The following is a 103,635-nucleotide window of genomic DNA, read 5'->3' as shown; positions in this document are numbered from 1 at the left end:
CTCTGAGCTATCAGCACAGAGCCCGACGCCAGGCTTGAGCTCACCAACTGTGAGATCATGACCTGAGCCAAAGTTGGATGCTTAACCAACTGAGCCATCCCGGTGCCCCTCCAAGGGCTCAGGATTAAAAACCTCTGGCCTAGACTGATTCACAGGGACTTGTCAGGAAAAAAATCAAAATGCTGTGTTAAGAGCTTGAGGACGTTTGTGTCTTCTTGTGTGAAAGACATTTAGAGAGGTTTGCAGGTTTTAGACTCAAATTCCAAAGTCCACTTACTCCATAAATGCTTTACGTATCTTCTTCCAGTTTTTGTTTTGAAAATTTTCAAATCCACAGAAAAGTTGCAAGCTCATGTGGTCTTCAACCATATTCTACAACTGTCAACATTTCTGCTTAATTGCTCCCCTCTCCCCACGAATGCTTGTGCTCTTGGGAACCCAGGTTTTTCTGGAGAACCATCTGAGAATAAGTTGCAGATGGTATGACACTTCATCCTTAAACACTTGGCATGCAACTCCTGAGATCAAGAGACTCTCTTGTATAACCACAATATAATCCTCACACTCATAAAATTTAACACTGATGCAGTACCATTATGTAATGTACATCCTATATTCAAATAGCCTCAGAAGTCCCATTCCTTAGGGTCCTTTTTGCTGTATTCTTTCTCCTTCCCTCCTCCCCTTCCCCTGCCTTCCCTCCTTTCCTTCCTACCTTTTTCATTTGGGATCAAACCCAGAATTACATACTTCATTTAGTTATATCTCTCAGGCTCCTGTAATCAAGAACTACTCCAGAGTTTTGTTTTGTATTGTCTTCTCTTGTGACACTCATATTTTTGAAGAGATCCAGGCTTAGCTGTTTCGCAAAATGTTCCCAGTTGGGATTTGTCTGATTGTGTCCTCATAATTAGATTCAAGTCAAGCATTTGGGGCAGATGCCATGTCCCTGCTTGGTGCCTCACATCACAGGGTCAGTTGGTCCCTTATTGATGATGTTAAATTTGACTGGTAGTTAAAGCAGTGACCTCCACTTTGTAATTAGTAAGTGATCTGTGGGGTACCGCTGTATCTGCTGAAAGCCTCTAAATGTGGCAAATGCTGGGTGAGCCAGTGGTGACCATAGAGACTTAGCCTTTGCTCTCATGCTGTTTTTACAGTGGAGGAGACAGAATTACAATTACAAAATATGCAGTTTTCTGAAGGATAGGGTGCTAAGATAGAGAAGTATCAACTCTACCATTTAAAGTGAAAGTGAACTCAAAGGGGCACCTGGCTGGCAGGCTCAATCCATAGAGCATGTGACTCTTGATCTAGGGGTTGTGAGTTCAAGCCCCCATTGGGCATAGAACTTACTTAAAAAAAAAAAGAGTACAGATTTAAATTTAAAAATCCATTAAAAAATAAAGATTTAAAAAAAACCCTGAACTTAAAGAGAGGTTGGGAAAAATGACAGAGTAGAATTTTGAGCTCACCCTGTCCCACATTTACAACTTGATATAATCCACATCCAAGTAAATAAAGTGAACTTAAAGGTGAGACCGGAGGAGGAGAAAGAAGGCAGACATGGGAAGGTGGGGGTGGAGGAGGTAGAGGCAGCCCCGGCCAAAGAGAGAAAGGAACCAAAACCCGGGTATGTGGTGGTTATCAGGGAGGGAAAAGTGATAGGAGAAAGGCTCTGGGTCTGCTAATAATGATACTGAGCACTTAGTAACTGCTACACACTGTTCTAAGGGTTTTATATGGTTTGCCTTGTCTAAGTCTGTCCATAGCCCTGTGAAGGCCATTATTGGTTTTATGCTGTAAAATCTGTATACAGCACAGAGAGATTAAGTTATTGGCCCAAGGTCACCCAGTGTGTAAGAAGCACAGCTGGGATTCAACCTGGATGGATCCGACTCCACAGTCAAGAAGGAGAAGCAGGGTCTTACCTAGAAAGCAATATAGAAAAGGATTGGAGTCCCAGCAACCTGGGGCCCCGTGGGAAGTGCTGTTGATACAGAGTGTGGAAATGGGAAAGCAAGACAAAAGAAAGGCCCAGAAGATCAAAGAGAGAAGTGTGTTAAGGACTAAAAGGCAACATAATGAAATAGGACAAAGTTTGGTTGGCCACCTCACCCTCAATCCATGCCCAGCCCCTGGCCTGTCCCTTCAGGCAGGACTCACTATTCTGCTCTCTGTCCTCCCCAAAACAGGACATTTACATTGTCTCAAAGTATTTCCCCACAAACTGCTTATTAATTATAAAGGGAAAAACAGGAACTTTGCAGCAAGGAACCTGGCCCACTCCAGCCTAACCAAGTGACAGAAGTGAGCATTCAGAGGGTTTTTAGGGAAGACTCTGGAAGGGAATCTGGGAGAAAGTGTAAAAGAAGGGTTTTGTCAGGAAGGCCCTGGTTGAACAGAGAAGGGGAAATCTTGAGGCTGAGGAATACATGGGTGATAGAGCAGGGTCCACTGGAGAAACAGGGGATGTCTCTGGGAGGGAGGGAGAAACGTTGAGGTGGGGGGATGTTCTTGTTAAGAGTGATTTGATGGGGACGGTTTGGTTAACAGGAGGGTCAGAACGGGGCGGATAAACTCTGGATGACTAGAAGGGGGAGAGCTAGGGGTAGGGGGTCTCCAGGACAGTCCTGAAAGGGCACACGAGGGGCAAGGCCCGAAGGCAGCGGTCGGTGGGTGGGGGAGACCTGGCGGCCAGCGCACCACGCCACACCTAGGACTGGCAGCTTTGAGGGCGGGTTCGGGGCGGCGGGCAGGCGGGCAGGGGCGGGGGCGGCGGGCGGGCAGGGGCGGGGCTGGGGGAGGGATCGGCACCGCCCGGCCGGTCCCCCCGCGCTGCAGGGGGCGCTGTGAGGCTGGGCGGCCCCGGGCCGGGCGGCGGCCGCTCCTAGTGAGCGCGGCCCCTTTTCCGGGTTTCCTCCTCCTCCTCCTCCTCCTTCTCCTCCTCCTCCTCCTCCTTCTTCGCCGCCGCCGCCGCCGCTACCCCTTTCCCGGCCGGCGGCCGCCGCTGCTGGTGCCGCCGCTGCCGCCGCCGCTTCGGGGCCGCGAGCCGAGCGGAGGCCGCCGCGGAGCGCGAGCGCCGCCCGCCCCGCCGCCTCGCCGGCCGCTCCAGGGCCCGGCCGGCTCGGCCGGAGCCCCCCGCGCCCCCAGCCCGCCCGCCCCCGCGGGCCTGGCGTGGCCTCCGGCAGCCGCTCTCTTCCTCCTCCTCCGGCGCCCCGCGGCCCGCCGCCTCCTCCGCCCGCCGCCCCGCGCCCCCCGCCGCGCCGCCGCCGCCCTCTGCGCCCCGCGGCGCCCCCCGGTCCCGCCCGCCATGCCCGGCCCGGCCGCGGGCAGCAGGGCCCGGGTCTACGCCGAGGTGAACAGCCTGAGGAGCCGCGAGTACTGGGACTATGAGGCTCACGTCCCGAGCTGGGGGTAAAGCCGCTGCCGCCGCCCCCCATCCTCGCCCGGCCGCCCCCCCCCCCGCCCCCGGCGCAAACAGCACTCGCCCCCCACCCCGCGGTCTGCCTCCCCCGCCGCCCAGCCGCTGGCCGGCGCTTTCTCGGGGCCTGGGGTGGTAGACAGACCCCCCCCACCCCCCCGCCGCACACATCCCCGGGTCGCTCTCCCCCCTTCTCCCCCCCTTGCGCACCCCACTCTCCCCCTTACCCCAAGAAATGCTTTCTTACTGAGAAGTGTAGGGTCCAGGGACCGGAGCCTGGTGGTAATGAGGGAACAGCCCTTCCTCCTTACACTTTTGGGTTTCTATTTGGGGTGGGCAGTCAGCAGCTGTCCTCTGGAGCTATCAAAATTCTCTGCCTTTTTAGTTTTTTGAAATGAGGCTGGGTGGGAGGAAACCTTTTAAAGACATCCACATTCTCAAAGCAGGCGCTGGCTACCTTTGGGATGTGAAGTATAATGCAGTTGCTGTGGAGCCCCAGGCAGAGGGGCACCCTCTGAGCCTCCAGGATAGATCCTTTGCTCACCCTTCTAGATTGGCCCAGAGCCGTGCCTTCCTACCTTGGCTCCCCAAGTTGTGACGGACCAATTAGGTTAGGAGCTGTGCGCAGTGAGAGGAGCCAAGTTTATGTTGTGGCTTTCATTTAGGGAATGAGTTGTGTCCTGATGTATGGATGCTTCCAATGCTTGATTAATGGAAACGGCTGGATGGGGGTGTAGAGTGGGCATAGGCTTGGTTAATCCCAAGTCTTGGCATTTATGTGTCACTCTTGCCTTTCACAGTAATCAAGATGATTACCAACTGGTTCGAAAACTTGGTCGGGGAAAGTATAGTGAAGTATTTGAGGCCATTAACATCACCAACAATGAGAGAGTGGTTGTAAAAATTCTCAAGGTGAGTGTCTTTTGAGTGACATTAAAATTTTTCCTCACTGGTTAGGATATAAACTCCCCCACATTCTAGAATGAGCAGTGCAAACTCTGGTTTTACATCTGTTCTGTCTGATGTCCCTTCCCTACCCACTCTCCCACCCATTTTCCTGTGAACTTTGAAGAAAGTATGTGGACCTGTTTCAAACCTAAGGATGATAGTTCAGGAACATCTTTGTTCCAGAATGTCATTTTGGGCTCCCAAAGTGAGAATTCCAAAGGGGCTCCACTTGAAATAGGTATTCAGAAGAAAGAAAAGCTTTTTCATAAAGAATCTATTGATCCAAGGGTTCCTTGAGCAGCGAGTTTGTTACCCTTGATGCTCGGATTACTCCAGAAAAAAAGTTGGGAAAAATGAGAGCAGCTCCAAAGATGAGTTTGAAGCTGATGTCTTTTGGCAATGCACATTTGTCAGGTGGGGTGGATACAGTGAGTCAGTAGTGCCTGGAAGGTTCATTGTTGCTTATCAAATAGTAAAGGTGAAATTGGGAGCAGTAAAAGAGTACATGCTAAAATTATAATTGGAACAAAACAATCTTAGTGTCTGGTTTAGTAGCCTAAGTTGGATAAAGACCTTTTGTCGTCTCTTGGGTGAAGACATGATTTTAATGAGCATGAGGAGTGGCTAAATTCTTTTTCAGATAACTGGTTAGATAGTTTTAATAATGTTTTATAGAGTGTACTAAAAAAGCCTTAGATTCTGTAGAGGGTCCTCATCATTGCCAGATCGTTTAATGTGTTGCACGTCATTTAGCAAAATACTGAAAAGAATGATTAATACAAGCACTTTTGCATATACAAGATTTCCAATGTGGCCATTTTGCAGCTGTGAATAAGGATATGGGATTGAAAAGCTGTTTTTGTGTCTTAAGGCCAGAGTTAGGGCAGCTGTGTCCCTGTTTAGCATGAGGGGTCAGGCTTACATGGTCTGAAAATCCCTTTTCAGGAAAGTGATCAGCTCTGTTTCTCAGTACCATCTGAGCCTAATGATGAAGAGGCAGAGTTGTAGTAGAGAGAAATAGGGAAAGTTGTCTGTGCCATCAGAAACGCTATGGGTGAGAAGTGAGGAATTGATACTGAGGATGTGGAGTTTGACCCCCCTCTTCCCCAAATGTGAATTGGACCTGAAAAGCCACGTGGTCTTTCTTATTATTTTTTTTTCCTTCCTTTACAAGCATAAATATATTTAAAGAAATGTTCCCTTCAAAGAAGTTGCCTGGGGAGGCCATACACTTTTTTCCTTTATGCATAAGCATAAATGTTTTTAACATAAGCTGCTTAAAGTCTTTCCGGGAAGTAAGCAAGGAATTAGGAATATTCCTCTGCTGTGCCTTTGGAAAAATGAATGGACTCCAGAACAATTTCAGAAAAATAATAACTTTTGTGCGATAGTATTTTTAGAATAAGTGTGTAACTTCCTGTGGTGTCTTTTTCGAAGGAATGGCCTTTAGGTAAATACAAAAGTGGCAGTGCGTTCATGCGAGAGAGAATCACATGACTCTTGAGTCGTCCTTCTACAGAACTTCATAGCATCAGTTGCTGGAGAGTTTTTCCTCTAAAGATTCACAGGATATGTTTAGGGAACCCAATATGTAAGGTGAAGGTTATTTTTACAGACAAGAAAACTTGCCTGCTACCACGATGTTGAAAAGACCCTTAGCCAGAACTCTTGCCTATTTTTCTGCTCATTTTAGTGTTGGTTGGTAAGATCTTAATGTTGAGCACAGAATAAGTTCCAGTGTTTGGGAATAAGATTTGGGAGGCTCCTTTGATGCTCTAGCTAATGAAGTATTTCTTGTATCTTTTCCATACAAGTTCTTTTCAGGGTGCAGCCTGAACTACCTCTTTCCCACTGGTGCCTACGACACCCAGTTCTTTCTTTTTTTTCAAAGCCCTGTGGCATTTCTATCCAGATGTTGTTCTATCTGAAGGATGGGGTAAGGAACTACTAATTGTACTGTGCTTTTCTTGTTTTCACAGGCTGAATTAAAGTAGATTAAAAGTATTGTGTTTTAAAAAGAACAAGGTCTTTATCCAAAGTGGTGCACCCCTATTCAGATAAGTTATGACTGATAATCTGCTGTTACGGTGTTTGGTCATCGGAAATTAGGTTCCGGACAGAGTGCCAGCTGCTCATAATTTGGAGGAATCTAGAAAAAAAGTTGTGCTTCATGAAAGGCCTACTCTATTTCAGCTGCAGGAAGGAACTTAGAAGTGTACACGCAGTGACTGAGATACAGGGTACTTTCCCTGAGGACGGGGCTGTCTTCCTTTTTGGTTGATAACATTTTCCTTCAGTTCTGTCCAACATATGAGAATGGTCAGATGAACGACCACAGAGGAATTCTACCGTTTAATTTGCATTGGTAGATTCTTTCGTAGTTTTTGACCAGAACATATTGGAGCTCTTTAGAGGTTTTAGGAATTTAGAAGTTGGTGAGCAAAATTTCACTGTCTATCTTGAAGTGAAATTCTGAGGTTGAAATCTTAAAACGCTCCAATCAACAGGCAGGCTAAATCTTTTTTGACAGAAATTGTTTTGAGGGGAAGGGAGGAGGGTGGATGGGAAGAGTTGACCTAGAAGGGTAAGAAAGCCGCTTCAGTGCTGACAGTTTCATCTTCTGATTCTGAAAAATCTATTTCTCAGTTCATTTGTAGGACCTCTTAGAAAGGTATACACAGAAATAAAAGCATTTGGCCCTTTTGGACAGCTTGTAGCATTTTGTGAGCACCACCTGTGTCTGGATTTCAGCCCTTCTTGGGATCCTTCAAAATAAAACTTTCGTAAATAGAAGTTAAGAGCAATACCAGTTGTAAACAAATGCGGCGTTTTGAACTCATGCTGTACTCAGTTGGAAATTCTCGTATAAGAGAGTAAGTTGGCAGTTTCTTGATGGTCTTATTTACGAAGAGGGGCAAATCCATGTTTTCCCCAGAGGTTAATCCTCAAGATTAAAACGACGACGGTAACGCAAATTTATCTTTGAAGTGTTCCTAGCGTTTTTGTAGACGTTGTGAAACTCGTGTGCTATGAGGAGGTAGTGTTAAAGCAAGGATGGGAGGGCTGTCCCTGACACATCTTGTTGGTTACTTCATAGCGAGCGGGTGACCGTGTGGGTTACATGGCAGTGCCGTCTGCTCCATGCTGGTGCCCGGCTTTCTCTTTTGTTTCTGCTTTCTCTGCTGGTAGGTTTCACCCTCCGTGTCCTTTGTTAGGCAAATGTACCAAGACATCATCTTCCTGAAGCAGGACATTGGTATTAGTTTATCTAAGGTTGTTGTGATTTTGAGTCCCACCAATGTCATGGTGTAAAAGTAGTTAAAACAATATTATTAACATGGTACTAAACCCCAGAAATAATATAAATTTTAAAAATGATGTGAACTAATCTGTACTGTTCCTAACGAGGTTGTAGGGTCAGGGATTGAATTTGCAGTGAAACAGAATCATGAAATGTGGGAGCAGAGAAACCTTAGAACCCAAACCCTTTTGAGAGAGAAACTGAGACCCGGAGAGAGCATGAAGTTTGCTCAGGGTCACAGCGTGGAGCGCTAGGGTCCTCTGTTCCTGTCATGGAGTCTTGTAGATGTGAGGAGCAGTTAGGACAGTGGCTAATTATTTCTTGATGTGTTGAACTGTCCTGGAAGGATGGATGGACACTCACTAAAAGTCAGGTGTGGTTTCTAATGATTTGGGGGAGTTATTCCTCCGGAAGGAAATGCTAGACTTTGACGGGTTGCTGGATGGAGTGTGGAATAGCCCAGAGAGCTTTGGGACCCGGACAGGGGTTCTCTGGTTTGTAACTGCAGCTGGGTGTTAGATGCGTAACTGAAATGTTACTTTGCTCTCTTGGTTGGAAGCCACAATAATCAGTGTTTTCACACATTTTTAACCCCTACAGTTCCAGGTCTCATCATGACGACTTGCCAGGTTAGGGGGCCACCAGCTTTATCCCTCTAATACATTGGGGTTTATTGGAGGGTGAGCCGTGTGTAAAAAGAATATCTTGTTATAGAGTACCCATTTGCATGTGTAGAGCGTGGCTCTGGATAGTTTCTAGAGCCTGATTTTAGGATCTGCCACCTTATGATCAGGGTGGTATAGTGTTAAGTGCTGTGTAAATGAAGGTCAGAAGACTTGGATTCCAGAACCAGCTTCTTCATTTATACCCACTTGACTCTGTTTTCTTATCTATAAGATGGATATACCTTTCTTGTATAAATCACAGTGTTCTTGGGAGAATTAAATGAGATACGGATAGGTGGGTAGGTAGACAGCAGTGGTTTAGTAATCTGCAAAGTGCTTCTTTCCTGAAAGTGGCCCTGGGAGTAGACTACCTGCATTCAGATACTCGTTCCCGACACTCAGATGCTCTGTGACCTTGAGCAGTTATTCAGACTCTGCCTCAGTGTCTTCATGTAAAATTGCACCAGTAGTTCTCATCTCAGGATACTACTAAAAGTGGATTAAATGTGCTTAAAACAGTGCCTGGCACTTAGCAATAAAGTATAGGTCCAATAATAATATTTCACTTGGGCTGCATGAATGATTTTGAAGGGCAAAATCAAAAGTAGGAAGGACTATACCAGTCTCTTGGTGAGATTCAAAAGGCCTGCTGTATGCCTTGCTTTTTTAAATCGACAAAAACAAAAAGCCTGAGAATAAACATTCTTGGGGAATCGATAATGTAATTGGAAAGGTGGGACTTGAAAGATGAAAGGAAGAATTGCTGTGAAGAAACAACGTTGCTCAGATGCTGTTTATATTTGGGTCAATTGCAGTGGATTTGAGAGATGCTCCCAAGGTAGTAAAATAAATGCTGTCATCTGGGCTGCACTTTCTTCCTTACCCTGTCCTGCATCCCTGGCAACCGTTGTTCATTGTGATTGTTTATTGAGGGTGGTGAAATTAATAGCTAAGTTGTGGCTGTGGCACTGGAATAAAAGTAATTCCAGATTTGGAAGTGCTGAGCTATCTTTTCACCTGTCTTGAATTTATTAATTCAGTTGTGCCTAGAAAGAAATTAAAATGGGACTTTGCCTGTTGACATTTGCTGGGATTTTTCGAGGTCCTAATTCTTAGGCCCTTTGTATGTGTTATTTTGCAAATTGAATCACTGTCAGGTGCTAGTAGTTGAAATCATGCTCAGATCTGACTTTTTAAAAATCAGCTTTGCTAAATAGGACAGATTACTGACTTTATTAACTTTTGACTTTCCAAGCGGCTCACCACTAAATTTGTCTTTTAAGTTTCTCAAGTTGGTCAATAGAGAGAGAGAGAAGTATCTTACTCTTGGATCACATTGAACAAGGTTTTCCTGAATAGCCGGCACTCTCCACCATATGGTCAGAAATCTTGGGGAAAGTTTCTTTCTTCCATCCTCTCTTTCTTTCTCTGTTTTTTCCCTCTCTCCTTCCCTTTCCTTCCTTTCCTTCCTTTCCTTTCCTGAGCTCATGCACAGAAAAATTTCAAATTGAGTTTTTTTCCTTTTACACATTCTTTCTAGGCGTGTGCCAACATTCATTTATTATTGAAACTTGATTTAATACTTTAATTGCTTTTTCTTTTCTTTTCTTTTTTTTTTTTTTTTACCTTTTTGCCATTTTTATCTACTAGACTTTGAGTGAAAAAAATTGGTGTGGGGATCAGGAAACAGCTATAATCTGATTCATTTTGAATCTTTGAAACAGATATTCTCTGACTTGGAATAAATGAACCTTAGGTGGGAGACACTTTGTCTAGCAGGATGAAATGATGAGACTGTTATGGAAGTGTATGTATTTTCTCCGCATCATGTAACTGTGGGTGGATGAGTACAAACACTGGACTGCATGGTCAGAGCATTCTAATTTCTGTAAAATCCATGATCTATTTTCCATAGGATGCCAACGGTCTTCCTTTATAAATTCTAACTTTGTCTCCCGAATTCTGTTTGTAGAATTAAAATGATCACTTTCATTCCCTGGGAGCTTGTTGGTTTTTTTAGCTTCTGGAGCATCTCCCAGGTTCAGAAGAGTAAGCTTGAGGCTAAAGAGAGTTACCTATAGCCTGGTTCCTGTAGAGAATAGATGTCTGCACTTTGGAGGGGAGTGTCCTGAGCTGTCGGTCACTTTCCTTTCTTATAATCTCTTCGTCTTTTGTCAGGATCTGAGGACTTTAGGTGCTGTGTGAGTCCATTGTGCCACTTCAGAATTGCCCTGCTGTCCTGTCTCTAGGTGAGGAAGTTGTTGGACAGGTGACAGTTGGGCAGCAAAATATGCTTCAGGGCACCTAGGTGGCTCAGTCAGTTGGGTGTCCAACTCTTGATTTCAGCTCAGGTCATGATCCCAGGGTTGTGGGCCCCTCGTCCGGCTCTGTGCTGAGAGCATGGACCCTGCTTAGGAGTCTCTCTTTCCCTCCCTCTGACCCTCCCCCCACCCCCCAAATAAAATTAAAATAATTTTTAAAAAATGCTTCACTTGCTCTGTAAGTTACCTTAGGACATAATGAAAAGATCCCTTGGTCTCAGCTGCATTGTCCAGGAAGTGTGCCTGCTTGACCTGTTGCTGAATAATAGAGCAAAGCAAGGCTTTACATGGGGCATTGTCATGAGGCAACTTATTTAATGGGTTCCTCCTGTACGAATTGACTGTTAGGCAGAGAGGAAGGTTTTTGGTGTATCCAGATTTCTGGCTGTGGGGTATTTTTTCCTCTGTTACCATCCACAGATCTGTAACTGCTTTCCAGGAGTGGGTGACAACTCTAGAATTTTCTTACATTGAATGTAATGGTAGCATTGGCTGAATTTATAAATATAATTGCTAGCTTCTATTTTTCTTTTAACTTTTTGACAATTTTAGACTTAAAAGTTGCAAGAATTCCCATGTATCTTTCACTCAGATTTCTTAAATGTTAATATTTGCTTTTGCTTTTTTTTATATATGTAAACATATGTGTATACGTATGTATATACACACGATTATGTGCTTGAGAGTAAATTGCAGTGATGCTTATTTTATTATGCATTTCCTAAAGACAGAGACAATTCTTAAATAACCCACAGTGCTATGATCAAAAAATCAGAAATTCACATTGATACAGTGCTGTTAGCTAACTTACAGCCTCTGTTCTTATTTGCCAGTTGTCCATATCATGTTCTTTATAGTAAAAGAAAATCCCAGGTCATGTGTTACATTCGGTTGTCATATCTTTTAAATCTGGAACAGTTGTTCAGTCTTTTTCATGACGTTGACAGTTTTGAAACTTACTTATTTTGTAGTATGTCCTTCTCTGGCTATTCTCTGATCAAGTTGTACTTCATGTTTGAGTGCTTTATTTTCCCAAAGTATTGAGCTCCCTAATGAAAAAGGGAATGAATAAGATCCCTTAGTGGAAGTAGGAGAGACACAGTGGCCAGTTCTACTCCACTGGGAACCCTAACAAAGTGGAGCGGACGTGATTGTGGCAGCTGCCTTGGAAGAATACTGCTAGATTCCAGTCTCTCCGTCAAGCACCCTGTTAGAGGTGATGCAGGTGCTCTGTGTTTCATAATCTCCCGCTGTTTTGTTATGTGTTCAAAGCTGTAGCTTAGTGACCAACAAAAGATGACAGTTTCTCTGGGATATGTATTATCTCTCCCCGCCCCCACCACCCCATACATGCAGGCATTTAAAATCTTATTTCATTGCAAACCCATTTGACTCTGCCTTTGCTTTCATAGTAGTGTCTCCGTGATAGAATACTCCTCTTCCTTAGTTCCCTTTCACTCATAGCCACATTTGAGAAATGAGAGCGCAGTGGCCAGGAGTGAGGCCTGCAGAGTCACTGTCTATCTAGATCTGAGTCCCGCCCTTACTCTTCCCTGTTAGCTGTGGGACCTTGGACAAATGGCTCAGCCAGGCTGAGTCCACAACATAGGCATTTTGTGACTTATTACTAACTAAAAGCGTGAAAAGAGTAAATCTCCCATTTATTGAGTACTTACTACGTGCCAGTGTTCAAAGTACTTTATAAAACATAATTGGTTGTGATGTGTCACTTTTTCCAGAACTACTTTCATTCTTCAAATTCTTTAAGACAAGAAATAACACATGTAATGCTAGTGTTTCTAATTGAGATCTTTAATTTTTCTGTCCAGCAGATGGAAAGGTTAGCAGGTAGAAGTTTCCAATCAGTACTATATCAGAGATCAGTGTTCTCCTTTGCTGATCCGTCATCTTTTTTTTAGGAATGGGATCTGTTGGGTAGTTTTACTGGCTTTGTGCTGATTTCAGATTTTAGATGTTGAGGAAATGGGAGTGGCAACAGGAAATGGGAGCCAGCAGCTGGGAAACAAGTTTGTAACTTGATGTCAGTGACCTGGTCTTCACTCGTGGAAGACAAAATTACACGGAACTCATTGGTAGAGCAGGTGTCTCACCATTTTGTTTCAGTTTTTCCATTTGTGAGCGCATGATATACAGCTGTTCAGAACTATAATGTGTTCCATTTGGCAGTTATCTAGAAACCATTTTATTTTTAAAGTATGACATGGGTGTTCAAAATTTGTAAGTGCCCTAAATGTAGCTGCTTAAAGATCTGACACATATGCCATATGAGTCTGTATTTAACTTAGTCTTAAATGTTCTTAAGGGCAGGCCCCGTTTTATCTTGATATTTATTTCTTTTCTAATTTAGACACACTCGTTTACATAACACCATGGTGTGCAAGATAGTGCAGCATCCACTTGATTAGCTGACATTGCTTTAAAATTTTATTTATTAACTTCAAAAGGAATCTCACTTCCGATTACTCTTGTGTATTTAAGCCAGTGAAGAAAAAGAAGATAAAACGAGAGGTTAAGATTCTGGAGAACCTTCGTGGTGGAACAAATATCATTAAGCTGATTGACACTGTGAAGGACCCTGTGGTAGGTGCCTGATGGTGGGGGGAGAAGGAGAAAGTGTGTGTGTTTGTGTGTGTGTGTGTGTGTGTGTGTGTGTGTCACACAGAACATCAAAATAATGAGAAACGTCATTACATAGTGGGAATGATCATGTTTTTCTTTACTACTGAATAATTTTGAAAACGAGAAAAAATCATGATGGCCCAGTGATAAAGTAGCCACCACCACTTTTAGGGAACCTAAAAGTGTGTATAGAAAAATCCCTGGCCCAGGTTTATTACCTCCTCCTGATTCAGCCCACAGATGTTCGCTGAATGTCTTCTTTAAGTGCCTACTTTTCTTCCGATTTTGAAAGCTTATTACCACCAATTAGCATTGTTGTACTTCACAATGTCAGCGTGACATTTGAAAATCTGGGTTTGGAGAAGGAAATACCGAATGTCTCCATGCGGACACCTGGCCCGGAGAGCTGGACAGATCACAGCCCCGCAGCCCCTTTGAGGAAGGCACCTTGCTGCTTCTCATACTAAGCTTTAATTCAGCATCCGCCACTGGGGCTCACATTGTACGTGCTGATACAACTAAACTATTTCTGTTAAATATACTTACTTTGTAGCCATTTTAGATGTACTGGTGTTTAATTTTGTTTTCACTTCTTGAGAAGTAACTTAACCCTAAGTGTTTATGATTAGCTAGAGTTTTTATGTCCCACTTCCCGCCCCATTTCTGTTCTTCACCTGTTCTGCCTCACCTGTTTTCCTGTCCTCCCAGGATAGCTTTCTGTTTGAGAGGTAGGTCTTTGCTTCTGTCTGATGAAGACACAAAGAAACAATGTGCTGGGGTGCCTGGGTGGCTCAGTTGGTTAAGCAGCTGCCTTCGGCTCAGGTCACGTCATGGTCTCACAGTTTGTGAGTTCAAGCCCCATGTCAGGCGCTCTTCTGTCTGCGCAGAGCCTGCCTCAGATCCTGTGCCCCTCCCCTGCTCTCTCGCTCTCTGTCTCAAAAATAAATAAGTAAACTTAAAAAAAAGAAAGAAAGAAATGATGTGCCAACGTGCATTGAGTGCTTGCTGTGTGCAGACACCATTCTGTACGAAGCCATTCAATCCTCACAAGTTGAAGCACATGCCATCACGGGCCACAGTGTTACTTGCACAGATAAGAAAACCAAAGGCTACAGGGGTTCAGTGATTTGCTCAAGATTCCCCAGTGCTATTAAACTGAAGAGTAAGGAAAATTTTTCTTCTTGGACCCTCAAAAGACTCAGAAGAATGGTTGTCTGCTAGAATCTAATTGGCATTAAAAGTATATCCCAGGGGTGCCTGGGTGGCTCAGTCGGTTGAGTGTCTGCCTTTGGCTCAGGTCATGATCTCACGGCTCGTGGGTTTGAGCCCTGTGTCGGGCTCTGTGCTGACAGCTCGGAGCCTGGAGCCTGCTTCGGATTCTGTGTCTCCCTCTCTCTCTGACCCTCCCCCACTTGTGCTCTGTCTCTCTCTGTCTATCAAAAATAAATTTAAAAAAAGTATATCCCAGCCTGATCAGCTCAGATTGATTTTATAATGACTCACTCTGAAATCCATAGTCTTTGAAAACGGCCTGCAGTGTGAGCCAGTATGTATTACTGTTACACCAGGAGCATCTTCATTTTGCTGCTGCTTCTTTTTTTTTTTTTTTTTTTTTTTTTTTTTTTAAGTTAGTGATATTTATCTTATTGTTTTTGTAATTTGTTGTCTGAGGCATGTGTGTGTTTTATGTAATATGTAACACAAATCAAGGTGGATGAAAATCAACAGGGAGCCCTCCTCCCCAGACCTGTAGGGAAATGGGCTTGCTCCCAGGCAGTAAAGAGATCTGGTGGTCTTGATGAAACCCTGTCATCCTTGGGCTATTGAGGAAACCTTTGCCTATGGCTGCCGGGGTTGCTTGTTCTGACAAAGGCTTGTGTGCACGTACTGTGGCCTGTCTCCTAGGTAACTTCCACCTGCTTCCTTGAGCAAAACTTCCTGGCCATAGAGATTTCCAAGGTGACTTTCTTCCTGTAACCCTTTAAGCCTCTGCTTTTCTCCCAGTTTGAAAGCTTATTACTGCTAGTTAGCATTATTTTACCGTAAGTAAACCTGACGTTTGAGAAATCTATTTACACAAGGAAATATTGGATATTATGTACTCATTGCATTAACGATTATAGTGCTTTAGAAATACTTGGTTATGCATGAATTTTGGGGGGAACATATCTACTTTGTACAGTCAGACATTCTCCAGTGGTCTCTAGCCAAGGCAGTAATTTCACATTATAGCTTGCTGATAATCATAGATAGTTTCCTTTTGGATCCTGAAAAGGCCTATGATAGATTCCCAAGACGTATGATAATTCTGTAAAATGCATCTGGGTTGCTAAACCAAGATGAAAACATGTCACTCCTTTTGTGGTTGGCAGACTGGAACACTGCAGAGTGTAAATCTTCACATGATGTGCCAGGCCCACTGACAGGTTGGTCAGAGGATTAAAAAAAAAAAGCAACTTACGAAAAATGTCAACCATTTACAAAAGTAGAGTGAATAATATAATGGACCGCCCTGCGCACATCACTCAACTTTAGCAGTGCCTCAGCTTGTGGCCAACTTTGCTTCATCTGCCTGCCACCCACTTTCCCACCACCCACCGTCCCCACTTATTTTGAAGCAAATTCCAGACACACAGTCTCAAGAGGATACTTTCTTAAAAGGCTCTCCCTGATGAGTAAATCCCTCTTTCATTTAAGTGGGATTTGGGGATGGATGGGTATGACAGAAGCAAAGTACACTTATTGTTTGAATACTTATAAGGCATTACTATTCTCTCTTGCAGTCAAAGACGCCGGCTTTGGTATTTGAATATATCAATAATACAGATTTTAAGGTGCGTATATGCTTTTTCTTTCTGGCATGGGGGTGGGGGGGGTGGGGAGGTGGCAATAAATACTGTTGATACTTCAGAACACGAGGGGTTCAGGAAAAGTCATGGTGAGATTGGGAATTAACAAATTGGATTCCTTATAGCAGGAGTACAGGATGCAGAAAGTGGGTGGGGTTCTTGCATTTGGTGAAATTACTCATCACCCTTTGCCTTGCTTACTCTGAGAGTAGCTGCTAGTCTAAGCTAATGCCTCATCTATAATACTCCTGTTTTAGACAACATAGTTTTGGGTAGATACTTGATTTGCATAGGAATCTTCCGTTGCTGATAAGTCATAAACAGATATAGGGCTTACATAAAAAGAAGCAACACATGGGATTCAAGCTGTCAGAGTGTGTGTGTTCATGTACACTGTATACAAAGCAAATGACACAAAAAAGCTAGTTAAGAGACACTGTGCTTTAGAAAAACCTTATCTTGGGTTATTTACATTTCTTGTATTTATAATGCAAATTAATTTAGACTTGAAGTGTAATTCCAAAAGCATGGTTTTAAGCTGGTTTCTCATGAGTTTGTTTTTGTTATTATTCAAACACTGAAGCCTTAACTTCTGCCAAGGTTTTTGGGGCCAAACATTCTGGTCACGGTAGAACATAATATGAAAACCAATATAAAAACAAAATAGTGGCATTGATTTTGAGAGGTGTTTGGAGAACTTTTAGGTGATTTATCATTCACTGTCAGTGAATGAAAGGGTTGTGGTTTTATTGTGATGGAAGTTAGGGGCAAAACCAAATCAGCAGTTGAAAGATGCTATTAGGAGTGAAGCTTGTGGGTGAAAATAAAAGAGCTTTATCTCACATTTAATTTTTCTTAGGTAATCACTCTAAAACAACTTTCAGGGTTAATTTGTGGAAAATAAGTAAAAGTGGCTATTACAACTGATAAAACAATAAGCAGGTTTTATATACAGTGTAGCTTTTCCATATGTAACAAGTTCCCTTGTTAATGTGACTCTTCGATTTTTTTTTGTTAATTCTTTAATTTAGAAAGAGCCTCTAATGTGACTCCCTAAGGGTGAAATCAATAGTGAACTCATAAAAGTAGGATGTATGGGGCACCTGGGTGGCTCAGTCAGTTAAGCATCCAACTCTTGATCTCAGCTCAGGTCTGGATCTCAGGGTCATGAGTTCAAGCCCCACATTGGGCTCCTACTGGGTGGGAAGACTACTTTTTTAAAAAAAAAAAAAAAAAAAAAAGGGCTACATTTTCCATTAGCGTAGCAGTGCTTAGCTGCTAAAGTAGTACTCTGCTGATCCACAAAGCCAATCATACTTTTGCCATTGAATGACCCAAGTTTATCAAGGTGTACGTATATGAGTGGGAATGTGTATGCATTTCTTAATGAAACCAAACAGTTTCCTAAATACAAAAGTTTGAAAGCTGGTCTTAATGAAACTTCATAGCAAAATGCCTAAGTTAAATGCTTCTGCTTCCTTAATAAGTTTTTACCAATTGGCTAGCCATACATATAAAAATTTCACTTCATCATTTTGTGTTCCTTGAATTGATGCCTGCTCTGTTGATTTAACAGCAGAAATTTTTAACTCCCTGGAGAAATCTTATTTCGTTTACATCTCAACTCTCAAAGAGATGTTTTAATGGCACACATTCTCTAGGAGCTTCCTTTAAAGAGATCGTAGAAGATTAATGTTATTTGAGGCTTGCATATCTGAAAACATTTCTGTTTTATGTTTCCAATTAATGTACTTGCCATGGCATAGAATTCTGGGTTGTAATTAATAATTTTCTCAGTTTTGAAGAGCTTTTTCCCTTATCAGCCCTGAAGCCATTCTGGTTTCACCTTATGTGATCTGGTTTTGGTTTTGGTTTTTCCTTTGGAAAGCTTTTAGGATTTTCTCTTCAGCCGCAGTCTGTGAAATTTCACAAAGATGTTCCTTCGAATGGGTCACTTTTATCTTTTGTTCTGTGCACTTGCTGGGCTTTTTCAATCTAGAAACTCATGTCCTTTCATTTTAGAACAATATTTTTAACATTCTTTGATTTTCTTCTTTGTTCTCACTTTCTAGAACTCATTCGAACGTTAGACTTTATTTCTTAGCTCTGTTCTGTTCTCTGAACTTTTAAAAGTAGTATCCTGTTCTTTTATGTAATATCTTCTATTTTCTCACTGAGAATATGTGGGCTTTCTCCCCCCTCCCCCCCCCCCCCCCGCCCGCATGATGTTTTCTTCTTCATACTCTTTCTCAGTTTTTCTTTCAGATTCCTTTTTTTGTGCATTCTTGTTTTTTGTCTGTTAATAGTTGTCTGAAATGGCACGGACTTTGTCTACTCCTGTTTTAGAGGACTGAAATTACTGATGACGGCTTGTCAACTCCTGTCTTGAGGTGGCGAACCTGGCCACGGGCATCTCAGCCTCCAATGGAGGAGAGCTCTGGGAAAGTTCTGTAGACTTTCACGTAATTCCCTCATTTTTGGTGTGGTGTTTTAAACTTGTTTTCCTGTTTGCAGCTGAATCTGTTTACTCTCTTTCCTTGGTACCTGGGGTCACTGATTCCTGAGCCTTTCTGTAAGTTCTTTCATGTGAGGTGGTTTGTTTCCGGATCCCCTCCACTTTGGGCAGAAGTTCAGCTTCTTTGGTCTGCTGAGTCAGTTGGACATTTTTTTTTTCTAGCTTCGAAATGTTGTCATCTCTTCCATTCTCTTAGTTGTGAGTGAGTCCCCCCTCCCCCACCAAAAGCCCCATTCCTTTTACTGTTAATTTAGAGGAGCTTCAGGAAGAAGTATAGGGAGGATGTATTTGGTCTGCCGTGTTAAACTGGAGGTCCAGTGAATGTTCAAGCCCTGCCGTTTTAGTCTACTTAGAAGATCACCAAGCAGCAGGTAGCAGAGGTGTATTTCGGAAGAACAGATCATGATGAGACAGTCATTGTCTTTTCCGGGTGGTAGGACAGACCACAGATAGAGAAATCAGTTAGTTTAATGTCCTTTTTATTTTGTCATGTATCTGTCTTAATTCTAAAAGCTTGTTTTTTTTTTTTTTTTCATTTTACTGTTAAGTGTATTAATAACTGGACTTAAGGTATCACCCAGGGGAGTTGGTCCCTGGTTTAGCATCCCAGGTGAATCAACAGGGATACAACCTGCAGCCTGTTGTTTTCAGTATTTTTTGTTAACACATTGATAATAAACTTTTATCTATAATTTCCTTTTATTGCAAACTCTGATTTTGGCTTCAGGATTATACTGACTTCATAAAATAAGTTGGGTAGTGTTTCCTTTCTAGTCTCTGAAAGTTTATATGAAATAAGGGTTATCTAAGTAGATGTCTTTTTGGGAGGGAAGGGAAGACTTTGAACTACACTTTTCCTTTTTACTTATTTATTTTTAAAGCTTATTTATTTTAAGAGCACAAGTTGGGGAGGGGCAGAGAGAGAGAAGAGTTGGACTCTCAAATGACTGAGCTACCCAGGCACCCCAATAATATTTATTATAAAAGTTGACCACTTTCAGTTTTATTTACATAAAGTTAATAGAATTTTCCTAGGGCTTAAAGACTGTAATGTGTTTGTAATTATGTTTTCCTTTACATTTTTGACATTATTTTTGCTTTTTCTCTTTTTTTAAAAAAGTATCAGTGTTGCTACAGAGGTCTTACTAATATTTTCATGGAACTGGCTTTTGGTTTTGCTCAAATGTTTTTGTTTTTTCTACTTCATTGTTTCTGCTCCTATCTCAATTCTTTCTTTCTTTTTCCCTTCTTTGCTGCTTTTCTTTCTTGGGTTTTTACGGTTTTCCCCCTAACTTCTTTTTTTTTTTTTTTTAACGTTTGTTTATTTTTGAGACCGAGAGAGACAGAGCATGAACAGGGGAGGGGCAGAGAGAGGGAGACAGAATCGGAAACAGGCTTCAGGCTCTGAGCTGTCAGCACAGAGCCCGACGCGGGGCTCAAACTCACGGACCGTGAGATCATGACCTGAGCCGAAGTCGGCCGCTTAACCGACCGAGCCACCCAGGCGCCCCTCCCCCTAACTTCTTGAGTTGAAGTCCGCTCATTTCATTTGTTTCTTTCTTGATTTGTGGTGAGTGGGCTTTACGTGTGTGCCGCCCCAGGCACCACCTTAGCTGCTGCATGCTGTGATCATGGAGCTCATTTCCATGTAGTTTTCAGATTAGAAGTACAAAGTACTTGTGGATTTGAGTTTTTCTCCCCAAACTTTGTACTTGGAAAAATTTTAAACCTACTAAAAATCGGAAGGAGTGGTCAGTTAATGCCCTCATGTTATTCCCCTAGATTCACCGGTTGTTAATATTTGCCACATTTGTGGGCGTCTGAGCGCCTGTCAGTTGAGCTTCGGACTCTGATTATGGCTTAGGTCTTGATCCCAGGTTCGTGGGATCGAGCCCAGTGTTCAGCCCTGTGCTGAACATGGAGCCTGCTTAAGATTCTCTCTCTTTCTCCCTCTGCCTCTTTCCACTGCTGGAGTGCTCCTTTCTCTAAACAAACAAAAACCACCTGGGGGGGAAAAAACACTTAAAAAAACTAAAAATATTTGCCACATTTGATGTTTTCTCCCCCCCCCCCCCCCCACCCTTTATCTCTTTTTACTGAAATCCTCTTAAAGTAAATTGCAAGCATCATGATACTTCACTTCTAGATATGCTAGCACTGGAACTAGGCAGGACCTTTTTCCTACATGACAGTACTGTTAGTACAGTTAAGAAATTTAATATCTATGCAATAATGCCATCTAACACACAGTACAGAGTCCCTATTCAGAAGTTTCCCAGTAATTAATTATCCTAAGAATGCCCTTCATAGCTGTATGTTTGTGAATATGATGGAGGAACCACTTGTTTTTTTCAAAAAAATTATTCTTTTATTGTTGATTTATAATTTGGCTATCTTTAGGTCCAGAGGAACATGACCTACATAATGTTGGTTTTTGGAATTTCTTGATGATTGCTTTGTGACTTTAGTACATGGCCATTTTTTTATATCAAGTTTGTTAATTTAGTTCAGATCTTCTATAGTCTTATTCATTTTCCCCTTGATACTTCGTTTTATGAAAGAGCTGGTTTGGTTGATTTCTCCTTGAAATCCTCAGTTATGCTTCATATGTGTCAAAGTGATAATAAAAGATACATAGTGACACTTAAGAAAAAAGAATTTCCAAACAAAGGAATAGGAAAGGCCAGTTTCTAAAAGTGGAATGAACAGTTACAGAACACTCCCAAACTCACCATTTTCTCCAGAAAGTTAAAGTACCATTTGTATAAGAAAAAGTTTCTGTTGAGACCTGCTTCTCAGCTTTCTATGCCTTTGGAAGAGTATAAATAAAAACGAATAAAAGGGCACCTGGGTGGCTCAGTTGGTTAAGCGTCTGATTCTTGATTTCAGCCCAGGTCATGATCTCATGGTTCATGATTTCGAGCCCCACATCAGGCTCTGCACTCAGCACAGAGCCTCCTTGGGAATCTGTCTCTTTCTCTCTCTCTGCCCTTCCCCTATTGGCGCTCTCTCAAAATAGAATAAAAATAAACTTTAAAAAAACGAGTATGCATTTTAAGCAAAATCTATCATTTGGACATTTTAAAGATTGATAAGGCCCCCTGAATAGGCTGCCTTTTTTTTTTTTTTTTTTAATTTTTTTTTTTTTTTAACGTTTATTTATTTTTGAGACAGAGAGAGACAGAGCATGAACAGGGGAGGGGCAGAGAGAGAGGGAGACACAGGAAACAGGCTCCAGGCTCTGAGCTGTCAGCACAGAGCCCGACGCGGGGCTCGAACTCACGGACCGTGAGATCATGACCTGAGCCGAAGTCGGACGCTTAACCGACCGAGCCACCCAGGCGCCCCCTTTTTTTTTAATTTATATCCAAGTTAATTAGCATTGCAACAATGATTTCAGGGGTAGATTCCTTAATGCCCCTTACCCATTTAGCCCATCCCCCCTCCCACAATCCCTCCAGTAACCCTCTGTTTGTTCTCCATATTTAAGAGTCTCTTATGTTTTGGCCCCCTCCCTCTTAAAGTCCTCATATGAGTGAAGTCATATTTGTCTTTCTCTGACTAATTTCGTTTACCATAATACCCTCTAGTTCCATCTACGTAGTTGCAAATGGCAAGATTTCATTCTTTTTGGTTAATAGACTGCATTTGAAAAGGAAGCAGACCTATTTTGCTCTGTAGAGAATTTCTAAGTCACTCCCATAGAGATGGGCCTTCACTAGCTGATATCTTGAGGCCTTGTTAATGCTGTTAGAGTTTGATACAGAGATCTTCTTTATAAGACATTTTCAGGTCATTAGTCATAACTTTGATTTGCTTGATCAATGATTTGTCCTGCTTTCTTAAATTTCTGAAAATATTAACCTTGGTTTTTATTCTGGATCTTGGGGTTGCACATTGATGCCAAAACAGGTGACAACTGCATTAAGCACCTTTTACTTTATATCCCACTCCCCCTGCTTTTTCTTCTCCCTACATGGGGACCCCTGGGATTTCTGGATACAGACCAAGTGAGGTGTGTATGTGTGGGAATCTGCCAGCTGTGTGTGCAGCGTGAGTTTGCTGTGTTGCTGATTCCCACCTGTGACTAGGAACCTTCCTAAAGTGTGTAGTCATTCTAAATGACAGTCACTGGGGATGGGGAACCTCGTCATGATACACCTGAGCTATACCCGCAGTCCAAGGACCTATGGGTATATAGCAAAAGTGAGGCCCACATGGCCATTCCTTTCTGGGCGGTTGTTCTAAACCCAAGGAGATTTGGAGTCTGTTAATCAAATTGCCTTTTATTTTTTTTTTCCATTGTCCTCCTCAGACCTTCGCAGGTTAATGAAAAGTCCTAGGAAATTTCCACCTTTAGCCCTTTGGGTAGTCCTCAGATAGCCCTGATTTCTAAGAAAATGCCTGTGTTTGAAGCTTTGGAACCAATGTAGGATTGGTGAATAGTCTTCCTCAGCATCTTTGTAATCTTCTGAGAAGCATAGGCCTGCTTTGTTTTTGATAAGTCACTTATTTTATAAAAGTATAAGCAAAGCTAACTTCCTGCTGACAATTTGCCATTGCACACAGCTGGGTAAGAAGAATGGAGGAAAAGTGTGGCTCATGTGAACTTTCCCTTTATAATTTGTCATAGACTCTTTGGACTTGTATTTCCTGGGAAACCATTTTAATTTTGTTCCACCGGTGAACATCATCGAAGACAAATGTTCATCAACTGCCTTCTGGGTACAAGCTGAGAACCACCATTCATGGGGTGGGGTGTATACAGGGTATGCTATTCCACTGTTTGGTTATCTTAGCACTTAGACTGTGGACCAGGTTGTACAGTGGCTTCTTGCATATTTGCGGGAGGGAGAGCAAAGAAGTTGAGTCACCAAGTTGGTGACTTACCACCGGCCCCAGAACCCGTTTTTCCCTACCAATGTATGCACCTGATATGTGAGGGCGCTGGCATGAGACTTGAGGTGTGGGCAGAGGGGAGCAGCCTCTTGGTGCTCACAGCCAGGTTAGAGAACCTTAGGTCACTGCTAGTATCTGAGTAGGGAGCATCAACTCCGGGGACGCTGCTGCTGTCACTGTCCTCTGAACACCCTAGCGGACATTAAGTAGCACGGGTTCAGAGAAGGAAGGGACCACTGTTAGCTTTGTAGAGACTAGATGGGATGGGCTTACTTATAGGCCAGGGGAGAGGAGCGGGATGTTAGAGATTTGGGAGGAGGTGGGGACACTGGAGAAGGAAGAATGGAGGAGGCAACCAGGTTTATTTGGTCTGAAATGGAGACAGAGCTGTGAAAGTTGGTCAGAGCCAGACTGTGGACCCTACTGAGTCCTAAATTTTAGGCCCATGTGGTAAAATGTAACATGTAGTTGGGTCTCCTCCTATCCTGAGCTCCTGAGAAATGAGAGTAAATGTCGGCCTGTCATTCAGGACTCTGTAATGTATTAGGCCTAATACATTCATTCATCTAGTGGTTTTTGTATTACATAAAATTGATATTGGTTGGAGTAGCTAGAAGTACTATGTTGGCGGTCCAAGGACATTTATTATTATTATGCCTTATACCATTTGCACAGATGCTTGGTATAGATACCACGTGATACAAGAGGAATGCCTTCCACAGACAAAAATCCAAATGATAAAATAGCCCGTATTTGTTTTCCGGAAATAAAATATTCCAGCCCCCTCTGAGGGTTAGAAAATGCTCGCTTCACTTTCACAGTCTATTTATTGACATGAGGTTCAACTTGGTGTGTCTCTGGGAGGGATCTCCTTAATTCTCGAAGGAGGAGCTGATTTGACACCCAAAGAGATAGTATCTTTAGCCTGTGTCCATCCATACTGGTGCTGGGACACTGCCTGCAAAGTCTTCCCTGCCGTGTGGAGCTGGGGGACAACAGAACGCTTGGGTGTTTAGCTCCTGAGCAGAAGTGGTGGCGTGTTGGTGCCACGTGCCCGGATGCTTTCCTTCCCACCCCAGGTTAGTTTCCAGTAGCGGAGCAGCTCCCAGTGCCGCGGGTGTCCCGGTCCGTGTGTCCTCATTCCCTGTGCTGCGCTGAGCCAGCTGCTCCCGGAGACTGATGAAGTCAAATATTCTTGCCAAGCTGGGGGGGAGAATTACTCTCACTTATTAACAGGGAAAAACAAGTCCTGGTGTTCTTAGATGTTAAATTTGATTCTTGGCAGATTGTTTTTCTTAATCTTTTTGAACAGGGGTTATATTTACGTGGATCTAAAACTATAAAATGGTATGTGATTAAAAGTCTTATAAAAAAAAAAAAAAAAAGTCTTATTTCCCTGAGCCCCAGCAGTCCATCCCCCACATGCATACATGTGAAACCATGTTTTATTAAGGTCTTCATATCATTCTTATGAATGCAAACAAATAAGGATGTGTAGTTTGGCTTTCCCCTCTTCCACAGACATGTTATATAGGCTTGTCACTGCTCGTTAGAGAGTTTCCCTCCATTGCCTGAGTCTTCCAATAAAGAAACAATAAGTTTAATAAAGGTGCACTGATTAGTTTTATAGACAGTGCTGCTTTGGACTGATGGGGAAAGAGCTCTGCTTGGAATTGATTACCAGAAATAATAGTATAGTTTCTGATGAGGTTCTGTGATGACTCTAACGAACCTGGATGTATAAATGCTACTGTCTCCTAGAAATTGAAATTTTGAAAAAACTCAGAGTGGGTGTTCCTTTGGATTATTGGTAATGAGAACTCTTTCCTGTGTCCTTTTTGCCTGGAGTCATTTTCACTTCCTGTCACTCTTCTTTTTTTTCCTCCAGCATGTCACTCCCCTGCTCCTCTCCTAAGCCTCTTACCATCTCCAAGGGCTATCGCAGTCACTTTCCTCCTGTTTCTGTGAGCAGATACACTCATGAGATGTACTTACTGTGTTGCCACTTGCCACATGGGCTGATGAAATTCTTCAAGTCCTGCTCTCCACTTAGTTCTCTACAGCACACTGTACTGCTATGCTATGCTTGAAGTGTAGTAAGAATATGAGGACAGTTGGACAACTTGGACTTCGTTTCCGTAATAATGTAATTGTGGGTGTTGAAATCCTGGAGCATTAAACAAGTTTTTAAAAGATCCATGTTGGCTTGAATGTTTCCCTTGGAATTCCTTTTTTTTTCTTCCCCTTAACAAGAGACTGAAGTATTAGACCCTCATCTTTGGTCTTTGTCCCCATTTGTTCCAGATCAGATGGTAAAAATTCCTGGGATTCTTTAGGGACTTAAGTACTAAGTTTATAGAGAATGGTGACCAATGTTTGGGATGACAAGATATGATGAGACTAAATTAACTTTCTGTTTTCTGAAATCTGTTTCAGCAACTATACCAGATCCTGACAGACTTTGATATCCGGTTTTATATGTATGAGCTGCTTAAGGTAAGTGACATTCATAATAAGCAGTGGATTTTTTCAGGTGTATCCATTAAAAGAGAAGTTTTTGGGGGGACAAAGAGATCTCAGACTCTTTCTTGATACTTAGAGAATTTAGTGAAGTGGGAGTTTTCTTGTTGTTTTTTAACTTACACTGAGATCTCTGTTGCAGGATCTTTACATAGAAACTTTCTCAGTGGAACTGAGAAAGATGGCCAAGTCAAGAGATACTAGGGACATTATACCAGAAATCAGAACCTCCTTCATAGCTTTTATTGGCCCTTGGGTTTTCTTTTTGCTGCTTAATTAATACTATTGGTTTTCACTGTATAACAAATCACCCCAAACTTAATGATTTTTTAAAAAATTGTTTATTATTTCTCACAATTCTGTGGGTTAGCTGGATGAGTCTTTTGGTCTGGGTCACCTTGACTAGAGCACATTGGTCCAGGATGGCCTCGTTCACATATCTGGGATGGCAGCTGGAATACCTCAAGGCTTGTCCTCCAGGGGTTTAGTCTAGGCTGCTTCTTCCCATGGTGGTCTCTGGCTTCTTAATAGCATGAGAGGGCAAAGTTTGATGTGTAAGCACTTCTCAGGCTTCTGCTTGTATAAATGTCTACTAAATGCCCTGTTGGCCAAAGCAAGTCATGGGCCAGGCCTGGGTTCAAAGGGTGAAGAGGTAGACTATTTGATGGGAAGAGCATTGAAGTCACAGTGTGGAGGGAATGCGTACTGGGATGGTAGGCATTTTCGGCCTTCTTTATCTTGCCATCTCTCATAATCCCCTTCCCAACCTACTCTCTGGCCCTGACTAACCTTGACGTGCAAGAAGAGGTGATGGATGGTCCGTCTTTCTAGGAGACTTAGTAATCCCAAGATGGAAATTCTGAAACACTAATGGTTGGTGGAGGAATGTTTTTTTGGTTTGTTTGTTTGTTTTAGTTTTTTTAGTCTAGGTAAACACTTAGGTAAAGAATTCTAAAAAGCTTTGTAAAATGGGATAGACGAACGGTTCCTAAGTTGTTTGGGGTCATGGATCACTAGGAAAACGTATAAAACCTCTCCAAAATGCCTGTATACATATACAGTATTACCTAAAGTCTTATGGGGGTTGTGTGTCTCAATTCAAGACCTCTGAAAGAGTAGAGATGACTGAGTTACTGGCATTATTGAAGAAAGTTGCCAAGATTGAGTTTTGATGGGATTGCGAACAGTTGCTTGAACAAAATCCCAAATTAAGGCGAGGCTTTAGGGAGTGGGACTTTGAAGAACTGGCTGTGGGAAGTGAATGTGTTTTCTTATAAGCACTTGCGCGAACCACTTCTCATTGGTACCAAGGTGGTGGACTTAGGTGGATCACTCTTACAACTGATGGGTCTTTCTTTTATCAGTAAGGTCAGAAACATGTGAGGGTAGAGCTGGGTTTATCACACCTCTCTCCATGTCCTCTCCAGACCAGAACGAAGGCCTTGGTGGGAAGAGGTTTGCAGTGTTGTGGTCTTATGAGCTCTCAGGCTTAGCTCCTTTCCTGGAGGCCCTTTCCAGAGAACCCCATGCATTCACCCTATGAGAGCTATAATCCAAATCTGTCACTTGGTTATTTTGTTTAAGTAAGGGGTTAAGATTTTTGTGGTTTTCACTTAGTGCACACCAAAGGTGAAGATTTATAACCCAGCACAATTGTCCTTAGATCGGGTGAAGACATCCCAGTGGCACAGGTCTTCGCAGGCTGGTCATTCAGGTGGTTCTCTGTGTCTGATGTCCCTAGCAACTAGGCAGTAAGGGCTTGCTTTCTGTTAATGTGGCACACAAGCCCAGATGAAGCTTGAAAAATGTCTTTCATGCTTCATGGTCAGATAATATCAGATTCTAAACTGAAATAACTTCCCCAAGGAATCTAAAAGCATGTCAGTAACTCCACAGGGAGTCTGACCAGTGAAGTTGGCAAAAGAATTAATTCTCTTACTGTACTTGTTCAACTTTTGCTTTCCTCAGATATTTCTCACATCCCAGGTATTATGATCCTAATTAGTTCATTCCTTTGGGTGAAGACCAGGCAAAATAACAGAATCAACACTTGCTAAATTTTCTCTTCGGGTAAAAAAAAAAAAATGGGGATAGGGAAGGGGAAATATGTAGCTTCTCCCAAAAATGTAGAAGAAACTGAGGCTGAGGGCTATTGAGTCGTTGCTGGGTACACTGTCTGGTCTCCTGATTCGGATCCAGGGAGGTCTGTCCTCAGGAGCCCTGGTTTCATAAAACATTGCCACAAAGCCACTGTGGAATCTTGCTACAACTGTTGTTGTGAAACAAAACAAAGAAAAAAATTAAATTGAAGTAGAAGCTCCATAAATGAACAATTCTTAAGTGTGCAGGTTTTTGGATTTCACATAAGTAAAACCTTCACCCAGATATATGTGGTACTATGCTGTCCATTATAGTAGCTGTTGCCCACAGGTAGCTACTTAAATTTTCATTTCAATTTAAAGTTCCTTTGCTTAATCACAGTAGCCACATTTCGTTTATTCAGTAGCCTCATGTGGCTAGTAGCTGCCATATTGGACAGTGCAGATATTTAGAATATTTCTGTCGTTGCAGAAAGTTCTGTTGGACAGGGCTGGTCAAGAATATTATGAGTACACCAAAAGGTCTCATGTGTCCCTTCTCTTCAGGATCCCCTCCTCTACCACCAAGTTTAGTTTTGCCTGTTTTAAACCTACGTATAAGAAACATCATACCCTGTGTCTGGGGGAAAGCAAGATTTTCTTGTTCCCAGAATACCAATCCTAGGGATCATTTTCTGACTTAACGCATTCTCTCCTATGTAAAAATGCCTAGTCCAGTGGTTCTCAACCAAGTCAATTTGGCGATATGTGGAACCACTTTTGGTTGTCACGGTTTGGAGGAGTGCTGCTGGCATCTGGTCGGAAGAGGCCAGGGAGCCTCGTAAACATCCTGCCGTGCACAGGACTGCTCCCCACAACCGGGAATTCCCCGGTCCAACACGTCAGTGGTGCTGAGGTTGAGAAACCCTTATTTTGTCCCGAGGAAAACTACCAAGAGCACTCAGTGCCAAGCACATAGTAGGTACCACAAGATGATGGCTGCAAGTATTGTTACCCAGGGAATAACATTTGAGTGGGCTGCAGTGCTTTTTGAGACCAGCCGAAGTGCCCAATTTGAAATTTATGGAAATAGATACTATGTTAGAAAAGGAGATTTAGAGCAAATTTTTGCATTCTTGAACACCAAAAACAAACTGCCTGAAGAAAAAACGGGCAAAAGATTTGAATCAACATTTGTCCAAAGAAAATAGAGGATGACCAGTAACACCTGAAATGTTCAACTTTGATGACTCATTAAGAAAATACAATTCGAATCCACAATGAGATCCCACTTCAAACCTGTCAGAATGGTCGTAATTACAAAGATGAACCAATGACCAGCATTGGCGAGGATGTGGAGAAAGAAGCCTTCATACGTTATTGATGGGAATGTAGAATGGAGCAGGCATTTTGGAAGACATTTAGGACATTCTTGAAAAGTCTGATGTAAACTAACATACAGCACAGCACATCCACCCCTAGGAATCTGCATAAAAGAAATGAAAGCCTATGCCCTCTCAAAGACCTGTGCATGAATGTTCATAATAGCTAACAACTGGAAACAGCTCTGATGTCCATCGACTAGTGCGTCCGCACAGTGGAATACTACTCAGCAAGAAGAAAGTAACGGATGAATCTCAGCAACATGCTGAGCGAAAGAAGATAGACAAAGTGCTGTATATTGTATTTTTCACTTAATGAACGTCCAGAAAAGACAAATCCATAGTAACAGCAGGTTTGTGGTTAAGGCTGAGGTAGGGGCAAATGGGAAATGGGATTGATCACAGGCAAGCTAAAGGGAAATTCTTGGGAAGATGGTAAAGACTGGATTATGGTGATAGTTGTACAACTCTATAAACGTGCTAAAAAAAAAAAAAAAGTGTTGTACACTTAAAAATCTTACCTGCATATCATTCATCTTTTAGGAAGCAGTATCCTCCCTTAGAGTAGAAATATAACGTAGTAATATCCTTCCTTAGAGTAAAAATGTAATGTTTTTTTTTTTTAATTTTTAAAATGCTGATTATTTATTTTTGAGAGAGAGAATGAGACAGAGCATGAGTGGGGGAGAGCAGACAGAACCCAAAGCAGGCTCCAGGCTCCGAGCAGTCAGCACAGAGCCCAATGCAGGGCTTGAACTCATGAACCATGAGATCATCATCTGAGTCGAAGTCGGACACTTAGCCGACTGAGCCACCCAGGCACCCCCAGAATATAATTCTTAAAGGCCAACTGGCTCAGGGATTGTTTTTAAATTATTTTTTTAATGTTTATTTTTGAGAGAGAGAGAGAGAGAGAGTGCTAGCGAACAAGTGGGGAAGGGGCAGAGAGAGAAGGAGACACAATTTGAAGCAGGCTCCAGGCTCTGAGCTGTTAGCACAGAGCCCGACATGGGGCTTAAACCCACAAACCTTAAGATCATGACCTGAGCAGAAGTCGACGCTTAACCAACTGAGCCACCCAGGCACCCCTCGGGGATTATTTTTGAAGGAAAATACTAATACTAGAATACTTGTTAATCTCAAAAATCCACATGGGGCACTTGTCTAAAACATAAGCCATGTTGAACAATACGTTTAGATACCATTCTTCGTGTCCACAGGGACTCTTGGCATGGCATTTGAACCCCCTATGAGAAGTGACTCTAGTGGGTTTCCCAGATCTGTTTTTAAACCCATTGAACTAGACTAACAGGCTGATGTATGATTTCTGAGTCTAGGTGGCTGGTAAAGTGTTACCAACTACAAGTAGGAGGAGTGTCCAAAGTGTGTCTGTCTCCTTTTTAACATAGCCCCCTTTCCACCAGCTGCCAGCATAGTGGGCAGAGGGCAAGGGATATCTTCTGAGCGTGTTTATTCTCATCTGTTACAGACAGTAAGCTGCACTTTAGGAGATACTCAAGTCAAGCTATCACAAATAAGAATATGCTTGCATTGGGAATTGGTAGACGGTTTGCTTATTTTTCTCTGTGCTTTCTTATCTAATAGGCTCTGGATTACTGCCACAGCAAGGGAATCATGCACAGGGATGTGAAACCTCACAATGTCATGATAGATCATCAACAGAAAAAGGTACCGTTGCAGCCAGGCAGCAACAAGTCTTTCCTCGGAAGGCTTACGGCCGAACAAAATGCTGGCCAGTACTGAGGTGGTACTGGAGACCCATGCTGTTTTCTTTGGCGGGCTTCTGTTACTTCTTAGTCTCCAGGGCTGCTTTCCACTTTGCATAAGTATAGTACACAAGGAAAGTAGACAGCTGAACCTAACTATAGTCCCTTGTTTATTTTGGTCATGGTTTTCTGGAGGACCCTGCAAAGAAACTACAGCTGATGGTTTCTACTTCATTTAATGACCCTCAGACCAATCTGCCTGGCCTCAAAAGTACACTTGGGTCCCTCCTTATTTTGATATTCAATTCTGGTTGTCCCTGATAGATGAGTAAATGAATCAGTTACTTAGATTAATGAGAAGCTGGAGCAGTGCTTTGATCCTGGACTGGGGTTGTATGTCCCCTACCCTTTCACTTGTGGCTGGAACTTATAATGGAAGCTATTAATGATGGGGGAATGTGTTATACATGGAAGTGCTATGGAGACAGAAAGAAAAGCTTAAGTTTTATTGATCTAAAGAGAATGAGAAGCCCAGGATAATTTAAATTTTCAAAAAGAAAAAGCAAATAGGATTTTGAGTGCTCTGCTCTAGAAATGACCTCTTCCACAGTTGCTGAAAGTGTAATTTTTGCCAGTGCACTTGACGTTTTTTATGTGGCCCACGAAATTGTTAGCCAGTGTGATGGGGCCTTGTTCCAAGGCACAGGAGTCTAGAACTACATGCTTTACATGTTTGATTTCTGTCATGTTTGTAGCTGCGACTGATAGACTGGGGCCTGGCAGAGTTCTACCACCCTGCTCAGGAGTACAATGTCCGTGTAGCCTCGAGGTACTTCAAGGGCCCGGAGCTCCTCGTGGACTATCAGGTAAAACTGTTAGCCAAGCACCCGTGCATTCGGGGTGTATTGCCTTAGTGCTTCTCCCCGTTTGCTGTTTATTTAGCAGTTTGGATATATTGAAAACCCCACCCAAAGTGATAATTTCAAATTTTTCTCAATGACTTTTTTTTTTTTTTTTGCTTTGAATTGTAAAATATGTGCAAAGGTCACCCTGAAGACTAGAAATTCAGATCTGAAAAATGCGTTTGTAACACCCTTCCCTGACAGGCCAACCTTATTTTCCTCAGATGTATGATTACAGCTTGGACATGTGGAGTTTGGGCTGTATGTTAGCAAGCATGATCTTTCGAAAGGAGCCCTTCTTCCATGGACAGGACAACTACGACCAGGTGAGCAAACACTAACTAGCCCCTCCCTGTTAGGGCAGAAGCCGAGAAAATGGAGTACTTTGACAGGGGTGATACCCTTGAGCCACTAAATATCGTTGAGTGTCTGCACATAAGTTTTCCTTCAGGGTAAAGAATTTCATGAAATTTTGTCTGTGGTTACCAGGTCCCCAAACATAACAGATAAAGTGACATTATGCCCAACTTCCAGAGTGAGTCTGTGAAGTCACGCACTCCTTGTCTAAATAAAACTAGATTCTAGTCCTTAGGTGATGCCTCTTGTAAACGTCAGCCTCTAGATTATTGTCATAAGTTGTTACCATTTTAAAGGCAGTTTGGAAATTTGCTTTCTGTGAACATCGTGTCCTTGTGTCTGCCTCCTGTCAGCCCCTGGCTCCAGTCTGTATCTGGTGTCTGGAGGTAGAGTGATGTGGAAGTCCCCTAATTCCTTGGGATAGCACCTCACAGGCTTGCAGTGAGCCCGGTGCTCAGTGACTTGGTCAGTTTGTTTTGTGTTTCAGCTTGTTCGCATTGCCAAGGTTCTGGGTACAGATGAGCTGTATGGCTATCTGAAGAAGTATCACATAGACCTAGATCCGCACTTCAACGATATCCTGGGACAGTAAGTAAGAGAGAGGGAGAGAGAAAGAGGGTTTTACCCCATTTCAAAAGTGGGAGTGTTGGCTGAAATCGCTGGCTGATCCTAGCAGAATTGAAACACACTTCTTTATTCCCATGTGTATTTTTTTTAACTTGTTTTTTGAGAGTATTTGGGCAGTGTTTACATGTGTCTTTCGGTTATTGTACTTCTTCAAGAGATAGTCTGTCAATCAGTAAAAAATTGAAGACAAAATCCTGTTACAGAAACCAGCTTTCTGGTACAGCATGTGCTTATTTTAGAAAGCTGTGCTTCTTCTAGGAGTAAGACTGTTACAGTTTTTCTTGTTCGGTGTAATGGATTTTCCACAAGATAGCAAATTTGAAAGCATATTTTCAGGTACAGTAGAATAGTGTTGAAAAGTAAATGTGTTGACAATATTCAAACAGTGGTTTATGGAACCTCTATGTTTCTGAGGCTAGCTCTCTAAATATTTCTGCTGAACAACAAAAATAACTCCCATCACCTCTGTGCCTCACCAAAATTGACTAAAAGCCTGAGGCATAAAAAGCGATCTAGAAAGGTGCCACAAACTAAATCAGATGTAGAAGTTAGAGCTAATTTTATTTATCAGTCATAGAGCACAGTTTTTATTTTAGGATGCTGCGAGTGTATTTGTGCGGGGGTGGGGCAGGTACCAGCGAGAATGAGGTTTCACAAGCTTGGAATCAGTGCATTATTCTAAGATTTTGTTGGCTTTAGCCCTAATGCATCAGGATCCTTGTTGAATTTAATCTCAGAATACTATTGCTTCCCTTTTTTCTCAGACATTCACGGAAACGCTGGGAAAACTTTATCCATAGTGAGAACAGACATCTCGTCAGCCCCGAGGCCCTAGATCTTCTGGACAAACTTCTGCGATACGACCATCAGCAGAGACTGACTGCCAAAGAGGCCATGGAGCACCCGTACTTCTGTGAGTCTCCAGGGACTGTTTTCAGGGGCATAACTTACTAAAGGAAAAATACTTCTCTTCATCTTTGAGATCAGTCAAGAGAATTCTAGGTATTTGTATTGAATCATCCTTAGAATTTGGCCTCATTAGTTCTAGACCGTTGAGACAACTTTGCAGTTGCTCTGCAGAGGGGTTGCTTGTTCACTGCCTTAGCTCCCTCGAGTCCGGGAGGGACCATTCCCTGTGGCCCTGAGCTTATAGATCACAAGTATCTAAAATTTGTTTTCAAGTGTATATATTTGTATGGAAACCTAACCAAAGGTATTCTTCTCTTCAAAAACCAAGTAGTTAGTTAAAAGTGATAAGGTGACTGTAGTGTATTTTCAAAGAAAGAAATGAGTTAAATAAACAAAAGGAATTTGAGGAAAGGAAAGCAGGTATGGAAGGACTGCACTAAAATCTCACCTGCATTAAAGAATTTTTAGGTCTCGCTTCAAAGTGTGTGTATGTATTCAGTGCATGTGGTTGCTTATCGTCTGCATGCATACAGGCCTCCCCACCCCCCACTGATAAAGATGTCTCCAACAAACTTTCCCCTTAATTGTTGGCAACGTGAGATGATTTAGTCCAGGCACAGGGGAGACTGGGGATGAAGGTTACAGGACCCGTCTCTGTTCACTCTCTGAATTGAGAAGAAAACCTTCAGCCTGTCTGTTGCTTGGCCAGTATGCTGTCTTCCCTCCCTCCTCCCCTCCTCCCCCTAAGATTAAACAAATCTTACCTGAAGAAAATAAATCTTGAACCTCTTGGCCTGTAAGCATTAGTAGACAGCAAATTGGAAAGGTTTTACCCTTTGGTCTTCTAGACCTCAGACAAGTGCAACTCAGATGTCCTCTTTCCAGTTTCTGGCACAGGAAGCCGTTTTTACCCTTTGAGTTAAATTGAACTAAGAATTCCAGTGTTTTATAGTAAGTAATTCGTGATTTATTTGCTTTTCTGAATACACATCTTTTGTAAGAAAAAAAAAATGTTTCAAATGACTGTTGCTTAAAATTGATAGGTCTTCTAATGGCTCTTTCATTCTCCCTTTGCTCCAGAGTACTCATTAGCACACATGATTTGAAGAAATTGGGGGTTGGATATGACAGTATTCAGGGAAAAGAACACATAAGAAAATAAGTAGTAATTTTGAACAGTGGGAAGTTAGTGAGTCTGGGCCTCTGTTTTCCATGGGCCTCAGAGATTGAACTTGCCTTCTGAGGGAAGTGTTAAGAGTTGACTCTAAGAGCAAATTCCCCTGATTATTTTTCAGTGTCTGATTTTTCTATAACCTTAGATCTGTAATTTGTTTTTATTTTTTAATTTTTGAAAAAGTTTATTAGTGCAGGGAGAGGGAGAGGGAGAGAGAGAATCCTAAGCAGGCTCCACACTATCAGTGCAGAGCCCAATATGGGGCTCAGACTCACGAAACTGAGCTCATGACCTGAGCCGAAACCAAGAGTCAGACGCTTAACCATCTGAGCCACCCGGGCGCCCCTAGTTCTGTGATTTCCGTTGCCCTTCTGACTCTGTCTTCCCTGTCAGTCTGTCTATCTCACCGTGGAAGGGGTTTTGTCATGATGGTGTCTCCCACACCTACCGGCCCTGATTCAGCTGACTTCTGTCCCGTTTCCTTGCAGACCCCGTGGTGAAGGAGCAGTCCCAACCTTGTGCAGACAACGCTGTGCTTTCCAGTGGCCTCACGGCAGCCCGGTGAAGTCTGGAAGGCGACGGGTAATGCGGCATTGATGCTTGCCAATAAAATCAACCAACCAAACACAAATCTTGAAGGAAACTACAATGTGATAAAAAGAAGTTCTAGTCATTCCTTCTAAATGCAAAGAAGAGTAAAGACCTAAATGTCAAAAAGAAAGAAAGAAATTCCCCAGTACTAGTTACTACAGGGAGCCGCCATTCTGGCAGTGTGACGATGCACATAGTTCAGGATCTGAGGGAACACTCCCTTTGGAATGCATGGGAGATGAGAGACTCGGAGTTGTTGTGCATTTGCGTTTATTTAACAGGAGACCGCTGTTGAATTAACCTGTTCAGTCAACAAGCTCTGAATATCTGACTTCCTATCTATTCCACTGTGGTCTGGGTTTCCTTTGGTGAGATTCAGGCTCAAGTTTTAGCAAAATGTCAGCAGTCTATACTGACACACCAGCCTCATTTACGAAAAGGAGATATTAAAACAGTGACAGTATTTTTTTTTTTAAGCTCTTTTACAAATTCATGTTTTATGTATTTTTTTATGACATGAGCTCTCTAGGAAATGTACCTCATCCCTGCAGTTTTCTTCTAAGTGTATTCATTTGGGAGCAAACTGCAGTCACTCTCACAAGGGTCCCCTTTGCTGTCAGAAGGCATCACTTTAAACCTTGTGACGCTGTGTCCAGGGCCGTCTGTCTCCTCAAAAGTTCGATGCAAAGTGCATAACTTGGAGCTCACTGTAACCTTTGTTGATTTGCCTAACCATAAAACCTTGTTGCTGTTTTTCTGTGTAGCCTTTTTTTTCCTTTTGCAGCCTTGTAAGGAAAGCCTCACCATTTCCAGCACATACATCCGTGTGTGTGTGTGTGTGTGTGTGTGTGTGTGTGTGTGTGTGTGCGCGCGCGTGCGCGCCTATTTTAACACACCTCTCTGAAAGAGACTTTTTGGTCACAACCATAGTGAAAGCTGGAAAGTCAGTCTTCAGGCAGGCTGGGGAGGGAGAGAAACATCCTATTAGAATGTATTTAGGAAAGACCTTTTGGGTCAGAAAAATGTATTCTCCCCAACCCCCCTTTTTGCCTCGTTTTATCCTCATGAGAAGCAGTTTCCCTCTGTAATCAGGGTAACCTGCGTTTTTAAGCTCTGAGAGGTACCACGTGAATGTGATGGCAAAGCTGAGTCTTTCTCACTTGCAGGGACAGGTTGTGTGCAAGGCCAGCCCACTCCCAGGGATGAGCAGAGCATCATGCGAGGGGCTTGGTGAGGATTTGGAGCACATAGAGCAAGTGTCAACGCTTGGGACCCATGGCACTAGCCTTCATGTTAGCAAAGGAAGCTAGATTCTGCTTTAAAAAGTAAAAAATGTAGGGCTGATGTCATTTTGGGGACTTGTCACCAGTATGCTTTGCAGGCAGTCCCCCCTCACCCCAGCTGCAGAGCCATGCCACAGCTGTGGGAACTTGACAGCTAGGCCAGAGCTGGAGGTGTCTACCCACATCATACTTTAGGATTTCTTTATTAACTATTTAATAATGCCATACATTTTTATAAGGTTAGATTGATTGTTTGAAAACCTCTGTTTACATTCCATATTCCAATAAAGTCATATTGGTATTGGTAGCAGGTCCTATTTCTACATGTAGATTCTGTTTTTGTTGTTTGGTCGGTGGGGATTTGAAATGCAAATAAAACTCTTACTAGAGTTGAGCTCACGGATTACAACTTAAAAGTAAGACCCCAAAGCCAGGAAATGCATTCAGTTAAGGTTCTCATGCCGATACTACCTGTCTGTGTTGCACATTCTGTATATTGACGAGTCCATTTGTTCAGCCTGAAAAGCCAAGCCAAGACATGAGCTCTCAGCTGGACCTGTATTGGCACATCAGGCAGCAGAAGCCTTCTGATGTGCCCCTCTAGGCAGCACTGTTGGTGATTATCAGGGAGATGTGCCACTGTGTCTTTTTTGCGCCCCCTACTTCTCTCCCCTTTTCGTCACCCATTCTCTCCCCTTCCACTTTTTTTTTTTTTTTTTTTTTTTTTTAAGTTGTCTGTCTGGACCAGGCAGGGAGAGCATACTGGAGAGTCTTGGTGAAGTAGCAACTCCATTTTTTCCGTTGGGTTCCCCAGAGGCATTGAAAGCATCTGGAGGAGTACAGTCAGGTGATGTGCTCCGGCCTCTCTCCGTTGATGATTTAGTAGATGCAAACACAATAACTTGCCTGTCTTGTGGCTCTGACACAGGAATCGTTCTTCCTTTTCGTGTATGCTTTACTTTTCCACCACCTATGCTCTTCACTTCTCTTCATGCCTTAGCATCGCTGAGTTTCAAATGCCTGCCCCTTTCTGAGTCTGGTCTTGACACTTAGCTGGTGGTTCTTTCCCAAACTGAAGTGAGTCCAGTCCAGACGTTTTCTCTTCTTTCCCATCTCCATAGCCATTCTGTGTCCCGATGTACCTAGCTCCTTCAAGATTTCAGAATGCTTACCTGGGTTAGGAGATGGTCATGGAGAGTTCAGGGTGTGGGGGGCAGGGAAGGGGAGAGAGGGGGCGGGGAGAGAGAGAGAGTGTGTGTGTGAGTCTGTTCTTCTATTTAGACTAAGCCAAGGTAGATTTGCCCACCCACTATCCTTTTTGATCAGCATGTTATTTCTTAAATTCATCTCAGTAATTTTTATTAGGCATTTTTTTTGCTTTGTTACCTTATAACAGGTTAAAAGTGCCTATGATAAGGACTTAGTTATTTCCTAAAGAAAAGCAAAAAATGTGGGGAACAGGGTAGTGTTACACTATCATCTCAGGTACTGCCTGTGTTCGACAACATAGGCCTGGTATGGTGAGAACAGAAAGTTCCTATGCCAAATACAGATTGGTCTGATTGACCGCAAGTGAGCATAAGCGCGAGGCTTTGCTTCAGCTGACAAGTCCCATGGCGAGAGCAGAACTGATGGAACGCCAAGTGATATTTTCATCTGCAGTTTGCTTGCTGTTCACTCTCCCCTGGATCGTATCAGCTGCCTGCTCTTGTCCTGTCCCTGTGGGAGGTGACTGGGTGGGAGAAGCCAAGTGGACAGTGCAGACAAGCGTTCTTGGGTCTTCTCACCAATTAGAGCAGTGCCAGTGGTGGCTCTTGGAGGCGCCTAAACACCGGCTGCTGCACCAGGCCTGACAGACATTCTCTAGCGCATCATTGCTCACAGGGCTCAAAGCTAGTGTGTTCCCTTGCAGAGAAGGAAGGGACTCCGACTGCTTGGATGGAGGAGACAGAAGCGCTTGTAATCCTGAGGGGGCTCAGCAAGGAGGTGGTTAAAGGAAAGGGAACCAGTAAGAAAAACAGTCAAGGGATAGGTCTTGAGGAGGGAACATGACTTCTTCAGAGAGTCAGGGGTACCACCTTCATGACGTGGAATGCGCCCTGAGATGGGCACTGCCCCCTGGAGTGGTTCCAGCGCCGCTGAAAGGTGGCGCCCTCAGACAGCTGCTGAGTCCCCGAGAGAGCTGGCGGCCGTGGTCTCGGTCCGCACCTACTCAGGGAAATGACTTAGGTTCTCCCAGGTGCTGCATTGAGGATGGAAGCAAAACTATTTGGGAACACAAGCAGCAATTGGAAGAATTTTTATATATGCATTGAAGTGGTTCTAAGCCCACTTAGCAGTTTCCCTTAATGCCAGTTCAGACTGAGCGATTTGTTTAGAAACCTGTGTTCCTGCATGGGCACTCGCAGGAAAAAGCAAACTTCCCTCCTGCAGATAATAGGGGTAAGCTGGAGTTAAGTTCATTGAAATAGAAACCCTTCTAAAAGCAAAAGCAGGGTGCACAGGAGCACACGAGGAGCCAGAGGTTTTCAGTGAGCTTAATAAGTCTAAGGTGGCATAACATCCTGCTTCTAAAAATTAACCCCAGGGTGGGAATGGGGGAGGGGAGGTGGCAGTGAAACATCTGGCAGAGAAAACCAGTAATAACAAACACTTTTGAGCTCTATGGATGTGTTCATGGAAACGACGACAAGCAGGTGTTGTGGAGGCTGGGGAAAGTGATGTGATGGGTTATACAGCTGATGCCATGAGTACTTTTGTGTAGAGACTCAACAATGTGCTACAAATGTGATACTTAATCCTGAACTGCATGTATTGGGGATTGTTTGAAAAAAAAAAAAAAAACTTTCGTTGAATCAATAAATTAACAGTTTTGCACTTGCTGGCTTTTCTTGCTGTAAATGGTGACTAAGAGGTTGGGACAGAAATCTGGACACCCTGTGGAAAGCTTGGATAAATCTTCAAGAACCGTGGAGCCAACTATTTCCTTCTGTTTGCAGAACAGCAACACTGCCTGGGTTGTGATCCCTTCCAAATGATCACTTCAGACACACTTGGCCACCTCTTTGTATCACTGGATGACTGATGTCTGATTGATGTGCTGCTGCCCTTAGAGGAAAGACAAGTGTCATGTGAAACCTTGTTTTCAAAAATAAAAATGTTGATAACCACCAGATTCCCAAGCGGGAGACAAGCCACTGCTATGAGGCCCTTAAACTTGTATTTCCTGTCTCTTGGGGGAGAGGAGGGGTGCACCTTGAACTGGAAAGATGTGTGTATGGGGGTTGCAGTTAGTCACCACCTTCGTGTGGAGCTTTCCTTTATCAAGAGAGGTGGGACTAGAGTGGTGTCATGTGGGGCTTGTGCTGTTTCTTGGTACTTGCTCCAGAATCCCTCTCCTAGGCACCTACTTCTGGGATTGGCCCATTTTAGTGCACAACTTTAACCTTTGTGGCTGAGTGTTCTGCGTTTATGAAAACCTCTCCCCACGCCCATTCCTTGCACCAAGAGCGGGCACACGCTATTGTGTGTCTGCATTTGGCAGATGGTGGTGTCTTTAATTAGTGTGCTTCTCACTGATGGAACCCTCAGTGGCGCTGGACGCTTGGAAATCAGTTGCTGAAGTGCTTAAAGGCAAATAGTCCTTTCTTTCTTGAACCTCACGCACCATGCGGCCTTTCTCAAGAAAGGCCTTTCTTCCTTTACCCAGAGGAAGTTTTCATGAAGCTATGTTTCTGTGACAGCTTCCCAGGGGCACAGTCCTTTTCTCTCGATGTAGTGCCGATCTGTGAGACGTTGCTTCTAGAATTCTGCTGCTGGCATATCACCACCCACTTCACTGTGCTGGACATGGAAGGGAAAATGGGGTTTTTAGGCCATGCCTCACAGCTGCTCCCAGGGGAGAGTTAAAAATATTTGAGCTCCCTTTTTGCTCGTTGTTTATTAGTGGACTGGGCACTTTCCTGGTATAAATACAGTCCTCTGATTATTAGTCCCAAGACATCCTCGGTAAACGGGGTCAAGGCTGATGGGGACCCAGCGTTGGACTGTTGAGCCTGTCACTCAGCTTGCTCAGAACAGTCAAGAGGCCTCGGTGCTCCTAAATCTGCACTCTGAACCCAAGAGGCAGGGAGGAGACTCGGGCACACATGCTGTGTCCGGAGCTTTCCCCTCTTCCTCCCAGGAGCCTGCACCCGAAACCGCCTCTGCTAGTGGTGATCACGAGAGGAAGGAAGAGGGTATTACTCGAAACCCGAGACTGTAGAGTTAGTTCTTACCAGGTTTTCCACACAGTGGCGTGGGAGAGTCAAGCTTGCACACTGTTCCCAGCACTCTTCGAGAGAAGGAAGCCACAGGCAAGTGGAGGCCTGTCCTCACTCCGGGTCAGATTGATTAATGTCGTCTTTCCCCTCCTCCCATCTCTTTCCCCAGGTCTGTTGCGGTTCCTCCCACTTTTCCATAAGCAGAACAAGAACCAAATCAAACGTCTTAACGTGTGTAGAGCGCGATCACGTTCCGTGAGCAGACACAAAATGGTGGCAGGTTTGGCGAGCACGAACCAGACCAACCGAAGGGCAGCCCGCCACCGTATTTCAAACCTCACTTCTGAATGTAAAAGGTTCACACGCCTTTGGCTTCCTGTTGACTTCCTCCTGACCCAGAAAGCATGGGAAATGTGAAGGGTATGCAAAATGGTTGTTGGTTACTGTTGCTCTCCCGTGCCCCTTGACTCGGCCTGTGGCCACCTGTTTTTCCAGCAGACCACGTTAACTAGCCGACCACAGACTCCACAGTGGGGAACGGGGGCAATATATGGCATGACGGGCAGTTACATATTATAATTTTAAAAGTATATATTATTGAATAAAAGGTTTTAAAAGAAACGTATGGAGAGTTTTCAGTGTGGAAGGGGCCGTTAACCAAGACCCGTGGCCACAGAGGACTGAGTGAAAAAGAAGAGCAGGTTCTAGCCAGAGGAAAAGCAGGGGGAGTCCCAGAGGTGAGGAGGGCCGTTTTTAAGGACACTGTTGACCAGGGATGAGAAGTTGAACAGGTATGGTGAACTAATCCTGGGAATGGAGCAAACCACAGGTGACTCTAGTAGCCTGGGCGAGCCAGGAAAGCCATGTTTTGCCTTGACCCTTCCTTCTAATCCAATGACTAGGCGGTAAACATCCTCTCTAGTGACCTCCAGAAGATGCTTTAGCCCCTTCTTTGCTTTCCTTTTGCTGGTGTCTCCATAGTTCATTCCACTTCCCCATTTTGCCCCTCTTCCCCATGGTCCCTTCTGAAAAAGCATCTTAGCTTGGAGGCTGGTGGAGTCTGCTGTCCTCCAGCAGGCAAGGGTCAGGGGTCTCAGGGCCAGATCCGAGGGCTGCTTCTGGTGGCATTTGGAAGCTCCCGCGAGCTGGAGGAAAAGCAGCCCACTCCGCTGTGAGAGAGGGTGCAGTGGAAGCACCAGTTGTATTTGTTGAGTGAAAACAAAGGAAACCTGCTTTACACATGAGCCTTCCCTGGCTCCCTCAGGCCTGCCCTCTGAGGATAGCTGTGCCATGGGGAGGTGAAGGCAGCCATAACTGGGTGGCCGGCCAGCTTGGCCTCTGGCTGTGGCCTGCGTCCTCCCACAGCCTGTAGAGAGCAGGAGCAACGGGCAAACCCCGATACCCAGGCGGCTCAGGGGTGCCCACTATTCACACAAGCCACTTGTTCCCACAACATTCCTTCTTCTGTCTTTGCTGCTTGTCCTGCACAGGTGACTGTGGGAACGCAGGTGTGGACACTCACAGTTTCTGAAGCAATTGTGGGGGGAAAGCAAAGAGGCCCCTCAGGGTCACCACGGCGTCACAGTGGCCCCTGGAGCAGCTTCTGTCGTATCCAAGCAGTTCCACAGGTGTGGGAGCCCGAGACAGTGCCTGCCCCCCCCGGCCCCCGGACACCAGCGAGGAGGGCCCGCAGGCCCACCGCCAGCAGACTTTGTAAGGCCGACAGGACATCGAGTGGATGGACTTGGGACTTTTCCAGCACCATCACTGGCTTGGTCTTCTCAAGCAGGCACTCTCATGCCGCGGCCCTTTTGACTTGAGGCTCTGCAGATTTCTCTTGGTCTCCCAGGTCTCTGGGACAGCATCTCAATACCTCATTATAACGAGCACGTCCCCAAAGCTCCTGAGGACACGGTGCTTTGTGTGCACATGTTTATCTACATAGCACGTTACCTCCGTGGTGACCCACTGGCATTTGAGGGCCTTCCCAGACCAGAAGGGGCTCTTCGGAGTAGATACAGTTGATTGACTTGGGAATTCTTAGATGCCACGCAGAACTCAAATGTTAGCTCCCCATTTTTCTTCCCAGGGTGCTCTCTAACTTCCCAGTGGGAAAGTCTTGTTTTCTGGAAACCCCTCAAGCATATCAGATGTTTCTTTTTTGTGGATGATTACTGTTGGGCGGAAGAGAGGTTGTAGAATGAAGGGAAAGGAGGAATTTTTGCTTAGGCTTTTTTGACCTTGAGAGAAGGGGACAAGGGACCTGCTTACCCAAAAACAGTCTATAAAGCTCATACACAAAGTGCTTGGCAATTCACAACATCAGTTCACATCTTTCAATGGCCCTGCTTATATTTGGATTGTTTAAAGTAACATTTATTTATTCTGATTACCAAAGTAATATATGCTCATGGTAAGAAATTCTGAAAGCCTTCCCTTACCACATGCCGCGTGCCCACACACACACACACACACACACACACACACACACACACACTACTCTTTCCTCCCTTGGAGGTAACCATAGTTAATTTTGGCATATGTCTTGTAATTTACTAACATTTAAAAATCAACGATTTTTATTTTTACAGAAATGTAATCAAACCACACATTCTCTCTTTTTTGCAACTTGTGCTTTCGCTTAGTTGTGACAGTTTTACTGTTAGCATGTATAGACCTACCTCACCCCTTTTTGTGGCTGCATGGGGTTCCATTGTGTGACGTACCACAGTTGAAGCAATCCCTTCCTGATGAGAGACTTTTACCAGTTCTGTTACCAGTATTGCCGCAATGAACAAATCTGCGCGTACATTTTTACACGGTATGTTTGTGAGGTAAGATCTTAAAAAGGAAAAACTGTGCTGTATGTTTTGTTTTAGAAAGGGCACTGCTATGATTCAGAGGAAGCAGTCTTCTCTTCCCTTCTCTCACTGGTTTAGGTTGGAACTGGGATGCCTTTAGTCATGGAATTCTTGTGAGGCTCTGTTAGGCACTGGGACATGATGCCCAGAGTCTTTGCGCTTTCCAGGGAAACAGGAATGTTTGAGACCTGAAAAAAAGAAAAGGTGTTGGCGCTAACATAAGAAAGTTATGAAATAAAAAACTAATAAATGTAATTACATGTCTTTCCAATCCTATGAGCTTCATTGTCATTTGCTTTAAAAAAATATTTTTCTTGGGGTGCCTGGGTGGCTCAGTCGGTTGAGCATCCTACTCTTGGTTTTGGCTCAAGTCATGATCCCAGGGTTGTGGAATCAAGCCCAGCACATCAGGCTCCACACTCAGCATGGATTCTCAATGTCTCTCTCTCTCTCTCCCCCCCTCTGCCCTTCTTCCCCACTCGTGTTCTCTCATGCTTTTTAATACAAAAATTTTTTTTAATATTTTTTTCTTGATGCCTGGGTGGCTCTGCCGGTTAAGTGGCCGACCAGCTCGGGACATGATCTCACGGTTCATGAGTTCGAGCCTCGCATCAGCTCAGTGCTGACAGCCTAGAGCCTGCTTCAGATTCTGTGTCTCCCTCTCTCTCTGCCCCTCCCCTGCTCATGCTCTGTCTCTCAAAACTGAATAAACATGGGGAAAAAATTTTTTTTAATGTATATACTTTTCTCTTGGGGCACCTGGGTGGCTCAGTTGGTTGAGTGTCTGACTCTTGGTTTTGGCTCAGGTCGTGATCTCATAGTTCTGTGGGTTCAAGCCCCACATTGAGCTCCGTGCTAGCAGTGCAGAGCCTGCCTGGGATTCTCTTTCTCTCTCCCTCTCTCTGCCCCTCCCCAACTCGCACTGTCTCTGTCTCTCTCAAAATAAATAGAGAAAAAAACTTAGCTTTGGAAAAATATGCATATATGTATTTTTTCTCATGATAATTAGTGAAGAGTCACAATTACAAAATCAAACAATTTCAAAAGCAGTTTTAAAAGATCTTTTCAAAAATTACAGGGAAAAACTTACCTTAAGTATGAAAAATGGCTACTATGGCTGCTATGTTTGAAGTGCTGTAGGGAAGCCTTCAAAAGCACGCAGGGACTGGCAGAGGGGTGGGTGTAGAATGGATGAGCAACACTGAGGAATAAAGAAAAGCTGTTAAAATGTGCATCTCAAACGCATTGTGAAGAAGTCAGACTCAAAAGTATACTTATTCCATTTATGTGACATTCTGGAAAAGGCAAAATGTAGGAAATGGAGAACAGATAAATCTGTGGTTGCCAGGGTTTAAGCATAGGAGGTGATAACACGAGGAAATTTGGGGGTTGATGAAACTTCTGTATCTTAAATGTGGTGATGGTTATATGACTTGGTGCCTTTGTCAAAACTGTACACCGGGGCGCCTGGGTGGCTCAGTCAGTTAAGCATCTGACTTCAGCTCAGGTCATGATCTCGCAGTTCGTGAGTTTGAGCCCCACGTCAGGCTCTGTGCTGACAGCTCGGAGCCTGGAGCCTGCTTCGGATTCTGTGTCTCCCTCTCTCTCTGCTCTTCCCCTGCTCATGCTCTGTCTCTCCCTTCCTCAAAAATAAATAGACACTTAAAAAAATTAAATAAAACTGTACACCATATATACACACACACACACACACACACATATGTATGTGAGTTAAAAAATAAATTAAAAAAAATAACAATAATGTGCAAGGGCCCAACAGAGTCCCATTTGAACTTCACTCTCAGATGAGCAGCGGCCTCGTCCGCCCACCACTGGCTCTTTCACTGCTATCTTCCGGGCTGAGGGTCGTCTCTGGGTGTAACCACCCGGGCCGGGACGCAGTGGTCCTCCATCTACCAGCTGAACACCCAATTTCAAGGCACTCTTCATCTTTACTCCCAGCTAAGGGGTGATTCTCCAGGCACAACTTTACCCACCTCATTGCTATACCTTCCCATGTCGATCAGCAAAGAGGGGTGGGGCGTAAATGCTTCCTTGCAGTGTGTGAAGAGTCCCTTGTGTCTCTCGGAGGCCAGGTGCGCTGAGTTTCTGGGCTCTGACTGACCTGAGCAAACACCATCCACTGGGTTTTGGTATCTTTCAGTGCCTTTGCACACTGAAAGGGATGCTTATGGTTACTGGTGTTTCAAATAATATCTTAGTTGTTTTTCTTTTTAATGTTTGTTTATTTTTGAGAGAGAGACAGAACGCGAGCAGGGAGGGGCAGAGAGAGAGGGAGATAAAGAATCCGAAGCAGGCTCCAGGCTCTGAACTGTCAGCACAGGGCCTGACGCGGGGCTCGAACCCACGAGCGAGCTGTGAGATCATGACGTGAGCCAAAATCGCAGCTCAAATGAATGAGCGTCCCAGGTGCCCCAATAATATCTTAGTTATTAAAGCTGTACATTTAAAATCTAATTTCTCTTGTGTTCTTAACATCAATTTACAAGTCTTGTTATAACTACAAAGTAGTTGGTTTTATGTATAAATACTTTTGCTAAATCCTTGACTGATGCTCAATCGATTCAAAACTTAATGGGTTAAACTGTAAATATTGCTTGTATGCTTAATCTAGTTTCCTTAGAACCATATATTTAATCACATATTTAATCTGTTTGATTTGTACAAACACTTCCAATATGAAAGACCTAAAATGAGATGAAATCTTCCTAAGCATTCAAATACTAACATATTTAAGTCTAAATTCACAGATTTAATAAATAAAATCTTTTAATACTTAATACATTTTAAATTTTTTTTTTCAACGTTTATTTTATTTTTGGGACAGAGAGAGACAGAGCATGAATGGGGGAGGGACAGAGAGAGAGGGAGACACAGAATCGGAAACAGGCTCCAGGCTCCGAGCCATCAGCCCAGAGCCCGACGCGGGGCTCGAACTCGCGGACCGTGAGATCGTGACCTGGCTGAAGTCGGACGCTTAACCGACTGCGCCACCCAGGCGCCCCGATACTTAATACATTTTAAAGTTTAATAAATCAAAATCTTTTAAACATTTAATGTTTACACACTTAAAATTTTATAAGCATTTTAAAATTAAAATCACAGCTAATTTCACATTCCTTCAAGCATTGCAAATTAAATTCAAAGCATCAGGTTCTCCAATACATTAAGGCATCTTAAATAACAAAATATCACAACAATCAGAAACTTATTCCTCTATTTGACAAGGATTACTGGTATCATGGTTTTGATTTACTTGCCATAATCTGTGTGTGACATTCTACCAAGGTAACATTCTATCTGAACTCAGGACTATGATACATTCATAGTCAGAGATTCTGGGGTTGGCCAAGTACAGGTTGCTACTTCTGCAATGGTTATATCCAAATTTCTGGTTAACAAACTAAGCCCCTTGCAATAGTAATGGGATTTTCAAGACCACCCCCAGATCGCACCTCACTCAATGAGGGTCAGGATTTTGTTACCTTTTCTGAAACTCTTAATGGCCTGATACATCAACTAAGCTTCTGCACCCACTACCCAGATTGGAATCACTTCACTGCCTCTGTAAATTCTGCTTCCTTCTTTTCTTCTTTTTTTAACTGACTCGTCCACCTCATTATAATTACAGAAATCACTGAAGGAAGCTACTGATTAGCAAGATTTTTCCTGTATTTTGTCCTTACATAAATTCATGTTGATGAAGGGAAAACAATCTTAAAGAATGATAGTGTAATGCATTTTTCTGTGAGAGACATCTGTGGTTTTAGGTTAAGTTGGTCCACATCACCTTTGAAATGAAAGTATATGTCAGAGGTGATCATTTGACTCTAATCAACTCATTCATTCATCGTATGCCTGCCATGATGGTGGTCCTGTGTAGGTGCTGGGATACATGCACAGAAGAAGACAGTCTGTACCTGAAAAAAGCATGCCAAAATTAAGTCTACCATGGAGTCAACTCACGAATTCATGTTCTCCAAACCTTTGATCAAATCATCTATATTGTAGGGGTGTCTGGGTGATTCAGTCAGTTAAGCGTCTGAGTTCAGCTCAGGTCATGATCTCATAGTTGCTGGGTTCAAGCCCCACACTGGGCTCTGCGCTGACAGTGTGGAACCTACTTGAGATTCTCTCTCTCCTTCTGTCTCTCTGCCCCACCCCCACTTGCACACATGTGCACTCTCAGAATAAATTTAAAAAAAAAAATCATTCTTACTGTAGCTAAGGCCATGATCGCAATAAACTTTGAACCCCAACATAATAAAGAACTAAACACAGTTCAGGTAGACACTTACTGAGAATGGGTAGTTGGGAGAAACAAGCACTTTCGTTTTATTCATCAGCTTGCTCATTGATTGTCTATCTGTTCAAGGCGCTTAAGCCCATACTTGCTCAAGGTGTTCCATTTTTTTAAGTTTATTTATTTATTTTTTAGAGAGAGAGACAGAGAGAGAGAGAGAGAGAGAGAGAGAGAGAGAGAGAGAGAATCCCAAGCAGGCTCCACAACATTAGTGCAGAGCCTGATGTGGGACTCCAACTCATGAACCTTGAGATCATGATCTGAGCTGAAGTCAGACGCTTGGTTAAGCAACTGAGCCACCCAAGCACCCCAAGGTGTTCCGTTTTAACTGAGGAGAGTGCATGGTTAATGAGAGACATGTGAATAGGCAGATGCATTAGGTGAGCCCCAGTGCAGAGGAGAAGATCTTTATTGGTGGGATGGGTCTGGAGCTGCTGAGAACAGGAGACACAGAACCTGTGCTGGGCCTGCAGTGACCAGGACCCCAGGTCCATGACTGATTCACTGATTCAACACATGCTTACTGCATTCCCACTTTATGCCAGCACGTTAGGTACTAGGAATACAAGGCAGACCAAATTCTTTCTCCCAGAAGCTCAAAACAGGGGAAAGGAGACAGCAATAAGTAACTATATAGACTATGAAGTGGTGATAAGTACTATGGAAAGCAATAATAAAGTGGGGTAGGAGGACAAGAAGTTGGGGTTAGAGGTGCCATTTCATGCTGGTTGTCAAAGAGGTCCTCTCTGAGGAGGTAGTGTAATGAGTTGAATAGTATCCCCTCAAAATTCATGTCCACCCAGAACCTGAGAAATGGGCCCTTATTTGGAAAGAGTGCCTTCGTGGATGCAATTAGTTTAAGGTCTCAGGATGATATGATGCTAGATTCAAGGTGGGCACTAAATCCAAATACCGGTGTGCTCATGAGAGGAGAGGACACGGAAGAAAGGTATGCCAAGATGGTGGCAGAGATTGCAGTGAAGCTCCACAAGCCTAGGAGCACCTAGGGCCATCAGGAGCTGGAAGAGGCAAGGAAGATCCCTGAACATTTTAGTAACAATCAAGGGATAAATTGTTTACCAGCCTAAAGCACAGTCCCCAGCAGTCGTCCAAAAATAACAATTTCATAGAAAAAAAACTGTTTTTTACTTTCTACTCTAGTATGATCCACATATCCTCCCACCCCCACCCCCTGCCATGTCTGGAAATTCTGGCTAGATTGTTCACAGGGTTGATGTGAGGATTAAATGATTTAGGAAAGGCTAAGCTCTTAGGATGGTACCTGACACCTGATAAATGCTCGACTGACGCTAGCCATTTGTAGCCTTGTTGATGATGTTAACTGCAAACTCCTTCTCTGTCAGTCACAATACCCAGCACAGGCCTGAGCACAGAATATAATATTTAGGAAGATGCTCAGTGAGTGACTGGTCTCCAACACTTGGGATTTCTTCCACACTTGAAATAGCATAGCTTATTTTGTGTCTTTTTAAAAAATGTTCTAAGTATTAATTGATTTAGAAAAACAGCTCCACCAACTCTATTTTGTTTAATTTTATTAATTCCTGCTGTTACCTTAATGTTCAGGCTTTTTTGTTCGCTAGTGCATTCAAGGTGATTTTCCTGAGAGTACAGCTTTGCATCCCACAAGATACGCAGTATATTCATAGTGACCCTGTTAATGATTAAAGCAATGCTGTACATAAGGCGCTTAGCACAGTGCTCAGTAATGTTTGGTTGCTTTAACCTTACCCTGCACACGGCGGCCAGTCTATTTGACACTGGGGTAAGCAGTTGCTTAGCAAAGCCACCTTCTGCGTCTTTCTCCACTTTACTTCTGCCCTTGTAACTCCTCCCAGTCCTTCAGGGGGCGGGGCCAGGTCTTCACCCTCCTGACCCCACCCCGCCACGTTCCCTTGACACTCTTTGCGTGCTCCACACATTCTATACTCCTGTCTCCTTCCGTTTTCTAAAAGCAGCTCTGGAACTAGGATGAGAAAAATAGTCCCTTGACAACAGAGTTCTTTCCACAAGAAGGCGGGACTGGGGCGGGGCTTAAGACCGGAAGAGCCCGGAAGTCCGTGATCCTTGTGGCAGGATTGGGTCCCGCGTGCTCAGGGGCGGGTTAAGTGGGCGGAGGTATCCATTTTACACAGGGGACTGCCCGCCGCCTCCATTTAAGGCGGGGAGAGGAGCGCGGGCGGCAGTTGCTGTGGTTTCCCAGTTGAGGTTACTTGTTTTTTTTGGGAGCAGAAACTCGTGGAGGTAGTGTCTTGCGACCGATTTTACCCGCGAGGGACTACAGATCAGGCGATCAGGAGCGCAGCCCGGCCAGGCCCAGCCCTTACTTTCCCTTCATCCCTTGGTGCCCATATCTAGGTCGGCTCCGGCGCGGCTGAGAAGGCCGCGGGCGAGATGTTCAAAAACACGTTCCAGAGCGGCTTCCTCTCCATCCTCTACAGCATTGGCAGCAAACCCCTGCAGATCTGGGACAAAAAGGTCAGGAGTTGGGGACAGCCGCTGGGCGGGGTGCAGGGGCCGCGCGTCCCCTCCTCGTCCGGACGCTGGGAACGGGGTGGTGGGTAGTTGTGTAGAGTTGGGGCCTAGGAGTAGGGGAGGCCGGGCGGGCGCTGCTGTGACCTGTCCCCAGGCTGGCGTGACTGAGGTGCAAGGTAGGGGCGTCGTGTAAGCAGTTGGGGGTGCGTGTGGGGTGGGCGTGGCTGGGGTTTAAGTGTCCAGAGGCCATGGTGTGGTTATGACAGTGGTCCCTCTCCGCAGTCTTGATTTGCTCAGTCGGTTCCTCAGAAGCCTCGGTTTCCCTGTTTATATGGTGGGATAGATAGTACCCGTGTCATAGCGTGAAATGCATAAACTTACTTGAGGTTGCTTTGGGAGCATGCAGATGAAAGAAGCTGCTGTTCACTGATTTCACAAATATTTACTGATACCCTGTTTTGTGCCAGGCACTGTGCTGGGCACAAGACACAGAGCTTTTGTTCCAGGCATCGTTATAGAGGCACAGCCAGAAGGCAGTTATGTTTGGATTTCATTCATTTGCTCCTTTCCTTCCAGTGATCTCAAACAAGGGAGAATTCGGGTGGCCTTTGGCACCTGCTCCACATTCAGTGCTACTTGGGGTCTGAACTGTGCCTTCTGTGCTTGATTTCTACATCAGGAAAATTGCAAAATGGTGATAAAGTTTTGTTTGGGTTAATAAGTTCAGAGCCAAGTGCAAGCCTCGTTATTTTTATTCCGGTCTCCCCTGGGTAATACTTTCACTGACCCCAGGAGATGATGACCTTGCCCACTTTTTGGAGATGTGGGGTAGGGGCATGTATGTCTAGCAGGCTGTGCGTTGGTCTGCGTTTTATTACTTGGTTATTTCATTGCTCACGTGAATTCCTAGTCCGCTGTACCCTTTTTTAGGGTAAGTTCAGGTAGGCAGTCTCTTGTGGAAGACAGGTGATTTTCTCAAGGGAGAATGGAGAGAAGTGGTATGTTGAATGGTATTTTATAGAGATAAATGTGGAATAATCTAAGTAAGCAGGTTATGGGTAACGAAGCCAAGAATCTTGGATTTCATCTCAGAACAGCTCTTTGTCTTCCTTATCCGCAAATGAGCGTTTGGGGCCACACGAGATTGATAGAGAACACCGATAGGCTTCTGCCGGTCAGGACTAGGGAATTCTGCATTTTGAGAGCAGCTTTGAGAGTGCTGCGTTCTTCATGTCATTTTTATAATAGTTGGCAGATCTGAATATAATGAGTCGCTTGGGCCCTATGCACATGCGAAACATCGAAGTCTCGTCTTTTCACTATGCTTCTGTCCACAAGCCCAGTCTCATACCAAGAGTATTACACAGGAAAGCAGTTCCTTAGTTTTGTTCCCTGCGTTATTGAGGTTTTCACTTCCATGGTTCTGTTCACATTGGAATAAACACTGAAACCTCTGAAACTGCATCTCTACACAGAGAACCTGGCCTGAATGTACCTGGGAACTTTGTAAGGATGATGGCTGCCCACCTGTGGCTGGGCTTAGTTTTGGGCTGTCAGGAGGCATGGAGGGAGTAACCTTGTGTGCTAGCTGAACGTGCAGTTACAACAAAAAGGTCAACATAAGGCTCTTGAAATAGAGAACGGGACCTGATCTAGGAGAGGTTTCTGGAGCAGGCCAGAGAACTTAGTAACACTGAAAGACTTGCAGAGGTAGGGACGCTTCAGCGTTTCGATTAGGTGAAACTTACCAGAGTTGTCCATTTTAACCTTTCTGGGCTTGATCTTTTTGTGTGTTTTATTTTTCAAATGCAGCTTTTTGGCCAGTCAATATGTTTACACACGGAATATAAAAGCAAAGTAACCATGGTGCACTGTGTCCCTTAACAACGCCGCTAGAGGTCGGATGGTACCCTAATGACATAAACACGTGTGAAAACATTATTAGAACACCTGGCAGGGTTACTTGGAGTAAATTAAACAGACCTTTTGGCAAAGAAAACATTTAGAATAACACTCATTTTAAGCAAAACTCTTATAATAGTAAAAGTTAATTATATTTCTACTTTTTGTATTTTTTTAAGTTTATTGATTTTAAGAGAGAGAGAGAGAGCGAGAGAGCGTGTGGGAGTGGCAGAGAGAGAAGGAGAAACAGAGAGAATCCCAAGCAGACTCTGCACTGTCAGCATGGCTCCCTACATGGGGCTTGAACCCACAAACTTTGACATCATGACCTGAGCCAAAATTGAAAGTCAGATGCTTAACCGAGTGAGCCACCCAGGTGTCCTTCTACTTTCTGTGTTTGTTTGTGTCTAATGTTTATTTTTGAGAGAGAGAGAGAGAGAGAGAGAGTGTGTGAGCTGGGGAGGGGCAGAGAGAGGGAGACACAATCCGAAGCAGGTTCCAGGCTGTAAGCTGTCAGCACAGAGCCCAATGTGGGGCTCGAACTCACAAACCACAAGATCATGAGCTGAGCCAAAGTCAAATACTTTTTGTATTTAGACTGAAATGGGTTTAGGGGTGAATCTTTTCCCCTGGGGCAAGGGAAGGAAAGGGAAAGGATAAGTTTGGGGCAGATCCATAGGCTTTGTTGCATGTGTGCCTTTTCTTAGCTATATTAAAGTCCTCAGGAAGTGTTGGGAATCCAATTCAGTTGGGGAAACACTGGGAATTGATATACTTATCAAAGTATTGAGCAACAGTTAAATCACAGGCATTGTGTAGATTTGGGGAGATAAAAAGTTAGAAGACATTTTCCCTGCTCTTAGGGAGTAAGGCAAAGTTGTAGTAAAGGTAAAGTTCGATGGAGGGAGGGATAGACCATCCACATTTATCTAGAAATGACCCTGAACTCTGCCAGTAGTATATGGCTATTTTTGTTACTATTGTGATTTCACAAACTTTACTATTCTCCTTCCGGAGTTTATGGAGAAGAATTTCTATAGTTTGTTTTTTGTAAAGAGTAATCTTGGAAAAATTAAGTTTGGCTTCTGTTTGGGCTCTGGGTCTCCTTATGAGTGTGAAGAGTGAACGCCATATTCATACTAGTGAATTGACAGGCTCCATTTTTGTGGGTGTGCTTACTAACATCTGTAACATCTGCGTTTATCAGACCCTCTTTGAAGTTCATAGCTCCTGCCGCCCATCTCTTCCTTCAAATCTCAACTTAAACATTGTTACGTTGGGAGCTTAAGTTAGGTCTCCTGTGTATTCCTGTGGCCCTCTACTTCACACTGTATGGCAGTTGCCTATTTATTGTGTATTTCCCACTAGACTACAAGTTCCTTTAGGGGAAGAAAACTTTTTTACCTTGAAACCCCAGGGCTGGAGTTGGGACAGGGTGGATGTGCGCCCTGGCTCTGTCCTATGTCCTGTCTTGTGTAACCTTGGGCAAGCACTTACCTGCCCAGTTTTCTTATTTTGTAATGATGCCACCTCCTTCCATGATTATGGAGATTAAATGAAGGTTTATATAAAATGCTTGGCAACAGAGTTATGGCATACAGTATTAAATAGGGCAGGAAACCCAGGAATTTGCTCAAGAGTAAATAAGTTTATAATTGATACCTAGGAATAGGAAATACAGTAAAGCCAGACTTCTGAAATTAGAATAATTTAGTCATTGTAGCATGGCTTTCCCAGTCCAAAACCCTTAACGTGACTCTAAGGCCACACAGCACATGGTCGGGTGCCTGCTTAACCAATTCTCCAGGCTTGCCCCCCCCCCACCCCCCACCGGGTTCCCCTCTTAGACCTCCTACTGAACTGAAGGAGGTTGTGTTCTCTCACCTTCAGGCCTTTGTACCTGTCCCTCTGCTGGGACCCACCCTTCCACCTCTGTTAGTCTCCAGGTTATAGCACAAAGGCACTTCGTCAGATTAAGTGAGTCTATATCCACTTGCCCCTCCAGGTTAAGTTCATTTATACCCCCTTATAGAGCCTCTACTTCCTTTTCATCATACCCATCGTTCTTGAAATTCATTCTTGAAATTAGCTTCTTAAAATCTGTATTCCTTGCTAGACTGCAAGCCTCCTGATAAAGACCTCTGTCTTTATCAAACCAACAGCTTAGGAGAAATTAGGGGTTTCTTAATGTTCCCTTAACTTCTGGAACCAGCAAATATTTCATTTATTAAAGGACTTTTATGTTTAATGTCGATATCACTTCTGGTTTGTAAAGAAAATACCAGAAGGTTCTGTTCCCACTTATGCCTGTGTAAAACATAAAATTTTCATATTTCAAAATATGTTTAATATCCTAAAAGTCTACTAGATGAGAATGTTAGTTCATACAAGTTTCTCTGTCTTTCTCACCTCTCACCTCGTCTTTCAGCTGCCGCTGATCCTCGCCTATTCTAAAACTAAGTATTAGAAGCAGACGTTTTGTGGTTGTTGTTGGATAGTATTAGATTCCTTCCCTGTTCCTAATTTTAAAAATGAATAATCTCTCTCCAGAAAAGGAGTTTCCACACCCTCATTTTTAATTAGCAAACTTTCTTGGTACATGTTAAACTGCTGCGTTCCCGGTAGTAGGATCGAGGGCATTGGACATGAAGGTAGTATAGCTGGGTTTTTTCCCAGACTTTTACTGGATCAGCCTGATGATGTTTATTATTCTGAGTAATAGCTTTTACTATAATTGGGCGAAGGCATGGGTTTGAGTTACACTTGCCCTTGCAAGGCATTGCTAGGAAGAGACTGGTTAGCACTGCACTTAATTGCCTTTACTGTAACTAAAGGGTTGTTTGTATATGCCCAGAGTTTCCCGTGTGCTATCTGGAGAGTCCCTGTTAAGTGCAGCAAAGGGAGAGAAGCTTTGACCCGTCGGAGCCTGCAAGGCCCAGGCCTTGAGACAGAGCTATGCCCGGCTCTCCCCACAGAGGTCTCCCTCTGCCTGTTTTCTGACTTACATCCCGGCCCCTAGCTACAGGCGAAACTTTCCTGCCGACATGTACAGCTCTAATGGCTTAATGTAAATTGGAACATGTGTCATTATTAAGACTAGGATGCCAGATGGCTGAGGGCTCAGCTGTCTGCCAGGATAAGTGGGTGGAGCCAGAAAAATGAAAAGTGGGGGTAGAGAATGGATACAACTCATGTGTTATTTTTAAAACACTTGAAGAAATATGGAGAGTTGGCTAGCTTTCTCCCTATCCCAGTAGTACTTTTTTCCCCTCAGCTTGACCTTCCTCCCTGGAGCTTACATTGAAAAAAAAAAAAAAAAAAAGAAAAGAAAATCAGTGTTCTTTATTAGTTGCCCCAGTGACCATGGAAAGCCTGGGAGAGTGATTGCAAGAAGGGCTTGAAGGTTCCTTTCCTGGTGTCCACAGAGGCTGAGAACCTTTTTGATTTGTTGTAGCCAGTAACCCGGGTTCTGCAGCTCCCAAAGTACGTCCATCTCATAGCTTTGGGGGTGGAGGGAGGGTGGGGATAGGGAGTTCTTGAAAAAAAATGTAAGATTGGCTTTGTTTATTTTTTGGAGGAATAAAATACTTGTAACCTGCACCTTGATAGCGGGACTGTGTCATGAAGTAAAAAAGAATGAAAAAGTCAAAAACAATTGGCACTGTCTCATTTAGAGAGGGAAGTAAGATAAAACCTATTTCCACCATAAGCAATAAATACTGACCAGTTCACTTTATCTTCATTTCAAAGCCAGGCCTGCTTAGTGACCTCTGAACTGGAAGGAGCTAAGGAAAGGAAGTCAATGCTTTCTGAGGTCACGTATCTTGTTGTATGTGTTTGTCAGAAGCAGGACTGAGGAGGGGGTTGCTTCCTGCAAGACCTTTACAATTTAAAACAGTGACGGCCAGACTGCCAAGGTGGTTGAGAGGCCTTGTCCCAAATTGTCCACCCCGCTTTTCCCTTGATCCTAGTTTTAGAGCCTAAAGAGGTTTGGGGAGGTGTCCTTTAAGTGCTCATCTCTCTGATTAATTGCACCCCCCACCCCTCTTTCCCAGTGAGTTTCGATTTGCAGCCCTTAAATAAAGGAGAAAAATCATAATTCACTAACCAATCAACTTAATTTGATTTCAGAACTCTGGCAGTTGGTGATAGGAGAATACTTAAAACTCCAGAGAGACCGGTGGGCATTCCTTTGAAAAAGCTGCCTTTTTTCCTGGTTCTCCTGGTTTATGGACTACGTTAATTAATTTTGTAAGACTGAAGTCCTGGAGTGTGGTGGTTGATGTGTTGCTGAGAGAAATTTCTCTGTAGGAAGTTTTTGAAAGTCTAGCTAAAAATGAGCTTGCCTCTGGGGCAGAGGCAGAAGAATACACAAAGTCTGTTTTGGCTTCCAGTCTGTTGGCTTCTGCGTGCTTTGTAAGGCATTGTTTTCTTCTGTATAAAGACTTGAATAGTAGCATTTGCTGGAGTGAAGTCATCTGCTAGAAACTTTGAGATGGGCAGAAGCAAATTTCCTAACATTTCCTCCCTGTGGAATCTGGCCGAGCTTTCTGGAGCGAAGAGAACATTCTCCCTGTGCTCTGAGAGACCTTTGGGGATGTAAGGTTCGAAGCCATGCTTTTAAGCAATATTGGATAAATTGCAACAAGTTGCCTTTTAGCAATAATTAATTGATACTTTCAGGTTAACCATGTCGATTGTTGCATTGTGTATCCTTTAAAGAAAGAATGAAGTTATAAAGAATAATTAGTTGTATGTTATCAAATTAGTGTTTGCATCTTGTTGGAATACCAGCCCCTCTTAGCAACATGACTACATCACGTTATTTGGAAATAATTTCGCATTTGATTCCTCCTTCACCAGCAAGTCCGTCTGTTTTCCACAGCAGCTGTGGGCTAGCAGATCGAGGAGGAATATTGCCATTTGGTCCCGAGTGTTTATGTGGGGAATGAGGTGGGCCGCATTGGCATGTGCTACACAGACCCAAGCCTTTGTGCTCTTAATCTCCCTGGGAAAGAGGCCCAGAACTCGAAGCAGGAGGGCAGCGGTGTCGCCAGCTTTGTTTGAGGAGCACTTCAATGTGACGTTTGTGTCTTAAGAACCCAAGAAATGCTGCATTGGCAGAGATCTGGGGCCCATCCACCCTGCGTTCAGTCTCTGATAATGGGCACCAAAGGCTGATTTGTGGGAAAGCATTCCTCATGCTGGCAGCCTCCCTGGCTTTGTGATAGACCCCAGTCTCTCTGGCTTCCTATAATAGTCCATGGTGGATATGTTATCCAGGAGTTTTTTTTAAATCCTCCTTGAATCTATTCACCCTTGCCAACTCTCAGGGTGACAAATTCCAGAAGTCAGCAAATATTTGAATGCTTAGTTTATGCCTCGCATAGTACTAAGCTTTGTAGAAGATGCAAATGATGCTTACTACTTGATCCCTACCCTTGAGCTTATACTTTTGTAAGGAGACAAGACTCAGTTACATCTCGCAGAAAAAGATAGGCAGTGATATCAAATGTCCCATGGGAACACCAGGCACACCTCAAGTGGATCAAATTCACAGTACCAGAGGTCAGAGACTGATGCCTAAAAACAAAATGCTGTAATATTAATAATCCATTTTGAAAATACAACTCTCAGTCAGACTTGACACCGTGTTCTCTATATGCAAGTCTACTGGAAAGCCAAAGGATTGAGTCAATACGACATGTCAATACAGCCATTTTCACTATGCCTGGAAAAAGATCACATGCTTTAGGTGCATCCTGTACCAAATCTTGTTGATGTTTTTCATGTATTAATCCATTCAGCCCTAATAGTCCAGCCCTGTGTCAAAAATGCCTTTGCGTTTCTCTGCTGTGTCCATATTAGGTGCTTAAGCGCTCATTGCTTGAAGGTAATTGTGCTTTCCCGAATATTTTAAGAGGGGAAATCCATATTGAATATTGATCTCTCTTCATATTGTACCTCCTACGTATGCAGCAGACGACACAGAACCATGTAGGATGAAGTGCTAAATTATATGGTCTAGGCTACATGAGCCAGACAGACAAATCAGAAAGAAGAGAGGTTGGTGTGGGCTGAAACGCTGAAGAAGGGTTTTGTGTGCAGCACCGATGAGACTTGAATTCTTTAAAAATTTGAAATTTAGGGAAAAAATAAGGAAGCAGGAAGTAGGAGCATTGTAATAAGCAGTGTAGAAGATAAAAATGATGCTTGATACTGGGGAGTAGTGCTCTCATTTTCTGGTTGCTGCCCTCCCAGTGGAGGTGCCCTTCCAGTGGCACCCAGGATTGGGCCTTTTTGACCGAAGAAGTATATAAGACAGTGTGGAAAGCCTGGTCATTAATCCTGACTCTGTCACTTAGGGTCCTCATTTGCACTGCCCGGATGTCAGTGTCCACATGTGTAAAATACCACCTACCTTATGATTTTTGTTAGGATTAAGTCAGAGAGTGTATATGAATGTTCCTAGTGCATAGTAGGCACTGAGTAAATGTTAGCTGAATCGAGTTGATTTCTTTTTCTTTTTTATGTTTATTTTTTGAGAGAGAAGGAGAGAAAGATTCACAAGTACACTCCATGCTGCCAGCACAGAACCCAACAGGGGGCTCGAACTCGCAAACTGAGATCATGACCTGAGCCAAAACTAAGAGTCAGACACTTAACTGACTGAGCCACCCAAGTGCCCCTCGAGTTGATTTCTTTGGGAAGAAATTTATCCTAATTTATAGATTGCCAAGTCACCTGCAATTCCTGTGGTGGCTGATGGGACCTTATATAGAGGTAATATCATGGCCTACTTACAGATAAGCTCAGTATACCGTGTCCCAAAGTTCTGTGTTATGCCCCAAGAGCTACTGTGGTTTTCTTTAAATGGTCCCATTCAGGGGCGCCTGGGTGGCTCAGTCGGTTAAGCATCCGACTTCGGCTCAGGTCATGATCTCGTGGTTTGTGAGTTCAAGCCCCGCGTCAGGCTCTGTGCTGACAGCTCAGAGCCTGGAGCCTGTTTTGGATTCTGTGTCTCCCTCTCTCTCTCTCTCTCTGACCCTCCCCCGTTCATGCTCTGTCTCTCTCTCTGTCTCAAAAATAAATAAAAACGTTTAAAAAAAAAAAAAAATGGTCCCATTCAGCCTTCAGAATCTTAACAAAGTTGTTGCCAAATATTTCAGTCCTAATTGGTTTAATTTTCTTCGTTGTAGGTGCGGAATGGCCACATCAAAAGAATCACTGATAATGACATCCAGTCCCTGGTGCTAGAGATTGAAGGGACAAATGTCAGGTAGGTGGCCCCTCTGTTCACCCAGAGACCCGGTACAGCAGGGAGGCAGTACGTCATAGAAGTTAATAAGCACAGACTGTGGCACCGAGCGCCTGGTGTGGATCCAACTCACTGCTTACAGCTTACCTTGGACAAGTTACTTAACCCACAGGCCTTAGTTTCCTCATCTGTAAAATAGGGATAGTAACAGGACACCTTCCTTAGAGGGTTGTTGTGAAGATTAAGTAAGCAAATTGTGTATAAAGCACTTAAAGCCTGCTCAGCACATAGTAAGTGCTGTATATTAGTTATATTATTATTAATAAGTAACCAAGGCTGTGGGTGTGGGCGGAGGGATGGCACCGGTCATAGTAGATGGCGTGTGCCACTATGTGGCTCTCTGTGCCACAGTGGTCCTAGTTTACGTTTTCTATCACTTGATGCTTCTCTTAGACCAGAATTGAGTCTTCTCTCACTGGAGGAAATTCCTCAGATCGCTGGCCTGGGTTTGTTTTCCAGGTTATTTTTTTGTTGATGTCTAGCCCTGTGTTCAGCTTTTGTTTCAGAGTCCAGCGTTGTGTTTTCTTAAGCATCAGCTGATTCAAGGATTGAGGATTGGGTGAGGTACCTGGCTCTTTTAGATCTGCTTTCCATCTTACTCTTGGACCGAGTGTTTTTGCTGTGTGTACCACAAGGGAAGTGCTTACCGGTGTCTCCTCTCTCTGCAGCACCACGTATATCACCTGTCCTGCAGACCCAAAAAAGACATTGGGGATTAAACTGCCCTTCCTTGTCATGATTATCAAAAATTTGAAGAAATACTTTACCTTTGAAGTACAGGTTAGTATATGCACATGAATGTGTACACTCTCAGCTATACCATAGGGATAGCTCATCAACTTGCAGGAAAAAAAATAGCTCTGGGAAAGTATCTTTAGTCTTTTGTATGTATTTTTAAAAACAAAATTTTTTTTTAATCTTTATTTATTTTTGAGAGAGAGACAGAGAGACAGAGAGAGCAAGGGAGGAACAGAGAGAGGGGGAGACACAGAATCTGAAGCAGGCTCCAGGCTCCAAGCTGTCAGCATAGAGCCCAACACGGGGCTCGAACCAACGAACTGTGAGATCATGACCTGAGCCGTAGTAGGACGCTTAACCGACTGAGCCACCCACGCATCCCGTATTTTTTTTTTTAAGTTTATTTGTTTATGTTGAGAGAGAGAAAGCATGAGTCAGGGAGGGGAAGAGAGAGAGAATCCCAAGTAGGCCCTGCTCTGTCAGCACAGAGCCTGACGCAGGGCTCGAACCCAAGAACCGTGAGATCCTGACCAGAGCCAAAGTCTGACACTTAACTGACTGAGCCACCCAGGAGCCCCTGTATGTATTCTTTTCTGCTTCTACTACACACTTGATGCAGCCGTTATTATACGGCATAAATTTGGTATCGGTAGTCAAACTTTAATGCCAAGTTTTTAAAGAAGCAGTAGGCACCTAGGAAATCTGAAAAACAGCTGTAAGTTTCAAAGCTTAAAGGTTAGAGTAGTGTCCATTTAGTACTGGTTATTGTTGGTCTCTGTTCTAGTATTTTTGATTTTTGAAACGGAAGAATGTTTATGAAATCATTTTATGGTCTGTGGGCCCTCGGGTGTGTCATGTGTCATAAGCAGCTGGTGTTGTCTTGGCAACGGACAAGATAAACTTGCTACTTCCGGGCCATCTGCGTCCAGTGTGACCTGTATCTGGTCTGTTTATTCTCCCTTGGGTCTCAGCCTTGGGAAACTGGGCTGTGGGAGTTCAGGCCCTTGTCTTATACCCAGGTCGTTTGCTTCTTCCAAGGTAGAGTTCACGTGACTCTTTTTTCTATATGTCATAGGTACTAGATGACAAGAATGTGCGTCGGCGGTTTCGGGCAAGTAACTACCAGAGCACCACCCGAGTCAAACCCTTCATCTGTACCATGCCCATGCGGCTGGATGATGGCTGGAACCAGATTCAGTTCAATCTGTCAGACTTCACACGGCGGGCATATGGCACAAATTACATCGAAACCCTGAGAGTGCAGGTGCTGGCTCCTTTTCTTGTGGAGTGCCAAACGGGAGAGGAGAGTGTGCTCTGCCTGTTCCTGGCTTGTGGCCCTGGTGACAGGACAGTGTGGGTTTTTGGCTAAGCTGCCCAAGTCACTGTCCAGAGGGCTCAGAGAGGTCCAGGCCATATTCAGGTGTCTGCTCAGATATAGTGGGAGAACACAGCAAGCAAAATATCCCTCTTGCCAGACTCCATCCCTAAGCCATGCTGAGGAGAGGCCAAAGAGATGAAGCTTTGACAGCCTCGTGGGAGGAACTCTAGGAGAATCAGGAAAAGAGGAAGGGCAATCCTATTTTGTCTCTTAAAATAAGTCTTGCACCCACAGATCCACGCAAACTGTCGCATCCGACGTGTTTACTTCTCAGACAGACTCTACTCAGAAGATGAACTGCCGGCAGAGTTCAAATTATATCTCCCAGTTCAGAACAAAGCAAAGGTAAGCCAGCCTTCCTCGGAGGAAGGCCAGACGGTGAGTTGGGGGAGCTAGAAAGTGCTCTATTCTGAGTTGGGTTGCAGAGCCTTTCAGTGCTGACGTGGGGTCTGGAGTACCTTTCATTGTAAGATAGATCTTGGGTCTTCTTGCAACATCAGCACTGAATCAGGATCGGTCCTGGGAAATGTTCTGTGACTGTTGTCTCCACCTCCACAAGGTGGTCCTGCCTCTCCCTGGGCGGCATCCTGCTGCTTCCTGCTTACGGGCCTTCCTTGGAGAATATCTTCCATCCGAACAAATTCCTGTCAGCCCATCGGTCTCCTCTGACACAATGCTGGGTGCTTCTTCCATGCCTGCCTGCTGCTGACATTGCGCATTTCTGCACAGTCCAGTGTCCCCTCCGGTGTCACCAGAAAGGGGAAGGCGGGTCAGTGGCACTGACCATCTATTTTTCTGATGCCTCTTCTCTTTGTTTCTTTTTCTCCAGCAATAACTAGAATGCAACTCAAGGGATGTCAGACCCTGGACATGGCTGTTAGTTTGAAAAGGAAACTAACTGGAGGACAATACAAAAAACAAATATTTCTATTAGTTTACTGTGCTGTGGTTCTTTTATCTACTACTTGGTGTCCTTTGTTGTGGACACCAGTGACCATGCCAGAATGCCATCCTCGCATTGCAAGTGCCGTGGGGGGTAGGCCGGGCTCTGGTGCACGAATGCTGGACTTTACCCAGCTGCCTGCCCCAGTGTGTGGAGACACATTTACCAGGAACTATAGAATTAAAGATGTTCCCTAAAGCAATTTCAGACCAATATTTCTTCCTACGGTTTATTCATTGTTTTATATGTTATCTAAATATATGTATATGCTGTGTAATACTCATAATCTGGAAATGAATAAAATGCTATATTCTTGGTTTGTAAATTTGGGTTTTTTGTTTGTTATTTTAGAAGGAGAGAGAACATGAGTGGGGCGGAGGAGGGGTGAGTCGAGGGGGAGGGGGAGAGACTCTTCAGCAGGCTCTGCACCCAGCGTGGAGCCCAACGTGGGATGTGATCCCACGACCCTCAGATCATGACCTGAGGCCGAAATCAAGGGTTGGACGCTCAACCGACTGAGCCACCCAGGCACCCCAGTAAATTTGTTCTTAGTTTATTTTTTTAATGATATTTTTCTTTCCTTTGTGATGTGAACATAGAGCTCTTTCCAAAGCACATCCCATACGCTCATGCTGTGAAGTATCTTGCGGTAAGCACTTACAGAACAAGACATCTGTACAGATACTGATTTATAACAACTCCAAGCTACACTAAATGGGGAAAAATGTGAACAGCATACGATCAGTAGAATCATCTTACTAGGCATTGGGGTCCAAGTCAAGCTTAAGACAAAATGGCATCTAGTCCAGATTGCTCTTAATTCCCTTAGGAAGTTGTCACATTGGAGCCCCACATGCTCTTTTGTAACCACACCTACTGTCCCTCAGCATTGGAGCCCATCACCAATGGGCTTGAATTTAGGGACTTCCTTGTCTTGAATTTAGGGACTTCCAGGAAAAGTGTTTCTCTAAACACTCGAATCACATAAGGGAGCTGAAAGCTTACCCCACACTCTCCCTTATACTGCTTCTTGGGCATATGGTCCCTCAGTGGGATGGCCAACCCCAGCACAAATAGTTATATTCACAGAAGTTAAACACCTCCATGATGCGACTACCCTGTGTAAAGTCGCTGGGGGGCGGAGAGGGGTGGGCAGGGAGGAAGCAGTTTAGGGGCAGAGAAGAGCATGGGCGGATATGCTAGATCTTGAAGGATACAGTTAAACTAGTACAGTGACTACATCTGGAGACAATAGTTATTGTGTCATTTGTAGACTTTGTGTACTATAAAAAAATGTTTTTGAAAAGTAATGTAAGAATTTCAAAGTCAAGAACAAAAGGCCATTCTAGATACTGGGCCCTCCCGGGGAATCCCCCCTGGGTCTGGTTTCGTCCCACAGGGATGACGCTGGAAGCGTGGGCACCAGCCACTTAGACTTCGGTGAGACGTAAAAACCGTGCTGACTTTGCTGTTGCCGTCAAGGCCTTCTGTGAAAGTAAATGGCAAGAAGCGCTCCTCTCCCACAACCGGTACCCTCCAGAGTGCGCTGCGGGTAAGCAGCAGACCTCTGCCGCAGCAGGGCCAGGGGTCTGGAGGGAAAGGTGCTCCGCTGCCACCTCGTGTGACTTGCCGAGTTTGCGTTTCTCCCCACAGTTGTCGAGCGCCTGACATTCGGGTGGGCCCAGGACAGCTCTGCCCTTTCTCTTCCTGCTAACGACTCGACTGGAACCGCCTCTTTCACGGGTGCTGCCCCTCTGATGGGGTCAACACACAGAGGGCCGTCAGCCCAGGTAACAGGGCCAGCCCCAGTCACGTCTGAATGTTGTCCCCTTGTCCATCCTTAAACATAGTAGCGTTGTTGTTGTTAGATCCCGTGGGCCTGTCCCCTGAGCCTTCAGGGTTATAGTTGGAATCCTCAGAGATGGGTGGCGGTGGGGTGGCCAGAGACTTCAACAGAGCTCCCTATCTCTGGTCACTGGACGCTGAAATCTTCCTTCCAACATGGTGTCTATTGTGGCCTGAAAGAAAGATGCTTTTGTGGAGGCGAAGAAACCCGGTTAACTTTTCATCTCTCTTCAGTGCCAGGCCATCAGGGAAGTGCTCCTGGAAGTCCAGAGAAACACAGCAATACACTCTCCTCCACACAGAGCCCCTTTCACCCCAAGGCACTTGTCAGACTATGTATGGGGATTACCTCACCTCCCTCTTTGGGGTGGAAGGCGACAGCTGTCCACTTCCCAGATGCTTTGCATATCCATTTGAGAGGAAGTGAGGGGGCGTTGGGGGTGATGGGGTGTATTATCTAAGCTGGACCCAGGCCAGTGTGAATTGTGGAACCAACGAGTGCATGGCCCCTTGCCCTCGGCTTTCCAGCTCATCAGGAAGACGGCGACAAACCATTAGGAGGCTGAGCACAGGAGGAAGGAAAGGACAGGCTGTGAGGGTTAGCGGCCTCCTTGGAGCTGGGCCCAGAGTGACCTTACAGTGGAGAAATTGAAGTGGGCAGGGTCGCGTTATCAGGCGCCTTGGAGGTCATGGTGTGTTTTAGAAGGAATTGCCTTCCAAGTGAGAGTGTTAGTTAATCGTCGTGAACTTGAAGGGACAGGTGTGCAACCATTCCCAACAGGATTCATCTTGGGTGAGAGCAGATCCACTGTGGCCCTTATTTGCCACTGGCCCACTGAATGATTTTCCTGTAGCCAGACTGGCCCCCTCCTGGGGTGTCTCTCAGGAAAGTCAGGCATGCCAAGGGACAGACCTCCAAGCTGATTTCCCCAGCACCTCAGCAGATTTAGCCAAAAGCCTCACTGAGAATTCACTGAGAAAGATTTTGGCGCTCTCCTTGTCTAAGCCCTCTCTTCCTCTTCCTCCATTTTACTGATGAGGATGCCACAGCCCAGGGAGACATGGGCTGGGACAAGGACCTGGATCACCTGACCAGTCACATGCCATCCCTGTCCTGCTTGCGTGGGCACTCCCCCTGTCCACCAGCATCCTGTGTGTCTGGGTGTGCCCTTTTTATAGAGAGCAGTGAGATGTGAGAGAATGTCCCCCTGGGTGGCTGGGCCAGGCCAGACCCCACTGCTGGAGAGATCTCAAGGCCAGACTCGGCTCTGCCTCCACAGTGAGGCCTTGCCTGGTTGTCCCCTCGTGGCTGCATGTTAGCTTACCTTCAGCGCTGAGGTGAAGAGTGAAAAGCTTGTAGAGCAAAGGTTTCTGTTTCACTAATGGATCATAAAAGTAGCCTATGTTCATGGGAAATATAAACCACCGAAATAATATAAAGTCAGACAGAAGCCCCAGTTTCCATTTCTGATCTGAAGGCATTTGAAGGGGGTAGGCCAAGTTTTACCTGCTTTACGGGTATTTGTTTTACTGAATTATCGAAGCACTGGAACAGGAACCATTCTCATTTTACAGATGAGAAGACCAAGGCACAGAGATGAGTGTTCCTGAGCTCACACAGTGATGCCCCCCTTGGCGGAAGCAGATTTCAAACTCAGGCTGTTGAACCCCCGTGCTGGGCTCTTAAATCACTTGACTTCTTTGACCTGCTGTTTCCTCCTCAGCAAAATCAGCCTGATGGGGAAAACACACGAAGTGTGCCTCAGAGCTGGGCTGGAAGAGATGCCTACGAGCGAGATGTGTTGTTTTCACACAACAAAAAGCTATACAGCAACAAAAAGGGACAAATTGCAGCTACAGGTGCAGCAGCAGAGGAAGCATATGACTCCCGTGCATGGTGAAGACAGCAAGGTACAGTATATCAAGGATGATTCCTTCTCTGTATGACTTAAAAAAAACTTCTTTAACGATTACTTATTTTTGAGACAGAGAGATAGAGTATGAGCAGGGGAGGAGCAGAGAGAGAGGGAGACCCAGAATCCGAAGCAGGCTCCAGGCTCTGAGCTGTCAGCACACAGCCCAACATGGGGCTCAAACTCACGAACTGTGAGATCATGACCTGAGCCGAAGTTGGATGCTCAACCGACTGAGACACCCAGCTGCCCCTCCATTTCTATATGACTTTTAGATAAGCAAAACAATATATTCCAGGATGCATTTATAAATGACAAGCCATAGTGACAGCAAGGGGACTGGGTATCTCAGAACTCAGGACACTGTTTCACCCAGAGGTGGGGGATGCGGGTGGGAGGACGGGGGCATGAGTGACAGGAGAGGGGCTTCATGGAACTTCCAAGGACCACCAGTGCTTTATTTCCCAACCTGGGGAGTGTTTACACACCGATGTTTGCTTCATTACAATTTGAATTACACTGTGGAGTATATTCTTCTGATTATATTTCTCAAAAAAAAAAAAAAAAAAAAAAGTCAAATTTCGATTACTTAGCCCTGGCCTATTAAAATGCATACGCTTGAGGCCCAGCTCGTTAAAATGCAGATTTTCTTTCAGGAGATCTAAATCTGGCCGAGAAATCTGCATGTTAACACCTTCCCCTGGTGATTTGTGGTGTTTCTGGCACTGAGAAGCTGTTCCAAGAGCAAGAATCGATGCCATACCTGCAGAGAGGCCAGATGCTGGGAAGAAAGGAAAGCGTAAAGCAAAGCCCCTCTCAGACTTTAAGTTCCTTTGATACAAAATTCTAGTCCGGAACTTCCATCTCTGCACCTTTTCCAGGGCCTGCAAATACGGAGTCCTGTAATGCAAACCACGAGTGCCTCTGAGCTGTGGTAGGCACACTCCAAATCGCAAATCCGCAAGGCATTGCACATCTGGATGGAGCACGAGCCTTGGAAAAATTGTGCCTCTTGGTATCCATGGTGTCTGAAAGCAAAGCAAAACAGTATGTGAAGGGTGGGATATGGAAACACGGTGGCTGGAGCCCCTTATTAAGGGGTGTCGAATGTCACTGACAGCCGCTGCCCTTCTACTGCATGAAGGTAATAAATGTCAACAGGGACTCTCACGAGTTCCCTCATCACTTGGGTCTCCCCCAACTCTCTTCCATCAAGTCTTAAGTTGTGAATCCTCCTGGCAGTTGGGAGGGAATACAGTAAATTCAGTCGATATAGTAGAATAGGCCTGTACACACAGTAGCCCCTGGGTTCCAAGGCCCCCTCCTAAGCTGCCCCCACCCCAAGGCTGCCCTCATGTTCACTTGAAGTCTAAAGAACAGAAGCCTTCCAAGCCTCTTTTTTTGGTATTGGAAACCTACCTGTGCCAACATGTCAGGTTCTTGGTGACTGTCAGGAGCCCCGCCTAGGAGAGGTAGTGGGAAGCCACAGTTCTCCCCCTCCGAGCTGGCTACCGGGAGGTGTGCTGCTGGGAAAGCAAATCTCAGACCCCACGTGCGACAGCGACTAGGGAGCACGTGAGAAAGACTCCTGCCACCGAAAGCTTGGCAAAGCATCTGTTCGCTCTCTGCAGATGCACGTCCATGGGGAACAGGGGGATGGGTGGCAGGGGAGAGCAGAATCCCATGGGAATCTGCTGCTAAGGGTCTGCGGGTGGGGACGGGGGCAGTGAACTCCCTATAGGAGTTCCAGACTCAAACCTTCTGCAGATCTTAGGTGGTTGGGCCTGCCAAGTTCTCATGCCCCAAGTCTACTGGAGACAGAGGTACCTAGATAACACTTATGGCCACTCACATATTTGGACTGGATTCATTTCACCAACGACGAAGTTATAATGACAGGGAGTAGAGATTCATTCCCGGAGGTTGTGCTCACTTTGGTCCGTGTGCTGGCAGAGGGGAAGGGGAGCGGAGATACTCAACACAAGTTCCTTACCAGCCCCGGGCCGGCCCCGGCCCCAGGGAATCCCAGCAACCCCAAATAAGGGAAATGAAGAACCTCAAGCTTCTTTAGGCAGTGAACCCCACAGGGGCCACCAACCTTTGCTGTGGGAAGAGGGCATTAGCTATCCCCTTGAGCCCCACTTGCTCGGGGAAGCTGTTGAGGCCTGAAGGGAGCTTCAGGTCACCTCACATTCCCCAGAAGGCTGAGTTTACATGGTGTGGGGAACCCAGGGTGGCTGCCACCTTCCCCTCCCACTGGGGGCTCCGTGAGCCTCAGAGGCACCAGGATCCAGAAGCTCTCCAAACCCCATACTTCAGGGATTTTTATGGAGGCCTTATCATGGGGATGAACCCAGGGGATGGGTGGGGGGAAGTGCTGAACATCCCAGGCTTCTGACCATGCTTGGTCTTTCAGGTCACCAACCCCTGTGCTGAAGGTAGCCAGGAAGGAGCCTGCCAAGAGTCACTTCATTAGAGCAAAAGATATTCCCATCACCCAGGAAACTCCAAGGGATTTGGGAGCTCTGTGTCAGGAAACAAGGGCAAACAAGAGATGCTCCTAGCACCTTAACGGAATAGGAAATTACAAAGGTTTTAGGAGTTCTGGACAGGAGCTGGGTTCAAACACCAAAATATATAGTTCTTCTGCCATCATAACATCACATTGTAACAAGGAGTTCATGGCTGTGCAAAATCCCCTGGGGAGCCCGGCTGCAATTTTCTAGGTGCACAGACCTTTAAAAAATGAAGTCGATTTAAAATCCATGCTAATACAGTAGCATGAAGCTTCTAGCAGTCTGTGGCTATTTAAATTACATTTAATTTAATTTAAATTTAAAGGAAAATTCAATTCTTTTGTTGTACTAGCCACTTTTCAAGCGCTCTGTAACTGGCTAATGACCACCATATTGGTCAGTGCAGATAAAGAAAATTTTAATTGGACAATGCTGTTTTAAATGCCTTCACTAAAACAATAAGGCTTTATCACCATCAAAGAAAAAATAGTTTCAATGTAGTATAATCGTGTTTTTAAGAACAGATTTGAACAGGCTTCCCAAATGTAATTGTGCATAAGAATCATCTAGGGAATCTTGTAAAAATTCACGTCTGGGGTGGGGCCCTAGATTCTGCATTTCTAGTAAGCCCACAGGTCATGCTAATGCTGCTGGTCTTTGGACCATCCTTTTGGGCAGTGAGGGATCACTGGATTAATTAAAAAACACCCAGGGTGCATTTTAGTGATGAACCTTGGGAATGGGAAGCAAGTTCGAAATTGCATCATGAGTGATGAGCGTCATCTTTCACTCCTGGCCAGATACCTTGGCTGCTGTCGACTTCATTCAGATAGTATGTCTCAAGCCTAAATTTCAGGCCTGTTGTTAGGCCCCGCCCAAAGGCCCTTTTCCCAGAGTGATAGGTCCTGGTGTCAGGAACAGCTTCCCTCTTAGGGCCCCATCAGGCCAAAAGGCCCCGGCTCCCCCGGGAATCAAGGCGACTTGCCATGACAGCTGCCGGGGACAGCTCCTCTCAGAACAGTGAACTGGATGCCTTGTCTCAGCCTCCCCTTTATTTCTTGTCTTTTTCTCAAATGTAAAAATAGAGAAGTTCAAAGCCCCCATATTCCCACCGCCCCAAATTACCACCGTTACAATTTGTCACATATTCCTTCCAGTGTGTCCCGCGTATGTTGTTGATTCAGTGGCCTGAGATGAACATAGCCGCCGAGTGTTCACACCTGGTGTGGTGCTGGCCCTGTGACTTACCTAACTACGGGATGTGGCGGAGGTGATGCTGTGCCAGCTCTGAGGCAAAGTCTTAAGGAAGCCTGACAGTTTCTGGGTTTTCACTGTTGGAAGCTCTTTGTGCCCGGCCACTCTGCTGGAGTGATCATGTTGGCGACTGCGTGGAGAGACAGCCGGACGAGGACTGACCAGGAGGCCCAGCCTACGCGGAGACGCAAGGCCTCGGCTTGCAGCTGAGTGAGGCTACCCAGGTGGCTCCCAGCAAGACCAGCCAAGGGACTGCCCCAGAGAGCTCAGCCAAGGTGGAAGAACCAGGAGCAAATAAAACGGTACTGGTTTGGGGGCACAGGGGTGGTTCATTCAGCTGAGCATCTGACTCTTGATTTGGGCTCAGGTCATGATCCCAGGGTTGTGGAATCGAGCCCTGCGTCAGGCTCCATGCTGAGCTTAGGATTTTCTCTCTCTCTCTCTGTCTCTCTCTCTGCCCTCTCTGTCTCTCTGTCTCTCTCTCTGCCCTCTCCCCCGCTCATACTGTCTCTAAAATAAAATTAAAATTAAAAATACCTTCGTTGTTTTAAACCAGGAGGTTTTGGGGTGGTTCCTAGGTGGCCACAGTTTACCAGAACCTAAGTGACACAGGACATAGGTAATGGAAGTGTAGCCAGCCCATCCCCTATAGTACCTGCCCCTTCCGGGTGCTGCCCCCTTATCCTCAGACCACAAGTGCCTTCAGGCAAGGGTAGCAAAGGATTAAATGAATTCACAGGAAGAGCAGGTAATATTTATTTACTGGCTAACATATATCTCATGTCAGTCCCGAAACATATATGAGGTGGCTTATCAAAAATATACGTAATGAGGGGCGCCTGGGTGGCTCAGTCGGTTGAGCGTCCGACTTCGGCTCAGGTCATGATCTCACGGTCCGTGAGTTCAAGCCCCGTTTCAGGCTCTGTGCTGACCGCTCAGAGCCTGGAGCCTGTTTCAGATTCTGTGTCTCCCTCTCTCTCTGACCCTCCCCCCTTCATGCTCTGTCTCTCTCTGTCTCAAAAATAAATAAACGTTAAAAAAAAAATTTTTTTTTTTAAATATACGTAATGGAAGATTGTCTTCAAAGTTCGCAGGGTGAGGTGGAAGGGAAAAGGCCAAGGGCAGGAGGAAAATGCCACTTGCCAGGTGAAGGTCCGTGAGGACATGCCCGCTCTTGTGTTTGTGTGGGGCGGGGGCTGTGAATGTGGCCTCGTGAGCCCGTGTGACCAAGACCTGGAGAAAGAAAGCAATGATCAGGCCTGCCCCAGGAAAGGGACGACATGGAAGGAGCCAGGAACGAGCCAGGGACCGCGCAGTGGGTGCGAGGAGCCAGCAGGGGGTAGTGGGCGGTGAGGGTGGCTCCAGGGATGGATGGTAAGTTGAGGCCAGACTCTAGCTCCAGCTCAACACTGAGGAGCCCCCCTGAGAGAACAGCGGCCACTCGGAAAGTAGCAAGTGCCCTATTCCTGCACAGATGCTCCTGAGGTGGGCACTGCAGTGACAGCCCAGCCTTGGGGACTCAGCTCCGAGCATCCCGGGGCCCTTTCCGGCCCAGTCATGCCTCCCCTTGTCCTTCCGCCTGAACTGGCCCTGGGTGAGAGGTCACTGCTCAAAGTGAGGCCTGGCCAGTCCAGTTCAACTACGGGGTCCAAAAGAGCCCTGCATCTCCTCGAGCCGAGGGTGGTTCTGCCATTTCATGGTGTCATCCTTGCCGGGCATCTGTTCCCGTGAAAAGTACCATCACAGATGGTGTGCGGTCAGGTAGGAGCTGTAACTTCCAGCCTCTGAATTTTGTTAGGGGGTTGGGAGCTCAAGAAAGGCTCTACGCAGGAGGGCTTTGAGGGGCTAGGAGGCGGGGACACCGGGCTGTAAAGGGAAGGGCGGTCTGGGCAGAGGGAACAGCAGATGCAAAGGCCAGAAGTGAGCGTTCTGGCTTCCTATGTAGCAAGAGCATGCAGTTCCTCCACAGGCAGCAACCTCGGGCTTGGGGGTAGGCCCAGGACTGGCCACAGGTGGGCCTGGCTGAGGTCGGGCTGGGGGGGGTTGCCGCCTTTCAGCTCCCCTGGTGCTCCTTGTTCATGGGGAGGAGGACTTCGTTCCGGGGGGAGAAGGCAGCCCCGGACACTGGGGCAGGTGGGCTCTCCTCACCCGATGCCTGTAGCTCTGGTCTCCAGCTCTGTGGGTTTAGGCCTGAGTGTAGGGCTGAGGGTCGGGGGCTCTCTGGTTCTGTTCCCCACCCCTAATCCCTTGCAGCTGTTGTCCTCCCCAGGAAGGACAGTTGTGTTGGAGGGAAGAGAAATAGTTATTTTGAGTTGGTCACTGGCTTCTGACCAGGGGACAACGGATGGCTGTGTTGGGGCCTGGCAACAGGGTGGGCTGGAGGGGCCAGAGCTGGGCCTGGCTGGGAGGGCAGCCCACATGATTAATTATGGGTGGTGCTGGGGAGCGGGACGTGATCCTCCCTGAGGCTGGGGCTGTAGAGACCAGCGAGGAAACAGGCTCGAGATCGGGGATGCCCAATACGGAGATAGCGTCTTGAGTGTAGTCTGGGTTAGCTGGAGGGGTGGGGAAAGTGGACACAGCCTCCCATATTGGCCCCTGTGCCACTGGCAACAGTGGAGAGGAAAAGGAGGTCCCTGTGACAGAGACTGGGGCTGTGGGGAGGGCTGCCTGTGAGGGGCTAGGCTGGCGGGCAGCCTGTGGTCACTGTTCACCCCCTTTCAGGCAGACCTTCCCAGCACCTCCTTCCCAGCAGAAACCACGTTTGGTGGAGACCATACCCTCTGGTGGCATCTACCCTTCTTCTCCATGGGATCACAAGCAGGTGAGAGCACTTTGGGGCAGAAGGAACCAAGCGGCCAGAGGTTACCCCCCCTTCCCTCTAGGGCTTACCATGGTGGGCTTGAACCCTGGCTCTACCACTTACCGGCCCTGTGAACTCAGGCCATAAAGTGGGCCTCCCTGAGCCTTCCCATTTACAGAAACAGGAATTACGATAGTGATAAGCCCCTCCTAGGGCTTTGGTGGGGATCCCCAGAAAATGGATGGACTGTGCTTAGGGCAGGACCCGGCACCCACGGGCGTTGTCATGGTGACTGTTCTTGCCCTGTTTCATCATCCTCACGGACATCATTAGGGTTGGCCACCCTCTAGGGGATCTGTGTGCCTGCCTTCACAGAGGGCTCCAGAAGGGGCTTCACGAAGAGGAGAAAGGAAGAAATCCTCACCAGGGAGGGAGGTGGAGGTTCCCAGAAGTGCAGGGAGGAGGGAGGAGCCCACTGGACTGTAAGCCCAGAGAGGACAGGGCCTGCATCCATTTCTTCCCTGCTGTGTCCCCAGCACTGAGGACAGTGCCTGGCACAGGTTTGGTGCTCAGAGCACATTTTTTTTCAATGAACGGATGGACTTTTGAGCGGATCACTGCGTCCCTGGAATGTGAACCTGCCCTGGGCTTCTGGCTGGAGATAATTGGGTCCTGAATTGTTGACTAGTTGGTGATACAGGACTCAGCCTTCAAATTCCTGTGCCTGGAATTTGATCATGGAAATACAGAGAGCAGAGCAGTTAGCAGTAAGGGCTCAGGAAGCAGAAGTGAGAAATGGGGTGGAGTTGGTCCTTCCAAGGGCGAGGCAACCCGGGCCCCCTGGGGGAGAGCGGCTCTCCAGCTCCCAGGTGCCCCTCCATCTTCCCAGCTACTTAAGTGGTCAGAGGAGGGAAGTGAGAGGGAGGAGCAGGGTGCTCCCCCCCATCCGAGAGACCCTCCACCACAGGGAGCTCATTCCCCTTCATCTGCAGGCCCCTCACTGAGCCCTGCTATGCACTGGCCTTGGCACTTGGGGCCGGGCTGAACCACAGCCCTTCAGAGTGGCCTCTGTGGTAGGTAGGAATCCAGACAGGGCAAGAGGAGAGGGAGCACTTCTTGGAGGAGTCCATGTCTACTGTCTGCAGTGGTTGCTGAAGGGTGGAACAAGTTGGCCAGGGAAAAGAACAGGCAATGACTTTCGAGGCAGAAGGAACAACGTGGGCAAAGGCCCAGAGATTGGAGGGGGCCTGGCCAGTTTGGGGAGCAGCAGGACATTCCATGTGGCCAGACCACAAGTGGGGGTGGGGGGCGGTGAGGGATGGGGCAAGAGGGGGCACCGGGTGGAATCTCCCCTCCCGAGTCAGAGCCTGCCTGTGCTGGAGTATCCAACCCAGCGCTGAGAGGGGCAGCTGCACTCGCGTGACCTGTCCGCAGAGCAGAGCCAAGTGCAGGCCTCAGGGTTCAGCTCTGCCACCGGCTGGTTGTGTGACCCAGCAGCTGGGATGATTCCCCCATCTGCACAGTGAAGGGGCTGCCTTGGTGTTCTCTAAGGCCCTGTCCCTGGCTTAGAGGGTCCCTGGGTTGGGGGAGGGCACTGTGGGCTTCTGGACCTGGGGCAGCAGGATGCAGGGAGGGTGGCCTTTGTCAGGAAGCGCCATCCCAGGGGCCAGCGCTGTCCAGCAGGTGCTGCCAGCATTCACTCCAGGTCCAGGGATCAGGCTCAGAAGAGACAACGTCCCAATGGCTCCTGGCTGGGTGGCTTTGCTCTTCCCTGGGGAGACCCTGTCTACTTCCCCAACCACAGAGGAGGTCTGGGTTCCATGGTGCCGGGCCCTGGGCTGCCTGGCTTTTCAAGGACGGCTGACTCACGGCTTTGGCAGCCCTGGCTCAGCCTTTTCCTCCAGCTGAGGGCCGAGGGGGATTGAGACTTTCTCTGGCATCTTTCCCACCCCTAGCTGCCTGCCAGGTTCAGGCCTTTGCAGATGGGGCGAGGGTCACATTTTTATCTGGGGCTTTGCTTTCCAGATCCCAGGAGCCCTTTCCTGCACAATTTCACCTGTGTTCCTCACAGATGCACCTTCTAGACAGGTCTACTGCCCCACTTTGGTGTGGGAGGTGGGGCACTGAGGTTCCAGAAGGAGCAGGAACCCTGCCTAATGATACGTAGCTGGGCAGTGTCAGACTTGCAGCTGTGAGGTGTAGAGAGCAGTTAAGCTGCCGCTCACCCCCCACCCCCACCCCCGTTCTCACAGAGAGGGCACTGTGCCTGAGGACCCCACATTGGATCCCATGCAACCTGCAAGGGAGGGTTTGGGCCACCTGAACTCCAGAGCTGCTTCCCAAGGGCATAGTCAAGAATGTTCCCTAAGGGCTAAGCCTTTCTCTCCTTGGGATCCGGCCAGGCAGGAGTGGGGAAGTAGGGAGCACATAGGTTAAATGCATGGCTTTTGGGGTCCACCGGCCTTGACTCTAAATCCCCAATTCTACCTCTTTCTCAGTGTATAACTTGAGGAAGATGCCTCGGTCCCAGGACAGAGAATCACTGTTCCTCCCTCGCAGGGTAGGAGGAAGGGTAAGTGAAATGAAATGATCTGTTCATGCACTCACAGAAATATTCAGCATCTACCTACAGTGCGTCAGGGGCAAGATAAAGGAAAGAAATGAAGAGAAGTTCCTTCACTGAACTTCCCATCTAGCTGGGGAGACTGACAGAAAAATGCAGATGTGATAAAGGATGAGGCAGGCTGGAGGTGGGGAAGGTGGGGAAGGGCAGGTAGAGCGGCAGAGCAGGCTCTCAGAGAAGGAGGCTGGGAAGAGCATTCGAGGGGGAAGGAATGGCATCACAGAGTCCCCAGGTGGGCTGCCCAGCCATTCAAAAGCCGGGAATGGGGCAGAGCAGGTGAGAAAGCGGTCAGCCATGGTGGGGGGGGGGGGGCGCTCAGTGAGGTGGGGAGGCTGTCCTCCCCTGTGACAGGTCTGCAGGAAGTTGGCCCTCACAGCCGTGCAAGGTCAGGGCCTGTGTGGACACAGGACGCGGCAACTGTGAGCCCACTTTCGACTGCCACAGTTTGAGCGTGGCCTTTCTCCTTTCCTGCCACTACTCAACCTCTGCCTCAGGTCCTTGGGCCCCGAGGCCTCCCCCACGGTGGCCTCTGACCACCCCCCCTCACCGGGAGCACAGCACCCCCCAGCTGCCTGCCACTGCCTCCTACTTGGGGCGGGCCGTGTGTCTGCTCTGGCCGGTCTCGGGGGCTTCACAAAGGCTCCTTTCACCAGAGGGCATCGTCGGGGGACTGGGCGGGGATGTGGTGCCCTCCTGCCCGTGGGCATAAAGACCCTCTTTCTCTTCTGCTGCACCAGCCTCTCGACTGGCGGGCGGAGGGGCCAGTGCGGGGAGATTCTTGTCCTTCCCTTTTAAAGTATGGGCGAGACTGGGGCCAGGCAGACAATGGTGGTGATTTACAGTCTGCTGGGCCCCAGGGCCGCCTGCCGGGGTGGCACTGATCAGCCAGCAACGCCGGGAGCAGAGTCGCGCACTGCAGGATCTAGGGGTGCCTGCCTGGGACCCCGTAGAGGGGGCCCTGACTCACCAGCATAAAGTGAAAGGTCTGGGCTTGTAGTTTCAGAGCCCACACCCTCCCCCTACCAACTCTGCCTCAACTGGCCTCTGTTAGGGAGTCCTCCTGGCTAGCATATCCCTGGATTTCCCACCCCTAAGCCATGTCAGGTGTCTCGCAGCTTTGACATTCTGTGCTGGACAGACACCTGCCTTCAGAGGGAACTGGGCAGGAAATGGGGAGCACATGAGGGACCACACGGGGACCATGAAAGCCCAGGGGGTGGGGAGGGGTCCCAGTCTGGAAGTGACTTGGAAATGAGTTGGGATGGGGCATATGGCTTTGCAGATGGAGGGGACAGGTGCAAAGGCCCAGAGGAAGGACAGACCCTCAGCTGAGATGTGCCAGTAGTGGGTGAAGGCACTCAGTGGGGGCAGGGCCAGCAAGTCTGGTACCACAGAAGGGACTTTATCCAGAAAGCCATGGGCCCTCTCCAGGGGTCTGATGTGAGCCTGCAGGAGGGGACCACAGGGGAAGAGAGAAGCTGGGAGATGGGTCAAGGAGTAAGGGAGGCTGGAAAGGAGCCAGTGGGGACCAATGGAGTGGTGGCAAGGAGGTGGCTGAGCCACTGACCCAACAGAAACAAGAAGGAGAAGGGGGCAAGAAAGCAAAGGAGAAAGCAGGGAAAGGGAAAGTGAGGCAAGAAGAGAGGCACCCAGAGAGAGGGAAATGCTGAGTGAGGAGAGAGCCAGAGAATGGACAGAGGGACAGGGGAGAGGAAGGAGGAGGAACATAGGTAGTAGCAGAGAAAGCAGGAGGCAGAGAGGGAGTGAGGGGGAGGGAGAAAGATCTAGGCCATAGCCAAGCAAAAGAGTGAGAGGCCAGAGGACTTCCCCCAGTCCTTACTGGCCTAGACCTTCCCCTGCCGGTGCCCCCCATGCCCTGCACCCCAAGCCCAGGCCTCGCTGGCTGGGGAGGGGGGTGGGGGCTAGTCTGTTCTCCAGCTCACAGAGGAGGAAATGGGGATGATCTGGTTGGATATAAGCAACAACTTCTTTTTTTTTTTAATTTTTTAAATGTTTATTTACTTATTTTGAGAGAGACAGAGAGAGCAGGGGAGGGGCAGAGAGAGGGAGAGAGAATCCCAAGCAGGCTCTGCGCTCTCAGCACAGAGCCCTACGTGGGGCTCCATATCACGAACTGTGAGGTCATGACCTGAGCCAAAATCAAGAGTCCGAAGCTTAACCGCAGGCACCCGAATAAGCAGGAACTTCTTGATTACACAACAGAGCAGGCCCACAAGGGAAGTGGTCCCCTCATTGGGCCCCTGGCCTCCCCGAGGCAGGGGATTGGTCACCATGACCCCTCAAAAGACATGAACTGAACCGTGTTCCTCTGGGTTGACAGGACCCAGTTGTGGAGGACGATGGTTTTCAGATTGTCTGCCTCGGTTTCCCTCAATGAGGCAGAGGTGTACTTAGGAGCCTGGGTTCGATGATGGGGTGGGGGCAGGGGCTCTGGAGCCAAAGCTGGGCTGGTGACATGACTGTGTGTGCATCCAGGTGGCCTTGGGACCTTCTCCTCTCCACCCCAAGCCTTCATTCCAGGAAAAGGGAGAGGGGTGGAGGGCAGGACTCCACTGAGTGTTTCCAGGGAAAAACTGATCCTTCCAGAGAACAGGCGGCCACGCCACCTCCCCTCCCCCCTTCCCCCCTCCACTCCCTCCCTTTCTGGCAGAAGGAGCCCAGCAGCTGGAAAAACCATGCTCTGCTCCGGGCTCCCACCCTTAGCTCCGCTGAGCCCAGGCAGTCCTGCAGAGGGTGTGTGTGTGTGTGTGTGTGTGTGTGTGTGTGTGTGTGTGTGAACTTAAGGTGCAGCCCAAGTACAGGTGGGAAATGGAGGAGCCTGGCCGTCATCACCTGCAACCACAGGGTGGGAGAGGCAGGGTACGTCAGTAGGGGAGAGAACTGAGCCTGAGCTCATTCCCCGGAGCTTCAGTTTTGTCATTTGAGACATGAGTGTGACACTTGCCCTGCTTCCCTAATAGGGGCTGGCGTGAGGATCACAGAAGCCAAGGTGGGAAGAGCAGGAACATGTCCCTGAGCTCCCTGGACACCGGTCGTCCTCACACCAACCCTTGAGGCGGGTGCTATTACTGTCCCCATTTGCCAGTGAGGGTCCTGAGGCCCTGGGGGGGTCTAGTGCCTAAGGTTGCAAAGCACAGCTGAGGCAGAGCCGGGATTGCAGCTTCCTGCCTGGTGGTCTAGGCGGTGGCCTGTTTTTCTCTCTTCCTTCCTCCAAGCATGAACTGAACCAGTTCTTGGAGGGGCTATCAGCACAGGCATACTCCCCTTCCTCTCTGTCTTCTGCCTGGCCCAAACCCTACCACAATTTCCCTGCCTTCCCCAGATAGGTCACTCAGTGAGCTAGGGATGCTGGACACCCCTCCAGCCCCCACCCCGTTTCTGGGCATGGACCCCTCCTCCTATAGGCTGCTCAAAGGGACCCAGTCCTTCCTCAGACCCTCTCTCTGCACCCTGACTCCCTCTCCTCAGTGTAAACACCATTGCCTTGTGGCTGGATGACTTCGGTCCCGGAGATCAGCCCCTGGGTTGGTCAGGCTGGAGACCCAACCACCACCACCAGGGGGCAGGAAGCAGCAAGAATGGTGACCACTCCCCAGAATCACCTTTTCCCTGATCAGTTCACAACTCCCCTTCTCCAGACACCTGTTCATCCTTATCTTCTCTTCCCTCCATACTGATATGCTGCCCAAATTGTGGGGTTGGGGTACCCTAGGAATAAGTATGGAATCATGGTTCTGCTTTTATTTGTCACCTCGAGCAAGTGATACTACCTCTTAGGAACCCCATTTTCTCTATTTGTGAGACAGGTACTTATCCATTCATTCACATCCACCCATTCATCCATCCATCCACCCGCTCACCCACCCATCTACCCAACTACCCATCCATCCATCCATTCATCCATCCATTGATATGCATGGAATGCCAGGTCCTGGTACAGGTTGTGGAGTACTAAATGACTGCATGAAGTATAGATTTGTTATCATTTAGCCCCTATTTCCATAATTAACCATATTTCTGAACATCAGAGACCTTGATTTCCAATGAGCACAGTAAGCATAGAAAGGCAAAGCTTAGGCCAATACATATACTCACTTAGCATCATGCAGACTGTCAGCGGTGGCCACCCACCCAAGCCCATGATAACCCACCAGCACCACACTGAGGGTATCAGAGGACTGGCTGTTGGGACATTGCTGCCACCACCCGACACAGGCCATCAAGATCATCAGGACCATCAGCACGGCCCCTAAAACCCAGGCAGGCCAGCCTCACAACCTTATACCACCGCAGCACATCTGTCTTTGTGGAGGTATGGTTGTAAAACGGGGTGACCTAAAAAAACTCCTTTTTGAAAGGCTATTTTGAAGCTTCTAATATTTAGGCTCTTGCACAAACTATCTTCTATCATATAAATCTCAAAGTTGTCTTTAGGGTAGGGAGTAGAGCTGAGAGGCCCCTTGGCTGGGCTATGGGCAAGTCTGACGAGGCTTCCAGGAGAAGGAGGCATTTGGGATCCTGCTTGCCAGTCTAGAGGGAACTTGTATAGGGATGATGTCCAAGCCAGAGAGAGGAGCAGAAGGTGGACAGAGCTGGGGACAAGTCCAGAGCATCCTCTACACGGAGGCCTATGGCCTTCCCAGAGCCTGCTTGACATACAGCCAGGCTGAGTAACACAACCACAGGGAGGGAGGTGGGACGCAACCAGGAGATGGGGCCCAAGGGCATAGTCACCGGGCCTGCTGGGAAGGCCTCGGGGCTGGGGGTGGCCCCCACCAACCGGGCTCAGGCCATGGACTCAACCAGTATCAGTCCTGAAGCTGCTGCCCTCCCTGGGCTCAGCTTAGTCTGTCAGATGCTAAGTTCTCTCTGGAGCCCAGTTCTGAGCTCTGCAGTACCTCAAATGCCACACCTGCCCTGGAGCGCTCACACATGGCATGGGTGCTGGACACTCCCTGAGGCAGGTGCTGCTCGTGTCCACCCAGGTCCCAAGGCTGGTGCCCCTTCCCTCAGCTGCTATGCTGTTGGCTGCTCTCTGCTCACCCCCATCCAGAGGCTGCCCTTGGCTGATGGGCACCACATTACCTAGAGATGCCCAGGAGGTTATAAGCAATGACTGACATGGGCGTATAGCAGCCCAGGCCCCGTGTCTCTGAAGTCCACGACATCTTTGGTGCCATTCATGCTCTAGAGTTCCTCGGGGGATCGGGTTGGGGCAAGCTTTCTCCCAAAACCACGTCTCACTCAGCTTCCTCTTCTGCCCTATTCTGCTTCCCTCCCTTTCCTGTGGATGGAAGCTCTCAGTAAGCCACTTGCACAAGAAATCCCCCCTCAGGCTCTGCTTCTAGAGAGCTTGACTTAAGATACCCACAAAACTGATCTGGTGGCCTCTCCTTTAGAATGGGGTATCAAGGTTTCGTGGGGGTGTGTGGCCCAGTCTTGGGCCATAGGAGAGCCTTCCAGAAGATGTGACCTTTGAAATGGAGCCTGAAAGGTTGAGTAAGAACTGTTGAACTCAACAGCTAACTGGGGCTGAACGGTCCATTTGATATATCTTGCTCAGGGTGAGGGAGGGTGTGAGAGGCCAGAGGAACAATACGAGCAAAGGCCCTGAGACAGAAAAAGGCGGGACGTGTTCCTAGGAGAGAGGACCTGTGGCTGGAGGGGAGGAGCATGGAAGGGAGGTAGGAGATGAGACTAGAAGGGAAGTTGGGCCACAGCAGAGGGTTGCTGTCACCAGGCGGTAAGCGCAAGTCACTCAGCACCACAGGGTGAATGGACTGTCATACTCTCTCTTGCTGAATCCAGATACAGCCTCACAATCCTCACCCTGCACCTGGCAGGCTCTATCAATCTACTGAATTAGCATTTGAGGTGACACCCATTTTCTGTCCTTGCCCCAGAGCAAGCCCAGGCTGGGTCTGTGATGTGACAAATGGGCCAAGTCCAGAGGCCCGGAGAGGATGGGCTCAAGTACAGTAGAGGCCTCCCCAGGGAAGCAGCCATTGTGGCCCATAAATAGGTTAGGCGGTCAGGAAACGGGAAATCCTGACAACACAATGAGGCCTGGGGCACAGGGGTTTCCTCCAGGCTGAGGGCTGGACGGAGGCTGCTTCTTGGGCCAAAAGCCTTGCTGAAGCAGGACTCCTTGACTGTTGGTTCCAGATGCCTGGCTCTTCCCACAGTCCTCAGGGGGACTCAGGGCCCAGCCTCACCCAACCCGGCCTAGACAGGGCAGCTGAGGACAGACAGGACAAGCCAGGACAGGCAGCAGAACCCTGAGGGAGAGCCATAATGGGCTCGGCTCTGGGCTGAGCCCAGCAGTGGGCGGTGGGGGGCTGTGGGGCAGCCAGGCCAGGGGCCAGGGGAATGGGGTGGCCCAGAATCAATGGGTGCCCGTGCCAGGCCCTCTGATCCCCAGGAGCCTGCACACCTCTAACATCTGTGTTGGTGGACCTGTCCATGCCCCGGGTTCCCCAAGGGTGTAGCAATACCAGGCTGACCCTACCTGGACCCCAACAATGGAGAAATAATGTGGGTCCTCATTAAAGAAACAGGCAACCTGTAAAACCACGTCCCAGAAGAATTTTAAGAAAATCAAGTAATAAAACACAATGCCCTATATGATCTCCATTTTGTTAAAAAGCACACAAACATAAAAATCTCTGTGAATGTGTGTGTGTGTGTGTGCACAGAAGAGACGGGGAAGGGCCAACAACATGTCTAAGTGGTAGGTTTTCAGAGGATTTTATTTTCTTCTCTGTTCTTTTTCTGTATATCCTAATTTTTCTACAATGAACTTTGTAATCATAAAGAAAAACAAAAAACAAAAACACAACACCCAAATCCGACAATGCCTCTTTTCTTTTAAGTACAATGTTTACAAAGACTGTTTAAAGAAGTTGGGGAATGTTGATAATCTAATGCTGAGTAGAAAACAGGATACAACATTGTATACATTGTATGTAAAGGACGAGCCACTCGGGGACAGGAAGGAAGCTCACAGGGCATCCAGGCCAACGGCTTTGACAGGGGCACTGTCATAGTCCCGTCCATCTACAGTATATGAGAATCCCCACACCCTCGCATACACTGGGTATCACTAGTCTTGAACATTTTTGCAATCCAGTGCTTGGAAGACAGTCTCATTGTAATTTGATCCGATACGTGAAGGATTGAGTGTCATAATCTGCACATCTCTGATCACTGAGCTCTTTTTGCCCCCTAAAACATTTTATTAAGAAAATTTCAGCATACAGAAAAGTAGGAGGAATTGTACAGAGAACACCCATTTACCCAGCATGTAGTCCTACAATTAACATTTTACCAGGCTTGGTTTAGCACATATTGATCTATTCATCCATCAATTCTTATTTTGGGGGGCACATTTCAGAGTAAGTTACAGGCATCAGTACACTTCCTCCCTAAACACTGGAGCATGCATATCATTACCTGGAGTTCAATATTTGCTTAGGATTCTTTTTTTTTTTTCTGCTTTCTGTAAAATGCTCGTAGGGTAATGCAAAAATCGTAAGTGTATCATTTGATTAGTTGTGACAGTGCATACATTTGTGTAACCCAGATCTCTATCATGATATAGAATGCAACCCCCAGAAAATTCCCTTTCATGCCTAACGAGTCAATCTCTGCCCCCATCCTCCAGAGGCATTTACATTTACATAATACCTCCTCCAGAGGTATTTACATTTCCACCATAGATGAGTTTTGTCTATTCTGGAACTTCCTATCAATGGAACCCTAAAGTTTGTACTTGCTTGTGTCTGACTTCTTTCATCTCATATTATTTCTGTGAGATTTATCTAGGTCATTGCAATAGTTAATTGTTGAGTGGTGTTGAATAAATTCAGCAAATATTGCTTTATTATTGAATAGCATATTCAATATCCATTGTATGACTATCCAAATATATATTCTCTTATTGATGAATACCTGGGCTGCTGACATTTTCGTTTATGAATAAAGCTGCTATAAACATTCATATGCAAGTCTTTTTGTGACCCATTGCTTTCATTCTCCTGGGTGAATACCTAAGAAAGCAACTGAACCAGTCTCTTCCTATGTTTCCTAACCTTGAATATTTCTTTTGCCTATTTTTTTGGTCTTTTCTTATTGATTGGTAGGCCAGGAAACGCCAGGACAGGTATGATTAGTGTTGAACCCTAGGGATACAAAAAAATTTAAGACAGAGTCCCTACTCTCATGTCGCTCATAGCTTAGCAGCATAGACAGGCATAGACATAACCAGGATGTGATATGGTGGCTGCTATGCATTCATTTATTCCTTCATTTATTTAAGCTGTAAGTCCAGTCACGTCACTCCTCTGCTCAAACCATCTCTTGGCTCTGCCTCGCTCAAGGTAAAAGCCAACAAAGCCCTTCATATTCTCACGATCTAGTCCCCTAAACCTCTGACCTCACCTCCCACCATGCTGCCCTGTTCAGTGCGCTCCAGCTGTTCTGGCCCCTTGCTCTTTCATAAACCCACCAAGCCTGGTCCCTGCCTCAGAGTCCTTGTCCTTGAGAGTCTCTCTTTCTGGAACATTCTTCCCCAGATTCCCACACAGTTTATTTCCTTTATGTTTCCTAAGTCTGCTATAGCAAATTGCCACAAATTTGGTGCCCTAACAACAGAGATGCCTTCTCTAACAGTTCTGGAAAAACCTTTTTCCAAATAAGATTACATCTACAAGTTCTGGGGACTAGGACGTGGACATATATTTTGGGGGCCACCATTCAATCTACTATACTTCCCAATCCCCTTCAGGCCTTTGCTCTGATGCTATGTTCGCAGAAGGACTTTCTCTGGCCACATTCCAGCTCTCTCTATCCTCCTTCCCTGCTTGATTTTTCTTTCTAGTACTTACTCTCAGGTATACAGTTTGTAGTTTACTTATTTACTGATTTTTATTGTCTGATCCCCTAATAGAATTTAAGCTCCAGGATGATCGATTTTGGTCTGTATTGTCCTTTGCTGTACTCCTAATGCACAAAACCATTCTGTAAGCACAGAAGATGCTCAGTAGGTAACTGTTGTAAGAATGAGTGAATGAATGATCATACTGAGCACCAGGCTCTGCTTTAAAAGTTATTATTTTCTTAATGTTTATTTATTTTTGAGAGAGAGAAAGAGAGAGATAGACAGAGCATGAGCAGAGGAGGGGCTGAGAGAGAGAGAGACAGACACAAAATCCAAAGCAGGCTCCAGGCTCTGAGCTGCCAGCACAGAGCCAGATGCGGGCCTTGAACACACGAAGTGTGAGGTCATGACCTGAGCGGAAGTCCATCGCTTAACTGACTGAGCCACCTAGGAACCCCTAACTCTGCATTAAATAGAAGGATATAGACAGTAGGAGCACAGGAGGAGGGGAAAAAGCATTCTGTTTGGAGTCTTGTCCAGGCAGGCCTTGCAGAAAAGGGTATATTTGAGCTGGGGCAGGTGGGAATGGGGAGGTATGGGGATCCCCAGAAAGGGCAGGATCAAGACCCAGAACATGAGTGGGAAAGGGTGAGGAGCCTGGTGTGGCCAGGGTGTGGAGAAGGAAGGACAGAATGGAGAAACATGGTGCACTTGAGGCAGGAGCCAGGCAGGAGCCCCTTTAGCCTGTATCTCCCATCTGCTGTCCTGGCTCCCTTGAGCTCCCCACTGGAGACCCAGATTGACGGTCCTCTCCAATACATTCAGGCAAGAGAAGCCCCACAATTATTCTCAATGACATCTGTCAAGGTGCCTTGGTGCCCTGGTTGGCATTCCATTGGCTGTAAGCAACAGAAGGCCCATCTCAAACTGGCTGAAGCTACAAACGGCACTTAATTTGCCCTGGTATCTGAACGGTCCCAGGTGGATCTCATTTTAGGCTTGACTGCATCCAGGGCTCAAGGTGTCACCAATAATCAGTCTCCCCCTCTCTGCTGGGTTTTCCCTGAGTGGCTCTCAGGCAACAACCATGGACACACGCACACACACACACACCTCTAACAACAGGAGAGTGGCCAGCAGCTCCACACTCACAAACCCAGGAGGAAAAGAGCCCCACCTTCCCAGAAGCAGCAGCCAAAGTCTACAGAAGACTTTCAATGGGGATCCTTGTTACTATCTGATTATCTTTGAACCAATTTCAATGGCCAGCAGAATGGTATCTGCTGATTGGCCAGGCCCGAATCATGTGACCAGCCTTTATCTGAGGGGCGGGGCCAACTCCACCCCAACCACAGGGAAAGAGGATGGGGCGGGCGTTGGCTGCGATTCCTCCAAGGAAAATCCGGAAGCGGGTGTAAGGAGAAGGCGGAATGAGCTGTGGAAAGGCGCAAGGCCTGTGGCTACAACGAGATGAGCAGCTGAGGTGCAAATTTCCCTGCACCAGTTGCAACTCTTCCTTTCTCTTATTCACTCAAGAGGACACAATGGGGAGACACAGTGACAGGGTGAAGCAGAGGCTGTCAGTCCCCTGGCCTTTACTGGTCTAGCAAACAGGGCCAGCTGCCGGCTGCCGGTTCTTGCGTCTCTTTACCTGAGAACTTTCCGTGGCGCTGCCCACGCACGTAGTAAGTCAGAGCCGTGCTCAACCAGTTGTCCATGGGTGCTGGTGCATAGCGCCCAGCTCTCCACCTCCCAGGTGCTACCCCAGCCCCCGGATTCCTCCAGGAGGATAAGCTCTGGTTAACCCACAGTGGTAAACTAGCTTGATAACGTGCCGTTTACTTGGTCTTCCTTTCCCTTATCCTTTCTTGCTCTCGGACTCGTGTTCCTGGATGGCCAGCGATAGACCACCGTACTTTCCCTGAAATCCCAGTCTCCGGCCCACTTCCGGGGGAGCCCAAACTGACGCACTGGAGTACCCTTGCAGCTGCTTTCATCAGTTTTCAAAAGCAAATCACTGGCGAACTCCTGTTGAGACACAGCACAACGATGGGTGACGTGGAGTCCCCGGAGAGTTCCAAGCCTGGGGAGCGGCTGTTTGAGAAAAATCTTTCCTGCTGACTCTGTGGAGGCCGGTATGGAGGAGAGGAGGATCCTCGGGAGGGGAATCTCAAAAGGGCCTGAAACAAGGCTCAGTGGGGTGGTGGCTCGTGGCCCTGAAGGAAGGGGGGACCAGGGGCACTAGCGGGGAAGTCAGTAGATATGTCCTTGATCACACGCTGGGATGGTGCAGGAGTGGGGAAAGGAGGATGAACTGGGGCAACCTCTAGAAGAGCAATTTGGTGACCTTAAAAATGCACACATCCTTTGGTCCAGAAATGTCACTTCTAGGAAGTTATCCCCAAGGTAGACATGCTTGCACGTGTTGTTAGGAAATAGCACACAGAACAGAGGACAGCCTTCTATTTCCCAAAGAGAACAGAAACAAAAACAACACATCTATTAGGATGGCTATAGTCAAAACTCAGAAAATGACAAGTGTTGGCAAGGACATGGAGAAATCGGAACCCTGTGCACTGTTGGTGGGCAGGTAAAATGGTGTTGTTAATGTGAAAAAAGTGCGGGGTTCCTCAAAAAGTTAAAAATAGTTACCAGGGACTCCTGGGTGGCTCAGTCGGTTAAGTGGCCGACTCTTGATTTCGGCTCAGGTCATGATCTTGAGGTTTGTGAGTTCAAGTCCAGTGTAGGGCTCTGCATTGGCAGTGTGGAGCCTGCTTGAGATTCTCTCTCACTCTCTCTCTGCTCCTCCCCACCACTCTCTCAAAATAAATAAACTTAAAAAAAAAATAGAGTTGGGGCACCTGGGTGGCTCAATCAGTTAGCATCCTACTTCAGTTCAGGTCATGATCTCAGGGCTCGTGCCTGAGTTCGAGCCCCATGTGGGGCTTTGCACTGACAGCACAGAGCCTGCTTCGGATTCTCTGTCTCCTTCTCTCTCTGCCCCTCCCCCTCTCACGCTCTCTCTCAACAATAAATAAACATGAAAAAAAGGAGGGGGATTTGGACACATGCTACAATATAGTTGGAAGTTGAGAACGCAAGTGAAATAAGTAAGTCACAAAAAGACGATTACTGTATGGTTGCACTCATGTGAGGTACAGAAAGTATCAAATACACAGAGACAAAGGAAGAGTGGTGACGGCTGGGGGAAGGGGGAGGGGGAATTATTGGGCAATGAGCATAGGGTTTCAGTTTTACAAGACGAACAAGGGTCTGAAGATGGATGACGGTGACAGTTTTACAACAAAGCAAATGGACTTAATACCACTAAACACACTTAAAAATGGTTACGATGGTACATTTTGTGCTATGCATATTTTTACCACAATTTAAAATAATAAAAAGAAATGAAAAGGAACCAACCACACGTTTGTGGGCCAGCTTAGATCTGTAACTTTTAGGTATGTAGGTTAAATATTCGAATACTTATGTATTGAATAATGTTTTGACTTAGCTATACACATATTTTTAAATCACATATTAGCTAAAACAATACGTCACTTTAGAAATGTAGCTTTGTCTGTCTTATTTCATTAAATAATTGGGTTCTACTTTCTGCATTACAACTTCTACCCATGCATCTCGGTCATTTCTTTATCACTGCCCTGTGATCGCTATCTGTGTGTCCCCCTCCACTTTCCAGTGTGACTGCCATCTAAAAGTGTTTGCCACAGGCACTTAAGACCCTGTCCCCGAAATTTAACCCAGGTCCCAGCTAGCCATTTACAAAATATTAGATCCTGCAGGTATATTTCATTGCTTCATTTACATATAAAAAACCACACAAATATTTCAGTGATTTTTCACAAAAAAAAAACCCATCCATGTAACCAGCATCTAGGTCAAGAAACAGAACATGCCCAACCCACCAGAATCCCCCTGACTCCCCTCCTGGCCACTGTCCCCCACCCACTGGCCTGATTTCTAACACCAGAGGTTGGTTTGGCCTGGGGATTTTTTTGTTCATTTGCTTTAAAGATTCTATTTATTATTTATTATTTTTAGAAAGAGAGAGCGAGTGGGGGAGAGTGGCAGGGGTGGGGAAGAGAGAGAGAGAGAGAGAGGGAGAGAATCTTACGCCCAGCAGAGCTGGACATGGGGATGCAGGGCTTGATCCCACAACCCTGGGATCATGACCTTAGGGGAAATCAAGAGTCCAATGCTCAACTGACTGAGCCAGCCATGTGCCCCTTGACTGTTTTGTTTATCACTCCTCTTGACTTCATTTCTTTTTTTTTTTTTTAATTTTTTTCAACGTTTTTTATTTATTTTTGGGACAGAGAGAGACAGAGCATGAACGGGGGAGGGGCAGAGAGAGAGGGAGACACAGAATCGGAAACAGGCTCCAGGCTCCGAGCCATCAGCCCAGAGCCTGACGCGGGGCTCGAACTCACAGACCGCGAGATCGTGACCTGGTTGAAGTCGGACGCTTAACCGACTGCGCCACCCAGGCGCCCCGACTTCATTTCTTTATTTGAAATATAGGAATCATTTTTTTAAATCTTATTTAGTGTGGTAACACATATATTTTGAAAAAGTTGCCATTGAAACCATTTTGAGGTGTACATTCAGTGCTATTAATTATATTCATGACACTGTGCGACCATCACCACTGTTTCCAGAGCTTTTCCATCACCCTAAACAGACCCTTTCATAAAGCAATAACTCCTTATTTCCCCATCACCTCCAGCCCCTGCTAACCTCTAATCTCTTTTGTCTGTAAATATCTCATGTAAGTGGAATTGTCCAGTATTTGTCCTTTTGTGACCGGCTTATTTCACTGAGCATAATGGTTTCGAAGTTTATCTGTGTTGTAGCAGGGGTCAGAACTCCATTCCTTTTATGGAGAATAATGTTCCATAAAGGAATATATATATGGACGTACCGCATTTTATCTGTTCATCTATTGTTCCCACCTGTTGGCTAGCTTGGCCTGCTTTTGAATTGTATATAAATGGAATGATGCAGCCTTTACTTCTTTATGTCTACCTTCCTGGGTTCAACTTTGTGAGATTCTTCTATGCCTTTACCTGTAGTTCGTTCATTTTCAATAGTCTATAGTATTTGTATGTTTATAACGCAAGTATCCATTGTACTGTGGATGGACACTTGGTTTGTCTGGCTATCACAAGTAGTACCTAAAAGAGTACTTAATACTGTTACGTGTGTTTTTCAACACCACTAAACAGCTAACTTAATTCTGATCCCATCTACCCGGAGATAGCAGCAGATCCCAAGAATTAAGGGCTCAGTCCTGCAAGACTGCCCTCCCCCACCCCCTCAGATACTTACCTGTGCTTCTGATCCGTAGGCTATAGATCAGAGGTTCTGACAACCTAATCGGGTTAGATTAATTTGCTAGAGCTACTTACAGACCTCAGAGAAACACTTTACTTCCCAGATTGCCAGTTGATTATAAAAGGATCTAACTCAGGAAGAGATGCATAGGGCAAGGCTTGTGGAGGGGACGAACCTTCACACAGAAGTGCTCAGAACCCTGGCCTGGGGTTTTTATGGAGGCTTCATTATGTAAGCATGGTACGTTAAATCATTGGCGATTGGTGATTGAACCCAATCTCTAGCCCTTCTTCCTTTGCTGGAGGTTGGGGGTTGGGGAGGGTGATGGAACTAAATTTTCCAACCCTCTAAACCCTGATGGGTCCCCTGGCAACAAGCACTCACCCACAGGTAACCTGGGGGCTTTCCAAAAGTCACCTCATGAACATAACAAAAAGCACTTTATGGCTCCTACCACTTAGGAAATTCCAAGGGTGTTAGAAGTTGTGTGCCAGGAACCTTAAAGAAAATCAAACATATTTCTTATTATAAATCACAATAACACAGTGCTGCTATGAATATTTGTACACATGCCTTTTCATAAACAGGTGTATGCATTTGTGTTGAGCATACATCTAGAAGTGAAGCTGCTGGCTCAGGGAGCATGCGTATATTCGGCTTTCACAGATGATGCCAGTTTTCCAAAGTTGTGCTCTTTGTGTCCCCATCAACAGGGTATGAGACTTCTGGTTGCTCCACAACCTGTCAATGCTAGATAGTGTCTTTTTTTTTTTTTTTTTTTTTCATTTCAGCCCTTCTGGTGGGTAAATAGTGGTATTGCATCATTGTGTTACTTTATTTCATTTTATTTATTTTGAGAGAGAGAGAACGGGAGAGCGAGTGCATGTGAGCAGGGGAGGGGCAGAGAGAGGGGGAGAGATTGAATCCCAAGCAGGCACCGCACTGCCAGCACCAAAGCCTAACTCGGGGCTCAATCTCACGACCATGAGATCATAACCTGAGCCAAAATCAAGAGTCAGACGCTTAATCTGAGCCACCCAGGCACCCCTGGGGTATTCTTTTTTAATGAAGTGCTGACCAAGTTATTTATCCATTTTTCTTTGGATCAAATGCTTTTTTTCCCCTTATTGTTTTGTAGGAGTTCTTTATCTTTTTTGGATACAAGTCTTTTGTGGGACGTGTGGATTTCAAGTATCTTCCACTCTGAAGCTTCCTGTTTATTCTTTTAATGTGTCTGGTGAATGGGTGCTCTTAATTTTAAAGCTTTGCTTTCTAAAGTAAATTTTGAAAAGGTTTGTTTACAGTGTTATTTAACACTTAACAACTGTGAAGTCATATCCCCAGGAAAAATACTAAATCTGTGTTAAATGTCTTTGCCTCCTTTTCTCCCCCTCCAAACTAATTCTGTTGGATGTCCACCATAAACATCCAAAATTAGAATGCGCTGAGGTCATTTCAGGCTATTGTGTCTTCTGCAAATAGTACTTCCTTGTTTAAAATAAAGGAATCAGAAAGCTTCAGGTAATGGGAGAGCCTTAATCAAAACCTGTATATAAAAAGACTCCTTTTCTGAGAGATTTGTTTGGAAGGAAAAAATGTATTCAGGCATGGCTGGTCTTCACAGAAGTATTCGCAGTTCCACTGCTGCAAAAGAAAAACATTGAAAATACCCAAATGTCCTAATTATGGTACCTTCATTCAGTGGAGTACTGAAGAGCCATTCAACAAAGGCAAGATGAATTTATGCATAAGAATATAGACCTAAGAAGGAAAAAGGCAGGGAGCAGAACGGTGTGTGTGAGAAACCATCTGCAAGCGTCCCTTGTGCACACACAGTCTGCTGGGAAGGAATCACACTGGTGGTAGGAAGGGAGTTGAGGGGTGCAGAGGTGGGGGGGCGGGTCAAATTATTGGCATTCAAATTGACATTCAAATTGACATTCAAAATATTTTTCTTTTAACTCATGGCTATCTATTATTTATTCCAAGAAAAAAAAAACTATTTAAAAATTTGAAAAATACAAAATAGAGAAACTTGAAAAGAAATAAATACTTCCATCCTAGGAAATACATGCAGTTGTTTTTGTCTGAGCCCCGAATGGTTCCCTTCCAACCCGTCAAACTTCCCTCTACCCCTTTGCTACTGGAGGGAGGACCAAGGAGAGGGCTAAATATAGGGGTGTCTCCCTTTGGGTTCTACTCTCAGCAATGAGGGACCACATGTGTGGCAAACTCAGGACCGACTTCTCCGTGAGGCACAATGGATGCAGTGCCTGAGGTCCACAGTTATTCTAGAGGCCTATGGAAATGTTTTAATTATTTAAAATCACTAGGAAAAAAGAGAATATAATCCATCCTGGATTATATTTGTCTTTATACCCATACAGTCATAAAATATAATTTTGTACAATTATGTGTATATAATTTTTATTTTTTGACAAGGAAGGGGCTCATGATGGCATAAAAGTGCCTAGAAAGTCGTAATGTGGTCCTAGCTACATAGTAAATACTTTAGGTTTGGGGAACAGATAGTCTCTGTTGTGACCGAACCCAGCCCGTGCAGCAGAAAACAACCATAGACAATACAGTAGAACCCCCACGCGGGAGGATATATATTAAGACCCCCAGGAGATGCCTGAAATCGCTGATAGAACTGAATCTGCATATACTATGTGTTTTCCTATACATACATGCCTATGATAAAGTTTAATTTATACATTAGGCATAGTAAGAGATTAACAACAATAAAACTGATGATAGAATAGAACTATTATAGCAAGTATTGAGAGTTCTATGAATGCAGTCTCTCTCTCATACCTTCTTGTACTGTACGCACCCTTCTTCTCGTGATGAGGCGAGATGATGAAATGCCTATGTGATGAGATGGAGTGAGGTGAATGACCCAGGCACTGAGATGTAGCAGGGGTAGGCTGCTGTTGACCTTCTAATAATTCCAGAGGGAGGATCATTTACTTCCGGACCGCGGTTGACCCCGGGTAACTGAGGCTGCAGAAAGTGAAACCACAGATAAGGGGGGACGGCTGTACACAGCCGGCAAGGAGTGGCTGTGTTCCAACAAAACTTTATTTACAAAAACAGGTGGGGGGGCAGGGTTTGGTCGAGGGCCAACCCTCGGCTGTGAGTGCCCAGTACTGCTTCTCATTTGTTAATGAGTAAACAGGCTGAAGAGGGGGATTGCTATGAGGCCTGACGCCCGTCTGATGGTTGACTTTGGGTGGGTGATGGGGTTGCATACCGGCCTGGGGGTCAGTTTTCACGTCCCCCCTGCTCCTACCCTGTATAGTGACCTTGAGCAAACTGCCGTCCCTTGCCCGGCCCCTGTCTATAAGATGGAGGCAGTGTCTCCCATTTGCTGGACTATGAGGAGACAATGAAATGGGACAGAGGACATGGAAGGGCCTGGAATAGGAACAGGAGATTCCCACTGGGCAGCTCAGGGCAGGAACTGCCAGCTTCCTGGAAGCCTGGCAGCCTGGCAGCCTAGGGAACGTACTTTGGCAGAGAAAAGAAGGAGGTGGGGGCAGCCAACAGCGTGACCCGAAACACAAACAGTCCCCAAAGAGAGGCCGAAACTCTTAGGTTGGTGAAAACACGCTTGTCAAGTTTTTGTCCGGCCTCTGAGCAAGATGAGGTGGCGGCGGGGGGGGGGGGTCGGGGGGGTCGGGGAGGTCGGGGGGGGTTGGGGGGGGTCGGGGGGGAGGGACGTGCCCCAGGCTGGTCTCCATTGGCAGTGGCCAGTAGTGGCTGGCAGGGACCTGGATGTGTGTCCAGCCAGAGGTTCCCCAGGTGCACCCGCGTGCATTTGGTGATGAACCAGGACTCTGGCTTCAGAACTGGAGCCTGCACCTCAGCATCCAGGTGCCGAGCCCCAGGGAGGGAGCTCCGCATTCCCATGTCTCTGCAGGGCTGCCCAATGGCCTGGTCAGGCAAGCTCTAACATGACCTGGAAGGGAAATTTGTAAGCATGTATTAAAATAGACAACATAGGGCTGCCTGGGTGGCTCAGTCGGTTGAGTGTCCGACTTCAGCTCAGGTCATGATCTCACAGTTTGTGAGATCAAGCCCCGCATCGGGCTCTGCAGACAATGCAGAACCTGCTTGCGATTCTCTCTCTCCCTCTCTCTCAAATGGTAAATAAATAAACTTAAAAAAAAATAAAATAGGGATGCCTGGGTGACTCAGTTGGTTGAGCATCCAACTTCGGCTCAGGTCATGATCTCGAGGTTTGTGAGTTCGAGTCCAGCATCAGGCTCTCCATTGTCACCGTAGAGCCCCACTTCGGATCTTCTGTTCCCCTCTCTCTCTGTTCCTCCCCTGCTCATGCTTTCTCTCTCTCAAAAAGAAATGAAACATTAAAAAAATAAAAGGCAACATACATTTCCAGGGATCTGGGAATTTGACCTTCTCTCCAGTGTATCAAACAGAGCCCTGGCAGGATACAGAATTCACTCCAGACAGGACAAGTAACATGTCGAGTTTTCATGACTTACAGAGGTGTGGCCAGGGTCACTGGGCCCTACGAGGAAAGTTGAGGTACCAGACGAGCCCAGTGGGTTGACATTGCCACCCTAGGCCTAGAGAGCAAGGGGAGGGAGAACATTACCAGAGGCCATTGTGAGGGTCTGCCTGCTGGAAGATGTGTGCTCCTGCCAGAGACTCTGATAAGTGGAGCGGACACAAGCTGAGGAGGTGAAAGTACCCTGACCCCCCTCTCTTCCACCCTTCAGACAACAGCAAGCACCTTCTGTTGGTGCATCGTAACCCGAGGCCAGAGGGCAGGTGAGCCTGCTGGGAATGCAATCCCAGGGGCCAGGCTCCCAGGGCAGGTGGAGCCAAGCAGAAATGCATGTCGAGGGGCAGATGGAGAAAAGCCTAGAGAAATGCTCCTGAGGATGCACAAGGAGGAATGGACAGGAACGGTAACCACACCGTTGTCTGTAATATAAACACATTAGGAGCAACTTATCTGCGGAGGGAATTGTTCTAGAAATCGATTGTGCCCAGACTGTGTCAGTCACGGCGGGTACTGCTAAGCTGCAGAACTAACTTCACCCTTAAATCTTCATGATTTAACACACACAGTTGTGTTTGCTCGGCCTGTGTGTCCAGTGCAGGTTTGGGGCTCGGGGGGAAGGCCAGTCCTCTGCTCCACACAGCCACTCGGACTCAGGCTGAGGCAGCCTCTTCCATCTCAGAGGGCACCCCCTTCTCAACAAGAGGATCCGGGATCAGCCCTCCAGGAGGAGAGGGAGGGGGTTGAGGCCCTTCTGTGTGAGCTGCCTCTCCCCAACAGTCACACTTGCCACGTCTAACAGCCCTAAGTATGAAGGAGGTGGGCTGCCTTCCTGTCCACTCAGGGAGGACAGGGAAACTTGGCATCCTTGCCCCTAGTAGTCTCTGTGCAAAATGGATAGCAATGAAGAAGAATGAGCTTGATCTGTACGTGCTGACGTGGAAAGGTGTCCAGGACATGATATTGGATGAAAAAATAAGCTGTAGGACATTGCACACAATATAACCTTTCTGTTAAGCAAACAAATCAGTCATGAAACACATACGACCTCAATTATGAATAGATAAATATAGAGTATAAATGCACAGAAGTGGTCCGGGATGATGAACACCACCCTGAAGGAGCAGTTATCTCTGAGCAGTGAGAAGGATCTGGATTCTTGCCTGATCTGCAATGTTTTCACTTTATGCACAGAGAAAGAATGCATATAGTGCACATGAGTAATTGAGTGAGGGCTGGGACCTCTACCTTCCTCCAGGGACCACAGGACCAGGTCTGAGATCAGCTCTGCCACTAATTTGCTCAGGGATCCTGGGAAAAACCATGGTGACTTTTTGGGCCTCAGTTTCCCCCACTAGAAAATAGACCACACGCTCTTGAAGGCCCCTTTCAGATCTGCTATAGGGCTAATTTCCCTTCTCCTTTCCCCTCTGTCTTCTGTAGTTTGCAGAAGAGCCCTTCCCCCCGCCCTCCCTCCCTGGTGCTACTGCATGGACGATTTCCAGAATCACCACCTAGACATGGTTGTATGCTATTCCATCAGAGAATATGCCACTTATTTAATCAACGTCCTGTTATTGGGTCCTTTGGGTGCTTCCAGTTACTCTCATTCCAAATACAGGTGAATGAACGTTTTTGTGCACGAAAGTTTTCTCATGTTTTGAAAATAGATTTCCTGGGGCATCTGGGTGAGTTCAAGCCCTGCATCAGGCTCTGTGCTGACAGTGCAGAGCCTCCTTGGGATTCTCTCTCCCTTTGTCTCTCTCTCTCTGCCACTACCCCACCCCTCTCAAAATAAATACATAAACTCAAAAAAAGAAGAAGAAAGAAAGAAAATAGACTTCCTTAGTATTGATTCCCAAACTGCTCAATGTATTTATGAAACTAAACAAGATCATGTGTTTGCAAAGCCTTTTGTTCACTTTCAAGTTCACACAGATGTTGGGGGTGGGGTGGAGAGGGCTGCACATCAGGTGACCTGGCAGACCTTGGTGAGCAGGGCATTGTGACTGGGGATGGGTTGTCTGGGCTTCTAGAGCTTTCCCTCTACTTCTAAGTTGTATGTGACCTGAGGCAAGTCTGTCCTCACTGAGCCCCAGACTTTCGTGACAAAGAACTTGATTAAGTGACAGTTGTGCTTTGTTGTATTTTTCTCAGTTACAAATCACAGAAATTCCATCTTAAATGACTGACAAAAGTATTTACTGGCTCTCACAAAAAAAGTAAGGGTATTGACATCAGGTCTGGCTACATCCAGGGGCTCGAACAATGCCGTCTTTCTATCTTGTGTCTCTGTTCCCTTGTGTGCTGCTCCTTTGCATGCAGGCTGTTCCCACATACCGACAAAGGCCAGAGATGCCTTGGACCCCTGCCCGTCCCTAGTAGGAATGCAGGTGGGGATAGGGGATTCACTCCTCCTGCTTCCCACCCGCACTTACAGCTGGGGGGAAGGGCGGCCTTTCTGCAAGTTGTAAACTGAGAGTGGGAGAGGGCTGGCTCTTCAGATGAAGATCAAGGCATGCAGCCAAGAAATAGGCGGTGGGCACTGCGGGGCAACAGCACTGATGCCGCAGCAGTAAGCAGGGCCTCCTGTTGGCCCGTATTTAGGTCCACCATTGAGCTGATTTCCCATCTTACAGCAAGGGTTGAGAGCTCATGGAAGTTGCTGGACAGAGCTGGGCTCCGGGCCCTGATGTAGGACTTTTTCTGATTCACCGCACTACCCCTTCTCTGGTGCCCTTTTAAAATGTTCTCAGGGCAGCTCCTGCTGTCCCCACAGCCTAGAGCAGACTGCTGGTGCAGGGTGTCCGTGCGGCTAGCCTCCCAATAAAATTATGGGTCCCCTTCTGGTATCTGGGGACAGCGGGGGGACAGGAGCACAGCCCCCTCACCCCCGACACCCCCACCCCACCCAGGAAACTAAGTTCTGTTCTCTGGGACCCGTTCCTCCATGGGTGATATCATCTGCACACAGAATCCCTTGTCTGCTGAATGTCTTCCTCTTCATTAGGAGCTGAGTAAGAGGCTCTGGTGGGGAGTTGGGGGTGGGGACAAAGAACTTCATACACATCAGGAGAGGCTGGAGGGGGATTCTCTTTGGGCAGTGAACACAGCTGGCATGGGCATCCTCCTGGAACCAGCACGGGTCTTCAGTTCTACAGAGCTGAGAACGAACACTGACTTGGGCCAATACCTGTTTTTGTCCAGGCCTCAGTTTACCCATCTGTACAAGAGGGGCTTAGGCTGAGAACTCTGTAGCTCTAAAACTCATTGCTTAACAGAGGGCCACCTCCTCTTTGTCAGGCTGCTTGTCTCCTTTCTGTTCCTTAAACACACTAGACCTGGTCCAGCCTCAGGATCTTTGCACAGCCTATCCCCTCTGCCTAGGATGCTCATCTTCCTCAAATGTGAACCCCATGAGGGAGGCTCTCTGTGTTATTCACTGCTGGATCCTTGGCCTGCCTCCTGACATCAGCAGACATTTACTGAATAAATGAAGGGTCAAGAGCTTTGGATTCAGAAGCAAGTGGGGCGTGAGTTTACCACTGATTAGCTGTGTGACCTTGAGCAAATTCCTTCACCTCTCTGAGCCTTGTGCTCCTCTGGTATGAAGTGCAAACAGAAGAACTACCCCGTGGGGTTCTTACCAGGATTAACTACAGTAAAGTATATAATGGCTGGTGCAGTGTGAGCCCTTGAGAACTATTTGCGATAATTCTGGATGTTTCTAAAATATTATCTGTAACTGTTTTGCCACGGGTTGAGAAAACTCCTCTGGGGCATCCATAGAATGCATCCACCAAAAGAAAACCATCTGTGGACACAAAAAGGGGTTCAAGATAGACTGTTTACTTGCTTGTTTCATCATTATGGGCATATAATGCATGCTCATAAAAATTCAAGCAACAAAGAAAGTGAGAGTTTTCTGTATCTTATGTTTCTCATCCAAAGCTCATGCTATATTCGATGGAAAAGGCAGGTGAAAAAACAACATGCCTGGTATGAACTCATGTTTTAAAAATAAAATATGTTAATATATACTCATAAAGGGAAGCCTATAGGGTTTACATTCAAATGTTAGGGTTGTTTGGCAGGAGAGTAGAAATTGCTGGCATTTTTCGTAGTCATCTTTGCTATTTCTGTGATTTCCTTATTGTCCTTGATGGCTGACTATGTATTACCTCTTGCAATCTGGAAAAGCCCACGTAACAGTTAACTGAGCCTCCCCACTCCCCTCGCCTGCCACCATCTGGCTACTTGATTCCCAGGGACTCATGAAGATTCAGGTGTTCCACGTTGTCTTAGGCAGCATTACTGAGGCTTGGGCAGGGTGGGGGTGGGGGTGGCAGTAGGGAGGGGTTGTGTCAGAGAGAGAGAGCCCTGGTTCTCATAAATAGTTAAGGGTTGAAGAGATGGGTGTCTTGTGGTCATGGGGTTTGGTGCTATCCTAAGAAGACTCCTAGATGGGCAAAAAGAATGCGTTAAGCTAAGCACAAGTTTGAAACTCAAGTTTGGAACCCTGGCCATCAGTCGGGGCAAAAATTGAAAAAACTAAAACCCAAATCAGTAACAGCTCACCATGTCTTAAAAAATAAAGGGAGTTTATTGATACATGTAACCAAAAGCCTAGGGCCCTAGAGCTTCAGGCATGGCTGGATCTAGGTGCTCAAATGTTGCCTTCCAGAATCTTCAAGGCTCTATTTTCCTCTGTGCTGTCTCTGCTCTGAGTCGGGCTGTCTACATGCGGTGGCAAGATAACCCATTGGCAGCTCCAGGCTCCAGTTCTAGTAGCTTAGCAATCCTAACAGACACAGGGCTTCTCTCTCACAGGGGCTCTAGAAAAAGTCACAGGGAGGCCCTGATTGGCCAGGCATGGCTTTTCTGCCCACCCCTGAACCATGAGCTAGGGTGCTGATTGGCTGGTCCTGGGTCACGAGATCATCTGGCCACCAAGGGGATGGGGTCAGCTCTACCAGAATCTGAGGCCTGAGAGGGAGGGAGGGGTTGTGCTCACAGGACAATGGCGTGGGGGGGGGGGGGGGGGGGGTTGCTGTTTGCAGAGGGCACAACTCCTCTCCAGGAGCTGTGCTCCGTGAAGTGCAGAAATGCCTTTTATCAGGAAGGCAAGATTAATCAAAGCACCCTGCCCTCAGCTCTCCCAAGGAGCAGACAAGGGAGGCCGACATGGGGGTGGGATGGGGGCAGGGAGAGGAGTAAAGGGTGTGTGTGGGGGGTGACGGTGGTGGAGGGGAGTCCTGTCCTGCCTGAAGACCAGAAGGCAGGGCAGTTCAGAGTCAGCAAGGGGCTGTGGCTACATCAGCCCCCCTTCCAGACCTCAGTATCCCCATGGGTACAGAGAGGTTGATCTGACTGAAGCTGACAGGTTTTAGCATGGTGCTGTGTATCCTTGGATGAAATTATCAGGGAATAACTGCCTCTCCCTTTCCAGTGACTCGGAATGATTTCTTAATGGAAATCTAGTTTATTGCTGTGATCCATGCTGGCAGGGAATGATACCATTTTTTTTCCAGGAGGGGCCTTTTAGCTTGGTTGTAAATGAAGGGGAGTTTGGAGGCTATTTCTGGCAAAGACTGAGGTGGGTGAACAATGTGGGGGTGGGAAATGTCGGGAGCCCTTGGGGAGAAACCTGAGTCAGGGTCTGGGAAGAAGGGCTGGTGCGGAGAGCAAGGAGGGGCTGGGCAGCTGGGAGGGGAGCTGGTGGGACAGGAATGTCACTCCTCCCGGCACCTGTCCCCAGGCTTGGAGACCTTTGACCCCATCCCACAAACACTCTTGGAGAGAAAGGCGAGGAGGGAAGCCTCCTCAGTGCCATCAGGTACCTGCGTCTAAAATAGAGATATTAGTAGCAAACTATTGAGAGTCTGACATGGGCTGGGGGCTGTTCTAAGTGTGTACAGGGCTTCCCTCAGTCAAGGCTCACAAGTGTATGAAACAGGCATGGCTATTAGCCCCGTTCTACGAGTGGGGAATCTGAGCTCAGAGACATGAAGCACCTTGCTCAAGGACACTCAGCTGGTGAGCAATGGAGCCACGATCAACAACTGGGTGCCTGTAAGGATGGGCAGGCTAGGCTTGGAGGCAAGCGATGGTCAGGACACTACTGCTGGGTGAGCCAGCGGAGGAAGGCAGGAAACTCAACTAACTTGAGGAAGGAGGGTGGGAATCTGGAAAAGGCAACCCTTAATCTGGGCCTTGAAGGATCTATACAATTTAGACAGGCTGAAATGTGCAAGGAAGAGTTTTCCAGTGGGAGGGAACAGCATAAACAAAGGCATAGAGGCAAGCAGGTGCAGGGGACATTTGGGACAGGACAAGCAGCCTGGCAGGGTCTCCCCCAGTGCTTTTGGGTCCCAAAGCCACTTGAGCAGTGGGATGAGGGTGGTACTACTGCACCCTGAAAGGACCTTGAGGCCTGGAATCTCCAGCATTTGGGGGGACGGCTGCGGGATGGCTATCCCCAAACCACGGGTAGTTTCAACCCATGAAACCACACAAGGGGGCAAGGGGGGAAAGCCTTGGGCCCCAGAGACAGGACTGGAGGATGCAGAGGCACAGAAAGCCTTGCTCCCCTTGGGCCTACGTGGAGGAGTCCGCTGCAGTCTGGGAGGCTGTGGATGGACAGGAAGCCGGCCATTCCTTCCGTGAGCCAGAGAATGGCCTCTGTGTGAGCCACAACAAAAAGGCTTTTCTGCCAAGTTGGAGGGGGAGGAAGAGGCCAGTTGGCCCCTGCCCCAGCCTGAAAGGGGGCTCTGTTGGTGGCCCTGGGGTCTTCGATGCCTAGAATGTATGGGGAGGGAAGGCCAGGGTGGGCAGAGGCCTCCTCATCCCTGTCTCTGTTCTCCAGCAGCACCAGGGTGAGCTGGGCCTGAGCTGCCGTGCAAGACAATCTGTCTGGGTTCTTCTCCCAGCATGGCCATTTCCTAGCTGTGTGACTTTAGCCAAGTCACTCAACTTCTCTGAGCCCTGCTTTTCTCATGAGTAAACTGTAAGTGGAGGAGTATGCACGGCCACTGGGGTCGCGATTGCACACTGAGCAGTTGCTGAGTGCCGGGCACCATCACCAGCCCTGTGCAGCCATCCATCCTCCTTTCACTCTCCCAGCGACCCCCGGCAGGCCACGTCACCCCCTCCATTGAGGTGTAAGCACCCTCAGCCTCAGGCTGTGAAGCCCAGGATGTTTGGAGACTCTCAAACTCCAAGCTGTGCAAATGCAGAGGCAAGAAGCCTGGAAAGAACATGCCACACTGTCAACACTGGCCTGGGGAATTGGTTGGCTTATATTTTGCTTCTTTTTGTGTATCTGTTAAATTGTAATTATCTTACTTGGGAATCAGCAAAACGGGGCCCATGGGGCCCATGGTGAGTTTAGGTAGAGCCACATTAAACAAAACCAATGTAAAGATGCACGTTCCTGTTCATCCTGGTGGGGGAGGGGTGTCAAATTGCACCACTGGTCTCTCTGAAGTCACCTCGGAGAACTTCACACTCCTCAGCCCGAGGGACAATAAACGGGGCTCCCCAGATGAGCTGTTCCTTCAGCCGTTGGGTTTCTCTGAGATTTTACCAGAGAGCTCAGGGGTGCAAGTCTTAGGCAATTTCCTGAGGAGCTGAGGCCTCGTCTGCCAAGTCTTCCCTGGCCTGCGCCCTGAGGAAGAGCTCGGTGAGAGGTCTCGCATCCTCTCCTTTTTCGCCCCTGTGCCTCCACACCGCCCTCCACCCGCCTGGTGACCTCTGGGCTTCTGGGTGACCCTAAGGCTTCAGGCTTCGGGCAGACCTGGGTGGGGCCCTGTGGCTTCTGCCACAGAAAAGCTGACGAGATGGCTTCTGCCTTGGCCCTCCATGCTGACTGCCAGGGCCCCTGTGGTGGGGGAGCTCACAGGCCATTTCCTAGCTGAGCCCGAGAGGCCTTTGGGGCTTCTGAGGGCCAGAATTTCCTACTCTCCTCAGCCAGTTTTCAACACAAAGGGAGGAAAGGGTGGGATCAAGGGGGCTGGGGAAGAGGTGGGCAGCTGAGGGGAGGGTGGGGCCTGCAGCAGGTTGAAAGACCCTGTCCCGCTGTCGGTCGTGGAGGCCGGGCCTGCTCCCTGGTCGGGGTGGAACCACACTAGAGCTGACCATTGCATTTCTGGAGGTGCAGGCCGATACCTGATACCTTGGCCCAGAGGATGGACTTGGGTGCAAGGCTTGCCAGCCACGCCCAGACCCGAGGGGCAGTGACACTCAGTCTCCTGCTGTCCTGGGCATTGTCTGCAGCCTGCCCAGCGTGAGATTTTCTGCTTCTTCAACTATGACAGGGGCAGATATCGGGTGCCCCCTCACCCTCTGAGCAGAGCAAGTGATGAGGGGAGCTTTTCAAGTGCAAAATGGCACCGCGTCCCATCTCTTGCCTCCGAGCTGAGTCTTCAGGCGGCCCAGAACCCAGTCTGGATGGGTGGAAGGACTGGGTGGCCTGGCCTGGTTTTCCCACCCCTCCTGGACACCCAGAGCCTGTGGGGAGCTGGGGTGCCCTTTCTCACCATGAATGAATGTCAAGTA

The 103,635-nt window shown here is 46.5% G+C and overlaps 2 protein-coding genes and 1 long non-coding RNA gene across 8 annotated transcripts; 2 read left to right on the top strand and 1 right to left on the bottom strand.

The window, feature by feature from the left end:
* Positions 1–3,278: 3,278 nt before the first annotated feature.
* Positions 3,279–44,095, top strand: CSNK2A2 (casein kinase 2 alpha 2). 4 transcript variants are annotated; one of them, XM_042918245.1, is made up of 12 exons: positions 3,279–3,417; positions 4,225–4,336; positions 13,159–13,260; positions 16,083–16,133; positions 25,999–26,058; positions 31,148–31,231; positions 32,025–32,135; positions 32,396–32,497; positions 33,016–33,116; positions 33,920–34,068; positions 35,727–35,820; positions 41,544–44,095. In XM_042918245.1, exons 1-11 carry the CDS (start codon positions 3,314–3,316, stop codon positions 35,801–35,803), a joined length of 1,053 nt encoding a protein of 350 aa, XP_042774179.1. In that variant the 5' UTR covers positions 3,279–3,313; the 3' UTR covers positions 35,804–35,820; positions 41,544–44,095. The 4 variants fall into 4 exon arrangements, with proteins under 4 accessions (XP_042774179.1, XP_042774181.1, XP_042774182.1 ...); XM_042918247.1 differs by lacking the exon at positions 41,544–44,095 and adding an exon at positions 36,996–37,824; XM_042918248.1 differs by lacking the exon at positions 13,159–13,260.
* Positions 44,096–44,181: 86 nt separating this feature from the next.
* Positions 44,182–50,562, bottom strand: LOC122207901. 2 transcript variants are annotated; one of them, XR_006197052.1, is made up of 4 exons: positions 50,312–50,562; positions 50,135–50,234; positions 45,326–45,436; positions 44,182–44,423 (listed from the first exon to the last, which is right to left on the bottom strand). It is a non-coding gene; the product is annotated as an uncharacterized LOC122207901 (long non-coding RNA). The 2 variants fall into 2 exon arrangements; XR_006197053.1 differs by lacking the exon at positions 50,135–50,234 and having other exon boundaries at positions 50,312–50,558.
* Positions 50,563–50,704: 142 nt separating this feature from the next.
* Positions 50,705–63,275, top strand: CFAP20 (cilia and flagella associated protein 20). Of its 2 annotated transcripts, XM_042919957.1 has the most exons (7): positions 50,705–50,824; positions 50,939–51,058; positions 60,157–60,236; positions 60,944–61,055; positions 62,089–62,277; positions 62,626–62,736; positions 63,221–63,275. In XM_042919957.1, the coding sequence occupies exons 2-7, from the start codon at positions 50,975–50,977 to the stop codon at positions 63,224–63,226; spliced, it is 582 nt and encodes a 193-aa protein (XP_042775891.1). In that variant the 5' UTR covers positions 50,705–50,824; positions 50,939–50,974; the 3' UTR covers positions 63,227–63,275. The 2 variants fall into 2 exon arrangements, with proteins under 2 accessions (XP_042775891.1, XP_042775890.1); XM_042919956.1 differs by having other exon boundaries at positions 50,705–51,058.
* Positions 63,276–103,635: the final 40,360 nt, after the last annotated feature.

This window comes from Panthera leo, chromosome E2 (assembly GCF_018350215.1).
Source record: "Panthera leo isolate Ple1 chromosome E2, P.leo_Ple1_pat1.1, whole genome shotgun sequence".
Classification (NCBI taxonomy): domain Eukaryota; kingdom Metazoa; phylum Chordata; class Mammalia; order Carnivora; family Felidae; genus Panthera; species Panthera leo.
This window is presented reverse-complemented; position numbering and strand designations above follow the sequence as displayed.

Bases quoted from the DNA above. Each gene is read 5' to 3' on its own strand.
- CSNK2A2 (XM_042918245.1), top strand. From the start codon at position 3,314: ATGCCCGGCCCGGCCGCGGGCAGCAGGGCCCGGGTCTACGCCGAGGTG. The intron at 16,134-25,998 runs GTGCGTATATGC...AATCTGTTTCAG, and splicing joins TCAATAATACAGATTTTAAG to CAACTATACCAGATCCTGAC. The intron at 32,498-33,015 runs GTGAGCAAACAC...TTTGTGTTTCAG, and splicing joins GACAGGACAACTACGACCAG to CTTGTTCGCATTGCCAAGGT.
- CFAP20 (XM_042919957.1), top strand. From the start codon at position 50,975: ATGTTCAAAAACACGTTCCAGAGCGGCTTCCTCTCCATCCTCTACAGC. The intron at 51,059-60,156 runs GTCAGGAGTTGG...TCTTCGTTGTAG, and splicing joins TGCAGATCTGGGACAAAAAG to GTGCGGAATGGCCACATCAA. The intron at 61,056-62,088 runs GTTAGTATATGC...TATATGTCATAG, and splicing joins ACTTTACCTTTGAAGTACAG to GTACTAGATGACAAGAATGT.